The sequence below is a fragment of the Parasteatoda tepidariorum genome, chromosome 8, assembly GCF_982258835.1.
Source record: "Parasteatoda tepidariorum strain Cologne lab strain chromosome 8, Ptep-v5.0, whole genome shotgun sequence".
Classification (NCBI taxonomy): Eukaryota; Metazoa; Arthropoda; class Arachnida; order Araneae; family Theridiidae; genus Parasteatoda; species Parasteatoda tepidariorum.
The window spans coordinates 32,468,589-32,612,767 of NC_141762.1; the positions used below are offsets into that span (position 1 = coordinate 32,468,589).

Genomic DNA, 144,179 nt, shown 5'->3' on the forward strand with positions numbered 1-144,179 from the left:
TTCTTCTCATTAAAATCTTTTTAAATGTTAAAATGGAGCTAAAAAACAAATGTCATGCTAGATAAATGGGATATGCTGGTTACTTTCGCTCCTTTTATAAATTGTTTTACTAAGTAGATATTATAGTTCAAACCAATTCAAACATCATGTAGTTTTAAGATTAATTATTTATAAGATGAGAACTTTTATGCTTTCTAGAATAAGTTTTTATGAAAAATTTCACCAAAAGATTTCGAACGGAAATTTTTTTTGCCTTCGTCTAGGTAGTACGAAGGGTACGTTTTTAAAAAATATGAAATTTGTAAAACAAAAGAAAGTCGCACAGAAATTGGAGTAAAAGTTATAAATTTAAATTTTTTTCACTTTAAATTTTAGGAATTCATCATGTTTTAATTCAAAAGATCGATTGTACTTTCAAAGAATTTTTTGCAAATAATAAACATTATTTTCATTTAAGTCTAAACGCGAATTTATAATCCTCTAAAGATCTTTTCTTAAAATAATGAAACATAATTATGCAATTTTCATGACATATTTTCGCTTTACTACTGAAATTAAGTCTAATACACCCTGGATTTTTGCTTTTCATTTTAACAAATTATACAACAAACTTAGGATTTGGAATTATAATATGATCTGCAAGTAAAAATAAAAGTAGGATGCTCAATTTTACAGTCAAGTGATTAATTGTAAAATTAGATTTTATTAGTGTGAAAAATAAAATAACTGTTGGATTTTTTAGTTTCTCATAAAAACATTTCATTTTGCAATTTGTTGCTATTTTAAAGTTTCTTAATTGTCTAGTTATCTGCCTCATAACGCTCTATCGGTACCTTACTAACATAAATAACAGGACTTTCATAACATCAGAAATATATATATATATATTTTAAATTTTCTAATTATGACACATCTATATTACAGATAACAGTTTCATATTAAAAGTTTGAATAAGATTTCTGGTATATATTCTTATATTTAAGGAATATTCTTCCTATATTTTTTTCTGCGACACTATTGTCTTCTTTTCTGAGGAGAAACGATTTTTTCCTCCCCCACACCCTCAAGATCGTTCACCTCATGACCTCATCTTGAGCATCCCCCATCCCGAAACCATTTATCAATAATCATCCCTCGCACGTGCTTCTTACTTCAAAGAGCATCCCTTCTAAGGTTACGGAATCCTTCTTAGACATACAGGGCTAGAAGAGTTATGCGTTTGGCGCACTTTGAATCATCGATGTTTTCTTGTCGGGTTGTCACGATTGGCTGTTATTTGCTTAGAGTTAATTTTTGTTTAAAAAAATAAATATGTAACTTATTTTAGGTTCTTGAAACCTCATTTTTATGTTATACTTTGTGAAAACATTTAGAATTTAATATCTAAGAATTGAAATGGTAAAAAATGCCTTTTTTTCGGAATAATGCCCAAAAATTAATTTGTAAGTTTGGAAAAAAAATGTATACTAAGGTTAACAAATAGATTTCTGAATCAGAAATTTACAAGAATTTGAATCCTGAGTGAATATGAACAGTATGAGCAGCAGAATAAGATTTTTAGCAAGAACGGTGGAAATTCGGTTTTTTCAAAAACATTAGAAATTATAATTATTAGATTCATCATAAGATAAATATCAGATTTTTAAGTCATTTGCAAACAGATTTAAAAGTATGAATTCCAGCATTGCTAATGCTACAGAATTATTATTTCTTTTTGAAATCAGAGTGGTAATTTCATTTTTCTGGAAATATTAGATATTACAATAGTGAATAGAATCAGGATCGTAATATGTGCTACAGTAAAAATAGTATTTAACAAAGTACAGTTTTATTCAAATTTTTTTTTCAAGAACCTAACCAACAGTAAAGTAAGGACATTATTTAAACTGGTTCTAAGTTTAGAAAGTCTTAAAATAGAAGCATAGTGACTGTCAACATAAAAAAATATATAAATTTTGTTTGCAAAGTTCTTGATTGTTTTTAATTTAATAAAGTACAGCTAAATAAAACATGGTCATTTTAATTGAAGTGAAACAGAAATGTTTTTACAAAAATATATTTTTATTTATAATAAAAATCAATTTTTTTTAAATATTAATTTTTTTAAAATGACTCTTAGAAAAAAATAAGATTCTCCCCATAGAGAGCCAAGGCCTACTGTACCCATCTCAGTTTTCTTGACCTTGGGCTCTGGGGTGCAGGAACAGATGTTCCGGTCAGGGGGTCAGCCGAACGCGGAACCCCCAGTGTTTAGTCCCCATGCATGCTTGGTACTCATTTATCCACCCACTGAAGGGATGAAAGGCTGAGTCAACCTTGCCCGGCCCGAGGATCGAACCAGGGACCTGTGGCACGACTGCGCGAAACGCTACCGCTCAGCAGCCGGGCGTCTTTAAGCTTTACAGCTTTTCTTTAAAATTGGATTAAATGAAAAAGTCTCAAGATGGAAATATATTTAAAAGTATATATTTTCAACTGACCTAGACAAAAAAACTTTCATTGAATATGCGTGTTCACCCGAAAACTAAATAATTTTCTAATATTTATATTAGTTACATGTGTATTTCTATGTTATTATGTTAAATAATATAATTAGTCAGTAATCAGAGGAAAAAAATTATTAATTTAAAAAAATTATTCAAAATCAACTATGTCGGACTTAATTATTTGTATAATGCATATTCGTTGCAACTTGAAAAGCCAACATTCCAATGCAAATCAATATTTGACGTTATAATTCAGAAAATTTGATGAAATAGATAGAATAAAAGTATTTGAGTTATTAAAATTACAATTCATCATTTATTTTGAAGAGTTATCTAAAATAAATGTAATTAAATCGTTTTGAATCGTATTTACAAAAGGTAACAATTAATTAAATTAGCATAAAAACAAGATATCAGTTTGCTTTTCAATGAGTCGGTAACAATATCTCATTATACAATTTAATTAAAATTAGTTTTAAAGAAATTTTATGTTTATTGAAAATATACTTTTATAAATACTTCTAATTACATTTTTAAATTGAAGCTGAAGGAAATAATACTGAACAGAGTTCCTTGGTCTGAAATCTTTAAAAGCGTTTTAAAAATTGCATTTAAATAGAAAGTTTCTTTTGAGCAATAGTGAAAGAAAGTTTTTATTTATGATAAGTTTGAATAAATTAAAGTAAATTTAGGAATTAGAATTATATGTGTATACGATTTTTCCTTTTTTCTATAGTTCTTGAAAATTATACATGCTATTTCTTTCTATAATACTCATTGGAAGGCATATTAGAGTCATAAATAAACGATATGCTAATTTAATGTTCAAACAGTATTTGTAAATGGCATGGAATAGGCTTAGTTAAAAGAAAAGTTGTCTTAAATTTTTTTTATGTTCTGATAAGCATCTTCAAACATCAATAGAGTTATATACATTCTATATTTATCTTGGAATAAGTAGTATTATGATAGAAAATTAAATTATAATCTATTTTAAACATTGCGATAGTTCTAGCATTTCTGAAATTAGAAGAAATGATGATTTGAATTTTTTTTTTATTTTCATCATAAACTAGACAAAAATAAGACTTCAATAAACTTAATAAATCTTCAATAAACTAATAAGTAACTGTAGATTAATTACGTTCTTTGAAACATTTGCTCTTGAAAACGCTTAAAAAGATTTCTGACCAAGGAGTGAAAATTAGTTTCAGTTCGCTAAAATATTATTATCTATCTATAATGATCGGATAATACCGATTAGATAAATTATTGCAAAGCGAAAAAGCGATTAATTAAAGCCTGATTTCTGTTTTATCTACTTCTGTTTTATCTATTCTGTTTCGGCATTTTAGTTTGCTGGAACAGGTTGGGCAGTAAAGCATACTTATTGTTATAATTAAATCAATATTAAAGTAATAATGCAACATTTTGACTGAAAATAAGTTACAATATCTTCTGATATTATAATTCATACTATTTAATTTACGTCTAACGAGTCAATATTTTAAAAAGCGTGACAAAGATTGGAAACTTTAAAAAAAATTAAAAATTAATAATGTTTTAATTAGTTTCTAATTTATGTGCTTAAATAAAACCTAACAAAAGATGTTTAAATGTATCATTTGTAACTGTTTTCAAAATTGAAAGATTCACTAGCCTTCTACTAAAGATTCAATAGGGAAAACATGACTTTTAAAAAGATCTACCAATAGATTCATTAGGAATCTAGTACTCATAGGGAACTTGAATTAAAGAATAAATACGGTGGAGAGATTAAGTTATGAAAGAAATGTGTTTAACACAAATAAACAGTTCAGGTTTTTATAATGAAACACCAAATATACTTACAACGCATACTGAAATCATATAGTCTGCAAAGGAAAACTCAAAATTATAAATAAAATCAAACGACAAGCAATGCCTTTCATGTTTAAATATTGAGAAACTGTCTATCAAAGTTCATTATAAACGAATCTATAAAGACTCCATTCTGTTTAAGGTCTAAAAATCCTGATTTCCATAAAAGAGTTAAAATCATTTTAAAAACCGTTTTTTTTCCCTCAAAAAAAAACTGTATTTTGATGGTAATTTTTTTGATAAAATAAAAAAAGTGCGAAACAGCAGATAAACTATTTTATTTAAGTCATTTGATTGATTAATTACTGCACTTTATATTAAGAGCTAATGAGAAATTCTAGTTTTTAAAATTAGAGTTCTAATTACCCATGCTTTTAGTAAAATGCAACAGTGAAAGCAAATTTAACAGAACGAATGTTTTTCACGTTCGAGTTTAAATAATCACGATTCTCAGAACATTGAATTCATTTAATCCTTTATTCAGTAGAAAGTAATAATAACATGTTTCAACTATATAAACTAGTACTGGAAGTTTACATACCGAATTCATTCTTACGGTCAGAAATAAAGTAGGCCACATAATTATGCAGCGGAATGCTTATGATTGCTAGCAAAAAATAACAAGCAAGTTGCATTTTTCATATAATTTTAAATTGACTGATTAAACGAAAAGTGATTAAACATCTGTATTATAAATGCTGAAACTACAAAAACGTTAAAATGACGAATATTTAATGAAATAAAAATGTGGTAGAGATCTATATTACCATATACCAAACGCGTTTTCAAGGTCCAGAATAAAGAAAAAAGTAGGTAGCGGAATATTGAAAATTGTCCACAAAATCTAGCAACAAGCGGATTGAATCTCTGTCATAATATTTAAATGCACGATTTAGCATCAAGTGATTAACATTTCAAATGTTTAAAATAATGATAAAAGCTTAAATAAAGAAGTTTTAATTATAAACATGTTGAAGATGTTTGTATAAACAAATTCTAAATGCGTTTTTAAGGTCAAAAATAAAGGAAACAGCAGGTAGCGGAAGAGTAAAAATTGATGACAAAACCTAGCAACAAGCAGATTGCATCTTTAACGCTTAAATGCTTGATTTAACAGCAAGTGATTAACATTTTAATTGTTTAAAATAATGATTAATGATCAAATAAAGAAGCTTTTTCTAGTAACACGTTGAAGAGGTTTGTATAAACAAATTCTAAACGCGTTTTCAAGGTCAAAAATTAAGGAAACAGCAGGTAGCGGAAGAGTGAAAATTGATAACAAAACCTAGCAACAAGCAGATTGCATCTTTCGTAGAATGCTAAAAGGCGTGAAATAACAGCAAGTGATTAACATTTTAAATGTTTCGAATGATGATAAACGTTTAAATAAAGAAGTTTTGATTATAAACAGGCTGAAGAGGTTTGTATAACCGAATTTCAAACGCGTTTTCACGGTCAAAAATAAAAGAAACAGCAGGTAGCGGAAGAGTGAAAATTGATAACAAAACCTAGCAACAAGCAGATTGCATCTTTAACGCTTAAATGCTTGATTTAACAGCAAGTGATTAACATTTTAATTGTTTAAAATAATGATTAAATAAAGAAGCTTTTTCTAGTAACATGTTGAAGAGGTTTGTATAAACAAATTCTAAACGCGTTTTCAAGGTCAAAAATTAAGGAAACAGCAGGTAGAGGAAGAGTGAAAATAGATAACAAAACCTTGCAACAAGCAGATTGCATCTTTCGTAAAATGCTTAAATGCGTGAAATAACAGCAAGTGATTAACATTTTAAATGTTTAGAATGATGATAAACGTTTAAATAAAGAAGTTTTAACTATAAACAGGTTGAGAAGGTTTGTATAACCAAATTCCAAACACGTTTTCACGGTCAAAAATAAAGGAAACAGCAGGTAGCGGAAGAGTGAAAATTACAAACAAAACCTAACAACAAGCAAACGGTGTATGTAACCCTTACTAGACCTTTTCATCTCTTGAGGAGGTGTCTCCCAAGATTCATTCTAAAAAAAGGCCCTCTCATCGGTAAGATGACATCGCCTTCCCCGGCTCTCTTCTCATTTTACTTCTCGTACTCATTCGAAGGAACTAAGTTTAGAAGATTCTCTTCTCTGTCTCTTTAAACGTGCGCGTCTTTCTGCAAAATGTAGTCAAGGAATTAAAAAAGGAGTAGAATCCATTAATCACCCAGTCATATGTGAAGAAAACATAGAGTAAAAGATAAATTTGTTTGTCAGCTGAGTAGAACTAATTGCTAATGATGAAAAATATATGTTTAATTGGAAATAAAAGTTTTTTTTTTCATTGCAAAAACTTACCAGATATTTTTTAGTAATTTTAATTTCGCAATGAGTAGAGAACATGCAGATATTGCTCCTTTCAAAGTCCCAATTTAAATAATGAGATTTCGCGACTACAATTATTTTAATCATTTTCAAATAATAAATTTTTTTTTTACATGGTTCCAAGTAACAATATTTTTTCAATGGTTTCAAGTAATAATATTTTTACACAGTTTCAAGTAATAATATTTTTATATGGCTTCATGCAATAATATTTTTGCGTGATTTTAAGTAATATTTTTTAAATGGTTTCAAGAAATAATATTTTTATATGGTTTCAAGTAATAATATTTTTATATGGTTTCAAATAATAATATTTTTATATGGTTTCAAGTAATAATATTTTTATATGCTTTCAAGTAATAATATTTTTTTACATCGATTCATATAATAATATTTTCACGTGGTTTCAAGTTATATATTTTAAAAAGGTTTCTTGCAATAATATAATTATATGGTTTCAAGTAATAATATTTTTACATGGTTTCAAGTAATAATATTTTTCATATGATTACAAGTAATAATATTTCCTTACATGACTTCAAGAAATAATAATATTTTTTCAACAACATTCAAGACATAGTTTGGGTTAAGGCGGATAGTTCGATGCCTTGGGAAGTGCTAGTGTAAAAATTTATTTGTAACTTGTCTGACCGACCACCACCAATAGGTGACATTTTGTGGGTCATAAGTGAAGGGTCACACACTGGCGCTGTTGTTGTTGAGCAGAATTCAATTTTTTAAGAAATATTTTGAGAAGAAACAGCATTGTTGCATTCATTTCGTTAAACAATTTCTGAAAAATCTATTCAAACTGCAAATAGTTAAAAAATAAAATGACGTTAACTAGATTCACAACATAGTATGATAGGAATGCATTTGAGTACTCCTCCTCTGATGTAGGCCCCCATGCTTTCCAGCCCATGATTTGTTTTTATGTTAATTGTAGATGTATTTTATTCGTTTCATGCTAAGAATGTCCTAAAATGAAGCATAAGTAAGCGTTACATATCTAAACTACATATCAATTGCTTACTTATAACGTTGATAAACACTTAATATATTTTTATTTCTACAGAAATCATAAAAACATGTATTATACATATAAAAACAAATTATAAAAAGGCATAAAATATTATTACGCATATGTTTTCTCAACTTAAATGCATATTTATAAGTATATATTCTTAAACTAATGTACTGTTGATTTAAAATTATTCCATAAATTTCAAACTATAGCTTAATCAGGGCAGGAATATTTAAAATGCACCTTTGTTCAGCACACTCAAAGTAATTTAAAAATTAATGGTTTTTCAATTATTTATTGGCGCTGAAAACTTCATTCTTCCATGATTATTAATGAAAAATCATTCTTGTCATAATTCATCATGTTTCACAGATAATTTTTGCATAACTCTTCCTTCGCATATTTTTGGATCCGTTTACACTAAAGCAGAATATATTAGTTTTCATTCTAATTTTATTAATCAATTCTCGTGTAAAATATTAAATATTTATTTATGTCACACTTATAATAATAGGAAAAGAAGAAGATAGAGATTTTGAATTGGAAAATGCAGAGTTTAGAGCTTCATGCCATTTCCCTAATATTTTGTCATTACGAACGTTTTAATATGAATTATTAATTATTTAGGTTTCTGAATGTCTTATGTTGTTGAATTCCCTAAGCTATGCTTTATACTTCGCAGATTTAAGAGCTTCATGCGATTATTTATTTATATATATATATATATATATATATATATATATATATATATATATATATATATATATATATATATATATATATATATATATATATATATATATATATATATATATATATATATATATATATATATATATATATATATATATATATATATATATATATATATATATATTTATATATATATTTATATATATATATATATATATATATATATATATATATATATTTATATATATATTTATATATATATATATATATATATATATATATATATATATATATATATATATATATATATATATATATATATATATATATATATATTATATACAGCTTTTCTATTTTATATTTTTTCTTAAATAAACATCTATCTTCTAAAACTATTTATGATCAATTTTTAAAATTATCCAGTATAATATTACCTTGTGCACATCCATTTCGGGCCCATCCTTGGTAACTAACAAATCAAAACTCAGAATAACAAATCACTTCAGCAGTGCAGTAAGAACGACACTTTAGAACCCTTTTGTTACACTCAATTTGCGCTTTTGTTTTCATCTTTTGTTTTCATATTTTGTAATCTGGCAATCTTCTGCGAAAACATTTTTAAATCATTCTTGAAAAATAACTGTCCATGTAAGTTGTTATGATTTTGCTACTCGCTTTATAGTCCCCCCTTTTTAATGTTTTTTCTTTTTATTTTATTTTTTCTTTTTATTTTATTTTATTATCTGTTTTTACATGTTATATTTACTTTTTATGATCTTTTTTTATGTAGTTATTTTATAAAAAAATTTTTTTGAGTGCTCCTCACACTATTGTATTAATATATTTTGCTTTGGCTTTATTGATACAATATCAGAAAGCACTCTGTTTTGCGGATATAATCGTGTGGGCTGAAGAAAAGATTATATCTTTTTTTTTTCCGGTTTTTTAATTAACATTTCACTTTTTTTTTTTTTTTTTTTAAAAAATGTTGTTTGTTGTTTTTTTCTTACTTATTATTTCCCACCCCCTTTTTTCATATGTCTATAATTTTTCTTTGTTTTATTCTTCATTTTGAACTTATATATATATATATATATATATATATATATATATATATATATATATATATATATATATATATATATATATATATATATATATATATATATATATAATATAAATATTAAAATATTTTTTATAGTAAATAGTAAAATATTTTTTTTTTTTACTTTCTTCTCTTGTCATTATTTTTTATTATTTCCATTTTTTCTCACTATTTTAGCTTATTTCACGAGTTCTATATACTTGCAGCTTATGCGCAGTTAATAAAACTTATTAATTTTCTTCGTTTTTCTCTTTGTTTTTATTGTGCCATGTTACAGTGATCATATTTAAATCAGCTTTAGCGCTTGATATTGTCTACTATTAACTTACTTTCGTTTTCTTTTTGTTTCCGTTTTGAGTTTGGTTTTGTTTTTATTGTGCTACAATATATATATATATATATATATATATTGTAGCACAATAAAAACAAACATATATATATATATATATATATATATATATATATATATATATATATATATATATATATTCATGTATGCTTAGTATAAGTGCTTTAAAGGTCTAAATTATTTATTTTTATTAAGTCATAACATTGATTCACTTTTGAGTTATTTGAGAAAGTATCTCTAATAAAATCCTTTTAAAACTAAACATCTTTTTAAAATTGAACGTAATATCCGAGAACATGATAAAACACTGTTTAAGAAAGAAAAGAGAATAAATTATTGAAATTCGACCATACATCGCGTTAACGCAAACAACATTGTACTTCCTTGTTTCTATATGAATTTCAATTATACTCAGAAATTTTGAAGCATGTTGAATGATGATTTTTTCTGCAACAGTAATATTTTTTAACTGCACACCTAATCCTACGGAGAAGGAAATTTTGTCAAAGTCTGGTTTTTTTATAACCCTTTTTTAAATCATGTCACTTTTTTTTCTTCCTTTCGTTTTCTTTAAAGCACGATCTTATAGTTAAAATTTAATGTAAACATGGTTCCCTTTAACAACACATTGAAGGATGCTGTGAATTTGTACCCTGTTATTGTGCAACTTACCGATATCATGGTTTAACACTGATCATATTTTTCGAAGAGTTTAAGTGAAATTAGATTTAAAACTAACGTGAATTAAATATTTTATAGAACTTTCTGCAGAAAAGTTTAAAATGTACATCTTGGAGTATGAAGGACAAAATATTAAAAAAAGTCTCTACTGAATACAGCATAAGGAACATCACTCTAAATCAGCGATTTTTAATTTTATTCGGCTATGGAACCCTAAATAATCAACATTCTTCCAACGGAATTCAAACTTTGCAGCTAAAGTATATGACGTATAAAGTATAAAGTTGAATAATAACGAATGTTGAATAATAAAGTTGACGTGTAAAGTTGGTATAAAGTATAAAATCAAGTGTGATCGTATTTACTTAAAAAAGACTGTTTTATTTTGAAAATACTAAATGCGAAGACTGGCATTTTTCATTGTTTTATCAATACTAATCTTAAATTAGGTTTTATATCCTTAAGTTGAATTTACTGTCCTAGAGATGAATTTAGTCTTGTTACGAATTTATTTTAGGTGTATGAGCTTTAAATTAATAATATAATCCAAACTATGGGTTTTGTGGAAATGAAATTTAAAAAGAATTTCTATTAGCTTTTAAATTGGCTATTTTGGAAACATAATTTTTTATTAACAATTATTTTACTCATGGTTGAAAATCGTGATAGGAAGTACAAATGCAATAGATGATAAATATTTGTCCTTTTCATAGCTTTTTCAATACATTACTATTTGATAAGTTACGTATTTTTTTCCAAAAAACTTTTCTATTTCTTTTTTATTGGAATTAAAGTATTATTTTAATTGATATCATGAAGACAAACGAAATATTAAGTGAATAATAAAATATTGCTTGGATCTAAATCTAATTACATGTTTCGAAAATGATTAAAAAAGTTGTTTTAAGAAAGTCATAATTCTCTTAATTTACTCTTCCACAGAACTCTAGGGTTTATCGGATCACTATTTAAAAATAGCTGCTCTAAATACAGCAACCATTCAAGTTTATTTTTCACCTGCTTTACAAATATTCGATATGTGAACTATTGGTGGTCGTCATATCTCATTCTAGATATGTTGTAGTTGGAATTTATTTGCATCGCACTAGAGCCGCACAATATACTATTGGCGACTGTCTAGGAAGCATCCTTGACGATAATCCGAAGATATGTCATCCCAATTTTTATCCTCTGCAAAAAGGAAAAACCTGCTCACGAAGTCTAGCACTTAACGGTAGAACAGCTTAACAACGACTAATACCACACATCCTCGGTCCCATCGCAGGCTGATCAAACTGGTCACCTCGTCCATTGACCGCAGCCAGTGATACTTGACTTCGGTGATCTGCCACGTCTTAACTATACCGTGTCTTAACAAACCGAGTCTTAACGATAAATCCACTGCGAGACCATTCCAGATTTAATAAGATTAATAGAGAAAACCTTAATATTTAATATTTTTTTCATATTTAAAAAATATGCCAGAAAATAGTTTATTTTTATTGATATCCTTAATTATTGATTAATAAATATCTAAAACAAAATTTTTAGAAATTAATTGCTTTTGAAATTTTTACTTAGATTTTCATTGCAGAATTTTGTTATGCGTCTTTCTTGATAACAGTGCATTAATAAATATTAATTGTTTATTCATGCTTAATTCTATTAAAATGCACGCTTTATATTAATATTTATCTAACCTGACATTTTTAAAAATCAAGTATCAGAACTTTTATTATTTCAATACATTAAAAAGAAAATTTATGACTATGCTGTTCTTTTTATTTTCATTTGCATAACAAATCCCAAAGGAAATAATATCATAGATAAAGCCTTGTGTAATAAATATTTGAATTTTGACTGTTATATTTTATTATTTTTCTTACATTATAAAGTTACTTAACAATAATCAATATGTTTTGTTAAACAATAATTATAATCCTGAACCAGATAATAATATTAATATTTTTATTTAATTTAAATTCAGAAGAAACAAGATTTTATACATTTCAATAGTAAATTAAAAATATAAATAAGCTTGAATTTTTCAATTTGTGATTGCATTACGTATCTATTAATAGAGGAATTTCTTCCATAGATAAAACGTTGTGAATTGAGTATTTAGATATTCAGTTTCTTCAGTTAAGTAACCTCATGCTAAGATTACTGCTAATAACAAAGATATTTCAAGAAATATTTTTGCAAACCTATAAATTTCTATCTGATATGGATTGAAGAAATGAAATTTATTTGGAGAAAATTTTAAATTTAAAGCAAAACTTACAGAATCAATCAGTTTTTCAATCTTCGGTTTCAAACGGAAACACCATCATATTGATTCGTTTGCTTGATGAATCATCCAAACATGGTATTCATATCTTAAATTCAAGTAATTAACACATAAATAAATTCTCAATAAATTCTCAAATTTATTCGAAAACTTTTTGTAGTTATTTTAATTTTTTTATTTAAAAAAGGAACTCAGTACTAGTGCATGACTAAATTATGAAAATGCTCATAAATAAGTGTTAATAATTTATTTCGATTATTTTATGGCAGTACAATAGCGATATCTATCTCAAGCCTTGTAGAATTGTGCTATGTCTTTTATTTCTAACTCTTCTACGAAGGTTTGTTGAGTTGATAATGAAATGGAAATTATTTCATATGATTTTTTTTATTCCTTCAGAAATTTTGACATGGATCAAATACTATACAAGGGCACTTGCTTTGGTCTTACGAAGAACGGGAGAGAAAGCGGAAGAAAAAAATCTTCATCACTGTCTCCATCCTCCCTTCCCACCAAGAGTAGAAGAAGAAGAGGATATCAGCGGCATTCTTCGAGTCTGAGCCGCTCCAAATAAGCACACCCTGATCCTTCCGCGTTCCCATAGCACCTAAAGAGCATGCGCAATGGAGGAGCGGGAGGAAGATGAGGATGCGAGCATCCGGCGTATTGCTCTTGGGCATCTCTTTGCATCTCTGCTTGTTGTTGATACGGTTAACGCAAGAGAACGTTCGCTTCGTTTGCCGGTTTTTGGTTATCGAGTTTCGGTTTTCGTTCATCTGAATGTGCTTGTCTTAATCCGATGGCTTTCCCTGAAATAGATGAACTTATTCAATATATGGACCACAGTGTTCTGTAGAGGTTATATTTGGAAGAACTTGGAATTCCGTGATGCGCTACAATTTTTTTTTATTTAGGGGTGAGTAAATTTTTTTAGGACTTTTAAATAACTAAATCGGTCATATTATTACCTCAGAGGGTTAAAATTGTTTTTAGAAGAGTTAAAAAATTATTATTTTATTAATAAAATGAATTAAATTAATAACTGCATTTTAATTAGCTCAAGCAATAGTTCAGGAGAACTGTCGTATAATTTACTTCAACTAAAAAATGCTTTAGTAATTAATATCCAAAAATCTATATTACTTTGAATATCATATCAGAAAGTTTTGAATTTTTATAATTTAAGTTAAATAAAATGAATAAATTGTGGGAATTTTTAAAAAATTTTAAATTTGCAATATATTTTGGGAAATAAATAAACAGCAAATTATAACTAGAAAATAAATTCCTTTCAAAACGATATACTGAAATATATACTGAAAGAAATAAGAAGATATTGGTCTCGATGCTACTTTAATATCTTCGAATATAATTTTACCAAAACTGCAAAACTAACTCTAACTATTCATTCTTCCTTTCAATGTGTAGGAAGATAGAAATGATTTCAAATGTTGAAATAGCAATAAAAATTAACATATATTTATAATTATTATAATTAGTTATTTTTATAAAATGAAATTCTCTATCTCTTAATTATACATACATGAAAAATTAGTTTTAAAAAACTCGTATTTTTTGTAGTAATTTACTATTTACTATTTTTACCTATTTACTATTAACTATTAAATCTATTTACTATTTACAGTTCATGAAATAAAATTAACTACGTAAACATCAATATCATATAATATCATTATCATAAATGAAAAACGCAATTAAAAGTAATAATTATCTAAGGCTTAAACCAAAGTTTTTTTGGAAGTTACAAAGATTAATGTAAAAGTAATTTTCGGTGTTTAATGCCTTTTGTCTTTATATCGTCGTTTATGTCTTCAGATTTCCAAAAAAATGAATTTATTATATTTAATATTGTAAGGCATATCATAAATAGGACAATAAGATAATAATTCACCACGTACGAATGAATACAAGTATTGATTTTGCTTGAAAATAAGTATATCTGAGCTAAGTATATTTGAGTTGAGATATTGTTAGAAAATAAGTATACTTTATCTAAATGACAATCTAAAAATTACTAGACACCCCAGTGCAAATTAAAATAATTTTCATGTGAAACACGAAAGTTCTTAAATAATTCAATGAAATAATTTTTAAATGGATATCAATGCCTTAGATATTATAGCAAATGGAATTTTCTTATAAAATCATATAAATGAAAAAACCTTAAACTGTAAAGGATGATTTAATTTTAAGGATGATTTTGTAATTTTAAAGGGATTATTTCGAAGTTATGATCACAATGTAAAGTTTATTTAATTTATTTAGAAGAATTTATAGGAGATTGCTTTTGCAGATTGAGACAGTTATTTTATATTAAATGCAATCGCAGTCAATTTTCCTTCTCTATTGGTATTGCCAAGTTTAAAAAGAAATTTGATATTTATATAATGATCGATTATACGTCTTAATTCATTCATCTTTATAATTTTTCCCCTATTGATTATCATTTAGATATCGACAAATCAGTTGTAGTCTTTCCATTAAAATTTTAAAATTTTTTGTTGTAAAGCCCTATAGAAATATCATTTAAATTAAATGTTGTGAAAGGATAAACCTATTTCGGTTAAAAAATTAAAACATTATAAATAAAATATGCTGAAAGCTAAAGATATTAAAGGGTTTAAAATATTGATAAAGGAAAGTTATGTTTTTTTAAATAGCTTATTGAAATAAAAGATATAAATTTGCATTATTAAAATAATTAAGTTGATTTCATATGCTATCATTCTTTCTTTCAGAAATCTTATGAAACTATATTTAATTTGTTGCAGAAAAAATATCGTAGAACTATTATACGTACTATTATACGAATTATTATATCGTATAACTATTATTATACCAGCTATTAATATACGGTTTAAACATCAAAGTTATGGGATATATATTATCAAGCAAAAAAAAACATCAATCATAATCCATACAATAATGGTAATATATACAAAGTTGAAGACACTTGATAATATGTACAAATTAGAAGAATATTAGTTATGAATAATTATAGTAAATATTTTGATACTATTTTGGATATATTGGATTGTTTCTTCTTGACTTAACGTGACTGTTTTGTGGCGGTTACTCTTCTCTAAAAATCAATTAATTACAGAATTACTATTTTTTAAAATTTGAATTTCTATTTTACTTTTCGGATAGATGGAACAGATTAATAATAGTTTTATTTAGATTAATTAATTAAAAAAAATTATGCAATGTTTTAGCTTTTGCTATTGAATTTTAATTTCCTATGTGATTAATACCAGCGATTGAATTTCAAATCAAATTAAAATTTCTTTTACAAAATGTTTCCAAAATTTTCTGAAACCTTAAGTAGCTATTTTGTATAAAATTAAGTATGTATAGAAATAAATCGCTCATAAATTTGAAAATAAATGAGAAATGTTAAAAAAAATCTATTTGAATCCCTTCGTTTATTCACACACATTTAGTTATTGAGTAACGATTTTACTAGGGAATCGTATATCAAGTTAATTAAAAAAACTAAAAGCCATTTGTTGTAAGTATATTTTTTTACAAGGATAATAATGAGGACTTAAAGTTGCTAATGAGAGACTTTTGATTACGCGGTATATAATATGAGTGCTAGCTTTTCAGCAGTAAGACGAAGGAAAATGTATAATAATTAATCTTACTAGTCTTAATTTATATTAATTAAACTAATCATTTATGTATAAAATGAGACCGTGGAGGCTCAGGAGATAGAGCACTCGCTCCTAATGACATGTTCCCGGTTCGAATCCCAGCGATGGCTGGAAGATACAAATTCCACACCCGGCTCGCACCGATAACAGTGCTGACGTAAAATATCCTTCGTGGTATACGGCTCATGGGTTAGAGTTCCTTTGCCGTCAGGCTAAGTGTGAGAGGTTTTCGTGGTTTATTTTACTATTGGTTGATCCAGGAATTCTCTTCTTCTCGGTTGGGTTAAAAATTATAAGGTTACGGAGTTGAACATTGATAGTCGTAAATTCAGATTCGGGTCAGCTGTCCAATGGCTGTCATAAAACAAAATTTAAAAAAAATTGCTTTACAGGTTACCTTATATAGATAAGTAGTTCGATTAGTTGAATAAGTCTTGCTAAATGATATTTAAAGTTAGTTAGAGCTTTGAAATTCGAGACGCTAAAATATCAAAGATCCGTTCAAAAATCTCATGCAACAGAAAACAAAAATTGCTCCCCAGTGTAATTATGACAAGCTTGGTTTACTAGCGAAAGATTTCTGATTACGTGCTATATATAGAGAACGCTAACTTCTCAACAGCTATCTTACAAGTCTTTTATATGCAGCTTTATTAGGAAAATAAGATTTGTTCAATGATGTTAAAAACTACTTAGAGGTAAGGAGAGTCATTCAAGTATCAATTGTGGCTTCAGAATTAACTGAAATCATCTTCATTGGTCCTTATATTTTGTCTTAGGTAACAAAAAATGAATTTTTTTTAAAGGCGATATATTTTTGTTAAATTTACTATTAATCAGAACAAAATTGGGTTACTGATGAGAAATTTTAGTTTACGTGGTAGATATTGCTAGAGCTAGCTTCTCAATAGTAAGGTGACTGAAAAATGCATAATAAGTTATCTTACATGCTTTAGATATGTAGTTCGATTCGCAAAACAAGATTATTAAAATATAAATATGATATTAAAAACTTCTTAGAGGTAAGGAGTGCTAGGCAGGACTCAGTTGTAAATTTAGAAATGACAGAAATTATCTTTGGTTTTTCTATTCTGTACTAGTATGCAAAAGAGGATTTTTTCAAAGACGATGCATTTTCGTCAGAGAAACATAATAAAAATTTTACCAACTGTAACACAGTATATTTATTCTAAAAAATAAAACATTTCGTTTTTAGTATAGACTTTTTTTTGCTTTTGGTCAACTAAATTAATTTTACATTTTAATAGGTCAATGTAAACAAAAGACCCTTTTTTATATTGCTTAGGAAAGTCCTAATAAAGCTTTTTTAACGAGCTGTTAACCTGTGTACAGTGAAATAATTTTTTTTAATTCTTGAAGTGCATTAAATGTAAATTAAATACATACCGAATTTAATTTCATCTCTTTTTTACATTTGATCTAGTTAAAATCTATGACAGCATCCAAGAGATTCTAGAAATAAATAAAACAAAATTAAATATGCCATAGTTCTACTAGCATATTTAAATAACAATTTATAATTTAAAAAATGCTTGTAGTATGTAAAATAATATAGAATATAAAAATTTGGAATGCTTATGGAATATAGAATATAAAAATGATTGTACAACATAAATATTTGCAAAAACGTTTTCCGTTTTTTAGTAGAGATAAAAGTCTGGGTATACACATAATTTAGAAATTGTCTTACAAAATGAAAAAAAAAAGTTAAACAAGTTAGCTCACTTAAAAAAGTTAACATTAAATTAAACAAGTTAGTTAGGTTAAAAAAGTTAATAATAAGTTACTTCATTAAATTCATTTAATTAAAAAACATTAGTTATTTCGTAAAAATAGAGCACAATGTCGGTATTTTAAGCTGCTAAAAAATTAATTTAAATTTCGATGCAATCAATAATCTCTATTATAAATTTGCTTGTATAATATTTTAAAATGTACAAATAATATAAAAAATAATTTTTAAATTTATTATTTTATTTATTAAAGAGAAATATCGGCAAGTTTATGCATAAAACAAGAAGCTCATAAAAACAATTTGTTTTTCAATTTTTATATTTTGAAGTTGGTTTTAAAATTTATCACTTTTTGTTTGAATTTTAAGACTAATATTATTTGGACTTCTTAAAGCTATTCTGCCTCAACAATACATAATAATATTCAAGTTTTAAAAACAAAATCTTGATAAAGAGTGACTACGAATTTTTATGAAGATTTCCGAATATTTGAAGTACATAATTTTTGAGAATTTATAAGTATTTACTTATAAGAGACATAAATAAATAAATTTTTCATCAGAAAAGACGATTTACATACGTAGAATTTTATTTTCTATTTAAAAAAATAATACTTACAATATAGTTTCATTTATTGCATAAAATATTTTTTTATATATATATATTTAATACCATGTTGTATTAATTTCAGAAAAAACCTCAGATGATATGCATTAAACTAATTAAATTTTTTACTACAAAGAACTGCTTATTGTTCTGTACAGTCTTTATATTCTTTAATGATATTTTTGTTGACAAAATATTTGCTAATTTTCTTATTATTTCAATTTCAAAATGAATTAATTAAATCTTTGGGGATTGACATAAAACCCATATTATAGCAAAAATAAAGCTTATTTTTTATCAACTTAATGATTACAATTAAACTCTTTGCTAATCCTTTTTAAGTAAACCGCAATATATTATGTCTAATTCAAGCATTTTTAAATTCCCAATTTTTAATACCCTTATCAAGTACGTTAAGTCTTTTATAAAATAATGCGGAATTCAGAAGAGAACAAGACAAAAAAGGAATGTAAAATTTTTTGTATCACGCTACTTTGCTTTGCATTGAAATAAAAATAAATATATGAATTAGTTATAATTTCTAAATCCTTTCTTCTCGTTATTTTTTGAAAGCGTTTTTTTTTAAAAATTCGGGACATAATATTTTATTCATTTCCCGTTATGAGCTCATTAATTTATTCGTAAAAAGATTACATGTTCGTAGCAATTTTGTATTTTATTATTAAATTAAAAATAATCTTCATTTATACCTAAAGCATTTAAAAATAAAATACATTTGTTCCAAAATTTAATCAATGTGATAGTTTTTTCGAATGGTTTTATGCCTACATATTTATTCATTGATATTATTATATTAATTCGATATTTTAATATCTGCTGAGCGTTAATTAGAAGAAACATAGTGGTCGGAGCAGCACCGGTTAAATGCAGACCCGCACTGTCATTTAGCTTTAAAAAACATCAATGTAGGGTATACCGGGCAGTGGCACTTAACACACATTTGCCAAAGCGACTATATGATTGTCGACATTTGCTGGTGGAAGGTTTTTTGTTTTAAGAAAATATTTATAAACTATGGGAATTAGAATAGTTTTGATTAATTTATTTCAAATTATTTTATTTCCACGGGTCTTTAAAAAAAGATAAAATTATGATTAAAGACGTCTTAATGATAGAAATATTCGAACAATAATATATAGTAAACAATTCATTGTAATTTGATCACTCATTCATGACATATTGACGTTGACATGTTATGTTCAATGTCGACATTTTTCGGTCTTGTGTTTTGTTTTTCAATCGCTGATTTTTAAAAATTAATTATTTAAATTGTATAAAGTCTTAAGAAGTTTTCAAATTGAAAAATTCTTTTAAATATTGTCAATACAAAATACAAGAATTTTCGTTTATTAGCATTGATAAAAATTTATTAATAGATGAAAATTTTATTAATAGAATTATTAAAAGGGATAGAAATTTATACAAACAAACAGATATCATTTCATTTGTGTGACGAATTCTCGTGAAATAAAATCTAAACTTTTAAGGACTTGAACTCCTTCTGATTTAATTACTTATAATTTATTGAAATGTGAAAAATAAGTTTTTTTTGCTTAATGCGAAAGGCTATTAAATCATCGCTTTCTAGAGAATGACATGTATTACATTTTCTTATTATAATTATTTTTGATTCATGTTTCGTTGCCCTATTATTTCCTTTTATTTTTAAAAATATATTAACTTGCATTAAATTTATTTCTAAATCCCCATGAGTAATTGTTCGTTTTTTTTGATAAAAAGAAAAAGAAAGCTTTACTTCCACTAATATCTTGATAATCACACAAATCCTGTTTAAGAAAATTTTTTTTTGAATGTTATTCAATATGAAGTTTAGCAGGTGTTTCTTGCACAAATTAATAAGCTACTATTTGAAAGGTAAGTTTCGCTTAAAAAGAAAATTTTCTCCCTTTTTAAAAAAACCGTTTCACGGAAAGATTTTGGAACGATCAGTTTGTCAAATTTATCATATTACACGCACCACTTGTTTAACCTTACAAATTTTGGCTAAAACAACATAACAATTAACACGATAGATTGGAAAACACTAGAAAAATAACAATAATATAAGTTCACCCAGAAAACACGCTTGACCAACAAACGCATTGGCCTCTGCTGTATCTTCCTAAACGTGTTAAATCTAAATCTTTTCATCTAATCTAAATCGTTTTTAAAATCTAATCTTAACATGCATTTATATTTGAAATATGAAGTGTGACTAGATTAACATATGGTTAATTTTATAACTGTTAATTTTTTTTAATAAAATTAGTGACATTTTAATCTGATATTCAATTTATCTATTTTATTTACACACGTATACATAAATCATCATAAAAAACTAGAATACTATTCTTTTCCAAATAGATTACATTAGTAATTATATACGAATTATTCGTTTATATTGATAGTTTTCTAGTATCTGATTTAAGTATGGAAATAAGATGCTTATGCAAGCATTTTGCCAAAAAAGACAAACTCATTTAAATAGGTACGAATAAAATGAAATGTTAAGCATCTATTAAATGAAAATGTTCTAGATATAAAGGCTACTGAGTGGGACGTTGTTGAAAATATTAATTTTTAAAATCTGTGGCTTAAGCATAAAACTTTAATATCAAGTTAAATTTGTATGAGGAAGCTGAATAAGAAATATAAAACTAACATTTTCTTTTAATTGTAAATTCTATCTTAGAACAGAAAGTTCCTGAGAAAGTTCTAAAAATATTCTTTCTTTCAGAAGAGAATAAGCTCTTCAACCACTGCACATTTTGCGAAGTCAGTAGATTTTTGATTTAGACTGCCATATCTAGAACTTTTTTCTTTTATTTATTTCTGCTTTCATTTCTTTTTGAAGTACAAGAAATGAAAGACGGGTTTTGATTCAGTCTATTATAGTAAGAAATGAAATGTCTTGGATCTTTTGAGAAAATGTAAAGAAAGATTGAGATCGTATTTTCCGTAAAATTGGTTCCTTGATGAAACCACTGAATATAAAGTTGACTGAGAATTTTTCGCAATAGAATGAATTACTTTTATTGCATTGTAAGCAAATTATTTTGTCATTTATATCAAATATCTCTCTTCTTGCAATAATCACTAATGTAACACACTCAGTATCATTTTTTAAATCTGAACATGAAATTATTTAAATACACTGTTATATGTTTTGTTAATAAATGCATGAAAGTGATATTCACTTAGTAATAATGTTAGTGAAAAAAAATAATTTATGAATACGTAAATGAATTATGAAAAAAAAACACACCAACAATGAAACTGATTTGTTTGAATCTGACAGAATTTGTTTGTTAGTGAATTAATTGTCTAATTGATTAATTGAATAAAATAGGGTTGGTGGCTAAGCTCTATAACCATTGCGTACATTTAAGAGACATTAAATTCTTAATTTAGTCATTAATATCAAAAACTTCATTTTTTCCGATATTTATTTCTACTTGAAAAACACTAAATGAAAGACAGGCTCTGTTTCAAAGTAAGAAAGGAAATGCCTTGTAAGAAAATTTAAAGAAAAACTGTAATTGTATTTCTCGTAAATTAGTCTTTTTTTTTTACGAAAACACTGAATATTAGATTAATCGATAATTTTCTGCAATAGAAAGAATAACTTTTATTGCAGTGTAACCAAATTATTTAGCAATTCATAACAATGACCATGTTTCTATTACTATTATAATACATTCGATTTCAGACTTAAATACACATGTGGCATTTTTTTAATAAACTATTGTATCATGATTAGTTAATTTATTAATAAATACATAAAAAAATATCCACTTAAAATGATAATAAGAAATATGAATATAGAAAGGAATTATAAAAATAACACAAGTAATAAAATGGAGTTCTTTGAATATGCTACAATTGTTTTAGTTAGTAAACTATTGCTTCATTAAATAATAGAGCTAACATGGTTAGTTTAAAAAAGTTGGTGGCTAAATTCTTTAACCACTGCTGTTTTTTATAAGGTAGAAAATTTTTTACGTTTCACCTACAATATCTAAAACTTTACTTTCGAAAATAATGTGAAAATAATGTAAAATGATATGAAAAAAATAATAGATATGTTTGTATTCATAGTAAGAAATGAAATTAACCGGTTTCTTTTTAAAAATGCAAAAAAAAAAAAAAAAACTGATCATCTGATCTGAAAACTAGTTCCTTGATGAAACCAATGGAGATAAAGTTAATCGATAATTTTCTGCAATAGAATAAGTAAATTTTATTGCGTTGTAAAATAATGATTCAATAATTTATATATAAAAATATTTTCTTTAGTTTATTTTCCATGTAATAATAATAAATAAAATTTTAACTTAAATCTAAGTTTTGAATTATTTAAAATGTCTTATTATAGATTTTTAAGTTAGATAGTTTATAAATGTATCAAGTTCTTATTTCTTTTATCAAATATTAATAATGAGAAAAAAATACAAATACTTTTAAAAAATAAAAAGAAAAAATAACAACACAAGTATAAAATGTGTTGCATAAATTACTCAAATTTTTTTTGCTGATTATAAGAAAATAGCAATTGATAACGCTGGTGATTTAAGAAGTTTAATATTCAGCATAAACTATACTGTGCGAGAACGGAGAAGGTAGAACACTTTTGAGCTAATGATTGCATTTTCATGTTCTAAAATTCAATGTTTATGGTTCGAGAAGTTAAATTTAGATGGACTCATTAATTTGCTTAGAATATGTTCTAATAAGAAATTAAGATATAGCCTAAATGTATATTATAAAAATTACATCAAATTTTCTTTCATGTTTTTCACAGAGCAATGACAATAACTAATAAAAACTCATAAGCAAATAAATAATTCTTTTATATAATTTTTCAGCTAATTTCAATCGACATTATCAACTAGTTTATCAAAAAACTGAAATTTTAATCAATTGAAACTTGGTTCGGTATTTAAAGTCCTTTAGCTTGAATGGGTTTAGGCTTTACGATAAAGTGTTCTTAAAAATAAAAAAGGATATCCAGTTCCAAATCCTATTCAATCATCTAGATTTATACCCTATCTAAAAAACATATTATTCTGGTTGTGTTTCACTAGATAAGATGGAAATTTTTGTGACTAACTTTTCCGTTACGTCATTAAAATTTTAAAACTTATTTATTACTCGTTCCTTATGTTAATATGGTTTTTCTTTCATTCTGGTTTCATCCTGCTTTCATTTGTAGTTTCTTCTTTTGGATTCCACGGATTTCTGTCAGGTTGGTTAGTTTCCTTCATTTCATTTCTGATTTTTTCTGCTTTAGTGAAGATATTAGTTTCTGAGTTTGGTTAGTTTCCCAGTTTTCATTTCTGGTTTCTTCCGGTTGGTTATGTTTTTTTCTCCCTTCAAGTCTGTTTCTGTCCCTGCTTTAATTTGTGGTTTTTACTGTTTGGTCACATAGGGTAAACCAACCAGTGAAGGAACACTACCCAGTGAAGGAACATTTCATATATATTGATTAAAAATAAGAATTTGAAAGTTTTTCTTTAGAATGATTGGTAACAATAGCTTACTGCCAAACAATAGGAAGTCATCTAGCAATATTTTGGATTACCTGGTCAAATATACTTCTCTGGAAAAATTTTTGAATTTGTTATTATCTCTGCAACACCTTGTTTCGCTGAAAAAATTATAAGGTGAGTGTTTGTATTTATATGTTTGAAGTGGAATTAATTGCATGTAATAGTCTTATTTTTCTCACTGTGAAAAAGAGAATTCAAAATACAGTTATTGAAGATACGTTTTATTTTTTTAAAGCACGTACTGAGCATACTGTGCATAATCAAGTACTGAGATAAGAGGGTGTTTATTCACTGGATCACCAAACGATGAAAAACCAGTGAAGGAACAAGTGTTCCTTTACTGGGTTTTTTCCCAGTTAATGAAAATAAAATAAATTTTTGAATTTTCTTGTACTTTTAGTAACATTATACATCAAAATTCTGTTTCAAAAACAAAAAACAACTTCTAACCAGTGAAGAAACAGGCATGTTCCTTCACTGGGAATACTTCCAGTGAATGAACAGTAATATGTGAAATATGATTTTACATGACTCTAGGATAAGTACTTCTGCTACATAGAGGACAATCGAAATTTTGTTAAAAATTGTATGAATAATTCTTGAAATAATTTCAGTTCAAAATGTTAATTTAATTGCTTAATTTATGAAAGAATTATAATTTATATTTATTAATGGGGTGTGTAGTTACATCAAATGTTAGGCAACTTAATAAACTATGTTTAGAAATAGAAAACTAATTAAATATAATCATAAAAATTTGAATAGAAAATTTTTTCGCTGGTTTTTGCACCAAGAACTGATAATAAGTTATCATTATAGGATAGCAACGTGATTATATAATTTATAAAAACTACTTTACTATGTTAGATTTTAGAAGCAAGCTCCTCAACAAAAAACAGAGTTAAACAGAAACGAAACTCAATTTCTTCAGAAGCTTAAAAGGGAAATCCCTCAAGATACGTTGGAAATTTTTAACGCAGCATTGACTGAAGAGTCTAACATCCAAAATGTCCAAGAGCCTGTACTTTTTTCAATATGGAAGAAGTACGTATTAAAAGAAGACCACTTGGTTAAGTCAAACTTAGGAACTGAAGCTAGTATTGATAATGAATGCATCTTAGATATCGAATTTGAAATGAGTCCTCATGCTGATCCTCTCTTAGTTGAAAAAAGAAATGATTCTATAAGTAAAATCAGTACTTCTAAAGATCCTCTAGATACAAGTCAACAAGAGATGGATTTTCCTCAAACTTCAAGACACCTTTCCCCCGTCTATTTTCGAGAAAGGCATTCTAGAAATGTTGCTGAAAAATCAGAAGAAGTTTGGAAGAACCATTTACATTGGCCAAATATTGATGATAAAAAGAAAGGTCAAATAAGAAGAAAAATGAATAAATTACCTTTTGCACTAACTTCAGAGAAATGGCAAAAATTTCAAGAGGTGGAAAGTAAAAACAAGAGAATATGGAGAAAAAAAAGGAAGAGGAAATACTGAAAAAAGAAAAAAAGCTTCAAGAAATAAGAGGGAAAAGAGTAAACAAAAAGGTGATAAAATAATAATGATAATAAACAGCATCGGATGACACAATGATTCAGATTTGACTGTCAAATTATAAGAAATAATGATTTTTTAAAATTTATTTTGTATTTAACATCACTTTAATTTCTAGTTCATGATTACAGAATAAAGTTAGCATTTTACAAATACTTGTATGTTATAATTTCATAAATAGTCATGTTTTTATATATTTGTTTGGCTAATGAATTCATAAAGAGCATTAAAATATAACCTAAATTAAGTGTTCCTTTACTGGGCAATTTTGTGTTCCTTCACTGGTAAGAGCTGTTCCTTCACTGGGTCTTCTTACTACTTGTTATTTGATCCTCCAAAACTTTAAAACAATATTATGCAAGTTCTCTACAATTTTTTTTACATAATTTGCAATTAGTAACAAATATGTTGACACTGTCATTTAACTAAAATTACGAATTTTGAAATTAATATGATTTTTTAAGAGGCAAGCGAAGCTTAAGTGTTCCTTCACTGGTTAGTTTACCCTAGTTTAGTTTTTCTGTCGGTCTCTAGCTCATGGTTGGTTTTTATTTGTGCGTTTTTCTATTTGATTACACGGCAAATCCTTCACGTTGGTTAGTTTTACTCTAAATAATACGTAAAACCTTTTTTTATGTGTCCACCATTGCTTAATATTGAAGAAAATTAGAAAGAATGCATCAATTTACATAACGCTTTAAGAAAGATAAAAAGCGAATATTTTTTGCTTAATTCAGTTAAAATATTAAAAAAAAATCCAACCCGGTTCATCATTTAAATGAAAACAAATAAAATGTTAACAAATGCTTGAATCCTTAACCGTTTAAATGCCGAATTAAGAGCGAGAAAACCAAATAACTTGAAATTTGATAAAATCACTACTAAATAGCCTTATAAAAAAAGCGAGTGCAAAAAAAGATTTAAGTGCGTTTTGAATAATGTTCCATCTTTGGAGCGTTTGTTTTTGATAGGGAAATTTTTCTAATTAATTGTGGTCAATATCGCTTCAGCGGTATTCCAATATATATTTTTGCGTGGAATAAATTGTATCCTTTTAGAAGCTGATTTTGTAAAATTTACTTTTTTAAAGCACAAAACGATTGTATATTGATGGTATATTTTACACATTTTCCAGGAATAGGTTTTGAAATACGTTAAGAGAAACACAATTCCCACATTCATGATATTTCAAAAAATTGTCATCAGCTTTTTGAGTTCTCTTGACTCATCAAATTTCACTTTCCAATTTGATTTTATAATTGGGCATTCCCTTTTTTTTTTTTTTTTTTTAGTTACATTTGACTTATGTATTTTTTTTGGTATTATTTCGTTTTGTATTATTTACTTTTTCGTTTTTTTTTTATTTACGTTAGACTTCAAAAATTGTATTTTTGTTTTGCATTATTTCTGATTGTATTCTTTTAGAAGTTGATTTTGGAAAATATACTTTTTTTAAAGCACAAAACGATTATATATTGATAAGATATTTTACTCATTCTCCAGGAAAAGTTTTTAAGATACGTTAAGAGAAACGCAATTCACACAACACTCACACACATATTTTAAAAAATTGCTATCAGCATTTTGAGTTCTGTTGGGTCATAAAATTTCACTTCTAATTTTATTTTATAATTGGTCCTTCACTTTTCCGCTTCTTTTTATTTACATTTGACTTCATTTTCTTATATATTATTTTTTTAAATTATATTCTACAAACATGGAATGGAATAACACTATTCTTAGTTATTTTCGCCCATGTTTTTCGTATTAATTGAAACTCTTGGTTCACCAAGCTCTAGCTGACAAATACCTAGATTTTCTGAATCTGAGTCAGAATGTTTTCTTTAAAAAATGGCCAGTGTTTGCTGTATCGTACTGCATCTCTTACACACTGTGCTAAGAGCAAGAAAAAGTTGCAAATGCGACAAATAAAAAAAACGAGCATACTTTTTCTTCACTCACTCGGTGCCAACAAATTTATCACAGATGTAAAATAAATACAAAGAATCAGAAAGGAAGAATCAATAGCAAGAATCTGATGAATACTATTGTTGGGAATACGTTGGGAAACCTCTTTGATTCTAAATTTCATTTTGATCATTTTCAAATAACAATAAGTTTCACAGATCCCTGAAAGCCATCACCTTAATCAGAGAAAATTTATTTTTAATAGTCAGAGAAAACGAAGCTGAACATGAATACAATCATCTCTCTTTTCCCATTCAAACTCATTATTTATCTTTAAAAGGTATCATAAAACCACACAACATAATTCAATAAATCACTTGATACCTAAAACAAGAACCACTGAACTGCCAATGTTTCAAAAATGGAGCATTAGGTATTAAACTAATATTTTGACTTAAATTTTTTAAAGTAAATTTTTCAATTTGATGCTTATTAAAGAGTTATATTATCCCTTTAAAAGTTGCATTAGGAAAACTGAATGTTTGGTAATTTATATTACAAGTATAATAAAAATTTACAAATCATATAAAATTTATAAAAAGTAAAATAATTTTGGAAACGAAACCTAACTGAATGCAAATTACTTTATAATGAAAGTTTTTAAATGTACAAAATACTATACTATTCGGACATTAATTGCTCATAAAATTCTAACTTTATAGTAAATGTTCCATTTTTAGAACAATAAATAGATAAAAAAAAGCCTGTAAATAGATAAAAAAATTGACGCCCGGTGGCTGAGCGGTAGCGCTTCGCGCTGTCGTGCCACAGGTGCCTGGTTCGATCTTCGGGCCGGGCAAGGTTGTCTCAGCCCTTCATCCCTTCAGTGGGTCGATTAATGAGTACCAAGCATGCTTGGGAACTAAGCACTGGGGGTTCCGCGTTCGGCTGACCACCAGACCGGAACGTCTGCTCCTGCACCCTAGAGCCCATAGGTCAAGAAAACTGAGATGGGCACAGTAGGCCTTGATCCTCTATGGGCTGCCGCGCCACTGAGTTTAGTTTTTTTTAGATAAAAAAATTAAATGAACGAAATTCATGCATTGCAAATTAAAATACTGACTGTTCAGATAGGTTTCTTCTTTGTATTTTGACATTGGGTTGGACTTTAGGATCGAATCAATTTTTTGGTTGAGTGTAATTTTTTTGCTGTGTCTCTTTTTTGCGTCTTACAAACAATTATACAAAGGCAGTACACCATTATTTTTAGCCTCCAAAACCTCTAGTATTTTATTACCATTTTGTTTTTTGAAATTTCCAATCGTCTGCATTCCGTTTTAGTTTTAAATCGTAAGTTTGCTGCCTTGAAGGTTTGCAACTATATCCTATATAAATGCTTTGCTTTTCACTCCTTATTTTCTTTTATTAAATAATTTATTTAATGATACGAAATTAAAAAAGATATAAAATTTTGATATCTGTTGTCGTGTTTAAGTGATATCATTAGTTATGGATATAGGAGCTTTTTATAGATCCTCTTCCAAAATTTGTCCTGTATTTAAGGTTAAGAACGCTTACATATTTGGCAACACTAATACAATGAATAAAGTATTAATAAACTTTTATTAGGAACTAATGTATATCCATTATTAAAACATGTTTCCACTGATTCATTAAAACATTACAGAAAATGTATCTATCCTAGAGAAAACATATGATATCTAGGCAGAAAGAAAAACGAATAAAAAGTAAACAAAACTTTATAATCCATCTTTATGTTCAGTTTAGTATTATCACCCTCCCATCAGAATGCTAATGAAAAATAGCCTATCCTCTTTGTTAATTGTCAATCTCTAAATTACTACTACCAACAGGCGCGTTAGCAACAAATTATCTTATCTTGAAGCATTAAACTTTCAGGCTATTTGGGTAACTATCACTTTCATGATAAACGTTGATTTTTGAAGTCGCAAAAGCTAATGGAGGTGTTACGGATTCCGACTCCTTCTCGCTTCCTCTGTATACTAAGCCTCATGAAGAGTTGTTACGTACCTTAAACATTTATCAGTAATGGCGAGATAGTGGTACTTTTCGCCAAATGGCTTCAGATAAAAGCATTAGGAGAAGAAATGGACCAATTAAACGGTGATCCACTAAATCTCCGCTGGATGAAATCTTGCTGCATTTGAGAAATATTTCACATAGATGCGAATTTTGGATATCGGCACATTAATAATAAATGTTAGAACTCGCTTTTTATTTAGGATAAAAGGAAAATTTATTGTCTTTAAATGGAAAGCGATATTTTTAAAATTAAAAATGATTAGTATTTTTTTGCTACTACACTGAGAAAAAAGGTAAACTGCCAGAATATTGTAGAATTTGCAGTTTTTACGGCTCTATGAGGAAACTGAGAAGCTTGGAAATTTTTATCTAAGTGCTTTGTAAAATTAACAAAAAACAATTGTTTTATAATACGTGAAAAAAATTGTTAAATTTGGTAAAATTTGGAATTTTTATCCTGATACCTTAAAATGTGGGAAAAAACCCCATTTATTTGGATAAATTTAGTTTTCAGTTTTGTATTTTTAACTAAATGTGTTGTAATAAAAAATAATTTTGGAAACCAGAATTGCCTTAAACCGTTACCAACATGATGAGAAAAATTACTAAATGACTTTTTCAAATATCGTATATTTTAAATTGATTACCAGAATCATACTTTTTAAAAATATTTTCGCCAGAAATGTCTATCTGGGCTTTTAATAATAAAACTTAGCGAGGATGACAAAAGAAAGGGAAATGATGAAACTAGTAAGGAATCAAACGACAATATCAAAAAAATTCGTGTGAAAATTTTATTTTTATTTCTAATTTATTTTAGAACAGAACGAAACTGACATTTAAGGGGATTGAAAACTGTTTTTGGATGTACGTAATGTTGTTTAATTAATAATTATCTATTTTTTAACTGTGATTCTACTTTCAATTGCACCAAATCAAATTTTTACTTAAATTTTTGTGATTCTGCTAATCTGGACACATACCTCCGGGAAATTTCACGACAATGTCATTTCCATGCAGTAGAGCAGTTTTTCTCAAACTTATGACTTTTGTGTTTTGAATGCATTTTTTACTATAAAAAAATTGCACAAAAGTTAAAAATCACAACTGGCTGTTGACACCACTCATTATTAACTGTTAACTCTGCAAAAAATAGCTAATCGAAGAATACGTCATCATAAATTTTCATGGCTAGCTTTGTTTTTAAATAAAAAAATATTTTGAAATTTTCGTTTGTTGCAAGACTTTTCGCATAAGAACGTGTACCCAAGCTAAACTGTTCCCGTACCCCCGGGGGTTCGCGTACCACACTTTGGGAAACACTGCAGCAGAGTAATTAACCAGATATTTTCCGAGTAAATATATAAGGTGAAGCAAATAAAACGAGAAAATATGAAAGAAAGGGTAAAATTCTAGAACAACCCATCCCATAGCGACTTTTTGAAGTATTGCCAAGTTGGCGATTATTTCTTGGATCAGCGTTGCTCTTTTTATTATTAAAAAAAAATTTAAATTATCCCAAATTAATTAAAATATTTTAAATAAAGTTAAATAAAAATAATCAAAATAAACGCTCTGTAAGGTTGCAACATATCTCCCCAAAATAACTTCCAGAAACCTAGTTTGGCGAGATATCAAAAAGTCGTTTCACGAAATTTCAAAAAATCGCCACTGGATGGGCTATTCTAGGATCCACCCGAATGGATGTTAATGTATTTACGCAGCCACACGTGTACTGCTTATAGTTTTCAAGAACTGCAGCAGAACATTCCTGATGAGTATGCAGAGATTTCAGAAGCCATGTTTCGATCTGCCAATTTCCAGACCAGAGCCCATAAGTGCCAAGAGATGAATGGTAGTCATTTTAAATACATGCCATATACTGGGTAGCGATATATTTATTTTCCTCTGCTGTGATACCTTGTAACTGGCACATTGTTTTGTCACTTTCTTTGCGCCATCTAGTATTATTATCATGGAAACTTATTTATTATTATTATTATATAATAAAGAGCTAATAGCACAAATTTCTAATATTAAAATACGAACAGTGTTAACATTACTGGCGCAAAGCAGTTTTTTTGGAAAAACAATTATAGTGTATGAGATAAGAGAACCTTAAATGTCAAGGTGGAAAGATCAGAATAATTTTCATGAACCTTTGGTGTTCTTATTCAACTTACTGAAATTAGTAGTATTAAAGATGATTTTTAAGAAGTGTCAGGTAAATATAGTTAATTTTATTGATTATATTATTTAAAAAATATAACTACCGAAAATAAAATAATAACCAATTGCTTTTAATAATTCACGCTCTCTACTTTTATGTTCAGTTTGAATATCTTTTCAAAGTAGAAAATTCAATTCTTCATGATCTGGCACAATTCATCTTCAGTTCCTTTTAACCATTCAAATTGAAGATTTCTTAGTAATTGAAATTCTTATTTATTTCTATATGCTAATTATGAACATCAAAATATTTAGAACTTTATGAATGCGCCTCCTATTCTAGAATAGATAGAGCAAAATTAAGTCTACCCTTTTCTCATTTATCGCCACACCATTTCAATTGTACTCCACGTTGCATTCTAAGCTGAAAGCCCTCAAACTATTTCGGATTCATCTTCTATTCGGTATTCTCCAGGGATAGTTGGCAGCATCTTGAAAGGAATCTTTTGCGGGAAAATCTCCATTCTCTTATTTCCCAAAATAACAGGGATTGAAACGGCGTTATTATTATCCCCATCAGAAATCACGGTTCCCACAGGAACGGTCCTATGATCTTTCATCAGTGTTCAAAGAGACTTATAGCTCTGGTCCGCCTTTAACTCATAGAAGATAGATCATCAGGATGTGATAACAGTCTTCAAGGGGGATACCATTGGTCTGCCTGGGACAGTTTAATGGAAGGGCTGGATTCACTGATAACACATTCGCCATCGGTGATTAAGTAACCTCTGTGACTCTGATGCTGGGCTGACCATCCGAATTATATCACTTTCCTGAGTTTGAGGACGATACTGTCCACTCGATTATTGTTTAACGGCGCTGTAAATTAACTGGACGTTAGGTTAATATCACATGTACCGTAGAATTAGAAGATTACATTGTACTTGAAGGAATTTATGAGTTTTAGCCATTTGCAAAGAGTTGAATGATGATAATGACAATGTAAAATAATATATCATTATAGAAAGTCTGATGATGGTTGTTGAATGTCATGGCTTTGGAATTGAAACCTTGACTTGATTTGATTTCTGGACTAAATTTATAGAATTTATTATCATCAAGTAAGATCCAAAGCTAAATAAAGTTCTAATAAATCTTTCTACGTTAAGACTTTTGAAATGTTAGTTAAATTGTTCGTTAATTTTTTTAAAACTAAAGCTTGTTTTTTAAATATTAATAAAACTATTTCTGGTAAAGCTGTAATTCACTATCTCTTTAAGCTTTACAGAATAAACTAGTTACTATAATTCAAATAGTCTTTACAGTTTATAAAAGAAAGGTAAATGACTTACGAAAATATTTATAATTTAAAATGATTATGATATTGTTATGAAGTATTATATACCTTACAAATATGTAATACACAAAAGTATTAGATTATATTTAAGTACTATCTTACGAAAGAATTGTCCTTTTGAGTACTCAGGCAAAATAGTTTCAATAACTTTGACATTTGGCGTTCGCAATTTTTTTTAAAAATCGTCTTAACGAAAAGAATCATTTCTGTCTTAAACTTCTTATATTAGAGACTAAAACCTTTCTCCCCGATAAAAACGAAATTTTACTTATATTTTTGAAATAAAATGTTTAAACCTTATTTTAAATCTAAGTTATTTACGGAAGCAGAAACTATTTCGTAGAATATTTTTTTTTAAAAAAAGAAGCTTAGTTTTATATCACCATTAAAAATATGTTTCTGAATTATGATGTACAGTGCTCTATGAAAGGGTCCCTGAATAACTTTTTATCTAATGATCGGATCTTCCAGCTCTAGGACTCATTCTTAATGGTTCAAGAGGGTAACCTAAAATATGCTAATTATTTAAGACAGACGATATTTTAAGTTACGAAACAAGACACATAAACAAACTTTTTCTGACAAAACATAATTTTTTCTTTCCCAATAGTTTTGGATTTCTGACCCTCAAAGTAAAGGGGGTTACCGCAATCTGGGAAACTATTTTCCCAGTACTATGGTCATGAGAGCGATCCGAAGTTTAGACCCCTTAATGTTAATTTTGCCTTTTGCGTATTTTGCCAGAGCTCGATAACCTTTTAAGTAAATTTAAAAATGTTTGCACACAATTACAAAATTCGTTTATCCAAAGATAATTCCGTGCAAAAAAAACTTTTTGTAAATTTTTTTTTTATTATATTAAATAATAGTCGAAAAAAATTTTGACTTGTAAAACAAATTTTTTTTACATAATTTAAAATTATGCAACTTTATATAGTAAAATATAAGAAACTGAACGAAATCAACCGATTTTGCTCAAATTTTGAATTTTAACATGCTAAATTGCATACTTTAAAATGGGGTAAAAATTGTATCCTTACGTTTCAAAATGTTTTCGTCTATTTTTTAGTAAAATAATAAAAAAATAATAAATACCATAATTAATTTTTTGCATGGAATTATCTTTAGGAAAAGGAATTTCATAATAAGTTTCATAAAGAGTTTTTAATTCACTTAAAAAGTTCTCGAGTTATGGCAATATGCGCAAAAAGTATAATTAACATCAAGGCACCCACACTTTTGACCACTCTCTTGACTAAACTATGGTGACCATATTTCCCAGATTGCGACTACCCTCTATATTAGGAGATCAGAAATCTGAATCAGTCGAAAAAAGGTATGTTTATTCAGAGAAAGTATGTTTTTTGCCTGATTTTGTAACTTAATATGTTGTCTGCACTAATTAGCACATTTAAGGTCACCCATATTAAGATTGGGTCTGAGAACGTGAGGATCTGATCATTAGATCGAAAGTTATTAAGGGTGGTCCATTTTTTGTTGGCACACTGTATATCAATTTAATATCTTGTTAACACACGTATTTTTTTCCATTCTCGAAGATTGCATTAAACATTACGTGAGAAATAAATATTTTAAAGGAATTAATTATTGATTGGTTACGTAGTTCAACTGAAATGAATCCAAAAGTTAGAAATGCAAAATGTTTATTTAACATACACAATAAATGAAACTATATATATTTTTTTCTTTTTTTACAAAACTTACACCTATATTATTTAGAACCACTGTTAACGAAATGTTTTATGAATCGAAAAATATAAGTTTGTCTTAAGTGTAATATATCTTCGAAGCATGATATCCTTTCATGATCTAATTTGCTTTTGAACCAGGATGAAACATTTTGCAGAGGAATTTGCATTAAAAAAATGGTCACTGTCTAAAATATTCCAAAACATCTACAAGAAGACCTCTCAATTCGCATTCCAAAACTTTAAATAAAAAAAGAGAGTTGAAGAATTCTGTTGTATTAAATTTCAATATGTTAATGATAAGAAGAAGTGAGTGAGTGCTAGATTGCATTTCAGATCAAAGTTCTCATAGCGAGAATTTTCTGAAGAAAGGCCATTATCACTTTTAATACGTTTTTTAAATTAGCTTTTAATGGATATTGAAAATGACTTACTTACAAAAAATTTGGGCAGTGATACTGAAACTATTTTTTAAAGATTATTTTAAAAAATGATGAGAAAATAGTCAGATTTTTCGAATTATGCATGTTTTCATCATCCTATTTGAAAAAATATTATATGGTTATGATATAATATTTGAATATAGTTAATTTATACATAGTTATAAAGTATTAATATTTAAAATTGAGCAAAGCGGTCGCAAAAAAAATAGTACTCACTCCCATAATGAGAGCTTTTATGCCCAATACGTTACAATACCTACTACCAGAAAAATGTTTCTTGCTCTAAGGAACATATTTGATGGAGGAATATTCACAGCTATGGCCAATTTTGTGGGTTCGGATAGAATTTTAGTAGTGCGCTTAGAAGGAAAAATTAAACTCTGATGAGTTAAAACCATTACCTACACTGTAAAAAATTGCGAAACAAATTAAGGCAAAAAGTACCTGCACCCTGAGTGCAAAAATCCTCCCGAGTGCCCGTAAAATTTATTTTTACCGGACCGTGTTACGGAACAAAACATCAGGCATATCAGAATTTTCATAGTAATAATTACCATAAAATCACTGAATCAATTTAATAAAATAAATAATACTGTAAAAATTACGGTTCAATATTTACGATTAAAACGGATTTAACGGTTAAAACCGACTTTACGGTTAAAATAGATTTTACGGATAAAAGGAATTTTACTGTAAAATGGATTTTATGAATGTTGCACCCAAAGTTTCGATACATTATACCGTAATTTGATCCGAAATTTTTCATAGAATGCATTGTTTGTTTAAAATAATAAAATTAAATTTTGATTCAAAAGTGAGGCAAAAAGGAAAGCTAAGATTGATTGAATAAATTGTGACAGTATCAGTTATTAGTTAACAACTAATTATTACTTTTCTGATAAATAACGGATGTGATTATTAAGATTTTCTTTCTAAGACCGCAAATAAAAAAAATGTTTGTGAGAGACTCTCACTAGTTAGATTCTTGCAATCTTTAATTGGATTAAAAGTTCAAACATTTTATTTCATTAGGTAGTGGATGTCTTATTCAATTATTTCCTATGGAATTTAGAGAATAAATATTTTTCTCTCTAAAATCCAATTTCTTTTAGTAATATATGACAGAAATCTCGCTAAAAGTTTAATGGTGTTAATGCAGCATTCTTCGAAATGTTTATTTTCTGAAATAAGACTTAAAGTAATTATAATTAAACGTTGGAGAAAGAAAATTGTCCTTTTTAATTTCAAGTAAAATTTTAGTAAATAATAAACTTTTTATTTCCGAGATACATTGTGGAAATATTTTTTTTCATAAAATGCGAAAACTTCCTAGATTCATTTTGCGATTGCATTATTTGAAAATATGTTTAAAAAAATGTTCAGAAACCTTTTGTGAGATAAAAACGTGATGCTTCTTAAAACGTGATGCTTCTGAAGGCTTTTATGGTACTTATTTGGATTAATTTGTAATTGGCTTTTAATCAAATAAAAAATGAAAAAAAAAACGAAATTTAAAAGGCAGATTGCTTATTATTTCAGTTTTAAAAAATTTCTTTTTCGAAAATGTTTTAGTCCAAAAATCTGACAAATCTTTTAATGTTTTAAAGTCATGAGTGTATGCGTTCATCACGTATAAAGAATCGAATTTTTTCTTGCCTCTAAGATGAAATTTTTTTTTCCATTTGAAAATTAATAAAAAACACTTTTAAATGAAAATAACAGGAATAAAATTTGCGTCCTGGGCTCCCTTTAGATATTTCATTTCACTACTTATGTTTTGATTAAATTTGTTCGTGATTTTAATATTTATTGAATATTTTCACAAAAAATAAACATGTTAAAATTTCTTTTAGTTTGTATCAACAATAATACTACATAGAATAATTGATACAAATTAAAACAACGATATATAATGTGGAGCAAAGACTAAAATACATAATTTAACTCCAGAGATTATATTTTTTACACTTTAGTCTGAAATTCAATAATATTTTTAAATTTTACATATATACCACCCCTCAGTAAATTACTATTTAGAGTTCTTTTCATTTGAAATTTTTTTCGACAAAAACAACGATTATGTCTATGTTATCTTATAATACCGTGAAGCAAAATTTCGTGAAATGATAATCTCTGAAGAATAGAAATGAAATGACCTATTTGCTCGCTTATTTTGAGTTAAAATAATGAAACAAGGATCGAAACTTAGCTAAAACAAAATATCGAGCAAAAATTCACTTGAGCAGGATATAGCGTGAACAAGATATCAGAAAACTAGCTAGGATGGTCGGATCTAATTTAAACAAAATATCGAATAAAATACTAACATGGATAGAATGTAGCGTTAGCAAAATATTGGAGAATAAACTTGTGTGGGAAGAATAGTGTTAACAAGTACGTTAACAAAATATAGGAGTACTAACTCGAGTGGGTCGAATCTAGCGTTAGCAAAATATTGGAGAATAAACTTGTGTTGTTAACAAGCACGTTAACAAAATATTGGGATACTAACTTGAGTGGACAGAATCTAGCGTTAACAAAATATTGGAGAATAAATTTGTGTGGACAGAATAGTGTTAACAAGTACATTAACGAAATATTTGAGTTCTAACTCGAGTGGGCAGAATCTAGAGTTAACAAAATATTGGAGAATAAACTTGTGTGGGCAGAATAGTGTTAACGAGTACGTTAAAAAAGTATTGGAGTACTAACTCGAGTGGGCAGAATCTAGCATTAACAAAATATTGGAGAGCAATATCGAGTGGACAGAATCTGGCGTTAACAAAATATTGGAGAAAAATCTCTAGGAGACAGAATCCAGCATATACGAAATATTGGAGGGCAAACTTGTATGGACAGAATAGTATTAGCAAAATGTTGGAGTACAAACTCGAGTTGACCGACTTTATTTTGAAAGATATATCGGATATTGAATTTATTTTATAAGATATCTATACTCGTTCGGATAGAATCTAACGTTAACAAAATATTGGAGAATAAACTAAGGAGGACCGAATCTAGCTTTAACGAAATATTGGAGACAAACTCAAGTGTGAGCAGAAATTATCCTAAACAAGATATGGAGAATAAACTCATGAGATCACAATCCAACTTTAACAAAATATATGAGAATAAACTTGAGTGGACAAAATCTACACTAGCAAAATATAGGAGAGTAGACTCGACAGAATTTATCACGAACAAGAACATCGAAGAAATTTGAATCATTTTCAAATAGTTATTTATTATTACTATTTAGTATTTAATATTAAAATGCGAAATTTAGCGCCAACTTCGGCTCCCTAAATGCCGTACAATTAACCTTTATGAAACCCAACTATAGATCAATTAATATTAATTGGATAATTATCATAATCATGTTTTCAGAATGCAGAATTTTCAAATGATATTCAGAAAATTATAGGGACATAGCTATTAAGTATGTCAGACTATAAAAATAAGTCAGATTTTTTTTCTTTGTCGTATGCCTGTTTAGGCAGTGGGGGTGCGATTGCTCCTGTTTTTCAGTGGCGCCATCTATGGCCAGGAATTCGACTTCTGCCACGCCATTCGCACAACCACAACCCGTTTATAGGGCGGGTCACATTCGCACACAAAAGAGAAAGGACATAGAACACACAGAGATAGAAAAAACATCCATGCCTTGCCCGGGATTTGAATCCTGGACAGTTCCCTGCCCCCTACACAGACCGGTCGGCAATAAGTCAGATGATTAAAACTAATAATTCTGTGATCACTGAATATATTTTTAAAAATATTATTCAGTTAATTAACCATTGGAGATTAACATAGCTTGAATATTTAGTAACACATTTGCTGGATAATTGGCGTTAGAGATATTAAATATATTTCTCGCAAACTTATAACGTTTTATTTTATGTTTGTTATAGTTAACAATTATCTTGCCGAAATAAATAGAATAACTCGAATTTAAAAATACTATTTCCATCAGAGAAATTCACCAATTTTTACATTACTCTAACCTTTAAACGGGGCGTTATCAAGTCCAAAATCTATTTCTAAACTAATGAACATTAATAGTCAAAAATATATAAATGAAGAGCTTTTAAATCATAAATTCAAATCTAGAACAATAAAATTCGGTAAATAAAAATACTTATTAGTATCATGACAAGTTATAAATCTGAATTTAGATGTATATTTATTAATATAGCGAAGGGTATTACTCAAAATATACAAAGGCTTTAAATAGTTATGATTTCTAACGTAAAGAGAGAAAAGTCTACAAGAATTCATATTTGATTTGAAAACTAGCATTTAAATAATTCCCTGCAACTCTAGCGCCTGACTTTTACGATATTTTCTCTTTGAACCCATCTGCATAAATTGTTATCATTATCAATCAAAATCCCTCCAAAACTCATTCTCAATCTCAATCAACTCATCAGGATACGAAACCGTATGTTTGCTAGTCATAAATCCAGTTCCAGAGAGAGCTATACTAATAACAGAAAATAATCATGAGGACTTCTAAAGTCGGAATTCCCCTTGTATAATTTAGGAATGACCACGTTACGTCCGGGTGGTCACTGCTTAAGCTAACCCCATCCAAAGGCGTTAATGAATTCGTAGCGCATTAGGAGGGCTATTTTCAAGTTCCTTGATTATCAGTCACGATAAATGATAATGAAATGGTACCAGCAAATAAAGTAGCAGCAGAGAGAGGGGGGAGAAGACTCGGAAAAGAGGGGGAGATTGGTGTGTATACACTTTATGCTAATCAGTTAGGGAGTATTAAATGAGGGGCAGAGTTTAATGTACTTAACGAAAAGCTACTAATGGCATGGTCTTTACGACTTGAATCTTTGAAATAGTTATTTTGATGGACTCAGTTTTGTCGATTTGTACTTAAGACAGGTTAAAGTTTCTTGGTCGCTCTGATGAGTATGCTGATTTATGTTTAGCGAGTTTATAACGTTTGAGATATATTTTTTGGTGTAGTTTTGTTGTAAATGGGAACGATAGATTATCATTGCAAGAGAGAAATTTGTTGTAAGATTTGTAAATAGGAAGCTCACTATAGAAACCACTTAAATATATATTTTTCTTTGAATCTTTGAATGCATTTAACATAAAGTGATAAATTTGATGGTTCTTGTTTTTTAGATTTGTATTTAGGGCAAGTTGAAGTTAGTTGGTGTTTCTGAAAAATATCTTAACTTACGTTCATTTATTTTTATAGTTAAGATATATTTTTTTGGTAAATTTTAGTTGCAAATGGGAAAAGTATATTTACATTTATGCTAATCAGTTAAAAAAATACTTATTGCAAGTAATTGTTTATTACGGAAAAGATTCATGCAATTCTTTTTATTCAAGTTCCTTGAATTCGTGAATATTTTGAAGGTAGTTGCTTTGTTGAATTATTCATAGAATATCTATTATATATTAATCTTATATATATTAAATCTTTGAGTAGATTAATTTGTTGATTTTTGTTCAGTAATTCGGATACGTTAATAGGATATTTCTTGATATATAAGTTTTAAAGAGATATTATATAAATTTTTTACATTAAAAAAAAAGTTAGATATTCAGTATCGAAACCACTTTCATAATTCTTTTTATATATAGGCTTGACGAATATATATTTTTTAATATATAAATATACCATAATTCCTAACTGCGCAAACATTTCATGTTAGTTATTTTAAATACTATATTGTTTAAAATTCTGATCATTATTCAATTAACTTTTATTAAATATGCCTGTAAGTAGAAATTCCTGCAAATTTGTAAAAAGAATTACACATATGATCCCATATTCTGAAATACCAATGGACAAGTGGGATGTAGATATGGCTTCATCTGCTAAAGCATATAGCAGTGTTAAAATCAGTAAATAGTAATTTACTGAAGAATATTTTCGTGATTTCTATTTAAAATAATTTAATGTTAAGTGAGTTCAACGAGTGTAATTACTTATCAATCAACTGCTGTAGATGTATTTTATGGTACAGTTTTTATGTCGTGTGTAGGACTATTATACAAAATATTCTCTATATTTGTTTGTTGGGGAATACCAAAGTAGTTTTTTTTTTAAATGTTTGTTTATTCAATTGTTTTTAATACTTTTATTTTAGTTCAAAATATAATTCATGGAGCCATTTAATTTTGTTATCTAGGTTAATTTCAGTTTACCATAAATTTTAATCAACCGAATGAAAGTTTGCTTAGACCTTTTCTCTCTGGCTGATCCAAACTAATTAGTGCAAATGAGAAATTAAAAAAAACCTCTTAAATTGCTGTGCCCAAAAACCTAAATTTTGACGAAAAATATTGGATGGACGCCACACTATCAAAAATATAAACACGATTTGTCAATGAGACAAAAGATAAAAAAGAGCATAGTTGTAGTTCCTTCAATTATAAAAATTTTACAAGCAATATGATGGTTTGACAACGTATTTAATATTAAAAAACTCAACTAAAATGCATTTTTAACCACCGAGCTATCAAAATAAATATTTGAACGTTGTTTATTAAAACTTTAGCATAACATTCCTCAGCTTTTTTTGATTACGAAATAGCAAACATGAACTTCATTTCATTAAAGCATTAAATCAATACATATTACCATCAAATGATACCTTAATAATTTATAATTTATTTATGAAGTTTATGCTGCTTTAAATTTAGTGAGTAAAGATCGATATTCTTTTTATGATGTACATTAAGAGTGGTGTAAGATACATTTTAAATATAGATAAATTATTTAAAAAAATGTGAATAAAATAATATTTAACAAAATGTAAAGAATTATTTTTTAAATTGTGAATTGATTTTAATTTTAATGGTTTTTCAAAAATACATTTACTTTAACTTTATTTTTTTAAGTTTTATTTTTAACGTAGTTTTATTTTTTATTTTCATGATTTGAAAAATAAAATTTATTACATAAAATCATATTTTGGAAAAAAAATGCAGAAATTGCAAATTCACGAAAATCAAAAACCTTGTACTATGGTAATTATAATTTACTAATTCTTAACCGTTGTATTAAAATTAGTGCAATTTTGAAAAGGTGAATAAAATTTTCTACTAGTATAATAATAAATGAAACACTTGGAGGATATTTAGCGTTAATTGTTTGTCTTGCTATATAATGAGATGAGTAAATTATCGAATTAAATTAATTAAAACTATATAAGGATTAAAGATTCCTAAAGCTTTGAAATATTGCTCTTTGATAAAATATAATGTACTGATTTAGCTATTGTTTTACAAAGGAAGCAACATTAGAAAATATTGATAAAATTAATATCATCAAAATATTTAAAGCTCTTTGGAAATTGAAATAATTCGTTTTGATTATGTACTCTATTTGTGCTTATTTAACGAAGAAAGAGAATTGTCGTGTATATTGAGATTAGTAATTATAGGCTTAAATGGAAGCGTTTAATATTAATGGAAAGCTATACTATTGTTTGCTAATAAATGTCTTTGTATAAAGAGTAATTATTTGATTGGACTTTTCTAACTCGGAATGTTTTTTACGGATTATAATAATGCATCATTAATTTTGTATAAATATTTTTTTTTCTTTTAAATTTATATTATAGTAACTTCGTTTAACATGTATGATTATAAATTTAATTTCAGCCAAAATCGTATTCAGCAGGACTGAGTTGGAATCAAACCAAATTCTGAAAACTGAATCGGGATATGGTTATAATGGACTTGAAATTGTATACCACATTCTATTCTATGATTCAGGACAGAGCATTTGGAAATGACAATTTCGAAGCTATTATCAAATAGCTCGTTTCAGAATCATGAGGAATGAAACGATTTTGAATTGTGTTCCATCCATTCTATTGAAATAAATCGAATAGATTTCTTCTACAATTTCTGAAATGGTATAATGTTTTTTAAAGTTTGAGAGACTGACATAGGACAATGACTTGAATTACTGTTTTTCAGTAACCTTTGAAAGTAAGCAGAAAATTGTTTCTAAAATATACTAAAATGGTTATAATTGCCAAACAAGAAATAATAGAAGCATCTGGCTGCTTCCATGCTATATTATGCATTATCTTTAATGAACAAGAAATTATTTTTTTCAATGCGTAGATACTGAGAATGTTTCTTATTTAGAGCATCGGAATAGGCCTGAATCATATTTTTAACTTCAGTTTTTTATTTTGAAAAAAATGTTCATGATATTTTAGCGTGTTTATTTATACTTGACCTGTTACAATATTTTTAAAACATAATTTTTTTTAAATCAAAAGAAGAAAAATTTATCGGTATTTAAAGAAACCCTACCCAAGTAAAGCCAATACTCAGTTTTTTTGCAATGAATTGTACTTGGATAAATGAACTTTATAACTGTGTTCAAAAATTTTCAACTCGCTAGAAAAGTTTTCGAAATATGGTGAAAGAAGCAAAAAGTTAAATTAACATTAAGGGGTCCAACCTTTGCACCCCTCTCCTCACCAGACACCCTAGGACTGCCCGCTATATTTTGGTGGTCAGAAATCCGTATCCGATATAAAAAAAGGTTTGTCTAGAGAAAGTACGTTTTTGTGTCTGATTTTACATTTGAAAATATCATCTACACTAATGAATTAGCATATTTGAGGTCACCCCCTCGAACCATTAAGATTGAGTCCTAGAGTGAAGATTCGATCATTAGTTCAAAAGTTATTCAGAATGGACCGTTTTTTTCTGTACACTGCATTGTAATTTTTAAAATAAGGCTGAAATAACTCGAACGAATAAGTTTTTTTTAATAAGTGCGGCTGATCCAATATTAAAACTAGAAATTGGTGAACGCTGAGTGGTCTTTGTGACGACCTGACAGTTTTGTACAAAGGAGCTATTGTGCTGCATTGTTGACATTAATGGAATAGTGTAGTATCGGCATGATGACCTTTATTTCAATTGCTGAAACCTGAATAACTCTCCCTTTCTACATTTCCTTATTGACCCATGTAATGCTAGCAATTTATTACAATAGAGAGAAATACTTTTAACAATATAATATAGTTAGCCAGATTTCATTCTAAAGTATTGGTTGAGGATGTTGGAGTTTTCACTTTGATGTGTTGTCTCCGCAATCACCAGGTCTCAATCATACTGAGAATTCGGGGATAGGTAATGGAAGATTCAGAAGTTAACTAGATCACCCGCTCAGAAATAAAACTCTCACTTTCGAAGATTCAACAATCCTTCAGCTGCTTTCCGCTAATTTTTATAATCATTTTGTCACAAAATCACGTTATTTGTGGTGAAAGTCGAACTCTCAAATATATGACAAAAATCTTTCATCAACTCGAAGTACATTGTGGGAGATCGTTAACAAGAATGATAAAACTAGAATGATGACTAGCCGATCAAAAATTAAGTGACGAAATAAGCTGATTAGGCTCCATGGTGGTCAAGGAGTTGACCTCATACCGGGAAGACCCCGGTTTGAATTCCGTTTCGGACATGTGTGTAATCTATCTCTTTGCTTTTCTTGCGTTGTTGGGGGGACAACGATCCCCTTATATGGTGCTCACGGTATAGTGATTATTAGAAAAGTTAGTACTATATCGAAAAGTTTTTTTAATTTCTTTAAAAAAAATAAATAGAATGACGAAATACTTTTTTAACTTTGATGAAACTCGTTTCTTCGAAAAAGTGAGGATAGCTATTTTGTCAATTTGACGAAATTTATGGTCGGAGAATATACCAGGAAATCGTTTCATCAAAAACGAAGAAAGTTACGCTCTATTTTAGTATGCATTTTCTTACAGTGCAGCAATTAATCTTTCACAAATTGTTGGAAAGTACTATGAGCGTGCCGTTAACTTCTTATTCATATCTTATAGAGTTCATGCCAAGACAAAACAAGGCTGTATTAAATGAAAAAGTTAGCTGAATAAAATATTTAAGGGGAAATCTTGATAAAACGGCTGCTCAGTAAATCAAATACATGATTTTATATTTATGCATTAAAAAAAACAATTGTCTCAATAGCTTGCTTGCCACATTTTTTTCCAAATTTATTGTAATTTCATTATTTGAATTCGATTGATTGAAGTTAGCGTAAAACTTGTTATTGACTTCTTTGAATCACCAAAATTGATAACTAAATTAATCTACCGTTTTAGAAATCAGAATCAGCATCACGCAGTCGTATTGATGTTTCGGAAAAGTCATTTTTAAGGCAAACCTATTTCAAAATAATGGCAAATGGAACATTAGTTTCTAATCTGTTCTATTTAATTCCATTTCTATAGATCTTTCTTTCAATGTTTTCCGATATTCATAGAATAATTCCTAAAGTTTAAAAGTTTGGTAAAACGTTTATGAAAATGTCATTTTAAATGCATTTCTAATTTATTGATGCCTTTCTACAATTGATAACTAAGAGTGAAAGTCTTTTGTGATGAGGTAAATATTGTGAATGGGGAATGCTTTGTTCGCTCTGTGGCAAAACGCTAAATTGAAGAAAAGGCGGTTCGATTTGTATTACAATGGTGCGTATAGATTTACATAGGATTTGGATAGAGAAAAGTATGACATTATGTTTGTGATTTCTCCCGTCTTTAACTGGAAATACTAATGAGTACATATTAAATGAATACATGCAAATCAACTTTTGCAATAAGTAGGAATAATAATTTATTCCCCAACAAGATTAGCAAAATTATATTTGAACTCAATATCCGAAGAAATAAAGTTACTTTGTTAATTAGATTAGTTAATGGTAAAACGAGATTAGTTAAATGTTAAAATTATTTCGTGCTTATTTGAGAAAATTTCTGTTTCAAAAGCCTTATAGACAATTGAGTTAAAATAATTCTTTCTATTCATCGTTGTTTAAATAATTTATAGAATTATGTTACTCGAGAATAAAGTTAATTTCGTTAATTGAAATTTTCTGAATCTTCAATTCTCTAATCAATCACAAGATCACTATGCACATGCGTATTACATGTTGGTGAGCTGATATTTTATTTTATTTAACATTGCAATATATTTGGTGATTTTACAAGTATTATAAATAAAAATGCAATTTAGGATAATTTCAAAAATTTTTATTAATTAAATTCAGTAAGATAAATTTTTAAATTAGGCAGACAGAAAACTGTCCTGTGCGTACGAGTGTCATAATTAGCCGGCTTAACTCCTTGACCACATACAAACTAATTAACTTATTTCGTCACTTCGTTTTTGATCGTCTATTCTTCATTATAGTTCCATCATTCTAGTTAGCGATCTCCTACAATGCAATACGGTGAGGTTTCATCACAAATCACGTGATTTTATGACGAAATGATTCCAGGATTAACGAAAAGCAGCTGTAGGATAACTAAATCATCAAAGTGAAAGTTTTATTTCTGAGGGTGTGATCTAGTTAACTGCTGTACCTTCCATTTCCAATCCTCGAATGCGCATTATGATTGAGATCTGGTGATTACGGAGACTACACAACAAAGTGAAAATTTTAATATCCTCAGTCAATGTTTTACAATACATGCAGGGCATTGTAGGGGAGCCGGCTAAAGACGAAACGCAGGCTGCAGCGGAACTCATAACAGAAATATAAAATGTCATGATTTCGAATGCAAAGAAAGGACTTATAAGTCACTTAACTAATAAGTCACTAAAAACTATTGAGTAAACAAATAAGCTCCCACCATTTTATACATATTTTTTAATTTTAACATTCCTCATGTAATCAAATACTTTTTGCCTAAATATTTAGATCATATGAAATATGATGTTTTGTACTACCTGTATCTATTTTTTTCAAGTTAATTTATGTTAATTTTCATATTATTCAATGTTAAAGTTGGAAAAACACCTCATTGTTTTTTTTCTTCTTTTAATCAAGGTTCTAAGGTCACGAAATCTACTTTTTATATTTGTGATGTGCATGGTGATGTCGCCATAGTTGAAAGGTTTGATTGGTTTAACGAGTTTAAAAAACAACAACTTCTGATGGAAACGTTCTTAAAGTCCGATTGAGCTCTTAAAGAGCGTTCAAACCAACGTTTGTATGAAAATTCGCGTCAAACAACAAGGGAACTCAAACATCGTAAATTTTCAAAAAAAAAGAAAAGAAAAGAAAAAAAAGAGAAAAAAAAGAGAAAAAAAGAGAGAAAAAAAGAGAGAAAAAAAGAGAGAAACAAAAGAAAGATCAAAATACCGGTGGGATAGTTGCCTACCTAATTTTAAAAGTAAAATTGGTATGCCCTCATATATTTACTGTTTTGGATTCTAAATATTTTTCTTGCTTTTCTTAACAACATTTTCATCATTGAATTAAAAAAAAAACACTTCCTTGAAAGATTTATTAAAAAAAATAATAATTTGCATATAAATTAAAAATTGTTTCTTTTATATAGTATATGATAAATTTCATAACAATTTTAAGTTATAAAAGGCTTTACTTACTGACTCATGTAAATGGCTAATAATAGAGAGGAGATAAATAGTTTATGTATATTTCTGCAGAATTATATTACATAAAAAGCTTGATAAATTTAGTTTTAAATTGTATCTTTGAATAGTATATTGTATATTTTTAGCCATATATTTGGGGAATATTTTTTATAATTGGAGCGCAATTTTGAATAAGTACATCTACTTTAAGAATGAATACCAAACCTGATCAGACAATTGATATCATGAATTTTCAATTTTAGGGAAAGTGAGCTATATTTAAAATGTTTATATCAAACAGCAAAAATAAGTACACTTTAAATACTTAATGCTACGCTGGAAACTAATTCATAAATTAAAAAGAGACCTTAAAACTTTTAATTATTTGTTTAGTTTAAAGGTGTCTCTAAATTGAAAAATGGCTTATTTATTATCATTGTATTGTTCTTTTTTCAATAAATTCAACACTGTAACTAAAATAAAATTAATGTAGCTTTTACTTTGATGATGCTATTATTGTTGACTTTAAATAGTATTAATAAATATAGTTAAAAATGAAGTATTTTTTAAATAGTTATGTATAGAATAATAGTAGCAACATACCCATTTAATTTATTCGTGCTTAATTTTATTTAATAGTCTAATCATTTTATCTAATCATGTATTGTATAAAATATTTAAAATTTTTGTTAACTGTAAAATGTATTGCAAGTTTTTTTAATAAACTTGATTTTAGATGCTTTTCATTATGAAAGAGTAAATATATTTTTATTATATTGAAATTTAGTGACGATTTTTAAAAGTTTCTTTTAAACTTGTGATTATTAATAGACTTTTAAAAATACTCTATGCTACTTAATAAAATTTTAATACTTTTTTTAAAGTTAGGGAAATAACAAAAAGCTAAATACTACAGTAAGGAAATACTTTTTTGAAATATAAATTATTCTCCAATTATTCCTATTTATTTCCTATTTCAATTATTGTTTTTAAAGTTAGGAAAGGAACACAAAGTTTAATAAGATAATACTGTAAAGAAATCATTTTTTTAAACTATTTTCTAACAATTCCTATTTATTTCCTGAGCTATTTTAGTTCATATTTATTTTGTTTATAAAGGAACATAAAATTAAATAAGATACTATTGTGATAAATTTTTGTTTTAAAAATATAAACTATTCTTTTGCATTATATATCAGCATTTATTATCGACTTTTTGAAATTTTTAAATTCTGCATTATTTAAATGTTAAATCATTAAATGTTGCGTAAAATATACTTTTACTAAGATATTAAGATCCGATGTTAAATTTAGAACAAGTATTCTACAAAGCTGGAGCGAATTAAGCGCAATTAAAAAAACGTGGAAATCTTCATAACGAAATTTAAAAGATGTAATAGGTTTGGAAGAAAAAATATGAAAAAAAGAATAACAAATGTTTTGTTTCAGGTTATGTATAGTAGAATTTTTGCTGTCTGTAGATATTCAAACGTTATGACATTTTGGATGTTTACAGTTTCGTTCTAATGGTAATGGTAAGGCTTGATCTAAACGTTCACTATTCTCAAAAAGGACTTGTTGCTTTTTCAGAACGATAAAATAAACATCTGTTGTCATAGCAATGAGAAATATCTGTTGAGATGATCTGGTCATTTTATTTTCTAACTGACGTTGAACAACCGACCCAATTTTTGGGTTTACGACTACTAATGCTCAATTTTGTAGCCTTGTGATTTTGAACCAAGGGAGCTGCTGGATCAAGTATCGGGAAAAATTTGGTTTCTTGGAGGCCATTTTCATGGAGAAGAAAATCACGGAAACTTCCCACGGGTAGCCTGATGGCAAGGGAATAATCTGGCCATTGAAATTTCCCTTAGAATTGTTATAAAATATTTCAAATCTGGTCAGATGTTAAGATTGCAACATATCCCAAAAAGGATAAACTTGGCTCTAAATATTATTGATTTTTATGCTAATATGAAGTATAAATGAGTTAAAATCAATGTTAACATACTTTTTCGATCATAGAAAAGTTGGAGTCACATTATAAGTGCACAGTATACAAAAATTACATTGTAACCTTTAAATTAGTAAGTGGATTTTTATGTACTAAGATGTAACTATTCTAATCTTAAATACGCCAATTAATTGGACAAATGATACTTTATTATAAAATATCAATAATTTGAAAATGATGGAACCGATAATTTGAATGAAATCAGACAAATAGTTCATTAGAATTTTTTCTTAAAATTTTACTACTTAAAATCTATTAACTCCGATTTCGCTCCAATGCGTGTTTTGTGATTATGATACTAGTGAGGTAAAAATTTGCAACAAGTAAAAAAATGTTTTTGGAGCTTTAAAATAAAGTTTTCAGAAACAAAATATAAATTTAAAAATTATACTTTGCTCGAAAATATCTTTGATAAACGTGCTTTACATGCTTTGCAATTGTGTCAAAAAATGGTTTGATTCTATTAAATAGTTTCAGAGATATAGCCTAAACTTTTCAAATTTAGACTTGCAACCACTCCTCCGACTGAACTATTGGGACCATATTTTCGAAGTTTCGGCTACTTTTCATTTTTTGAAGAGCAAGAATCTAACCCATCAGATGAAGCTATGCCTTTTTAGAAAAGGTACATTTTCGGAATTAATTTTACATTTTAAAATATAGTCTACACTAATTAGTATATTTAAGTTTAAACCCTTAAATCATCGAGATTGAATGTTAGTATGTGAATACCCTATAACTAGATCAAGAATCATAAAGGTGATATTTTTCTGCAAAATTAAATTTGGTAATATAAAAGCATCGTTTGCTTAAAAAATTTTCAAGGTCGAAGAAAATTTTTCCTCCTTTAAAATATTTGAAACAAAGGAATCTTTTGCGTTATGAAGTATATCTTTCCTCTTCAGTTTTTTGGGCTTAATCATTCAAAATATATGACTTGTAACTGTGAGTAAATTCTTAGTCCATTACTCAAAAAAAATAATAAAAGTTATAACATTTTATATTAAACTCATTATAACAATAAAATCGAAATATACATTACCTCTTTTATTTCTCTATTAAAAGATACATTCGAGATTTAGTTTGTGAAAGTATCAGAAATAAGTCTTTAATCAAGAGCACAAACAAGTATAACCAAGCTTCTGTAAGGCACGCCTCAAAATAGAAAGAGACATTTGTAAGCAAGCAGTAAAGGGGAAAACATTAGACCATAACCCTTTCCCCACCCATGGTAAGAAAATCATTCTATTCTAGATGACATTTCTTTCTTCGTCCGATGGCTATAGCGGTTTATCAGATTCTAATCAAATGTTTTTCGTCCAATTTTTATCTTGGTATTGTTGTTTCTCTATTTCATCCGATGTTTCTATCTTTGGTTCTTTCTCTCTCTTGTCAGATTGTCTAGCTGTAGGTAATTCGTTCTTATTTGTGGCTGTTTGGTCACATTCCCAAAGACAGTATGATAACATATTATACGGGAGAGTTACTGAAAAAAATCCTTGATTTGTTATTGTTTTTACGTATCATTCAGTCTTCATTCTAACTTTTTTTTTAAGTTCACCTTCTTTCTTTTTATTTTATTTTATAACCGTCGTTGAACAGCCGATCCAATTTTTGGGTTTGCGACTACTGATGTCCAACTCCGTAGCCTTGTAATTTCGAGCCCTGTCCAGAAGATAAGGGAACTCCTGGATCAAGTATTGGGAGAAATTTGCCTTAGTGGATGACTTTTTGATGGAACTAACCCGCATTTGCGCTAATTGGAGAGGTAAGATCACGTGAACCTCTTACGATTATCCCGACGGCAAGGGGACTCTAAACCATGATCCGTCTACCATTGAAAATATTTCACGTCAGCACTGGGGTCGGTGCAAGTCAGATGCAGATTCGTACAGACCAGCCATCGGTGAGATTCTAACCCGGTTCACTTCATTAGAAGGCGAACGCTCTATCCCATGAGCCATCAAGGCTCTCACCTTCTTTTTTACCTCTTTTAAAACCTCCGTTGAACAACAGACCCAATTTTGGGCTTCCGACTACTGATGTTCAACTCCGTAGTCTTGTAATTTCATACCAATCCTGAAGACAAGGAAACTCTTGCATCAGTACCCCCAGAGGTATGATTTATTATGGGCAAATGGAGAGCTTTGTGATTCGACAGATTTAACGTATATCAGTCACCATTTACTACAAGGGGAGTCTTCGGCCACCGAGGATTGAACCGAAGACCTGTTGGACATGGGCCCGTCATTTTTTGGAAAATTGAAGACAGCTTTCTTGCATATTTTTGTGTGAAACATTTTTGTATTATGTCATATTTTGTGACTAGTATTATTCGCCCATATTACTGTTCTAAACAATGGACAAATGTAGTGATTCAGCAAAATCAGTTATTAAAGCATATTTAAATCGATGTTTTTTATTCTATTTCTATTTTGCTGTTTCTACATTTTATATAGCATGGATTGGTGTTTTTGGAATCAAAAATAATGCATGAAATGTGTTAATAATGCAAATGAGCTTTAATCCTTCTTCTTCACCGATGCTTTGATATAAATACATCCTTTAAAGTGCATAAGAATGCTTGATTTGGTGTGAATTTGAAAATAAGTTATTTCAGTACCAAATTTTTCAAATTATTACACCGCACATTTTGCAGTGTGCAATCTCCAAAATTTGAAGTAAAAGCTGTTATTAATGACATTGCATAAGGAGAAAATGCTTAAAGTTACAAGTCCCAGGAATAGATATATATTTTTCACGTCAGTAAAATCAAGCCAGTTTCGTTTTAGTTAGTTAAAACAGGAAACACTGCATTAAATTTTTTTTCCTTCTCTCTTTTCTTGTTCGTCTATTTTCTTTTTTCTTGCTGAGGTAATGTATATTGACCCAATAGAAAATAAAAGACTTTTCTTTTGCATGATGAATAACTTGAGCATTTAATTCCCTTAAATCTCACAAAAGTTTGAATGTATCATCATAAAAAAAGTTGTTTTGAGCAAAATGTTAAAAGGTAAATTAAAAATTATTTTTTTATATTTAAAAATTATCCAAATGTTCTTACGTTCTTTTTGAAAGAGAATTCTAAGATCTGAATTTATTTTATTAGTACTATGAATATAAATGTTTTCCAATGCTTTTGTTCCCCGTTTCTATGCAAATTATCTTTTTTTTCTTAAAATTTTTAATCAAAGATTAATTATTTTTTAGAAGTTAATTACAACGCAATTATGCAAGTCGAACCATTTATTAACCTATCATAAAGTTTTAATTAATAAAGATTAAATGAAAAGAAAATGGATTTCGGGTATTTTTTCTATTTACTCTTTATTTATCAACAGAGTTAATATTAACATTTGCTAATTATTGTTTTATTCAAATCGCATATCACAAACATGTTTCTTAAATAAATAAAAAACCAAAAACTTACTTTCTCTTATCCATCTGATGCAATTTTTCTATTTAATCTTTAAAGAAAAAAAAATACATTACCGCTTGTTCGGAAAGAGAAAAAAAAGCTTATTTCCTTTTATACACAAACGAATTAAAAATAAATGGAAATGCTGCGTTTTTACTGCTCTCTTCTAGCGCTTATTTCAGGCATTTTTGTTGCTGCTTAAACCTTTTTAGAGATAATGTACTAAGTCGGAAGAAGTAAAAATGGAAAAGAGAAAATTCGGAGCTTTGAATCCCATTTCAATAAATTTTCTCTAATTGCCATTTCGGGAGAGTTTAGGCTTAAGCGAGTGTATCTTTCGTGTTTTTGGCGATTCGAGGTAGAAATAATTCTTCAAGCGTTTATTGGGATAAAAAAAAAGCTATCAAAAGTAAAAAAAAAAGGCTTTGGGTAAAAGTGGCATAAAAAAGGCTATATCTTTTGTCTAGTTCACGCCATAATATGCTACAGTGGCCATAAAACTTATTTGAAACACAAATGCATGTCTAGGAAAACTCATTACATTTGAGAATGAAATTGTTACTTCGAAGTGTAATAAAAGCTGTCTTGTAAAATTCGCAGGTTGATAATTGCTAAATGTTTTCAGCAACATTTACTTTTGAGAAATAAATACAGAATTATTACGAAGACATTTTATCAAAGGTGCCTTAATGAGGCTCGATATATTTTTACTATGTTATGTAATAGTTTCAAAATAAGTTTTAAATTGTAATTTAAACCATTCCAAATTAAAAATGGTTAAATCAATTTTATAAATAGTTTCAAAGCCAGTAAACTGTATTAAGAAAAATATTAAAACTAAAGCAATGTATCAAACTTTGGTAGTTGCTTATTGTCTCATGGAGCAACTTTGAAATTATAAATAGGAACACCCATTTTTTTTAGCATATTCGGTTTCGCCATGCCAAAAGTATCTTAAATTGATTCTCAGATTATATAATTTTAGTTTATATGTGACACTGCAAGTATGAAATATTTAATTTCCCCCCTTTAAATTCAGGTATTCTTTCAGCTATATAAAATAAAAAGTATGTAAGTATAAATAAAATAAATAATAAATAAAATAAATAATAAATAAAATAAATAATAAATAAAATAAATAATAAATAAAATAAATAATAAATAAAATAAACGAATATCTATTTTTGGTTCAGATTTTTCGATTTTTGAGCTTTTATCTTTTATAATTGGGAACATTGTTTTATTTTAATAATTTAAAAAAGGTACTGAAGATCGGAGTTATCTATATGAGCGTGTTAGATATCATGGTCTTATATTTTAAAGATAGATATTCATGTTTGTTAATGAAAATAAATTTTAAACATACATTATAATAATTATTTCAAATTATGAAAATTTTATTCAAATTTTTGGTTAATATATATTATAACAATTTGCAGCAATTTTACATTTCAAATATTAAAATCTAAAATGTTCTTTTTAAGCAGGATTGAGCTCAATTATGAAATTTATTTGCATAAACTAATAATGCATTTACTGGTTGTAAATATTTCAGAATCTAACGTCATTGGAAAACATTTGTATTTTTGCATTCATCAAAAGCAAGTATTATAAAATATTCTACATAATAGTAATAAAATATCTATTTCTAATGCAATAGTAATAAAACATTTATGTATTATTGAAGCATTGGATAAAATTATTTTCTATCAATTAAAAAATTAAAGGTTGAAATTTGCAAAAACAAATTAATACATTTTTAGTTTTTTAATTCGAATTAAAAACTTAATTTAAATATTTCCTACGAAAAATAAAATTTCAACTTTTGATGGTGTCATATAGTTGGTTAAGTTTTAAGTGAAAGTAGAGGAAAATTAAATATGTTAGAAATAATACTTAATGAAAAATTAAAAATAAAATAGAAAACTTAAATAATAATGATACGCAATAAATAAAGAAGTGAAATGAGTAAGGAAATGTAAAAGAAAAAAAACTGCGTTAATTAATTTCAATAGTATAGTTAGTTTTAAACATATTTCAGACAGAGGTTTTTCATTTAAAAAGTAAAGAATTTAGAAATAATTTTGAATGTGGCTTTTTTTCATACTTTTCTTTTCTTTTAAAAGTAATATTTTGAGTTTATTACATAGTGCGTTAATTACTGTACCTTACATAGTCATTTTAAACTGAAAAGTTAAATTGGATAAAATGCTTGCTATTATCTTATTTTTTAATGATTTAATATTTTATTTAGTTCTAAAACATTAAGTACATGTTTTTAAAATGATTTCATCAAAAATGAAAAAAATATTATATCTAAAAATTTATTTTTATTATTAACTTATGCATTTAAATAGATAGGTTTTAATAGTTTTAGTTTTAGTTTTAGAAGATAAGTATTATTCATAATAAATTAGAAAGTCACTTTATTACATTTTTTGTGATAATTCTGTATTAATAACATTTAGCGTATTTAATATCTGTTCATCAGTTTAGATCTGTTAAAGGGGGAAAAACGATTCAAAAAAAGTTTTAATATGATAAAAAATATTTGATAGAGAAAAATGAGCTATACTAATTTTAATATCAATGATGAAATTAAAATGTATTAAAACTAAAAAAAAGGTACTTTTAATGAAAGTTCCTCTATTAAATACTGCAATGCAAAAACATCTGTGGTTTCTTTATTATTTAGAATTTCAAAGATTTATCAAATGTTCCAAATGAATCAAATGTTCCTTAGTGCAATTCAACAATTATAAATTATTTGTCTTTATACATAAAAGATAAGGAATCTTTTAGGAAGAAAGTATAAAGAAATCCTAATATTTGGTATTTTTAATACATAAAAATGAGTTTTAGGACTATTTTATTTTTACTAGCCTATTTACATGATTTTATAAAAATAATGTAATATTTTTTTTCTCAAAAAAAAGATATAATTTTATAAAAAAATATATTTTGCTCCTGAAAAAAAATTATATTGTCTGAGAAAACACTTTGGTTTGAGATTAAGTTGTTTAAAGTACTTAACACTTTAAAAGAAATTATAGCAAAAAATATTCACGGACATTAGAGAATTGTTAATGAATATTTTAGCAGTAAATTTATCTTTCTTCTTATGCATAATCATTTCTGTGTTTTAATTGACCACAATTCTTTTAAAATTAAGTTTCCAAGAAATTCGGTATTATGTATAAAATTATGGTTTTTGATTAATACCGGTCTAAGCCTTTATAGCATGAAAACTGTTAGTTCCCTCCATTGATTTAATTTTCATCTTATTGAATTTATCCTAAAAAAATATATGAAAAATGATGCCTCATTTGCATATAGTAACTATATGTAAGATGCTAAAATAAAGGATAAAGTGGTACTCCTCTTACATAAAAACTTCTATAACTGTTAAGCTATTAGTCCCATTGACTTTAACTTAATATGACTCAATTCAGCGTAGAAAAAAAACATCAGATACACTATCTCACTTATCTATGTAATAATGGTTTAGTTTTCCATACTACAGAATGTGTAAAATAAGTATTTTTCTCTCCATATATTCAAACCCAGTTTTAGAAAAATTCTTTTGCGATTTAAGGAATGGATTCTATATAAAAAATTAAATTAAATTAAAAAAAATTAAATATTAATTTAAAAAAATTTTTTTTTTTAAAAATTTAAAATTTTTTTAAAATTAAAAATTAAAAATTAATTAAATAAAAAAAAGTTATAATAATAGAATAAATTGTAATAATATAATAAATTGTATAAAATTAGGAAATTTGAAATTAGTTAAACAAACAATATAAAAGTCTGGATTTACATTGTAATAATTATTTTTATAATTCATACTTTGGTGGTCTGCATAATTAGATTTTTACATACTAAGATACCGTTTCAATGGTTAAAGAAGCAAATTTTAAATATGCTAATGAATGAATATAGATACTATTTCAAGTTACAAGACCGCATCGTTAGAATTTGCAATATATACAATTATAGTAAAATAACCAGAAGCAGTCCGTCCATCAAATTAACCGTAGAGATTACGGTAAAATTTTTTTTTACCTTTACAGTTTTGAACAGCTAGTATAATTTCACAATCATAAAAAAAGAAATTTAACTAGATATTGGAGAAATTTCAGGATCGTTATGCAGCAGCGATCTATGCCTGAATGAGAGCATCGTTTTCTCATAGTCCAGGGTCATAAATTGCAGAAACTCTCATGTGTCGAAGGGAATGAAGGAATATTGTAGTGTTAATGGGGGGACTCGAACCCCCGTTCTGTCGATCATGAGAGTGACAGATTAGCCCTCTTGGATATAATATGTATCCAGTTGCAACGAACTTAGAGGCTTCATTAAGTGGATTTATTTGGTGCTATAAAATTCTGGTTATTTATCCGTATTAGTGGAAAACCTTTAATAAACGGTTTTTATCAGAGATAACAGTTTGAATACCGTCTTATTTATGGCTTTTTGACTGTTTTTTCTCAATGTGGTAAAATAACTATTAAATGGATTTTTATTTAGCTATTTTCCCGAGAAAGTTATAACAGTGCACACACCATACTCATAAATGTTCTTTTTTTTAATAAGCATTTATAATTTTTATGTTTACTTCTGGATAGCTCACTTTTTTTTAATCTATATGCTGTGAAATGGATAAAGAATGAAAAAAATCCAGAAAGAAGAATAAAGAAACTTATCTTTTGGTGAAACATATTAACGAAATCCATTTTTGGAAGAAATGTTAAAAATGTTTCTTTTGTAATATGATAGTTACTATAATGAATAATTATTATTCGGTTGATCCTTTGAAATCGTACACCTGCGCTCGCATCCAGCGCAGAAAAGAAAGAAGCTGTTCTTATAGTAGAGATAAGCTTCGGAGATTTGAAATTTAAAAAGTATGAATTGTGTTTAAATGTAATGAAAGTTTTTCTTCTCAAAAGAGATTTAATTCCCCTTCTGCATGATGCATATTACACTCGTCCAAATTCTTATAAGCATGACAATTCTATATGATTTTAATACAGCCGGAAAGTGTTTTGAATTATTCACGAACCTTCTTATTCAACTAAGTATACAATGCGATGAGAGGATGAACTAGATTAGCTTACTTTTTAAACTTGTCAGAAACAATATTATGTTTAGACTTGAACCGTAAAACGACAAATTTTAACTCATTATGAACTGTGCAAATATTTTACACGACAATATTATGGTTCATCATTGTACCAATTTTTTTGAGTTTTATTTACGTTTAATCATTTTTGTTTTAATTTTGTTCAGCAAACAAAAGGTTATTTGGTTTCCCTGTTTGAATGTAAGAATTTACCACTTTCAGAAAATTGGTTCATAATATCCATACTTTTAAGTGTAATATCATGTAAATTTGTTGTAACCCTAATGGGACTTCAAAGTTAACCACTTTCCGTTTCAATTTGAAAAAAAGTAAGGCATTATTAAATTTAAGAAGTGCAAAAATGTATTTCAACGTAGTTCTAAATTAAAATTTCAGTAATTTTTTATGACATTAAAGTTCAATCTGTTTTAAAATTTCAGCAGTAGGTTAACGTGCCTGTCGGAAAAGAAATAAAACTGTTATTTTTCTGTGCTTTTTATTTACACGAAAGAACTTACCTTAGAATTTAACACTCTCAGAAATTGGTTTATAATATCCAAACATTTAAATATAATATCATGCAAATTTGCATGCAACCCTAATGAGGTCTCAAATTAAACCAAGTGTCGGGTCAATTTGAAAAAAATAAATAAATAAAATCAGGTTATCAAATTTAAGAAGTACGAGAATATGATGAATCTTAATACTAGATTAACATTTTAGTAAATTTAAATGGTTCATGGTTCGATTAGCTTGAAATTTTCTTTCAGTACGTTAATGTGTTTACAGAAAAAAATGTGTATCAAATAAAATGCTATTTTACTTGGATGTTTACTTTCAAGAATTTACAATAGCTCCTACTCTCGGAAAGTTGGTTCATAATATCGGTATTTTTAAATTTAATACTATGCAAATTTGTTGCAACCTTAGTGAAGTTTCAAAGTAAACCCTTCTTTGGTACAATTTGAAAAAAATAGTATCGCGTTATCAAATTTAAGGAGTACAAGAATATGGTTCGACTTAGTAACACATTAAAATTTCAATAAATTTAAGTGGTTCAAAACGCTTTAACAGTTTCCTGATAGCTTTCAAGTGCTGCATACATTTTATACTTTTCTTACTGTTTATTTGCTACTCGAAACAAAGAAGAAAAATGTCAATAAAAATCGAAAGTCCTCCCGAAAAAAGCAGCTAAGCAATTATAAATCTTGCATCGATTTTTCTTGAAAATCTCAAAACTTTCCTATATAATGGTACACAAATTACCCAAATGTAGTTTCCATTTTTCAGTACAAAAGACATCTTAGATAAATAGGTTCAATTTAAAGAATGGAAGAATTGTCTAAAAGAGATATAAATCTCAGTCGGGAAACCAACTTTTATTTCAAAGCGACTTTCTTCAAGATCAATCATATCCATTTACATACTGAAGCTTTTTCATTGCATATCTACTTCTATCTTGATGTTCTGATGCCAGCGCAATGCATTTTGCATGCTTTTTTTCATTGCTATAAAATAGTTTTTCCATCGAATATTTTTTGTTGTTTTGTTGGTTGCACATTACAATATCTTATGCTTTGGTTCTGCAATCTGAATTGCATGGAATACGAGTTACATCAAATGCTTTGGATTGCTTCCAAGTATTGATCAAAGGCCAGTTCAGCTGAGTTTTTTTTTTTTTTGCTTTTTTGTCATGACTCTCATTAAAGTAGAGATACTGGAATTTGTTGTTTTCATTGAATTTATTTTTTTTGTTTCAAAGTTCTGGAAGTTTTATTACATTTATGTTTAAAACTAAGTAGTATGAAATTAATGTCTGTGCTATTAGCTTAAACTAATGTCTATTCTTTAAATCATTTTTAATGACTTAGTTTCAATTTTTCATCGCATACTAACATTAAATGTAAGGAAATCAATTTAAAGATACTATAAATCATTCATGAAAATATTTCCTTTATTGTTAAAAAGTTAAGCAGCAAAATTAATGAAAAAAAAAATGCAAAATACAAAAAAACAAAAGAAAAAAAAACAAATATCTGTTTCTAAGGAAAAAAGAATTCTTACAATTCTTTTTACGTAAACTAATAGCTAAATATAAAGAAATTAATTTTTAATAATTTAATAAACCTTTCAATCTTCTTCAGGAATTGCTAAAAACTACTTAATGATCAGATTTGAAATCAGAATAATTCGTAACATCAAGCTTAACGTAATGAACGAAAGGCTTGATATGCACCTCAATTAAGAAAAAAAACACACACCCAAGCAAAGGTTTTGTCGAAGAAATTTATACATAAAAAAAAGACATGAAATGTTTTTTATTGAAATTTTAATATTTTTTCTTCGTCCAATTTTGTGCCATAAGCTATTCTTAACAGAACATCTTATTTCGCAAAATATAGAAATTCCTTGCGTAATAAGTAAGATACAGAATACTTTTCATATAGAATCGTATCTAAGTAGAATCATTTATGGAACCATATTGCTACGGTTTTTATGTAAGCGTATCAAAGTTTAACTGCTAAATGAGACTTAATTAGAAACAGTATTTCTCGTTATAAGAAGAACTGTAATTAAGTACAAATGTTTATGAACTCTACATAAAACTGCTGTATATAGTGGTCATTATAGACTCATTATTTTATAAAGCTATTTCCAAGTAGTACCGTCATATATACCGTTTTCTGTAGCATCGTTTGTTAAATCATAATTATATAGAACCTTATTATTGATAGCTGTAAATAATAAGGTTCTATATAATTATGATTAGGTTCTATACGTAAGAGAGTCAAAGTCTCATCATAATAAATAACTGAAATCTAAAACAAATAATTTTTAGTAAAAAGCTAGAATTTAGTAAAAAAATAACATGTGTGACAAAAACACTACGTAATTTTAAACATACGTATGTATGTTTAAAATTGCGTTATTAAAAATACTTTACAATTATACTGAACTCAAGAACTACATATAACAAAAGGGGTGAATAAATACTTAAATCTGTATATTAAAAATGTAAAAAAAAATATAATAAACAAACAATAGAAAAATGCCTACAAAAATAAACAAAATGGAAGTGAACACGAGGAAGTTTTCTCAGCTTCAAACTAGTTAACTTAACTAGCTAACTTAAAGAAAACAGAGGCGTTCTTAGAATCAGGCAGTGCTAGATTTACTCAATTAATCAGCAGACTTCGCGAAATATACAATTTAAAAAAAAGCAGCTCTGTTAATAGAAAGGCAAACAAATTTCCTTAAAGTTTGTGTTATAAATTGTTTCAGTAGCTTAGTGATCTTCAATTTAAAGATTTTATTTAAGGTTTCAGATTTTACTAAATGTATCTAAAATCCATTTTTAATTTTTTTCAGGAAGATTTTTTCTTAAATTTGAAAGCCATCTACTAGCCACGAAGATCAAAATGTATACAGTAGCATTAAATGCATTCACAGCAGAAAAATTGCCCTAAACTTTTTTCTTCCCTGTTCAAAAGAGTAACCTGCATTAGAAATAAATTAAATCAGCTACTATTTTCAGACTTGCTGTATAACTGAAACTGCTCAAAAGAGTAACCTGCATCAGAAATAAATTGCATTACCTGCTATTTTCAGATTTTCTGTATAACCAAAACTGTTCAAAATACTTATTTATATACATATATATATATATATATATATATATATATATATATATATATATATATATATATATATATATATATATATATATATATATATATATATATATATATATATATATATATATATATATATATATATATATCACGTAAGAATCATTCACCGAATGTAAAAATACTATTGAATAATTAATTTGATTACCTCATACGAAATTGGTTACGTAATATCCTTAACCATTTTATAATATCTAAAATTTGCCCTTTTTTAAATTTTTGAAAACAACCTTGTATCCAAGTTGCCAAAGTTTTGTGTTAATATTTATTCTAGAAAAGGAAATTTTATAATTAAGTTAGACGTTACAAGTGAGACTTGTCGAATTTTTCAATTTACTGGAAGAGTTTAATTCAAAGCATTTAAGAAATCCCGTTAGTTTCGGATGGTAATTTCATTTTCTTGCTTTCAAAGATTAATGAAATAATTTTTATAATTAGATTTTGTAATGCATTCTGAAAGAGTTAATTTCTTTAGAAATTTAATTAGCTCATAACGTTATTCTTTAATGAATATTAGGAGCAGTAATCATCATCTGAAAAATAAATCTTCTTTAATGACTTTTCTTTATTTTTGCGTTCAGTTAAAGACTTTTTTGATTAAAATTGTCTGTCAGAAACTATTTATTTTAATGTAAATGCGAAAACCTATTCATTACATTTTAAAATATCTGGACTGAAAATAAATCTCATTAAATTCTGCTTTTGCAACGTAAAACATCTAGCATAAAGGGTGATATTTTAGAGAAAACTATGTTTTTATGTATGTAAACCCATCGACTTAATTTCGATTTAACTGAACACACACGGATCTCTCTCTCTCTCTCTGTATATACATATAATTTTTAGGTGATACAATTTTATTCCTTACTTATCTAGAAATCAGCATTTAAAAACTTATCAGAATGAACCATTGGTTTCTAATTAGTTATTTGGCTGCAGGAATTTATTTTTGAAATGAAAAAAATCCATGATGCTGTTGTCATTCAAAAAATTATCATAACTTTTAATTTACCAGATGTTTATATTTGTAAAACATTAATGATTGCCTTAAAGTTTTTTCACAATTTAGGTCTTTTTAGTGCATTTAGAGAAGAGTAATTGCCTAAAAGAGATAATATTTTAGATACTAAAACTGATAAAACTTCTGATATGCTAAATATTAAATCTCTTGAAGAAATACAGATTTATAATAAAAATTATAAATATACACTTTTTATATATATTTTAATTTTATATTTTAGGTTATTGTTTTGCTCTGGGTATTAATTGGACTACTTAAGAGGCACTGATATTGGATGCGAATGGATCTTGATCATGAGCGGATTTCATTGGTATGGAACAGTTCTGAAATATTTATTGTACACTTTGTAAATATAAGTTTGTTAAATTTTCAGAAAAAAATTTGTTAGCTTGTCTGGCAGTATGAAACACCCTTTATTTCGCAGAAAAGTACTGTTATTTAAAATAAGAAGCCTGTTTTTTTAAGTGGAAAATAGTTCTATTTTTTAACAAACAAACTGTTATTTTAACAAAAAATTCTATAAAATAACTATGCATTGTGGTCAGTGCGAGCCGAGAGCATCATTTTTACGATCATTTGACGCTGGGATTCAAACCTGGGTCACCTCATTTGGAGGCGAGCGCTTTACCACCTGAACCGCAGCTAATTGTGAGGAAAAATCTGAAACTTTTTTTTAATTTGAATGTCTTACATATTGAAATAATATTTAAATGCAAAAACTTTTTAAACTACAGTGGTCTATCGGCATAAAAGTATTTGGCAACTTAACTCATCAAAAAATTATATGAACCGAAATATATTAATCAGGTAGAGTATCAAATAGACAATAAAGTCGAATCTCAGTTTAACTTATACAATGTTCAAAACCATGAAATAATTGCTGAAAAATAAGAGCAGGTAAAGAAGATAACTAAAATGATTTTTAAAAAAGGTCAAGTAAAACTGCATGCCGAAAACTAGAATTTGAGCTGACGGTTTTAATTCGTTTATGATAAGGATAAAAAACGGTGAAAAACCATTTCGTCAACAAATCCTCTTTAAAGTTTTATACATATGTATCGTGAAAATCTGCTAAAAAAAACAAGAATTTTTAACAGTAAGCGGATAATGTTCAAAAACAGAAAAAAAATCAGCATTTTCCTTTAAACAGTTTTTTTTTTAAAGTGAAAAGCTGTTTTACTTCTGTAGAAATTACAGTTATTTTTGACAGTGTATATATAGTTATAAGAAATACTAAAAACTGCTTTGGAATTAATTTTTTATTCTTTAATTATGTTTTTTTCTAATGTTTAAATATAGAAAGATCTATTAAGATAATTCTTTCATAAGAATTACCTTAATGATTTATCTCAAGCAATATACAATGCATTAAATGTGTGTTTCTCCAAAAATGCATTATTTATAGAATGATTTTTTCAGGAAATGCTCTTTGCCTAATATAATTAAAGGCAATATTGAAAGATTTATTCAAATTTGACATTTTATTTAACATATTTCACAAAGTTTTTTTGTTGACATTTTTGTATTTTTTCTAGAAGTGGACAAAAAAATTAATTACAGTAATCAACTATTTCGTAATCAAATCTTAATTAAGTAATTATGATTAATTTTATAAAAATTACAAAAATAAATGAGATAAGATAAAATAAAAATTAATTTTCATTGTAGGTAATATATTTTACTTTTTTGTATAAGAAAAAACCAGATTACACAAAGTGTAATCACAATAATCAATTGCATTGCAATCAAAATTGCAAATGCAATTAACTGTAATCGTAGGTCATTATCACTTGCAATCATAGTTTAATATTTTTTATAATTATGATTACAGTTAAATCGTAAATTTCTACTACCAATTATCATGAATAAAATTGTAATCATTAATTTGTTACCTGTAATAGTAATAACAAGCATTTGGGTATATATAACCAATACATTTTCTCCTATTCTAGGGAAAACAGTTTCATACATATTGAAATGGAAATTTGTAAGTTTATGCTACGAATATTCACGAAAACATAAAGAATTCCATTTATTCTGCTTAAAAAGATTTATGATCAGAGGCTGTTATATGTTTAAAATACATAACAAAATTAGAAACATATTAACGAAGATTTACTTCTCCATTTATGTTTACAGTTAAATATTTAATGGGTATTTTGGGGATGTTGATTCCGTAATCATTATGGCGCAAATTCTATGTTACGTTCAAATTTGAATAGTAAACTTCATTTGGCATTTTAAATAAAGATTAGTTTCTAGTTCTGTTTTATCTACATGTCGATAACTAAGTGATTTGCAGCAATTTATGTCTAGAGTTTACATAAAGAGATACTTTTGATTAGTAATGATTTATAAGCATAAATATAAATTAATAACCTAATGACAGAAAACTTTTTAATTATTATTTTATGTACTTAAATAAAATTTCGATTAAATCATGATTTTGTTAAGTTTAATTTCGTTAAAATAGGAAATTTAAGATTTTCAGGAGGTAAAAAAAATATTGACAGCCATATTATTACAAACTACGTTTCGATAAATATGTGACTTTCAGTAATTAATGTCTAGAGTTAACATGAAGAGAGACTTTTGCTTAGTAATAAGTTATAAATATAAATATAAATTAGTAACCTAACAACAAAATATATTTCAATTAATATATTACGTACTTCAATAAAATCTTGATTAAATCATGATTTTTTTTAAGTTCAATTGTGTTAAATTATGAAATTAAAGATTTTCATAAGGTAAAAAAGAAGTATTTACAGTCATAGTTGAATCGTATTATTGTTTAGACTAGAAACTAGAACTAGAAACCTCAATAAGGTTTTGAATGATTTCTATGTTCATATTAAAATTGTGCATAAGTTGCTTCCAAGAACTGTTAGTGAGTTTTTGAATATTTTTTTCGGCTTAAAAATTAAGCATGCGGCATAGAAAATTGAAAATTATAAAATTGGATAATACAGCCTGTTGCTTTTTTGAAAAAAATGCAAAATTGTGCATGATACTGTACAATAATCCTTTTGGTCCAATTATACTGTGTATTGACTTAAACTTGCGTAATTATTAATTTAGAAGTCGAAAGTGGCATTTAAATTAGTTTGGTATTAGGTTTTTAATAATAATTTAAAGATTTGCTGAGCTTGTCAAATTATTCGGCAAATTTTTAAATTATGATTAAAAATCTTATACCGAACTAATACTAATCTAATATTTTAACATAACAAAAATGTAAAATTAAGCAATACTATTATAAAATTTAAAATAAAACATATTTAAAAATAAAATCATGTTATGTTTTCATGACAATGTTTTATGCTATCAAAAGAGGCATAAAATTGTCTAGAAAAGCTCTTTCTTTAGTTTTTTTCCAGTTTATCGATGTTTTCTATTTTATGCCTTACGTGAACAGCAACAAACACATGTTTTTTTAGAAGTTTTCGTCCAGGGAAAGAAACAGGAAAAAAACCTCTTTTTATATCCGAAACGCTGTCCAAGGCAAGTGCTCGTTACCATTTCAATAGTTTCTTCTTTCAACTTACCCGTGAAGCCCCCGGTGGACCCATAGCATATATGGGTAGGGGTCTAGCTGATAGTTTCGAATCGAATTTCGCGAAACAATAAAACTGGTAATTGAAAAACAAACCTAAAAACTTTACTATGACGAGAAGAAATAACAAAAGTATTCTATAAATATGGGATTTTTAAAAGAAGAAAGCAATAGGGTATCTGAAATCTATAGTAATATAAAACTCTCGAGAAAAAATAAAATAAAAAAAAGACCTTAGGAGTCGAAGGAAACCGTGTAAGTACTTCATTGATGTAACGAGCAGCTGCTTGTCTTTTCGAGTACCTCGTTAAAGAGTTTTCGGTTAAGGCTTATGTTTTTTTCGTCTCTCAACCTCAGATTTTATTAGTAATACTCAGTTTTATTGTATCCAAGAGGAATTGAATTAGAAAGATATGTTTTGAGCTTAAGCAAGAGAAATAAATTAGCTATTGAGTGATATTATTATTATTGTTTAAAAATGTTGCTAATGGGAGACTCTTTTAGTTTGACGGGAGAACTTATATTGTGTAAAAGTTACTTAATGAGATTATTATGAGCTTATTAACCTATTTTGTGAAATAAAGGGATGATTTTGACTTTAGAATGCGACTAGTGGTGACTATAGTGTAGGATTTATTGAATATTTTTCATAAATATGACATTTTTTTCCCTTTTTATCCAGTTTACTAAGTATTATCCTTATATTTAAAGATTATTAATTGAATTTTTTTTATTGTTTTCCATTATTATGACATCCGTTTATATTTAAAATCAAATTTTTATTTATAATGAATATTTGTACAGAAAGTGAATCTGTAAAAGAAAGGAAAGGTTTAGTTGCCTGTTTTTGTTTCTCCCTTGCTAAATTTCCAGAACTGTTTGAGCTAGAGTACAAGGAAGAACTGGAGCAAGTGGAAATGTCTGCTATAGATCCGTAAAAATTTCAGTTGGTCAATCGAATTGGCAGTAAAATTTGAAAAATTGACTAATTATCATCAGTTTTACTTCAGGTACTGCTTGGAACTAAACTACAAAAGAACTTACTTTTTTCAAACTATATACTTAAAATACAATATCAGTGTCGTTGCTAACTTGCAGCTGTGTTTGCTCAAAACCGAGTTTAGTGAAAGTTTATTGCATGTTAATTTATAATTATTTGCCTTAATTATTTTTATCAGGTAAGCCTGGGGTGACATCACCGTATCAGTCGTTTGAAAACTACCTGAAACCACGTATTTATATTTTGTTGTTATGACTTCGAAACTCGTTTCGATAAACATAAATAATTTAGTATCAACGATAATTTAAATAAAACTTAAGTTTTAATATACAAGAGAGCGGTAGTACCATTTCCGATGCCAAATAATTTGAGTATAGTATTCATTTTGAAAATTGATCGTCTTAAAACGTGTTTTGTTTCTTCTATTAAAGGGAAGTTATCGAGACGAGTATATTTTAGCATTTTTTATTGTAGTGGCACTAATTGATTAATGTTTATTTATTGGTTATTTACTTTTTGTAAGAAGAAGGGGTATCCAGCTAGTAAGTGATCAAATATGTAAATAAGTTGATTTACTTTCGAATGGATGCAAAGTGAGAAGAAAAGGAGCAAAAAAATGAATAAGTGAATCAGCGAATGGGCAAATAAAAGCGGATAAATTTGTTATTAAGGCTAATATTTTTGCAAATTAACTTGAAAGCATCTCCCCCTGTTCTCTTCACCCATAACAGCCATATCTGTTTCGCATTTAACATTCTTTCCTTTATGTGTCAATGTTTTTCACAAAATGTGTCAATAAAAATTTGTATTACTTCTTCAAGTAGTCAATTTTTTTTTCAATTTTTAGACTCAAATTTTACTTAAATTAGTTTATATTTCATCTTTCTTATCTTTGATATATGTTAGAATGTATTGTAAGGACTATTAACAAGTTTAATTTATTTAAGCAGTATCTTCCTGATACACCCCGCACAAGTCCGCCCTTTAAATTTCATATCTTTTCAACGGGAACCAGACTAACCTTTTATTTTATTACTAGTAAAGACAGTCATTGTTATTGTGCTACCAGAATAAAAACAAAATTAATTCATCTAAGGTATTTAATTTATGGTAGCACAAATCTTAGTGTTTTTAAAATTTCAGTGTTTTAAGTTCTGTGTTTAAGTTTTGTGTTCAGATACGTTCTTGTATACACTATTAGCTTTTCTCCCAAATGAAGATATTAATTCTGGTAGCTTTTTAACTTTCATGTATAATTTTGTTTTTCTTTTGCAAAACACTAGCCTATCTTAGTAACGGATTTGAGTTAGTCGATATTTAATTTACGTTCCTATCTATTTTTATCAAAAATGTTTTTATTGGTTGAATGAGATGAAAAAAAAATTGGAATGCCTCTACTATTTATAGAAATCAGCTCATTTTGTTTTATTTTCAAAATCAGCATTGAAGAACAAACTTACTTCTTAGACACAGAAAAAAGTTGAACTTGACGACTTTTTTTTTTGCCTTATGTGTGAGACTCCTTTAGTTGAATATATAGTGCAGTATTTTCTTTTCTCCGCAAAAGCATTTAGTACTACATTGTTGGCTGCCATTTATCTCAGATGCATGAGATTTGAGCTACGAAAAGAAATAAAATCAGTAAGAAGCTCCATAAGAATAAATACATTAAAACAAGGACAACAGAGCATTAAAAACAAAGAAAACCAGCCACTGCATCAAGCCTCCCAATATCGATTATAAATATTTTCTTCTTTCAAAGGACCCTTTTGCTAAATTGGTTTTGACCATTTCCAGAATCTGTTTGCACAAAATATCCAAAGGTACTATTATAAATGTTAATGCAAGATAGTCGTTTGGCGAGACAATCATGTCCGGTATGTAATTGAAATGTCGCAGCTGCAAAAGATATGGGATAGTCTGGGACATCAAGGATCGAATATCCCCACTTCTTATTAGTCTCTCAAGTCAATGCAGTGTCATAATTTTTCTTCATACCAATTTTTGTTTACCTTTGTATGCATAAATATTGATGTAAATGGTAACGCCACTATTATTTACTGAAAAATGACTGTTCCCTTTTTAGCTAGTTTATCAGCCCATTTATTCCCATCTCTTCCAACATGTACTGGTCTCACTTTTTTGCAATGTTTACTTATTGATATGGAGGTTAATGAAAGCCCAGATGGTCAAAGAGTAAAAAATATGTTTAATTTTTTGTATCTAAAACGTATAGTTATTAAATTTTAAATTTAATGGTTTCATTGCCTTTAAATTAATACTTTTCAACTTTTCAAGCGAAATTAATATTTTTGGTTTCTAATACAAATCGTCATGTTTCATAAACATTTTAGTGGCTTAGTGGCTTATAGTAAGATTTATTAAACTTACAACATTTAAGAAAATGTAGTACTGAACTTCTTATTACAATATTAATCATTTTTATCGGCTTACTGACTGTCTAATTACTTGTACTATCATAGTTTCTCAAACTTACAAGCCAGGAAAGATTTAGAAAGTAAGTGATGCGAAGTAGCAATTAGTTTCCTGCATTGTGCCCCTTGCAGACGTATTTTTATTATTTACTGCGAACAGATATTTTTACTAAAACAGTAGCCGAATATTTCAGTATAAAAATAATCCAAATGCAATATTCAGTGTTTTGTTTGGTTTTGTAATGGTTCTAGTAAAATTAGCAATAAAATATTGTTTTATAATGTGTGATTAAAATTTGAGAAATGAAGTAAACTTTGATAATTTTTTCATGGTATAAAAACCATTTATTCAGTTATATTTACTTTACAGTTTCGAATTTTTTTACTAAATGTGTAGTAATAAGAACTATTATTTTGAAAACTTAAAATTCCGATAAATCGATACCAAATGGACTGAAAAACTTCCAAATGAAAGGTTAAAAAGCCGTATATTTTGGTTTTATTAATCATAAGTATGCTTTTTTTTAAACCAGAAATGTCATTATCATACTGTACAGTAATTTAATCAAAACTTTTTATGTCTGTACTCTTATCACGTTTTTAACACTGCTTTATTCACCGATTAAATATAAATAAATTCAATCAAATCAATAAATTCAATAAATCTAAAAAACTCAATCTATCTTATTAAATATTATGAAAAGATATATCTGAAATTTCAGCCAATATTTCGTGTTTGGTGTCCTTAATGATATCTCCAAGCTTACTCAAACAATACCTTAAATCATCAATCCCAATCAATTTAAAACTATTCTAAAAGCCAACTCAATTCGAGCCTTCGCACCACACACAATTTTAGCAACGAATCAAATAATTGATACGAATTCCTTCGCACTGGCCATCATTTTGGAACAAAACTCATTCATCATGATCTCCAGGGGATTTCGAATACTGCGAAATAAGTCTTCTGAGGATATGGCCATATCTCTCTTCTCCTTCCTTCTATTTCCAGAGATCCAAATTCTTCTCTCTCGCTCTCTCCTTCTATTGAGAAGAAGAATAAGTAGAAGTTTGTCAAAAGAAATAAAAGGAGAGGTGTACCCAACCAATTACGGGTCTGATAAGGACCCTGTCTACAGGGTCCTATTCAATGATTCCCACTCATTTCAGAAGTTGTGTGTGTGCAGAGCATAGCTGACGCTGACTCTCACGAGAGCCATTGTCTTTTATGGCTTTCAGGGTAGACGGGTAAAAAAAAAGAAGGTTGGCTGAGTTTGAAATGGCAATGATGAATTGAAGACCGTATTTTGAATAATGACTTGGAATTAAAGAAATTAAGAAGTTTGGTAAAATCATCTGAAGGTTTTACGTGGGATTAGCCTTATAACTTTCGTAAAGCAATTTTTAAATAAATTGAGTGGAAATAGAACTTCAGGTAAAAAATATTTAAAATAAATTAAGCAATAATGATTATTTAAAATGAAATAAATTATAAATCCTATTAGATCTTATGACGGGTTAATTTAAAGCTTCTAATAGCGTTGATATGATATTACGTTTTTAATAATGATTATTATAAACTAAACTTGTCAAATTATATTATTTGTCTGAAAAAACTTGCAACAGAAAGACAATTGACGTTAAGGGAACAATACTTGCATAAAATCTATGTAACAAACCCAAAATTTTCCCTAGCGTTCTAAGTTTTTAATCAAACATTTTCTGATAGATGGCGCTATAAACCTTTTTTTACTGTTTTTCTTCTGTTACGTTTTGTTGTATGAGACCTTTATTTAGGACTTGTGATTATGGTTGATGGGAGCATTCGAAATCAAGGAAAAAGAAAGATTTATGTTCGTTCATTTTTCACAAAATGACGATTCGATTGATATCTATTGCATTTGGGGATTACTAAATTTTGACAAATCAATAGCATGGAAAAATGGTTCTCTCCGAGAGTTATTTCAGTGAAGCTGGAAAAAAAAAACAGTTCCTGTCCACGCGTAGATAAGAAAAACAAGGAAAAGTACAGTGAAGAAGACAACTGGAATACTAGTGAAGAGTTGAGAACGAATTTTGAAGAAAAAATTATTATTGTACAATCCGGTTTTCAAAATTTATTTATTTTTAACATTAAAAATTATACATTTTGCTTTGAGAAGTTCAGGGGACGTCAGTAAACGCTTTTGAGAGTAATGAATATTTTTGTTTTTGTTATAATAATCTATTGCTTCCTCCTAAAAATCCTTAAACCTTAAAATTATTTTTTCACGGAATCAGCTTTCATGGACATAGGCCGTATATCCCCACTTATCTTCATTTCATAAAAATTTGAATGAGATTGAAAATTATTGAAAAATTGACATCTAAAGGTAATATAAATATCATCGAAAGATTGAAGGCCTCGAAAGATTATCGAAAAGAAATAATCGAAGCATTGTCAGAAGCTTGTGGCAGTCGTGAATATTTTTGTTTTTGTGATTCCATTCGATTGCTTGATTCCTGAAAATTCCACAACCTTGAGATTATATTTTTTCACGGAATCAACTTTCATGGATATTCTCATTTTATAAATATTTTAATGCGATTGAAAGCCATCGAAAAATTGTCACCGAAATATAATAAAAAACTCATCGAAAGAGAAATTGAAATGAAAAAAAAAAATCGAAAAATTGTCATGTGATCCTTTTAATTCCCAGATTTTAAATTTTCAGCGTTTTCTCGCGTAAAAATGTGAACTATGACAAAATTCTGGGAAGAACCTTTAATGCCCTGCCACATGGATTTGTTACAAGAACTGTTTTTTTAAAACCTCACTGGTGACTGTTATAAACTTTGAGAAACCGCCAGTATAACTTATACGAGAAATAGTTTTGAAAAGCTGTTTTTGTTCAAAAGAAGCCTACATAGCTGCTAACATTCACAATTATTCAAGAAACTTTTTCTGGTTGCAAATGGCATTAAAAATTCCTATGCTTAATGCATTAATCCTCTGAGATGAAATCGGAAAAATATAAACTCCAGAATATGTATCTAAAATCTATTAATTAGGCAGTACTTTGCAAAAAATTTCAGAAACTACTTTTGACTGGGCAAAAAAAAAATTACCGAAAATCTCAGAGAACTTAATTTAATATCATGTTTCCGATTTATTGAGAAATATTTATTTCATTTCAGAAGTGGGAAATTGAATCGAATCAACGCCCATTTAGTTTTAGAGTGAAGCATAGCTACCATTACAATTATTAAATTCCAATTCACTGTAGTATATAAAATATATTAACTCAGTCTAATCTTGAGATACCTTTTGATAGATGACGGTTGACATTCTTGGTAGTCTAGCCCCACAAGTGGCTCCCGATTTATTAAGAAATACTTATTGGAAACGAAAGAGTAAAAATTGATTTAAAATATCTCTGAAGTATTGTGAAATGTTTCTAAATATTACAGAAAGAGGTCCCGTAGCTGCTCCATAAATTCCGAAAAGTTTCGGTATTTCTTTACAGTGTAAGGTACTAATTATTTTGTACCACTTTGTCAACCATTTTCCAGAGATCGCACACTTGGAAAACTACGGGTATGTAAGAAATTATGGAGAAAAGTTTTTAAAACATGATTTTAACTAATAGTATTACATTAATTTGATTGATTGTGGATATAAATAAAATCCATTAATATTAAGTTTAAATGTTTTAATAGTTATTTTGTGCGGATTTTATTAAACTTATGATTTACTTTTATGTAATTAAAAACGTTTTTTTCTTCCAAACATAATAAAATCATTCATTACGAATATTATTTTTAGGGGTATTTATAAGATATTTAAGTCTAAAAATTTGCTTAATTCTCATAAAAACGAAATGGAGAGAAAAAACTTTCATAAGCTTTTCTTTTTCTTAATGTTAAACAAAACGATTTCTTCTGTCTCTTAAAAATTAGCATTTCATTTTAAAAGAAAATGTATACATATTCTCCTAGGTACTTAAAATAATTAATTTTTCTTTTATTCAATAAACAATTAGTTTGCAATAAAAACAAGCATTATTTGTATTTAGGTAGAATAAAAGTTATTATTTGATGCTATCGAATGATGTTTGGCGTTGTTATAAAAATAAAATTTAACTTTGATTGAGAGATAATAAAATGAATAAACATTGTGTAACTTCTAAAGTGAGTTAAATTTTTTTATGAGAACGTGGAATAAAACTAAAGAACCAATTCCTACTGCAGACTATAATATTACTTTCTAATGAGATTGTCAGCTATTTTTTTAATATTGATATATTATGTTTCGTGTTTTTAGAAACATAAAATTTCGTTTCAGAAGTAACAAAATAAATAACAATGTGAAACTTCTAACGTGAGTTAAAACGTTACACAAATAGGTAGAATAAAAAGAAGGAATTATTTCCTACTGCAAGCAAACTATAATATTATTTTCTAATGGAAATATCAGCTATTTTTTAATATTTATAAATAATGTTTTATGTTTTTAAAAATATAAAACTTTGTTTCAGAAATAACAAAAAAAATTATGAAAATTCTTGCGTGAGTTAAACCATTTTATGAATACTGCTTCTACAAATTTTATAAAGTATTCAAAATACTGTCGATGATTACGAAACCTTCTATACGTCGAAAATATAAATAGAATTTAAAAACTGTCAGAAAGTGAAAGAAATGCAATTTACATTTATCATCTTTCACAATAGCTTCTAGAAAGTTATGCCGAAAAGAAATACTATTTGTATATTTTTATTTGAGTATCTTTCCCGTCTCAGCTTATTTAGTTACATAAACATCGTCGAATAAAAAGTAAGAAAACTGCAACAACATTTTAGTGAAAAGAGACGAAACGTTTTGTCTCTTTTCAAAAATTGCAAAGCAAATAAGTTTACTAGAATACCCTGAAGGTGATAATTTTGTAAAATGTATATTTAAGTTTTGAAATTTTCTTAAAAATGTTTGTCGCTTTTGACTTTTATATAAAGTAATAAGCTCAGTAGTGGATTAAACTCAGAAGGTTTTTATTTGCACTTTTTTAAGTATTTAAATTTTAACATATATTTATAAACCGTAAACAGGAAATAAGCTAAAATAAATTGATCTATCGAAAAAAAGCAAATAAGTTAAGAGTGAGTACTTTAGTATTTTTGACAAATGGTTAAAATTGCTTCTTATTTATTTCAAAATGGATTATAGTTGCACTCATGGGACTAAATGTAGTTGTGAAAAATTATTTACGAAGAAAATACGCTAAATTAAAATTAAACAGATAGTGAAGCGTAATTAAATATTTACGTGACAGAAATACTTAAAAAAATGGTTTAAACTATGTTTTAAAACAAGTCTATTAGTTAACTGCTCCTATCCATAATCTGCACACATATTTAGTTTGACATCTTTTTTTTAAGAGAAATATTATTCAACAATCAAAATAAAACAGAATAGCAAACAAAAAGGATTCAAACAAAAGTGTTTTATTCTAATTATTATCCATTAATTTCTATTCTTGCATCCCATGGCTCAGATGTTTTAGACAAATGAGTTTAAATAGAGTATTAAATTAGGGCGGCATCAGTCTGAAAAAATATAAAAAATTATAACGACTGCTTTATGAGTTAATCGTAAATAGAATAGGCTTTCATTTTTACATAATTTTCAGTAATTCAGATGTCTAATTGTATATAGTTACTAGTTGTTAGCTAGTGGTAGCCAGTTGTATTCATTTGCAATTCAGTAGCTAGTTGTATTCATTTGCAATTCAGTAGCTAGTTGTATTCAGTTGGCACAAATATTTAATTTACAAATATTTCTGTTCGACAGTTATTAGTTGAGACATTTTTTTACTTGGATGGCTTTTTTTTAAAGTATTTAAAAATTTTTTTTGAAAGTGTCTACCATGTAGATCGGTTACTAGATTTCTTTCCCGTTGCTTGGATGTTTCTGAAGAACGAGCTTGGACAATTTGTACTCGATCTGTTACCATTTTGATTTTCACTCAGTCACCAGACATCGAATGCTAAGTAAGAATGGTGTATTCTGATGATTATTATTAAATTTCAAATAAAAAATACCAAATAAACTTCCGTGCTGCTATAAAATTTGAAAAGTTCATTTATTGAAAGCATTTTTTTCCCAAAACATTTATTTATACAGAAAGAGAGTATGGAAGAATGGTATATCCAATTATTATTGGTTTACGTGAAAAAATTGCAGTACTTCATCTTTCTATGAAATGGAAGATAATTCTGTATCATAAATAGTACGTTTTTGAGAATTATTTAGAAAAGATAAGTATAAGGCTATGTTATGAAAAAAAGTATATTTTTTTGAAAATTGTTAACATTTAAATAAACACTACCGAAGGAAATACTCCTTTTTTCTATGAAGCATAAAAATTGCTTCATAAAAAATATTTTTTTGCTAGATATTTATTTAGAATAAGAGTATAGGAGAACACTAATGATTAATTCTATTGAGTATTGATATCAGTAAAAACATAGAAATATTCAATCATTCTCTGAAATGGAAAAAGTGCTTTGTTATAAATAGTAAATTTTTTAGAATTGTTTCAAATAGGAATATCAGAAAATAGAAAATGTTATAGAAAACGCTATAGAAAAATATATTTTCCATTAAATATTATTAAAATTCAAATTAACACTACCGATTTACTACATGTTTCTATAAAATATAAAAAATGCTTCGTTAAGAAAATTAAATTTTTCGAAAATATTTATACAGAATAAGAGTAGAGAAGAATGCTAACTAGAATGGTATATTCTATTGAGTATTGATATAAGTAAAATCATAGAAATATTCCGTATTTCTATGAAATGGAAAAAGTGATTTATGAAATTTGAAATTTTTAGAATACTTATTTAGTATAAGAATATCAGAGAATACTATGGAGGAATTGCACATTTCATTGAATACAACCATACAAACGTACTTTGTGTTTCTGTGTAAAGTACTTCATCATAAATAGTAATATTTGTACAGACTATTTACATAGAATAAGAGTATAGTAAAGTTCTATAGAAGAATGGTATATTCTATTGAGTATTATGCTTTCAAAGAATGTGAAAGTGTTTTACACTATCCGCATGGGAGAAAGTTATCTTGAAAATGGCTTAAGCCTTATAAATTTTACAACTTTTATTTTAAGCTGCGTTCGTAAAGTTTTTTTTTACCAATCATAGTATTGGAGGAAAGGAATGTAAAAGAGTAGCGCCTTCGCATAAATAAATATAAAAGTTTACCACCGGACAGAAATCCACTTATATTGATAGATTTCACGCTTCTTTGAAATATCCAAACTCGGAAAACTTTTCTTCGTTTTTTTATGATCGGAATTTTGTGGGCCGTGTCGAATTTCCGTAGACTCAGAGATTGGTGCTGGTTTCGTATTTCTTTCATGAGATGCTGAAATTCTAGATTTTTTAGTGGCAACCAAAGGCGTAAATGGAAGGGTTTACTGAAGTTTCAATCTGCGAAGAATTTTTTGAATCGACAGTTTTGCGAAGGTCTGCTGTAGGTTAAGAATTTTTTCAGTGTTGAATTTTATACAAAAAAAATTCTTCTATTTGCAGTTGATAATGAATTTTTTTCCTTTTTAATTGGACGATAAAAAAATTTTCAGGCATGCACATTAGTAATTATTTAGTTCTTAAAGAAATTAACTAGTAAAAATTCTTATAAAAATTCGACTGAAATGTTAAATTTTATTTATAATTATAAATATATTTGTTGAAATACATATTATAAATATATAAATACATATATATTTGGTGAATTTGCCTCGTTGTATTTTAGCGACGTCATTATTGTTCACTATAAATAAACTCTACAGACCATAATGAATTCAATCAAGACCTCCTAGGAAAGAGAATGCCTTTGAAATGATTACTTTAGCAGTTCAAAGGAACGAGCAAAAACTGCGCAGTGGGAAAGAATTAAGAAAAATATCACAGCAGTCGGACTAATAAGGATGGGAATTTTCGTTTATAGTACCCCGTGCGAAGGTCTTCTCTCATCTATGAAGTGTTAATTTAATTTCGCATTATACATTATGAATCTACTATTACAAGTATTTCGGTACCATCATATGCAATATTTACAATGCTCATTAAGATCTTAAAACTATAGAAACATTATGCATGGTTATACTTCTATAGTTTTCAGCATACTGCGTTATAGAAATGTCAACACATGTATTTATATGTTATTATTTATTTAAATACAACAAAATTATAAAAATAAAAATGATGCTTTTATGTTGAATCGCGAATGACAAAATCTTATATCTTGTTCTTTCCAAGAAGTTAGTTTGACCTTTAATTCGAACAAGCCGTATATGTAAATCGAAGTAAGGATAAAATCCTTCTTAATTTTTTTTAAAGTTTTGCATTCAGCAATACAATTATACGATTTTCGATGGTGAAATTTAGATGGAATATCAACTTCAGAAATATTTTTGAAACAAATTAAATTATCAATTACACATAAGTAATGAAAATTTTGAAAAGTGCATTTCTATTATCATATTATTCTTCAAAAAAATTAAGTATTTTCATTTTAATTTTGTGAGTTATGCATTTAGTTTTTTTTACCAGAAAAGAAATTTACTTTTGCTTTTATGAATGCATGCAGATATTTAAAGGTATCTGTACCTTCTTCATTGAATTCCAATAAGTTCGTATCAAAGGTACTGACATAATTTAAAGTTAATGCGTTTTATGTTTGAATAAATATATATCCCTTTTTTTCTGCTTATACAGAAAATATATTTTTTAATTATATTAAAAATAATTATATAAAAAATAATTATATAGGTCATATCTTTTACTACGTTAATTTAATTATTTATTTCATATGATCAAAAATATGAGTCATATAAAAAGTAGGAAAATCAAATTTGACAATATTAAATGATAAGTATTCTGTAAAGACTACTCTTATTATGCATTTTAAAAATCCTTGTCAGATATGAAGTCAAAAAATACATTATGCATCAATCAATATTCACGCGAATATGAATATTTAATTTTTAAAAAAATAAATATGCTAACAAAATCTGACGAATAGTTGCTGAGGGCGGGACTGAAATCAAAAAAACCTGTTTCTTTGACAAAGAAAACACAAAGAAAAATTGGAAAGCTATAAAGATGTTTTTATTCGGACTTGCTTACTAGTGAAAGAAATTTAGGAAATATTTTGTTATATCCACAGTTAAATATCAATTCATGAATTTTAATGTACATACATTTTTGTCTGCTAAGGCTACTAAACATGTATTTTAAAGACCGTAATTACGCAACAACAGAATATCAGGCCAGAACAAGTAAAACAGAAAGGAAATGTGCAATATATAAAGCAACTCTTTATTGATGTATTGGTCACTTTAGCGCTTTCAAATGTTCAGTTTTGGAATTATAAAAAATAAGTATTATTTGACATTTCAGAATATGAAATAAGGTAAAATAAGATTTTTCGAAAAGCATTTAATGTTGTACCTCTTGTATTGAACTTCATATTTTATTCTGCGTTTAACAAAAAACCTAAAATAAGTGCATACATCATAAATACATTGTATTGATATAAACAGAACTTTAAAAAAATCGTATTTTTATAAAATGGTCATACACAATATAATAGAGTATGGAAAAAAAATCCATTTTATTTACTTTGAAAACTACTTTTTTGTTAAAATCTTCCTTTCCTTTGACATGTATGGAAATTTTATAGAAAATATCTGCCATTTTCCTTGAAAGAAATTCAACAGCAAAATAAAATTTCCCTTGAATTTTCTGAAATAGAAAGAAAGACAAACACAAAAAAAAAAAATTTTTTTTTGGTGGGGAGAGAAGATTCCGAAAAAGGAGTTCAGATGATTTCTTATGTAAAACAGATAGATTTTTTTTCTTCAATACAACAGAATGCTTGAAAAAAAATTTAGAGTTGAGAGTTTATTTTTATGAATTTATTTCTCCCCACAGATAACTTTTCAAGCAGAAGAACAATTCAACAAAACACTTCAACTCTAATCATGCTCTATTCTTGAATATATCCTGTGATATCTTGAAGAATGAAGAAAAACAGATGTATCTACACTGCATGTAAAGAAAAACAACAAATGATGGTAAATTTTCCATTTTTGAAGAATTAGTTTTATAAAGTTATATATACAGTGATTAATATATACAAATATATATATTAGTATGCATATTAATATGTATATATAATATATCTAAATAAATATATATATTATATATATATAAGTTCAAAATGTAGAGAAAATGAGGTTTTCTTTACACATAGTTTTTCTTAATTTTCTTCGTTTCCTTTCTCTTTGTCCTTTTTGTATTTATTTTTTGCTATATATATGCAAGTTTTCCTTTATGTAGGTTTGGCAACACTTTTGTGTCATATTTAAATATGTTGGATTGGTTACTTCTTAAAAAAATGTCTTGATGTGATGTAAACTGTTTTATTTTATCACAATACACTATATAGTAAAAAAATATTGAATAGTAATTGAAGACTAGCACATACCTTTAAAATAAGCTGTTTTTTTCCAAAACAAATACGTTTATTGCTAAAAACTTTTAATGGGTAAATGAAATATTATGGCGGAAGCACTGGAATTTGGAAACATTGGTTTTGGATTTGCATATATCGTTCATTGAAGTGTTAAATTTGTTTCAGTTTTGAAACGTTAAATAAATTTTCTCAAACAATTGTAGTTATGTGCTTTATTGTGTTATTAGAATTTGAACTTTTTAGCAAATTTTTCTCTGTAGTTTTAGAAGTATTAATTTAAATAATTTTAATATTTGTATACATTTTTGTCTCCATTCCTTGGGAAAAAAATAGCTAACTTTTTAATTATTTAAATTATCAACATACTCAATAACTGAGAGATTTAGTAACTACTACCGCCCTTGAGGAGATTTTTTTTATTTTCCAAATAAAACAATGCAAAAATCACAGACTCTGCAGTGAGAATGCGTCGAGTTCATGAGAATTATCAGGCTAGACACGAAGGGTGAAGATCAGTACTAATAATAGTAACAGTAATAATAGTACTGATAAATGATTAGTGTTTATATTTCAGGGGATTATTCCTTTTCAAATTTACCGGTCACACTAAAACACTTAATATTAGAATTTGATTTCTCTTATCGTCAGACAAAGAGTTGTTGTTAATTTACGTCGCACTAGAGCTGCACAATGGGCTATTGGCGACGGTCTGGGAAACATCCCTGAGAATGATCCGAAGACATGCCATCACAATTTTGACCCTTTGCGGAGCGGATGGTACCCCCACTTCGGTAGCCCGACGACCTGCGCGCGAATCAGACATTGAGTAAGAATATTTAACTTAGACTTGGAATATATGATTTGAACTTAGAATTAATTTTTCAAATTTTCCCTTTCGCGAATTATTTCTATCGCTTAGCCGAATACAATTAATGTATAGTACGGATTTTCACGTTTTAGGACTTAATTTTAATGGCTCGAAAGGGAGACTTCAAATATTCGAAATGAATATGACAAGCGATATTTTAAGTTACAAAATCAGACACAGAATCGTACTTTTATTGAATAACAACAATTTTTTTTAACTGATTGGGATTTCTGATCCTCAAATTATAGGGGGTCGCCGCAATCTGAGAAATATATTCCACATAGTTTGGTCAGGAAAGTGATCCAAAAGATTGACCCCTTAATGTTATTTTTACTTTTTGCGTATTTCACCCTATCTCGAAGAATTTTTAAAGGAATTTAAATTTTTTTCACGCAATTATAAATTTTGTTTATCCAAAGATCCTATAAATGATAGTAATTATTTTTTTTAATTTATTATATTTAGTAATTGTCTCAAATATATTGAATTGTAAGGTATACTATTTTTTTACATCATTTTAAGGAAGGTAATTTTGCAATGGCAAAATACAAATTTAAGAGAAGTCGGTCGAATAGTTCATAAAAAAAGAATTTTAAAAAACCGTATATTTATTATTTGACTTTTCAAGAAATATTCAACCGAAATTTCTAAAATTTTGTGCTTTGTCATGTAAAATTACCATCTTTTAAATGTCGTAAATCCAAATTCGTTGGAATAAAGATATGTTTATTCAGAGAAATGACGTTTTTGTGTCTGATTTCGTAACTTAAAATATCGTCTCCTCTAATTAGTTAGAATACTTGAAGTCACTATTTCGAACCATTAAGATTGAATCCTAAAACGCGAAGATTCAATCATTAGATCAAAAGTTATTCAGAGTGGTCAATTTGTTTCTTTGCGCACTGTACATGGTATGGTATTATATCGTTTTTTTCTATATATTCTTCTTGTTTGTGTCAATGCCGTATTCTTATTATCTGTTTCAATGCTTTATTCTGTTTATTGTTTGCTACAAAACATTGTTCAAATTATTGTCTTAAGGTCTTGTTCTTTTAATTTCATTACGTTAATATTTTCATCGTTTACTACAAAACGTTTCTCGTATTTGTTTTAATATATTGTTCTTAACATTATTTCAATGCATTATTTTTAACATTGTTTTAATGCATTGTTTCAAAGCATTGTTTCAATGAATTGTTCTTAACGTTATTTCGATGCATTGCTCTGTTATTGCTTTCATTGCTTTCGATGATTTCAATATTTCAATGCTTTGCTTTTATCATTCTTTGTTGCAAAGTATTGCTTCTATCATAATTTTAATGCATTAATCGTACCATTGTTAGTTTCAACATTTGCTCTTATTGTTACAATACGATGCTTTTTTTTTACTTATTTCTGCTTCAATATATGTTTATTAATTAGTACAAACGGTTTTTAAGTTACGAAATCAGACATAAAGACACATTTTCTTTGAATAAAAATAAATTTTTTTAAAAGGAAATTTTTTCTGGGATTTCAAAATATGGGGGATACTGGATATATATTTTTTAACCATCGTTGAGAAGCCGATCCAATATTTTGGGTTTACGACTACTTTTGTTTAACTCCAAAGCCTCGTAATTTTGAATCCAATCAAAAGGCAAGGGAACTCCTGGATTAAGTGTTGGGAGAAGTATTTGCTTTCGTGGAGGATTTTGTTGCTGGAACTAACCCACATTTCCTTTACATAGAGAGGAAAACCACAAGAACTTCAAATTGTAAGCCTGACGGCAAAGGGACTCTAACCCATGATACCAATGAGATTATTTTACGTCAACACTGTGGTCAAGGTGAGCCGCATGCTGAATTCTAATCGACCAGTCATCGTTTTGATTTGAACCCAGTTCTCCTCATTGGATGGCAAGCGTTCCTTTCCCTGAGCAATCACGACTTTGATACTGGCTATATTTATTTATAACTGCCGTTGAACAGCCAACCCAATTTTGGGTATACGACAACTAATGTTTAACTCCGAAGCCATGCAATTTTGAACCCAATTCAGAAGACGGGGAACTCCTGGATCAAGTATTGGGAGAAATTTACCTTCGTGGAGGTCTTTTTGATGAAACTTACTCGCATTTGCGTTTTATGGAGAGGAAAATCACGAGCACATCACACGGTTAGCCTGACGGCACGTGGACTCTAACCCATGATCCGTCTACCACTGTGGATATTTCAGGTCAGCGCTGTGGTCAGTGCAGGCCGGGTACAGAATTCGAATCAACCAGTCATTGCTGGGATTTCAACCCAATTCAACTCATTGGAAGACGAGCATTTTATTCCCTGGGCTACCACGTCTCTGATACTAGCTGTATTTTTTCTTTTTTATATATAACTGTCGCTGAACAGCCGACCCAGTTCTGTTACAACTACCAATGTACAACTCCGTTTCCTTGTAATTTTGATCTCAATCCAGAAGACAAGGGAGCTCCTGGATCAGTACCCCCAGAGATATTGATTTGTTATGAGAGCATGGAGGACTTTGTGACCGACAGATTTAACGTGCACCAGTCACCATTTACTACACGGGGAGTTTTTGTCCGGCGGAGATCAAACCCACAACCTCTTTGACGTGGCCCCAGTCCCCTACCAACCATGCTATTGATAGTTGCTATATGAAAAATATGGACCAAATACAGTTTAGGCAGAAGTGGTCAAAAGTTTGTGCTCCTCGACGTTAATTTTGACTTCTGCGAACTTCGCTATGCCTCGAAATTTTTTTTTAATTGAATCGTAACTTTTTAGCTCAAAGGTATAAATTCTTTTATGTGAAAGTAATTTAACTAAAAAATAGTTTAATAATTATTTGTTTTTAATGATAGTCAAAATAATAACAGTTTTGATTTAGCCTTTAGCGATAGTTTTGATTTAACCTTACTACGTGAAAGTCCGATCATTGGAATAAAGGGTTTTTAGGGTATTTATATTTTTGCGCATTGTACTTGAATATTTCTGCTGCAGTAGAACCAAATACTGTTGTGGTATTTTGTTGTGTTTAGAAGAGTAAATCGCATGCAAGTGTATTTTACATTTCCCAAAAACATATGCAATTTTATAGATATTCATTTTAGCATAATTAGAATTAGAAAATAAATAATTCATGAAAAATTTTCACAATTTAATGATGTAAGAATAATTAAACATTATTACCAGCATTCAGGGTTGCAAACAAATTTTCGTACTTGACATTGTCTCTATTTTATTAAAATATCATATATATAAAAACCTTAATGCAAGAGAATGAATTACTTTTGTACTTTACAACATTTACAAAGTTAGTTTCTTTCTTTTTTTATAATTGCGCTGCATAGTCTTCAAAATCTCTCTGATACGATAGATATTGGCGTAGTTTTGAGTACAACGCCAAAGATTAAGTATCACTACTTTTCAGTGATCAGAAAATCTGGTAACCCTCGACTTGCCAAAAGCTTTTCCAAAGGAATACATTTTATTGCTATTTTCTTTCCAGTAAACATTATTTTGAATGCCGCATAGTCTGGATATGGCGTTTATGGCCTGGAATTAAGGTTTGCTTGACTGGGACAGAATTGAAAAGAGAGCCATAAATAAAGTTTTCAGTAATTTATCCGAATGTTTTCCGGAAAACATTTCTCGGAATTCCGAGGAAAAGTTGCAAAGAGAAAATTATTCTTCCAGCAAGTCAAATCATGTCCTATTTGGAAATTTTAAATTTATTTTTTTATTATCAACTGGTATTTTTTATATCATAGTTTTTATTATTATTTTTTTTGTACTAATCCATAAAACTAATGTGGATGAGCAGATTATTCCATTATAAGTGGAATATTCTTCTCTGCACTCTGTTTAAAAGATCGTAAATGGAATGAGATGAATATTTTATTTACATTTTTTGGAAGTTTAAAATTTTTTTCTTTGTTACAAACTGATATTTTTATTCAATCAATCATAATTTCATGTCTGTATTTTCTTACCTTTGTGAATCAGACGTCCTCGTACTCACAAAAGCGAAAAATTGACAAGAGTGTATTTTGATCTACAAACTAAAGTGGTTGAAAACATGTTTTAAAGTGATTTTTGAATTCCACTTTTTTAAATCTTAAAGACATATTTTAAATAAAAAAAATATTAAAAAGAATTTAAAGACGCAGCTTTAATTTCATGTGTATGTAAATTTTATGATTTTTTTAAGGAGTTAAAACATCAGCCAGAAACAGTATACATTCCTTAAAAAACTTTACTCAGACATATTATAATATGTTGTTTACGTGTTCTTAGAGAATAGTGAATAGTAAATCAAATATTATTATAGTCTTTTTGAAAAAAGTCACAAGTAATTTGTATTATGAGAATTTGCAGAAGTGAAAAATTACATAGATATAAAAGAAGAACAAAAATGCATAAATGTACCTTCCGTTTCTCTCGTGATTAGGAAACGAGAACAAATTGTTCGAATCTTGTCTGAAAATTAGTTATAAAGTTCGTCAACAGATGGCGTTGAGGATAGTAAAATTTGTAAGGCATTGTTTTCTGGTTCGTGCCAGACCATTTCAAATGAAATATTTTAATGGGCGTCTTGTTCTTAAATTACTTATCATTATTACTGAAAATGGTCGTAGTAATTTTGAATTTGTTCACATGTTTACCAGGTATTTGAACCATTTGTCTTCAAACTTTAGAACGTGAACGAATTTTTAAAATTGACAAAAATTAACTGATTTCTTACTCATCTCGATATAATGATCACCTAATTCATCATTCATTCCTTATTGTTTCCATTTCTTATGATTTCGACTTTTTTTTAAAAAAAATCAGTCTTTTTTTCGCAAAAATTATTTGAATTAGAACTTACAATGTTTATAACTATTTATTATAAGAAATATTATTAGCCTCAAAAAATATTGAAATGAATATAGAGAACAGCTCTAAAACTAATAAGATTAATAGATTTATGTGAAAAAAATCTATAATAGCTTAAATGTTTCTCCATTTAATTAAAAAAAGAAACTTTTTCCTAAATATCCGCATTATAAAAAGTATTTTATTAAGTATCCGTATTATAAAAAGTATTTGTGTATACTAAACATTTTTTGGCTTGAATATTAATTCATTAGAATAATAAAACTTATTGCTTTGAGGCACTTTCAAAGGAATTTTTAAGTTCAAAGAAAAAGGAAATGAAAAAGAATTACTTATAGCTTAAGATTAGATGTTTTCATAGCACACTATTTTAAAAAGAGTTAATTAACCATGCTACTGAAACTTTCAAGAAAAAAAAAGATTTAATAAAGATAGTGAAAGTAGAAGTATATATTTTTATTCATTTCAAAATTATTTCTGCATTCTTCAAGGAGAAGTTATCGAATGTTTACACTTCTACGACACAGATTTCATATTCTCGAGCAGTTTTAGTGAAGTTTTCTTGGAAAAAATCGATATAGGCTTTTATCGCAGTTTCCAAAAATACTTTGTTTACACAGCGTATGAATTTTGCTTTCATAAATTTTTTACACAGTAAAAAAACCAGTGTAGAGGAAAAATCTTTAGAAATGTGGCTAAAGGGCATAAATATGAGCAGCAGAGATGAGTTGTATGAGTGTATTTTTAACGCATCCGTTTGATCTTTTCCAAGGAATATATTTTTAAAAAATTCTTTAGGCTCAGTGATATGGGACATATGACATAATATTATTAGATATTAATAAATTTTTAATTCTTTATTTGTCTTTTTCGAAATACTCAGTGTCATTATCAACTAAACTCCAAAATATTGTTTTTTTGTGTCAACATTTTAAGGAACATAATTTTTTTTTCTCGTTAAAAGTGTAGATTGAGAAGAAATAAAATAATTTAAAATACCATCTAAAATGAATTATAAGAGTAAAAATATGTGTTTAGAGCTTAATAGACGTGATAGAGCATATAGACGTGAGTAAATAAACTCATTATGCCTCGGTATTGAAGCAAAGTTTGATTTGAGTTATTTTAAATAAAACTGATTCCTAAATTTTTATTTACAAAAAAAAGGAATAATTTAATTTATATTATTTTATTGTATTTGACAGATAAAGATCAGTATTTTAAACATAGAAAAACGCATCGACATGTGTAAAGAAATTCATTTATGTTTCATTATTAAAGAAAAGATTTGAATTACTTTTTAAAGACATAAATAATAAATATTCTTTCACAAAAATCTGGAATAATTTAATCCGTATTATTTTATTGTATTTTACAGAAATGGACAGACATTGCATCTGACAGATAATAGAACAAATCGACAAGTGTAAATAATTTATGTCTCGGGTTTGAAGAAAAAAATTTATTTTTAATAAATATGAATAATAAATTTTCTTTTTCCATAAACGGGAATAATTTAAGATATATTGTTTCATTGTACTTTAAAGATGAGGCATACGATAAACAAAAATAAATTTTGCAGAATATTTTATATTTATACCAAATATTTTATATTACTTGAAGAATATTTTATATTATTCATAAATTTGGTAAGACATGGGGCTTTAAGCGTTGGGAACATTTATGAGATCGTGGAATTCTAACAGTGAAGGAGGTATACACGAGATATAGCCCGGTACGTAGCCCAGTACGACTGATAAATATATGATTCTTTGCTTTAGGTTTTGGAAACATATGAATTAATTTAATAATGTAGATTTGATTAAAATTAATAGTTGAAATCACAAATAGCACTCGAACTAGTTTTTAAGTGAATAAAAATGATCTTATTGAACATGTTAAATTAGAGTCATAAATACAGCTAGATTTTTATCCCGGATTACTTTAGGTTTGGAGTTTTTAGAATAAGTTTTCTAGATTAATAGAATTTTTTTTCTAAAAAAAAGGAAATGAAGTTTTAGCGTATTTAATCGGACTTTAGTTTGTTTGAGTGAATTAAACATCTGACAAAAGCTGTATTTTTTTAAAAAAGATTTGAAAAAACGCAAAAATTGAAAAAAAAAATACATACGAATCTGAAATAATAATTTCCTTTTTTAGTTACCAAAATTATGACTTTTAACTATAAATTGAATTTTCGCTTATTGTTCAAAAATATTTTATCATGTAAGAAAATGAAAATATTTAAATAATAAAAATAAATTATGGAGATTAAGCAGATTCTTAAGAGTTTCACAGACATTCACACCGATTCATAATTTAATTGAATTTTACTCATGAATTGTGATCAAACATAATTAAGATATTCACAGATTCATAATTTAATTGAATGTTTGCTTTTTCTAAGCGAAAATATTTTGTGGAACAAGACAATAAAAATATTTTAATCATAATAGCAAATTATGATGATCAGTTTCCTAAAGTATCCTATAAATAAGTTAAGAAATTAATTTAAGAACTATTCTCAATTTCAGAGCTGCGTTCTTAATCAGTATTAAATTATAAAACGTAATTAAACTAATCCATTCATACGATCCTATATATCGGTTTAACTAACCACTTAATTTAGTTATATTGAAGTTTAAGGCGTATTCAACTGAAGTGTCGCCAATGAGAAGAAAAAAAATCCATTCTCTTTTCGTTTCGCATCGTGTTCATCTTTCTTAACGGCCTAATCGTATGCCACTAATCCGATTTTCACTGAAGTTTTGGCTCTCTAGGCTAATCGGATTAATCTTTCGCCAACTATAAAAGTTTTCCCTTTCGAAAACTTCTTAAGAGGGTTTTCTCTTTTTGAAACGCTCAACTTACGCATCTGCCTCAAATGGAAGATTGGCGACTATCACATGAGCCAAAATTTAAGTGCAACGAAAGTGATCATTTAAGTTTTTAAAGCTCAAACTTAAACTTTAAATCTTAAGAATATTTAAAGAGCGACAAAGTCACAGAATTGATATTTCCTGTAAACAGAAAATAATGATTTATGTGTATAAAGTCAGTATTTAAAGCTGATGTCATGGTCTGATTCTTAGCGAAACTGGGATAAATTTAATTTTGTTGGAAAAGGCGCCATTGATAAATAGTTTTTTAAGCTGCTTTATTTTTCATTTTTTTACTATTTGTTTTAGAAGTTAATCCTTAATTATTTATAGCTGTCGGATACTTCTTTTGGATATGGAGATGAAGTAATTTATTTATATTGTATTTTATGCTTTTTACACTGAACCAAAATTAAAATTCGCATAAGAATACAAACATGAAATCTGCATTGCACTATCGAGAATACGATTTAAAAGCAAAAACGTAATTTAAATACATTGTTGAATCACTGCTGCGATTAGCAATTGATTCTGCAAGAAAAACTGGAGTTAAAGATTCTTTAAGAGTGTCTATGACTAAAAAAAGTTAAAAATCATGAACTTTTTTACTGAAATAAAGCAATTAAAAATCTTACAATTCTCTAAAAAATTATAAAATTAGTTTTTTTTACTCCTTGGGCAAAGAATTAAATTGTGACTTTTTTTTTAATTAACAAAAAAGTTTTAGCACCGTTACATAATTCTTTCAGTCATATTAAGAGAAATAATATTTTTTTCTTAAAATGCATTAAATAGTGACTTATTTAAGATTTGGAAGCATTTTTTGCATACTTTTTTTTGGTACAACAGAATAAAAAATTTAAAAACAGTATCTGCATTTTATGAGACAATTATCAAGACACAAGAGAGTACAAGTTCATTAAAGCGTTGAGTTTGAACTTATTATTTAATTTTTAATTTTCATTGTAACTCTTGATGTCAAAATACAGTTGAGGATGCAATTTCAGCACTACAAGAACTCTGTTTAAAAAATAAACTTTTTTCTTTTAAATTTTCAAATTAGCAACTTATGAAATTAACAAATATACTTTTCAAAAAGTTTTTCACTGGCTGTAAAAGTTAGCGCAATACCTCATCAGGCGCATAACTTGTGCTGATATTAACAGCTGGCGTATTTATTAACGTCCTGACAGCGTGGTATTGCGTATATTAGAGAGACAAACTGTAATCTTAATTATCGATTTAAAGATCCTTAAAGATACATTTAAAACCAACATACTAAACAAACTCAACAATCTGTAACTAACCGAAATTCTAATAATATGAAATCAGAAATTACTGCTATTTGGCCACTTACCTTGATTTCCGGGAATCATTTCGAGTTTCGAAGAAATCCTAATTATATGGCATCTTATATACACTGAGTAGCCAAATTATTATGAACACCTCAGAGTTTTACGCAAATCAGTTATTGCGTCACAGTGTTGCCGCTTGAGGGCAAGATAACCATAACACGGGAATGCTGGACAAGTGAGTCATCAGTTATACTGTGTTTCTTGATCAGATATGGGAAAGAAAAGTGATTTAACTGAATTTCAACGTGGAATGATTGTGGGTGCGAGATGTGTCGGAACGAGCATCAGCAAAACGGCTGCACTTGTGAAGTGTTCTAGAGCAGCAGTTGTTAATGTGTAGAAAGAATGGACAATCAACCAAAAAACCGGATCTCAACGTCAGACTTGTGATCGTCACTGGGTACTGAGTGCTCGATCAGAGAGAAGGCTGGCCAGGGTTGTGCAGCGCAACAGGAGAGCAACAGTGAGACAAATTGCAAGTGATCTTAATCAAGGAGCAACTGTGAACGTCTCTGAACGTACTGTTCGACGCACATTGCGCCGTATAGGGTATGGAAGCAGACGACTGAAGGGGTGGTCATAATAATTTGGCCACTCAGTGTATAGCATCATATGGAATTGTCACTCTACAACACAAGAGCTGTTCCTCTCATAAAATTTTTTGTTTTATAATCTTAAAACTTTTTCCACATTCCATATGGGTTTAAACACTTTTTTGATGCAACGTGCTTTTGATTTTTCTTCTGCATCCCCCTGTTTCTCTTCTCTCGTTGTTGTTGTAATTCATTTACGTCGCACTAGAGCTACACAATGGGCTATTGGCGACGGTCTGGGAAACATCCCTGAGGATGATCCGAACACATGCCATCACAATTTTGATCCTCTGCAAAGGGAATGGCACCTCCTTTTCGGTGGTTCAACGACCTGCACACGAAGTCAAGCACTTTACGGTCGAACAGTTTAACGAAGGCCTATACCGCACACCCTCGGTCCCCACACAGACTGATCCAAGTGGTCACCCGCCCACCCACTGACCGCAGTGACTGATGCTTGACTTCGGTGATCTGCAGGGAATCGTGTTTTAATGATCAGTCCACTGAGGGACGCTTCTCTTCTTTCATTCCATATTTCGACACTGAGGAAATCTCTTGGTCAGAGTACCAAACTGTACTTTCTGTGATTATGTTTGTGTTTTATTCATATACACAAAATATCCTCTTTCTTTATTTGTTTGCAATACTGTTTCCTCATAGTGTTGTGTTTTATTAGGTCATTTTTGAGTGTTAGTGCACTCTGGGCAAATATCCTTTGAATAATAAATATATTGATTGTATCCGAAATATTTTTTTACGTCCAAATTACCATTTGTCAACATGTTTTGGATAATTCAACGGTGAAAATTCAACAATAAATTACATCTTTCCCATTTTCATTTCTGTAAAGCGATATTCACAGTTTCAAATAGGTGGGAATTATGTGCCTTATAAACATGATTTATCACGAATAGGTTATATTTTTTTTGAATATTTTTGACCAGTATATATTTCTCAAATTCGATAAGATGCCTATGTACAGTGTTAATGTATTCCGAGTAAATATATAAGGATTGGTAAATAGCATTTTAATATATTATTTATCATATCAAATGTCAAAATTACATGTCATTATATGTCAAAATTACCATTAACATGTCTTGAATGATTTAACTACGCTAATTCAACATTAAATTGCATTTTTAACATTTTTGTTTCTGTTAAGGAATATTTTTTTAAAAATAAGGTAGAATAAGATTAGACAAGTTTTGTAAACATAATTTATCACGAATATCAACAGTTTTATTTTTGTATTTTTATCCAGTAAATGTTTTACGAATTCGATAAAAGACCTGATATTTCTTTTACTTGCTACTGGTCATTTTAGTTGCCAATTTTACAAACAGAACTCTTTTATATCCTTCTTAACTTTCGAAATCTTTTCCGAACAAAGAATAAAATTTTCCTTGGGGTTGTAAAACTGCAATATTTCAAGATACCTTCGGCGTTAAAGCGGCTTTAAACTTACCTTGGGCTTTAATATTTCTCCTTCCCTCCGATTCTTTAACTTAAAAGAAAATACATGTTCTCAAAAATGGGCAAAGAATCACAAATGGGGTTGTTATTATTGTTAAAGCATCTGCTTTGGAAGAAAAAAAAACTGACAAAGATGGAGGAAACGCAGTTTGTAGAATCTCGGAAAAATATATGGAATAGGAATTAATGTTTATTTATCGAAAAAAAAAAAGATTTTTTTATCAGCTCCTGAAATAGTTTCTTTGAAGTATATTTATATATTTTTTGCCAATTACACGGATATTTGGATGGATATGAGACTTGAAGTGTTTTATTTTTTCTTACAAGTTTTATACAAAAAACTAAAACTTATTTTCATTTGGGATTTTTGTATTTTAAATTCATAAAATACAAAAACTTCAAAATTCCTTTTATTTCGTTTGTTAAATTAGAGTAAAATAGCATCTGGAAGTATGAGGAACGTATTTTTAAACGAAAAGGTGAATTGATACGCATTGTATTGTTAGATATTGAACATGTACGCTTTGTATTGTATACGCATTGCATGGTTAGATACTGAAAGCTTCAGAAACATGTTACGTACTTATTTATTTTTACTTAGATTCAATTCAGCATCAAGATACAAGGATTTGTTACAATTTAAAAAAATTGTAACGATGGGGAAAAATGAAAGAAAAAACAATATTCTTCGGTTTCTTTCTTCATTTGACGTCTCATTATCTCAAGAAATCTTTTGTGGAAAGGGGGATATGCAATAAATACTGTACACCTTTTTCTCCAATTTTGCTTTTTTTTCGGATTCGTAAATATGCTTTTCATTCTTTTAAATCTTTTGTTTATTTCACTCTTTTTATGCTTTTTTTAATAGATAGAAAATATTCGTATATGTTTACTTACTTCTGTAAGTGCTAAAATGCCTTCTGAGTAAGAATTAAAACTTTTAAAATCGTATTTAGGTAATGAATATTCCTTAGTTTCGTAAAAAAATGATGCATTTTAATTTAAAAATTCATCTCATTTCCAATAAAACCAAAGATATTCGTATTGATCATACTCAATCAGCCCAGGTAATAAAAAGTTTAAATTCTCACTGATAAAAAATGACTAATCATAAGAAGAACATTTTTAATAACGTTGATCTACGTACAAATGCTGTATGTCAAATTTCCATTTAAAAATAGAAGAAGTAGTAAATTATTTATTACGTTGTATTCTTGTAAAAGTTGCTGTCTTAATTGAAATTTTTTAAAAAGTTTTTAATTACTACATTTGAGTACAGATAAACAATATTAAAAAAATTTGGAAAATTCAACATTTCAAATTGTATCGTAGTGTTCTTTTAAGAGTTTTAAAATATAATCATTAGATTAAGAGCTGTTAAGATGCTCTACTTATCTCACCTGGATCTTACGCATGTTTTATTACTTTAAAATAGGTACATACATTCGCCAAGAAAATATTTTAATAATGCAGAGATTCAATTTTTAAAACTCTTTTATGCCATTTTTAATTTCTTATTTCATGTCTAAAGACTTCTTTTTGTGAAAATATACTATCACAAGATCCCTACTTTAAAAATATTCGGTTCAAAAATTTCTGAAAATCAATTATTAAGAAGATGTTTAATGCAGCAGCAAAATTTTTACCGTTTCTAAGTTCATTGAAGACTCAATACTGAAAATACTCTCTAAAATCAGCCGCTGACAACAGACGAAAGATAACGTTCCTTTCAATTGAATTTCCTAGACTTCAACCGAATGAAAAATAATAAAAATTTATCTTTTCGGTGGCATCACTGAGCCGTGTGTAAAGCGTTCGTTCGTTTTCAATGAACCGAGCAAGAACGAATCCAGTTTCACCGACAAATCCGCCATTCACGATGCAGATCGTTTGAAACATGTTGGAAGCCATTCAAAAAAGAACAGCAATTGAGAACCCTAGCCATGATACCATGACGTTAAAATTCAATGCACTTCATTTTTTTCTATTTGAAACTTAACTCGCTACAGTTGCAGTTAGAGAGTAATAAATCATCTGTACTCTTTCTTCAAGTAAATGTAACAAGTACAAGTGAATTGCTCCAACTCGAGGCGAATGTTTCTGAAATCGAATATAAAGATTACAATTTTGAAGTCGTTTTAGAATAGTTTACTTGTATGTAACATTGATTGCAAGTTTCTAGATCATTTTTGGTTAAACCTACTTCTTTTTCTTTAACCGAGCACAATATGAAGAATATCTCTTTGTATAATATTTAAAATAATTGGAAACTCGAATTACTGAGTTATATTATATACTGGGATTTAAAAGTTTTAAAACTGAATTGTATAAATTCAATTTATGTCTCAGGAAGAGTTATTTTAATTGTTGAATATTTATTTCACATTTTAGTAAAGAAACAATATATAATTTGGTATTTCTTCAACATGAAAGTAGTGTCAGTAAAACAAAAATTTTTTGCAGCTTTTAGTCAAAATTTAATTAAAATTAAATTTTAAAAACAGTAAAAATTTAAAATACTTTAAAATGGAAAAGGGAACATGCTGAAAATTTCATGAAAGATGATATCACTGAATAATAAAAATTAAGGTAGTAAAACAAATTTTAAAAAATTTTATGCAAAAAAGTAGAATAAAAAAATAGTAAAAATATTAAAATAATGTTCGTAAAAAATATTTTCAATTTGTTTGAAAGAACAAAATTCAATATATTAAAAATATGAAAATATTTCCCTCGCTGCTTATTAAAAACCGAATTAGAGTTAGAAAAAAAATTTAGTTTGTTTGAATATAAGAAATTTTTGGATTTTGCATTTTCAAGCACACTGATAATGATATACGTTCGTTATTTTATTCATCCGTGAAATTTAAATCTTCAACAAATCCTTTTTTCATAACACTTTCAGTTAATTGTGTACAAACAAAAAATTATTTTTTTGCTCCTATTGATTATTGAAATTTTATAATGAACCATAACTACACTGAGAAGAAAGAATGGTCAAGACAACTGAAACACGTATTACAATTTTCTGTGTTTCTGATTTTATGGGAATACTAAAAAGCTCAATAATTTTACCCAAAGCACTTTGGTAAAATTAAAAGTAAAATTTGGTTTCATAATATGTGACAAAATTTGGTAAATGTGATAAAGTTTGGTAATTATATAATAATACAAACTTGGTATAAAATCCATTTATTCGCTTAAATTTACTCTTCAGTTTTGTAATTTTTTGCTAAATGTGTGGCAATAAGAACTGAAATTTAAAAAACCTGAATTTCGGGTAAACTGTTACCATATGAATGGAAAGTCGGGATGGCCTGGTTGGCAGAGCGTTGGGCCCATGTACAAGAGGTCTTGAGTTCGATCCCTCCCGGCCGAAGACTCTCCGTGTAGTAAATGGTGACAGGTGCAAATTAAATTTGTCGGGTCACAAACTCTTCCAAGTTACCATAAGAAATCGGTACCTCCAGGGGTACTGAATTAGAGATTGATAGATCTCTGGTTCATATCAAATTACGATCTGTAGATGAATGAATGGATGTATGAATGGGTCCGCCCTATAAACGGGCGTGACGCATGGGTGTATCAGAAGTTGAATTATTAGCCACTGGAAAACAAAAACAATCGTACCCCCTCTGCCTTAATGGCTGACGACAATATGAACGGAAAAAAATGCAAAATGAAAGGTTTAAATACCGTACAGTTTGGTTTTATAAGCCAGAATGATTTTTATTTAATACCATAAATTTCATTCCTTTGCAGTAAGATAATTTTACCAAAATGTTTTTCTCTGTGTAACAATTTTTTGTCTGTGCTGTAAATATTGATTTCAATTGAGAAATCGTTGTTATTTTTAATTTTAGGTGTTTCATGGTGTGCGTGTTGCTGACAAAAAGAGAAAAATCGTCCGTGTTGCTACCTTAATGCTTAGTGCTACGCTTTAGTTGGTTGACATTGGGCCGAATTGTAATTTTTCGATAACAATTGGTCCCCTTCAACCAGCTGTAGTTAGCATTCTGTACATTCCTATAAAAATTCTGTGAACAGGATAATTCTCCAAATGAAAGAACGAAAAATGGGTCCAACTAAGTGAGATTTTGGCAAGATTTCATTAAATTATTTATTTGTGATTAGTGTCAAAAAGGCTACATTAAAAAATAAACAAAAATTTTGGAGCAAATATTTGTTTAGTAAACAAATATTTTGTTCATCATATTCGATTTTTATTTTGAAGATTTTAAATTGCAATTAATTTTCACATTGCAAATTATTCATATCTTAAGAATTATTTTAATCAATTTTAATTGAAATAAAATATATACTAAGTGAAAATTTGCTTTAATTTTGGTCATTATCATACTGTTAATTGTTTGTATTAGTCCTATTTTGAACTATAAATTATTTATACATTAAAAAATATTATGTTGTTATTTATATAAGTTTATCTGTACTACTTATACTTTTTATTACCTATTATTTTGCATATTTCCTGCTTTAATAACATGCATTTTTGATTCTTATTTTATTGTTACTTACTTGTATTATGCAACCGAGAAAAAAACATGCTTGGAACTACCAGAACATAGCAGATTTTACCGTGTTTCTCGCTCTAATATGGTAGTTTTACGGTGATTCTCGCTGGTTTTTATATTATGTAATAAAATTTGGTAAATTTAGTAAAATTTAGCAACTTTACTATGACATTTTAGAGCATGGTATAAAAGCCAGTAAAATTTAATTTTTGCTAAATTTGTGGTATTAAGAATTATAGTTATAAAAACCAAAATTTCTGGTAAACCGCTACCACATGGGCTTAAATATTATATGCTTTGAAATTAACCAGAATTATTTCTTTTACCAGAACTGTCCTTACTATACCATATGGTAATTTTATCAGAAGGTTTTCTCCCCACGTGGTGTTTAATACCCTTAAGTTAAAATTATAGGGTGCTATTTTATACCAGTGTTAAAACATTGATATTTAATTACATGTTTATTTAAACAGCAACTTTATAGAATAAAATTGATATAGTTCTTGAAATATATACGTTATCAAAGTAAATGTACATATTTTTTGTAACTATGAAGCCAGTGAAACAGTAAAATCAAAGATAAAAGTCTCACTTTGAACCCTTTGGCATGCACGACTAATAAACGGAACAAGTGATAAATGTGTCTTTTTACAGAATAAATGAGGCGTAGAGTTGTTTCACGAATGACCGTCATTTTTCAACAAACCTTTTCAAACTTAAAATTAAAATACGCGTGAGTAGAAATAAACTAATTAGAATTCTGCCTTTGAACCAAAGGTTTCAAAATACTATCATTTTCTAAATTAGGCACGCAGAAATTAAACGGCAGACAAAACCCAGTTCTGGTTAATTAGGCAGCCTTGGTAACCTACGTTGATTATGATCTAGCACTACATTAAGCACTAGCTGCATCAATTTTAGGGCGAGAGACGTGGAAACTAATTAGCACATATAAATGATAATTCCAGTAGGATTGAGAGTTCAGAGGCTCGGGAGATTAAATATTTGAAATTTAAAAGGAAATATTTGAATATTTTCTCGGTTTGAAATAAAAATTGTGAAAATAAATGTTAACGTGCATATCAAATGATTAATTTAAATTATGCAGGAATTAAAAGTATGCAAATGGGTTTTTTCTTAAATTTTATTAAAGAGTAATTTGCACTATTTAAAGGTATGGAATGATTTTCAAATAGTAAAATATGTTGGATTTTGATTATATTTTTGAATTTTTATTATTTACTGATTGAAACCCAGAAAATATTTAATATTCGTCTATATTAAATGAATCAAATTCACATTAACATTTTTGAATGTTATTCCCATTCTAGATGAATGTACTTAAGGAAAAAATGTATACTTTTATTATAAAGAATAATAAAAGAAGATAAATTAAATACTGGTGAGTTGAAACTCTGTTTTAAAATGTCATAATTAATTTAAAAGATATTTGGAATCTGTTATCTGTTTTTGTGTTTTGTAATCTGCTTTGTATTTTTGTGCGAAATTTGATGCACAACTATTAGACTATTATTAATGATTTTAACTAGATACATTTAAAAGAATAAAAAGCATGAAATTGTACTTAATATAAAAATATTTGACGTGGCATTACATAATATCTAAACATTTGACGCTTAGATTTCGAGGAAGGTTCTTTTCTATAGAATTGAAACTATAGAAGGCCAATTTATGTACTTTCATTTCTGCTTTATTCTCGTTTTGTTTTGCTTTAGTCTGCGTAGCACGAAGTATTACCCTTTCCTTTTTTTGAGTATTTAATATGTTTAATTGCATAAATGAAATGTTTTAAAGCGAATATTTTAATCAACTCTTTTAATATGAGTACGGGGTTAAAAAGTTAATATGCTAGTAAAATAATACTAAATGGCTGGTAACTTGAAAGTACTTTTGTACGTTTTAATTTATAGAATTTTATAACATATTTTTATTTTACTGCATTTTGATTATTAAAAATTTGCAAAGTGTTTAGTACGATTTTAGACATTCAAAGCACTTTCAGAAACCAAAACTAATGTATTAGAGAATATATATATTTCTTTAAAAAAGAAATTACATGTTTATTTATAATTTATCGGAAATTTATTTAAACATTTTCCCACTGTTAAATTTCCTGAAAGAAACAAAAATAATTTAAATTAGTGCATATTTCAATTCATAAATGACATTAAATTTAGAAAAATCGAAAGATTTTTACACTGAAAAAAAAAAACTAATGAATTAAAAATACAGTTTTCAGGAAGTTTTTAAATTTTAAATATATTTAAAAGCAGAAATAAATATCTTTCTTTAAAGCGGAAACAATTTAATACAGTGTTTAATGTGGAAAATCAAGAATGCAGAAAATTTGAGATAAGCAAATATTAAAATGTTTTAAATTAAAATAAAACATTTCAATTTGAAACTATTTGTAATGACAAGTATAAAAGAACGGAATGATCACGAATTTGTAAGCATCTTTCAAATTAACTATGAATTAAATTTTATCTATCACAGAAATTGAAAACACAGAGCAGAATTAGAAACAAAATTTGAACTGTATGTTCATTTCTCTAGACGCTTTCATAATTAAATATCTTTCAAATAAATCTAAAACTAATGTGAATAAGTCAAGTTATTAAATATTTTCATTTGATAAATATTTAAAGTCACTTTAAAAGTTAATTTTATTCCAACAATCTTGAAATTATGAAATAGGGCAAAATTGTTAGATATCATTAACTTATAAAAGTAAAAATAAACATACTTATTAGGAATATTTTAAATTCAGCTATTTTTTAATTCAAAAAATATGACTGAATTTAATAATGTTATATTTTTAAACGAAATAAGAAATTAGAAAACTTAAAACTCAAAATTACTAATACAGTATGCAAGGCTTAATATAAAAAATGAATTGAAGTAACTAACATAACTTCTACAAATTTTGAAGTAACTTTAAAACTTTAGATGATTATTAGTATATCCTTTACATAAAAACTAAGATGACGGGGACACGTTTTGACAGTTTTTTTCAAAGCAGCATATTTTTGTCGTTTAATAAGTGAACAAAATTGCCTCACAATCCTGCAAATTAATTAAAAAAGTTAAAATTTGAAGAAATTTTGATATAACTAGAAACTTTGAGCAGGATAGACATTAAGATACATTGGCAAAACACATAATTTTGTATATTTTAATAAACAATTATTAGTTTATTTATTTTCATTTCAATTTTGCTGGAAAAAATAAAACCTGGATACTTTGGATATAAATTTATTTTGGAATGCAAGGTAAGAAATTCTAAAAATATGACTTAATTTAATAATGATATATTTTTAAACGAAATAATAGAAATTAGAAAATTTCTATTATTTCGATTATTTCTATTATATTGATTTTATTATTTCTGTTATTTTTAATTTAAAATTCAAAATTACTATTATAGTTTATAATGAATATGTTGTAAGTTATAAATATTAATAGAGTTTTCCTTTAAGAAAATGCTTACCATACTTTGAATATAAATTCATTTTAAGATGTAAGTTAAGAAAAAAAGTAAATGAATTTTCACGAACTGGAATTTCAAGTGAAGTAAAATTGTAATTGAGCCTTTTATAAACCACTAGTATATAGCGATGAAACTCATTTCATTATCATTTTTTAGCATATTTTTTTAAGTATAAAAAAAGTTCTATTTCTGCTGAAACATATCCAAGAAATGAATATTTCATTACCTCTTACTCTAAAGCAAATGATGTAACACAGGAACAAATGATAATGATCATGCAGATTTGGATTTTGCATAAAAAATCCATTTGCTATATTATCCAAATCTTGTATTTCATTGAATAAAATCTATTACATCATGTTCCATTTAGAAAAGCTTAAATCGTTATTCCTATTCTTCTTTTCCGATTCAAGCAAAAAGTCTGCATTAAATTGTAAATTTTCACCTTACATACCTTATTGAATTCTTTATCAAGTAAAGCATATTCGTTAAAACTATTGTGCTTAAATTAAAACTCTGCTCATGAAAACAGAATAAAACAAAATTTAATTTAAAAATGTATATATTACAGATATTTTGCATTCAAACATTGTTTAGTTTCTTTTTTACTTATTTAAGCAAAGATTTTTCATTATATTGATAATTTTTGACCAAGTAGTTAAGAGAATCTTCATTAATTAAGTTTATTTGCATGCATGTTATAAATTTAAAAAATGATTGAAATAATAAAAACAAATTATGTTGTACTAATTGCTAAACAATTTGGTGCTTTTTTCTGATTAAAATTAAGAATTTGCATTAAATTGCAGATTTTTATTTTATGTAGCGAATAGAATTCCTATAATGCGTGAAACAGATTTATTAAAACTGTTACAAGTGAATTATTATTTTTTTTTATAATGGACTAAAAAATTATTCTCTAATTATTAACTTTCAAATAATTTTAAATTTAAACAAAACTTTCCTTTATATTTAAGCAATAATTCTGAATTAAATTATAAGTTTGTTGAATTAAATCATTTTACACATCTTATAGAAATCTTCATCACGTAAAACAGACTAATTAAAACCAATGAATTTAAGCTGCAAAATTAAAGAAAAAATTAAACCAATTAAAATAAATCCACAAATTATATCAAATGCAAATTTCTATATTTAAGCGAATGCGTAGATTTTTTACTGACTTAAACGCTATTTTCGCATTAAATTGTAGATCTGTATTTTAAATATCGTAAAATACTCTCAGAAGAAATGAATTAGAACAAACAATTACACAAATGGTATTAAAATTTTTTTGGAATGGTTTCGAATTAAAAGTCAATTTTAACGTATATAAATTACAAATTTTTTTCCATCATAATTAGCCATGATTATGATATTTTTTATAAACTTGATAAAATCTAAATGGAGAAAAAAAAATTTGGAACCATGCTTCCTGTTAATAAAAACCATTCATTTGGTAACTTTTCCATTTATATTGTAACGGTAAACCGAAAATTCTGATTTCTGGTTTCCAATTCTAGTTTCATATTATTATGCATTTAGTAAAATTTACAAAACGGGAAAATAAACATAACCAAATAAAAGGTTTTTATGCCATGCTCTAAGCGTATCATGATGAAATTACCAAAGTTTATCACATATTATAAAACCGGATTCCCCATAGAGCCAGAAGTACAGTAAATGCTACCATATTCTGGTAGTTTTGACCTTATTTTGTTTTTATATTTGCAGAAATTTTCAGCCAACGTGTTTCTTTCCCATTGGACAGAAAAAAGTTTAGTTAAATGTTTGAAATAAGCTTAGACTAACTAAGACTTGTTTAAACTAACCCTCAAATTGTTAGAACACGCCTTTAAAGAATTACAATTAAAATTAATTTTTACTCTGTAATCTTTTTAATGTGTATCTTTTTACTCTGCAGTTTTGGAGCGTGTTAAACAATTACATTTTATAATTATATTATACAATTTGCTACAACTTTAATATAGTACTAAATTGAACCGAATTATCTTAGTTCTTAAACCTAACTTAGTTCTTAAGCTCAACTTAAATGAAAATATAGCTAAATTTAATGACTCAATGTTGAATAAAGGATTCTAAATTGTGGTAATTGATATTTCAGTTCAAAGTACTGATACTACCGTTCAACACTGCACCATTTTTTCTTATATAGTTCAGAAGTTTTATATATGTTATAAATTTATATACATTTAGAGACTTTTCCTTAAGAATTTTTTCATTAACTTTTTATCATTTAGGTTAAATTCACCCAAAGTCACAATTTCACTGGAAATCCAACTCTATTGCTTTCTTCATTCCACTCTTTCTTATATTGGAATTTTTTTTAAATCTCTGTTAGATTTGTCTGTTCGGCCTAAATCGAATATTCGAGGGTGAATGATTAGAAGTAAGAAGAGCCATTGATTGATTTACCAAAATTTATAACACAATATAAAACCATATTTTATTGTTGATTTTACCAAATCATTACCAAGGCCCTTCAGTAAAAATTAATAAGCTTTATGGTCTTTCCCATAGATCCAGCAAACATGATAAATTTCACCATATTCTTGCAGTTTTGACCATATTTTTTTCCAGTGTGTGTGCGAGACGGTATTTGTTTTAAAAAATAAAATATTTTATATCATTATGTTTTTAAAGCTTAAGGAATGCATACACCATATTTCAGATAATTTTTTTTAAATATCTGCAATCAGCTTCAATCTAAAAAGAACCAGGCAGTAGAATTTAAGAAATATATATTTAAGAAAAAATTAAACTAAAATCCTTCATTTAGCAAAAACAAAAATTTTTATGGTCTGTCATATAGAGCCAGAAACATGATAAATTTTACCATATTCTTGTAGCTTTGACCATATTTTTTCCAGTGTATGTGCGAGACGGTATTTGTTTTAAAAAATAAAATACTTTATATCATTATGTTTTCAAAGCTTAAGGAATGCATACACATTATTTCAGATTAAATTTTTTTTAAAATATCTGCAATCAGCTTCAATTTAAAAAGAGCCAGGTAGTAGAATTAAAGAAATATATATTTAAAAATAAATTAAACTAAACTCCTTTATGTAACAAAAACAAACATCCACCAGGGCAGCAATCCACTTTGGGTTAAGAAAATTATACGTCTTTTTAAACGTCTTAACACAGAACAAAAAAAATAAGAATTGGAATAAAAAATGATGTTTAAGAACAAAAATTCTTCCCAACACTCCATATTTTCTTAATCACCAGAATTGGAACTTTCTTTAAACGAAATTGATTTTTCTTTGCTTTCCCTTTTCCATTTAAACATCCGACGTCAACTTTTAAGCGATTGAGGTATTCAGACCAACATTAATCTGCAAAACATTCCAATTTTATATTCCTCTCTTGCGTCAGAGATATTGATTTCTGATGTGGGTTTTGAGAAATCGAGAAATTTCAGATTGAGTTTATGCGCACGTTTCTATTAATGTATGTAATCTACCAGAATCCTCGCTCCTTATTTAGAATCGATGAATCCCTCAGAGTCTTTTCGAGACGATATCGATGTTATTATGAGCATAAATGTAACGCTCTTAGTTTGTTCCTTTAAAACAGTCGTTTAGAGTAAAAAGCTTTTGATTGAAGATTTTTATTCTTGCATTTTTTTTATATGAGTTTAAGAAAGATATGTACTGTCATTGATTTTGATAACGAAAAAATTGTGATTTGGAGAGCGTTGTTGAGAACAAAAGAAAAGTAGAGATAAATAGGGAAATACTACAGTTTTAAACTTTAAATTTTTAGAACTTTTTTTTTTTACAATTTATTAAAATTGCTTCAAAATAAATTATTAAATAAATGTTTGATATTAAGCATAGTATAGGAAACTCCAAACTATTAATTTAAATATTTTTATATGATTATTTCTTGTAAATAATACCTACGTAATTACAATTCTTATAAAAAGCAGAAAGAGGATAATTTTATGTCACGTCCGTTTTGTATAACAACAGTATTGGTTGTTACATCTTTTCTGCAAAAATTTGAATTCGTTATTTTGAGTTTAAAAATGTTATTGCAAAAGATATAAATTATACTATAGGAAACTTAACTGTCTTCAAATGGTGAATGCTGTTTTAAACAATTAGCATTCATTTCTTGTGTCAAAGATATTGATTTCTAATGTGAGTTTAGGAAATTAAGAATTTCAATTTCAGTTTATGGTGATCGATGAATTTCCTTCGAATCTTTTTAAGACTATATCGATGTTATTATGAGCATAAATCTAACGCTCTTTGATTGTTCCTTTAAAACAGTCGCTTAGAGTAAAAAGCTTTTGATTGAAGATTTTTATTCTTGCTCGTAGATATTTTTTTTTATATGAATTTAAGAAAGATGCGTAGTATCATTGATTTGATAACGAAAAATTTTTGATTTGAACAGTGTTTTAGAGGAGAACAAAATAAAAGTAGGGATAAATAGGGAAATACTACCTTTGCTATAGTTTCAAACTCTAATTCTTTAAGACTTTTTTTTGTTTATAATTTATGTGAAAAATGTTTAAAAATAAATTATTAAACAAGTAATATAATTTTTTTAAAAGTAGATTCTTACTTAGATCAACAAAGAACAATTTTAAATTAATTATAAAAATAATTACAATTAATTTAATTTAAATAATTACAATTAATATAAATATGTATACACATATGACAGAATCACAATATTTAGTGGCAAAATATTTATTCCTAAATTTATATCCTGCTAATTATCTTTTTTAAAAAAAAAATTTTCTCCCATATAAAACAAAAATAAATTAGTTTAAATTAATTGATTTAAATTCATTAATTAAATATAATTAATGAATTAAGATTTGAAAAAAAACTGTATTGATGTCAAGTGCCATCTACCACAAGTTTGAAAAAATGTATTTGACTGTAACTGTATTTGTATGTAACTTGAGTAGATGACTAAAAAGTATTTTACTACCACTTGAAAATTTGAACAAGATATATAAATATGTGTAGAGAGAGTGTGAACTAATAGTAGGAATTGAAAAAGTGTTAATTAAAGTGTTAGTAAACTAAACTATAGGAAACACTAAACTATTAATTTAAATATTTTTATGTGATTATTTTTTTACAAATAAAACTTACGCAATTGCAATTCTTATAAAAAACCAAATGAGGATAATTGTATGTCGCTTCCGTTTTGTATAACGTCAATATTGGTTGTTACACATTCTCTGTAAAAAATTTTATTCGTTATTTTGAGTTAAAAAGCTTTATTACAAAAGGTATAAATAGAACTATGGGAAATGTTTAATAATCTTCAAATGGTAAATGCTGTTTCAATTAATTTAGCATAACGTCATTTGTAACATTTGTATAACGTCAATATTGGTTGTTACACATTCTCTGTAAAAAATTTTATTCGTTATTTTGAGTTAAAAAGCTTTATTACAAAAGGTATAAATAGAACTATGGGAAATGTTTAATAATCTTCAAATGGTAAATGCTGTTTCAATTAATTTATCATAACGTCATTTGTAACATTTGTATAACGTCAATATTGGTTGTTACACATTCTCTGTAAAAAATTCTATTCGTTATTTTGAGTTAAAAAGCTTTATTACAAAAGGTATAAATAGCACTATGGGAAAAGTTTAACAATCTTCAAATGGTAAATGCTGTTTCAATTAATTTAGCATTGATTTCTTGTGTCAAAGATATTGATTTCTAATGTGAGTTTAAATTTAGTTTATGCACACGATTCAATTTCTGTATGCAATCTAACAGAATAATAGATCTTGATTTAGAATAGATGAACTACTTATTCTGCGTCTTTTCAAGAATATTTTGATGTTATTACTGAGCGATGTACGTTTTGTCCTTTAGATTTTTTTTTTAAAAAAAGAAAAAAGAACAGAATCGCTTAAAGTAAAAAACTTTTGAGTGAAGCTATTTTTTCTCACGCAAAGATTCCTTGCGTAACTTCAAGAAAGATACATAGTAGCATTGATTTTGAGAGCGAAAAGACTTTGATTTAAATAATGTTCGATATAGAAAACAAAAGTGTGATTTGGGAAAAATGTGGAAAATTACATTAACCAGAAAAAAGAATTTTAAACGTATATTTATTTAGCTAGGTGAATATAACAGAATATAGGCAGTAAGGTGAATAAAAAATTGTTTTCCAAGACCTGTAAGATATGTACTAATAATGTTACGCTAAATAAAATGAGACTAAATTCAATATGATAGTGCAGCTTATCTACCTCTACAATTATTCAATTCCTATTGACTAGTATAAAAACATGTTAACTCGATTATATCTGGAGATACCTTTAGATTGATGACGGTTGATATCGTCGGTAGCCTATAGCACCACATTGGTGGCGTTCGAACGTGATCTAAACACGCCTACTTCAACAGAAGCATCCACTTCAGTATGAGCACGTCTATTCTGAGGGATTGAATAGAGTAAACAGTTGACTTGTTGTTTGTGAAAGCGAAATTGCTTCACTCTGTCGCTACTCAGTCTCGATCACACACAACGGGGGTCTGTACACATGCAACTGCTAATTGCAACACAGAAGCTACGACAACCGTAATCTTAATACAATTCTCAGGATCAGCAGTCAAACACCGATGATCTTAATGCAGTTTTCCCGTCCTCTCACAAAACAGCAATGAATCTACCAACAGTATTCATTCATCGAATTCTATCACAGATGAAATTCTAGTGGGGGAGCATTGTAGCGTAGCTATCACTACAATTATTCAATTCCAATTCACTAGTACATAAGACATGTTAACTAGATTCTATCTGTAGGTAACTTCAGATGGAACTTAAAGAATGGCACTTAACTAGACCTAGTATATACTTCGGACATTTACCAAAGGTATCTAGTCATACTAAGTCTAGTTAAGTGCCACTGTCTGGTATACATTTACCCGGTATATCCTACATTGATGTTTTTTTAAGGTTCAGTGCCACTGCCTGGTATACACTTGCCCGGTATACCCTACACTGATAGTTTTTTAAGGTCAAGTGCCATTGCCCGGTATATATTTGCCCGATACTCCAAACACTGATGTTTCCTCTAATCTATCGTCAGTAAGCATTAAAATATCGAATAAATATAACTATGTATATCAAATAAATATAATAATATCAACAAATAAATTAATATAAAATTGGATATAACAAAGATTTCGGACATTCACCAAAGCGACTATGATTGTTGACATTCACCGGTGAAAGTCGACATTCTTCAGATTTCGGTCATTCACAGTAACATTAAAGATTAATGAAAAGAAAAGACGGAAAATTATTAAATATAATAAAATAAAATAATTTTAAAAAAGTAAGGGAATAAAAAAAATATTAGAAACAATATTAGAAAGATTAACAATATTAGAACAATATTAGAAAGTACTCCTTTTTGCGGATATGATCGTGTGAGCTGATGAAGAGATATTTTTTTTTTATTTTTCCGGACTTTTAATGCATATTTTTTTAAAGTTATTTTATTTTAATAATTTTTTTTCTTTTAATTGATCTTTAATACTTTCCATGTTTTCTCTACATTTTTAACTTATTTTATGATTTCTATATGCTTGTTAAATAAAACTTATTAATTTTCATAATTTTCTTCGTTTTTCTCTCTTTTCTCAAAGACTTTTTGTCTTTATTGCTTTATTGTGCTATATATATATATATATATATATATATATATATATATATATATATATATATATATATATATATATATATATATATATATATATAGTATTTATAATAAGGCTTCTGAAAGATTTTATTTTATACTTAAAATTTTAAGTAATATAAAAAGTTTTATACTGTAACAAAAATATTCTTTTTTATGTAATTAAAAACTTTTTACATAAATTTGATACTAATGTGTACTAAGTTTCAAATTAGCAAATGTAAAATTCTTTGATGGTTATAGTCATAAGTAAATTGAATAAAAAGAATTTATCTTTTGTAAAAATTTTAGCCACTAAATCCCAAGTATTGTTGCACACGAAAAATTAACAACGTTGATATTTTTAAACGTGGATGTAGAAATGTTTTGATGTAGCAAAATAGTTTCAAAATATTAATGCAAAATTTTTCGTTAGTTCAAACATATTTTTAAAAAAAAAGATATAAAAATCGAAATAAATTCACTCAAGTTGACAATATGTACAAGCTTTAAAATATTTCTATCAATAAAATTTTTATCTATCTTGAATAATAAATCTATAAATACTTCACCAAGAGATAAAGAAAGATTTATGATTGAAAATGCAAATTCGAAAAAGTACTTTGTCTGAAGATCTATTATTGATGAGGTTACTCCAATCTCTTATTCTCTCTCTATATTTTATGTAATACTTGCGAGAATATTTTATGATATAATGCAAGCTTTACTATAATTCCAATGAATATCGATTTTTATATATTCACGATTTGCTAAAAGCATACATGTCAGAACTGATTATAGTACTTTTCAAACAGGAGTAAAAAGACAAAAGAAGTAAAATATGAGCATTAAGTACAAAGTATTTTGAAAGCCTCTTATCTAGTTTTGATACATTAGTAATATTTACCATTAGCACTTTTTTCTCATTGATATATTCATTTTTAATATTTGAATCCATTCTCTGATCTGAATCTATTTACTGATCAAGTATTCCTTGTACCTTTTTCAATTATTCATTTTAAGGAAATTTTTAAATGAAACATACAATATCTGTGCTATCGCTAACAACACAAGGTATTTTGCTTACAAACACTAGGTATTTTGTAATGAACACTCTCAATGTAAGATTTTGAAATCGTCTAAGAAATGGAGTAAAAATATTTGCGCATTGAAAATTTATTATCAAGAGGGAAAATGTACGCTACAAAAGACTTATTGCTCAGGTCTTAAGGAGTGTAAAAGAAAATTAAAACATTTATATAGCTATAGAGATGTTCATGAAATACATATAGAACAAAATGTTTTAAGTCTTACGTAGCAATCAAAAAGTCACAGATGAAAAGATGAAAGCTTATAAACAAACATCTGGAATAATGAAAGCTTATAAACATGTGAATGGAAACTTACCAACTAATTCTAAGAACAGTAGTTTTTTTTCACACGATTAGTAAAATAATAAGAAATTCAAGCAACCACAATATATCTCGAAGCAATAAATTAATAATTAAAAATTTGATTACTATATTGAAATTTGCAAAGTAATATCGCAATTTTGAACCAAAATATTATAGGTTAATCAAATCTAGGTTTCGAAACTATGCTACCGTAAAGTGCTCGACTTCGCGCAGGTCGTCGGGCTACCGAAGCGGGGGTGCCATCCCCACCGCAGGGGATCAAAATTGTGATGGCATGTCTTTGGTTCATCCTCAGGGATGTTTCCCAGACCGTCGCCAATAGCCCATTGTGCAGCTCTAGTGCGACGTAAATTAACAACAACAGAGAAAACAAAGAATACATCCAGGGTTACGGTGGGATTCGAACCCATCACCTCCAAGCTTAACAGAGCGTTTGACTGGCGATACTGATCAGATTCATTTGTTTATTTATTGGTACACATACGTGCAGGCTTGTGTACTCAATTACATAAGAACAACTTATAAGCCTCAGTCAAGTAAGAAGACATATAGTACAATTCAGAGGCCTACACGAAGATACATTCAGGGTTCCGGCGGTATTCGAACCCACTACCTCTACACAGGAAAGCGTTTGATAGGTGACACACTTCGGTCACTCTTCGGATATCAACAAGGATTATATAAGACCCTTAGATGCTTTTCGCTTATAAGCCATAAAATTCTCCAGTGACTTCAGCCCTCCTTTTATTAAACTGAAAACCTTCAATATTTTTTTATTTTTTTTTAATGGCGGGCACTTGGGGTTTGTCCCATTGGCCACAGGAATGCCAGAACTGCTACTCTCTTCTCATTACCCAGTGGGCACCGGTGGCGAAGCCACGGCGGTGGAGCAGCGTCGCTCACTCCACACAACCACATACCCATTTATAAGCATGCCCTGAGCAGGATTCGAACTCGCGGCCAATGACTCCGCAGTCAAGCACGCTAACAACTCGGCCAGCTGGTCGGCGCAAACCTTCAATATAGTTGACTGAAATCATGACTGGCGTTTAAGCGCTCGTATGTTATTCCTTCTATATCGAATTTGTTTTTCAGGGACTTTTGATGATAACCTGGGACGTTCTTAGTCACAAACGAGACCTTAGCCTTGATTTTGTAGTCCAGAACTTTGGTTTCTTAGCGTTAGAACTTACAGACATTCATTAAATTTAATATTTGATACATATAGTTCTGTAAAACACAACTAGTGTCGCGGATCGTCGGTTTGATTTCTACAGCCACACTGATGTATTTAACTTTTTTTTGTGATGTTTTTCTGCGATTTTTGTTTTTATTAGATGATTCTTTTCTAATTTCACGGTCCCGCAGTGGACTGATCGTTAAGACACGGTTCCCATCAGATCACCGAAGTCAAGCATCACTGGCTGCGGTCAGTGTGCGGGTGGGTGACCACTTGGATCAGTCTGCGTGGAGACCGAGGGTGTGTGGTATTGGTCCTCGTTAAACTGTTCTACAGTAAAGTGCTCGATTTCACGTGCAGGCCGTCAGGCTACCGAAGCGGGGGGTGCCATCCCCTCTGCAGCAGAGGATCAAAATTGTGATGGCATGCCTTCGGACGTAAATTAACAACAACATCTTGTCCGAGATGTATCCATTGCGTGGAGGTAGCGGATTCAAATCCTGGAGCAATCCTGGATGTGTGTTCATGCTGTTCTTCTCTGAATCGTACTATCTGTCCTTCCACCAGGACCGTTTTGAAACTGGGCGTCTGCTCCTGATCGCCTGAAACATGTCGACTCCTATTTCCTTTTAGTATATTTTTGAAAAATATGTTACATGGTAGATGAACTGTTTGGTTTGTATTAATATATTTTTCATTTCCACTGAAAATAATAGAATAAACTCAAATAGTATGAATAATAGATAATTAAAAATAACAATACCAAGTTAAAAATTCGATAATATTATCAACCTTTTCTTTCCATAATATAATGAAAATATTTTCTCATTTAATACAGTTTTTATTATTTAAAAAGTATATGTTTTCTCATTTTCTAGCGGAAACACTACCATTTCAATCCAGTTCAATCGAATAGCTTCTAGGAGTTTAATAAAACTTTCATTCTGGTCTTCCAAAATTGTATTTTTACTGAAATAACATTTTTGTTTTGAACTGACCATTCTAGTTTTTTTTTTAGAATGTGTGGAGAAAACGTATTTCACTTGTTGTCCTTTCTGATTGAATTTGCGTTGGTCTCAGGAAAAAAAAAGTTATTTCCTCACGAATCGTTCAAGAAAAGCTGTCCGTTGAAAGAGATTTAAAACTTTATGGTATTTGAAAAAAAATATAGCTTTTAACGTGAGAGATATTTAAAATACTATATTTTTGAACACTTTTTAGACTCATAAAAGAGTTCTATAAAAAAAGATGCCATTCTAAAAGTGTGAATAAAAGCAATACGTTGTTTTTTTGAATAAATAAATTTATTTTATCTATTGAAATACCTTTTCAAACAAACGAAAATTAAACAATAAGTATTTTTCAAAATTAATAAATAATAGGAAACTAATTTAAATTATTTTTTTCTCAAATAGATCTAGAACAGTCTTTAGCTTGAAAAACATGTAATTTTATGCAATATATGCTGTGCAAAACACTTAAATATACTAATAAGCAAAATAACAACAAAGAGCAAAAACAACGTCGCATGAGCAGACATACTTCAGTTTCAGTTTTAAGATGAAAGATCTTCTTCACGGTATTGGAACACTGAAGAAGATTCCTTATTGTAGATCTGAGTTTCTACAAAGTATTAACCGATGTCTGTGTTTTGACGTTGAAGAAGGTGCTTCAATATTTAACTAAAACTGCAATATGCCTGTTTATATTTCTTGAAAAATAATTTATTTTCAAAAATAAATAAATCAATACTAAACTAATCTTAATTACTTTATTTTTCAGATGGATCAACAGTCTTCATATTCAAAAATAAATAATTTCATTCAATATAGGTTTGCAAAACACTAAAATATGTCAATAAAGCTAAATAAGATAAAAATAAATTATATAATGTATGAACAGACATGTTATAGTTTCAGTAGTATAATGAAGAATCTTCTTCAGTGAAGGTACTTTATCATCGATCTGTTCTTCCATAAAGTATTAACCAATGTCTATATTTTGACGTCAAAGATGGTACTTCAGCATATACCTAAAACTGCATTATGTTCATATGACATTATTTGCCCTCGCTTTACGCTGTCTAACTTTATTAATACATAGCACAAATTTCCCTTACTTTCACTATAACATATCTTTAAAATAAATTTTATATTATGATTGGGACTATACAGGATGTAAAAAATTTTGCTTAAAACCTTTAGTAACATGATAGATTGTACATGATACATAAGTACATGATAAGGATCGAATATTCATAAATGATTATTTGAGGTAGTGTATACCAATTCAAAATAAGCAAAGCAATAAAAAAATATTACATTTATTTATTTGATTAGACATAATTTTACTGTTTTCTAACAAGGGAAAATACTACATTTGCTTAGGGGAAATCTATTCTTGTACAAGTAGCTGAGAGCGTTGAAGCTTTAGACACTTGCACTGTGGGATATTAGAACGATTTTGCAAAGCAATACAGTTTATCCTAACTCTAATGATAACGCTATTTCAGCTTCAAAGTGGAAGAGCTAAAATTTTTTTACAAATCGCAAAGTTGATAAGGAGTGTAGAAAATAAAATTATCGTTAGGTTTAACGTAACACAAACTGTATGTAATGCTTATCCATTGATGAGTTTGCATGACCGATATTTATCTACTAGATATTGAATCAAAGAACATGTTTATGGCAAAAAGTTATACTTGGTAGCTTTTATTCAACTACCTTATGGAAAAAATGAAATGCAAGGTGTGGCTATAGATTTCCAGAACTGATCTCAAAACTCCAGAAAACATTATGCGAATCACATATTTAATATGCTTTATTTTATTTTATAACTAGTGTTGAACATTAAATCCTATTCTGAGTTTACGACGATCAATACCGATCTTCTCAGCATTGTAGTTTTGAATCCAGTCCAGAAGACAAGGGAGCTCCTAGATCAAGCATTGGGGCACATTTGACTTCGTGGAGGATTTTTTGAGGGAACTAATCCCTACTTGTGGTACATGCTGAGAAAAAATATGAAAAACACGAAAATATTCCCCGGTTAGCTCGATGGCAAGGGGATTCTAAGCATATTTTGTCTACCACGCAGGATATTTTACGTCAGCACTGTGGTCTAAGCAAGCCAGGATCCGAATTCGTATCAACCAGCGAACGCTTGGATTCGAGCCCGGGTCACCTTTTTGAGAGGTAAACGCTCTATCCAATGATTCAAAACGACTTCATTCAATTATTTCATAGCAAACCCAATCTGATATAATGCATCTCTGTTTTTAGCTTTGAAGTTTTTCAGAAACAACTTTTTAAGTCTTCTTTCAGAATGCTCTTCATTTCTGATGTTCTTAATGTCTTCAATATGCTTAAGCCTTGTTTTCACCATATATTTCGCAATCTTTTTTTAACGAAAATCTGCAGTAGATTTGTCAGAAAAGCATGGTGAGTGATTCATATCCATAGCCGTTGCGAAACTGGAAAAAAAACGAAATATCTCTTTACGCTTTATAAAATCTCCTAGATAGCTTGCAAAAAATAAAATTAACGTTTGGTGCACAATCAAAATCTGGCAACACACATTGCAATTATAAGGTCTGTTCACGTCTGGGGAAAGTAATTCCAGATTTATAGATGTGATATTTTACCTCCCTATACTGAACACTGTCACTCCACCTATTTTACATTTATATTAAAGGTTTGCATTTATAATCAACAAATATTGAATTGATGAACTAGTTTACAAACAATAATAATTTTTATAATTGGTCGCCTTTACCGAGTTAGTTAATGAGGAAAAAATGAAATAAATAATTACCAGCTGAAAATAATATTTGCATTTTTGATATGGAATTTCTGACTTTAAAATAAATGCCATTCAATAACACACTCCAGCATTAAAGGGAAAATTAAAGTGGTTTTTTCAACTTTCAAATGATACTCCTCTGTACTTAAATAATTGTCAGAATTTTTGGAAGTGGAAGAAAAATAATCTCTTTTTACCTTCTAAAAACTCTTTGATACCTTAAACAATAAAACTACCATTCGAAGTACCTTCAAAAACTTGCAAGTCATTGCGATAAGAAGGTCTAACCTCTCCAGAGGGAGACGAGAACAAAATTTATTAAATGATATTTTATTTTCCAATTAACACTTCTTGAACGCTACCGGTAAACTTACACTTATAATCTTCTCATAAGTAACTAATAAGCTAATCTATAATAAAGAAAATTTTAACATTTATAATGGCTAACCTTTACCAATTTAGTTTATGGGAAAAAAAATTAAATACATAAATACCAGCTGCGAAGTAATATTTGCATATATGATACGCGGTTCATGATGAACGACGTTCAATAAAACACTCCAACATTAATAGAAAAATTGAAGTGGCTTTTTCAACTTTCAGTTAATACCTCTCTGGAGTTAAATCACTGTCAGAATTTGCGGAACTGGAAGAAAAGAAATATCTCTTTGCACTTTCCGGAATCTCCTTGATACCTTACAAACAATAAAACTACCATTTGAAGCACCTTCAAAAACCTGCAACACATTGCCATTGGAAGGTTTGTTCTCGTCTGGGGGAGGCCCTTTACGTTCGAAGTACGACACTTCCTTTTATGGGTAATTTAGACGGAAGAAATCCAGCCCCGAAATTCTCTTTTACTTTTCGCGTAATACAGACTCCCATTTCCTGTGTGAGATAAGATTAGAGCTCCTTTCATACGATCCAATTCCTTTTGGCGTGAAGGCCATTTCTTAGAATGATGTGCCTGCCCCTCAAAAAAGAGGTTTGCCCCGCCTTTTGCCTTTTACTGATAACGTTCGAGCAGCAAAGTATCAAATGGTACAAGTCAAGAGGTTGGACGAAATTATAAAAGTGGAGATTTATTAAAAAAATAGAGGTGTAAAAACCTAATGCCCAATTTTTACACGTTTGGAAATAGTCTTCTACTCAAAGAACGTGATTTAGTAACCAAAACTTGAATTTAAAAGAAAAATTTGATTTAGATCTAATCTATCCACTATTTTTATCTTCAATAATTTGATCGTTTTACCACTTTATTCATACATTATCCCTAAAATGGCTAAAATTAAAAAAAAACTCGATTTTCTATTGCTATTAAATTAAAATGTATTTACTTTAAAATTTTACTGCTGACAAAAATAACAAGCAATTTAACGAACAATTAGATATCGTGGATTAAATCTACGGCGTCGCACAGCGAATCCAAATTGCATTTGCAATAATCAATGCATAACTCTTTAACCTAGTAAGTTTGGAACCTAAAAAGAAGACAATTGAACTTTCGTACCAAGTACTGGGAGTACTAAGGAGATTTAACAGCAGTAGTAAGGTAAGCTAGAGTACGCCAAAAGCAGTATGCTAATTGACCAGCTATCCTAAGGATTAGAATCAGGGTCAATGCTATATCTGAGTCATCCTGGCTTGCACAATAATCACCAAACCTAAGGTATCATAACAACTTAAACTCTAGAAGCAGGGAAGATGCACTTTAAAAGAACCCGAATCAAATTACGGTTAGAGTACCGTCCCTCAAGGGGCGGTTACTTTTTTTACCGCAAAATCAATTTTTAACAAAACATGTTATGGAATTAAAAAGTTGATAAACCCTAAATTTTATAGTGATAATAAGAGTAAAATCACTGAATCAGTCTAATAAATAAAAAAATACTGCGAAAATTACGGTTCAATATATTATGGATGCTGCAATATGAGCTGGCACATTGTAACGGATTTTTTTACAGTGTGGGTCCAAAATCAAATCATCTTTTTTTTTTATCACTCAACTTGTTGGAATTTTCATAAATTTTTTGGGCATTCTGAAATTGAATTTATTATACACTGTTCTTTACCTGCTAGATTCATGTGAAATACTTCATGCTCTAAAGAATACTAATAAACCAATCAACGACATTTCTAGTATTTCTTTTTTTTTTCGTCCACACATTTTGGAATCTAATTTTCTAAATGTTTCAACTCTTATTTTCTCTTTTCACTTCGTCTTATTTGGATTTGCTCTATTTTGTTTCTTTCGTAAAGGTTCATTTTTTTCGCTCTCATTTCTTATTGGAATTCGCATGTTTTCATTATATTTCGAATACTCCGTGTATTATCTTCATTGTATATCTCAGTATCCATGATTACTCTTGTCATTGCTCCAAAATAGTAAAAGAACTTAAATTTTTTATGTAGATTTTTTTGAAATTTTATTATTATTTATTTATTTATTTATTATTATTATTATTTTTAGCAATGTCGTAAACATTATTGTAGTCTACAACAAAAATAAAGCCTCAATTAAATAGAAATGAGCAGCGCAGCTAATAGTATTTCTATTCAAAGGAAGCATTATTTTCGTATAAATAATTATAAAGAGTAGCTATAATGAGAGGATTTCAACTGGATAGAAAAGAGTAGTAGAGTAATGAGCGCAAATTTCAAGCTAATAACAAGTTAAACACATGCAATCTTCCAACTCTCAACACTGCTTCATTTATATGCATCTGTTGCAGGAAAGTGGTTGAATCCGGAATGTGCGTATTATATATATAATCAAGGAATTAAACTAATTCAGAAATTCAAAAAAAGACGAAATAAGTAAGTAGCAATTAAAATAATATTTAAAATAATATATCAAAATGGAAAAGCACTTAAAGCAGCTAAAACCAAATTTGTTTTATTTTAATTTGGAAAGTCAGAAATACAATTCTAGCGGAAAACGACGAAACATTTATGATATGTGTGTTAGCAGGACAACAGATCAGGGGACACACTGCCTGCCAACACACAATCGCCATTCTGTTGTTAGTGGTGAAACCAAAATCTGAACATTGCCCCGAGGCCCCATAATGGAAAAACAAGTAAGAAAAAGCAAATTAGAATAATTGAAATGTAAATGCAAATTAAAATTAATGACAAGCAAACACAATTTAAAATTACACACAGTGAGATTTAATAATGATACGCCCACATATAAGAAAAATAAATAAAGATAAAGTTACAGTTAGAATAACCTAATCAAAATGAAATATAAATTGCCAAATCTTTAATAAAACGTTGGAAATAAATCAAGTGCTGACTCCTTTTTTAAAATCTTAAAAAAGGAAAAGAAAAACATTCAATATGTAAAAAAGTGCTACCGTCTATTTGTTTCAGGAATAAAAATCCTAAATTTCACCGCATAGGCCTATTTATGCGGGCTTTAATATCGGCCGAATTATTTGAATGTCTTTAAAAAAAATTTAAATTAATATATCAGAATTACAGTAATTAAAAGAAAAATTATTATTCTCAAATGTAATCCTGAAATTTCCAATAGCTGAAAGAAAATCTGTTTCATTACTACAAATAAATTTAAATCTAATAATTTGACCAATCAAAATATTCTTAAAAATTTTAAAGTAAAGTTTGTAATTAAAATATGTTAAACAAATAACATTAAACTTGGAATCTCTCCTTTTATCGTATAATCCGATGAAAATTTTTTGGTTATGAAGTTTGATATCAACCTCTAAAAAATAAGCGCACTTTTCATCTGAATTAGTCTTTATTAAATTTAGTTCTTTAGGATAAATATCTTTAATTAAATCAAAATCATAACAATCAACAATAATTAAATCCCCAATGAATCTAAAGCCAATTAATAAATTATGTTGTAAAATTATTTGTTCATAAAATGCAAGAAAATATTAACAAATTCACTGGAATAACAATTCCCCATTGAGATGCCTTGAATTTGTCTGTTAAAACAATAACCATTAAAAAGATAATTTTCAAAAATGCTTATATAACATAAATGTATCCACTCTTCCTTATTAATGTCCTCATTATTCAAATAATGATCAAAACTATACAAAAAAATATTCCTTAAATTATTGTGTGGTATACTCGTAAAAAGATTTTCAAAATCACTTGTAAGAACAGTATTAATATTATTATAATTCAAATATTTAATTACGTCTTGGGTATATCTTGCAAATAGATGGCAGCATCAGAGAGCATCAGACAGATGGTAACATCTTGGCAAATAGATGGCAGCACTTTTTTAGAATTTTACTCATTGAATATTTTTTTTTCCCAAGATTTTCAGAAAGGGGCCAGCACTTGATTTATTTCTAAAGTTTTAGTAAAGATTTGGCAATTTATATTTTATTTTGATTTGGTTATTCTAACTGTAACTTTATCTTTATTTATTTTTCTTATATGTGGGAGTATCATTATTAAATCTTACTCTGTGTACTTTTAAATTGTGTTTGTTTGTCATTAATTTTTCTTTGCATTTACATTTAAGTTTTTCTAATTGCTTTTTCTTATTTGTTTTTCCTATATGGGGCCTCGGGGCACTGTCAGTTTTTTGTTTCACCACTGACAACAGAAAGGCTCCTGTGTATTGGCAAGCAGTGTGTTCCCTGATGAAGTGCTCTCCTGCTAACATACATATCTTAAAATTTTTGTCGTTTTCTGCTAGAATTGTATTTCTGACTTTCTAAATTTTTATATATATATATATATATATATATATATATATATATATATATATATATATTTCTTCTAGTTATATACATAAGAACTAGAAAAATTAGCAAATTTATCGTTTATTGGTCACAGTTCTTAAAGATTTTATGCCCAACCGCAAAAATTATACTCTAACATTCTTTCTAATTTCTCTCCTTCAAATTTTTAATGGTATACAGTTTTTAATATCCCTTAAGTATTTTTTTCGTATGAAGGACTATAAAAATTTTATAGATTTAATTTACTGTAAGAAAAAAGTTTTAAATAAGTAACTTGAAACGTTATAGAAACAATTCAATTGAAACAAGAGTAGAAAACAAAGTAAAGAGTGTTAACTTTAAAAGCAAAGTAAAAGAAAATAGAAATCTATCAAAATAAATAATACTTTTGGAAACCCTCTGATGAAAAGCTTCTTGCTTTTGAAATCAATTCTTCAAGTGCGATAAAAATGATTTTTTTTCTTTATTTATAGTTTCCAAAGTAATATGAACTAAGTTCCAGTGTTTTGTTTATCAAAGGGAATAAATTTATTTCAAAGAATAGAAATAACTTCTTGTGTCTTATCGTTATCTTTAGATACAACATTGCATTTCTTTTCAGATAATTCAAAGTCTAGCACAAAGCAAAGTCCATTTGTTTGCAAATATGCAATAAAATATATTGAAATGGGGTATGTCTTATCGTGACTAATGTCCCTTATCTGAGTTTTTGCATAGTTCTGAAATAAAGTACTTTTTTATATTATAAAAAGAAAAAAACACATTTCTTTCTTTCTGTCAGTTTAACTATGGAATTTTATCACGAATTATAGACTTGTTCAACAATGTATAACGAAAGCTCTCAGTCTTTGACATTCTAGAAAATTAAGATTTAAGAAGCTTTCAAATGTTTTTGTCTTCAGAAAGAAAGAGTATTTGTCGTTCTCAAAATTGTTTACGAATAATAGTGTATTTAAACTCCATCATGTTTGTGGGCGAATTGCCATTTTTTGACGATTGTCTCCTACTTAAGCTTTTTACAGATTTATAAAAAAAATAGCACATGCATCATAGGCTTCCAAATATTGTAAAACTGTGACATACTTGAAAAAACATTAACTAAATTAGAATTTTTAAAAATATGAAATGACTCCCGAAAATCAAGTTCAAGAGGCGACATCTAATCAAAATCACTTGTTATATTTGAGAAAATTTCAACGCATTATTAGAGCAGTCAGCATTCAAAACTTTTAAGGAAAATTTTTTATTGCGGTAGTTACACTGAGAAAAAAAGAGCACGGGTCAAAACTAACAGAATATTGCAAAATTTAAAATGTTTCTGACTCTATAATAACGCCAAAAGAGATCGGTAATTTTTACGGAAGTGCCTTAGTAATGATTTTGATAAAATTAGAATGAAATATTGTTATATAATGTGTCATAAAATTTGGTAAATATATTAAAACTTGATAATTTTATAATAGCTTAGAGCATGGTTTAAAAACCAGTTATTCTGTTTAATTTACTTTTCCGTCTAGTATTTTTATTGAATGCCTGGTAATAGGAACTATGACTTTAAAAACCTGAATTTCCAGTATACCGTTACCATATGCACGGCAAAATTACCAAACAAATGGTTTAAATTCCATATAATTAGTTTTATTAATCAGAATTATGTTTTTTTTAATTAGAAATGTTATTACCATAAAGTAGGGGAGAGTGGGGTCAATTGTAACATTTTTTACTTAACTATTTTTAACTAACAAAAAATCCAATATATTATTAGTATTAATTGACAGACGAGTAAAGTAGACTATCCTCTACTAGAAAAAAAAATAAATACCTAATTTTAAATGTTATTATATTAGTTATTAACAATTTTTGACAGTCGAGAACTTGTTACAATTGTCCCCACTTACGGGGTCAATTGTAACAGTTCATAAATTCAACTAAAACATAGTTAATTATACATAGTATCATAGTTGTGATATATTTCTTTATTGATCAAAATAGTAGTGATATTTTTGGAGTAAAAATAATAATGAGCAGAGACCTAAAGGGTTAAGCTTTTAACTTTAAGGGGTTAAAAATTTTAATTTATGCTGTGAAAGGTGACAAATAAAATAATGCACATGCAACATAATATAAATGATATAGGAAACTATTGGTGGTTCTTAAAGACTTAAGTAATGGTTTGTAAACATAAGATTATTTATTTTCAGCTGTTACAATCGTCCCTTTACTTATTGTTACAATTGTCCCCAAGACGCCATTTCAGCTTCATTTGTTAAGAACAATGCTAGTTAATTAGCAAAACTAATATTTTTTTTATTGAAATGTTAATTAAGGTGTCCACTTACATATTCGGTTACTAATTTTTATTTGTTTAAACAAAATTACTTTGTTACAATATAATATTCTAATACCAAAAAAAGTACTTGCTTGGCGTGAAAATATCTTTTGTGATCTAACTCTTTCAAAAGTACATAAAATTGATTGCCATCAGGAGTGTACATGTAGATTTATTAAATACACCTTGTGCGCCACCTAGGAACCAAATCTAGAACCCGACACTCGAAATTTTTGCTCTGTTACAATCGCACCCTGTTACAATTGACCCCACTCTCCCCTACTATAATTTCACGCAGAATTTTTTTTCCGTATAAGAATGTGTTTAACGTATGATTGATTCTTTGAAATGATTGTATGATTGATTCTTTTAAATTAATTTTAAAGTTATTTTCCGCAACACTATGCGTAAATGACTCAAAATTTTATATGTAACTTCTTTTTGTTCCAACGCTTTCATGGTCACACATTTAAAATGGCGGCAAATTTGAAAGATAAAGTTTTAATTATGTACTACTCTATAAAATATTTTTCAATAAGCGTAGCTTCTGGTAGCCTTGCAATATATGTGATTATAATGTGGTAATTAAATATAAGATCGAGACTACTATAGATTTTCTTAGGAAATTTAAAATAAAAACAATATGTATAAAAATACTATTTCTATAATTTTTATGTAAATATATATAGTTATCTAAATGGTAATAGACATTTGCAATTTTGAAATATGTACTATAAATGAGATGGGAAATAATATTAATCAGATCCAAACATCCATTTCTGAAATTTTGAGTGCAAGATCCCAAGCAAAGCATACACAATTTATCAATGAAAAATGTATGTCGTTAAGGGAGATGTTACAGTGAGATAAACAGACTAAAATAAAAATAGTTCGATTACATTGCAAAACGGAACAATAATAAAACCATTCATTTGATTTAAACCACAATAGTAACCATCCATGACATAAAAAACAGAAACTGAGCTCACGAAATGAACAGCAATTCTTAAACTCGTATGTTCACATTCTAATTAAGTAAATGCAATTTCATGTAAACCACAGAAGAAATAAAACAGAAAAAACCTCTTTCACTGCGAAAGTTTATTAAGGTCTTTCCATTATATCTTCCTGTTCTAGCCCCTTAACATCAAGATCTTTTCATTCTTTCATCAATCATAATATTAACGTTTTGTTCTTGTAAGCCAGAAAAGGAATTAAGCAATGGGGAAATAAATTCAGAGATTTTATTATTTATCCACAAGGAGAAAACTTGTTTTTTACCCCCTGTTTTTGGACCATCCACTCATAATGAGGTTTCATACTTGTGTACCCTCAAAAGAGGATCATAAAAGTAGGCTGTAAAAGAGTTATGATAATGTCAGAAAAGAGGAACATTTTTAGTGTTTAAGAAGACAATATTTTTCCTTATTTTTTCCCCTTTTCCCCTCTGATATCCGTTTGGCCATATTTTGGAATGTATGGGTAGCTTAAAGAACAGTGCAGGAAAGTGAATTACACGAGTTATTTGTGTGCTGTTTTTGCTCTAACCAGAGATTTCCTCTGTACTTAAGAGACTTCCCAAAAGCAAGTAATTTTGTGACTAAAACTGCTGGGTATATTTAGTGTGGTATATTTACGGTGTTATAACATTAAGTAAATATACAAAACATGCAAACTGTCATAGAGTTTTATAAGCTTTAGCTTGGCGCCTGGTAACATAAATAACAAGTTTTTCAGTCTGTAAACTGGCTTTGCTTAATTAAGGTATGAAAATTTTGGCTCCATAATGTTTAATTTGGATAAAATATGAGCATTTTTAGTTTTTTTAGCTTTTTCCCTCGCTATTGGACAAGTGATCACATATTTAAAAATAAGCAAGTAAGGAAGAAATATATGTGCTGCGTATGTCATAAACATAGACTTACCCCATATTTTACTATGTGCTTTTACATCAAGAATTTCGGTGAACTAATATATATTCGGTGAGCAATTAAAACAAATTAAAATATTTTACAAGAGCTGTTAGAATTGATGTACTGCAACATTAATTAAGAAAAAAATAATAATCGAAGCCCTACAGCTCAAGATAATGATGTCCTAAATAATTAATGGTTTTCAAAAAATACCAACTATAAAGCTGTTAAAATCGAAAAGAGAAAAAAAAAATACTGAAGCGAATTGACGTAAAAGCTCAATTTTTTCCTCTCAGAATCTTAGTTTCAGTTCAAATTCTTTCCGATAGATGGCGCTGAAAATCCTTCTTTTTGCTCAGTCTTGATGCATGTGTTGCGTTGCTTTTATAAAACGCGAGTATTCATGATTGTGGGTTCTAGTACTGATAAATAATTGCCGATTTAGGTATTTGCATGTTGCTATCTGTTGCTAATCCGTTCACTCGTTTTTCGTTCGATATTTGGCTGATGGTGTATCTTTCGGAAATATCACAGTGTGAGTCTTATTCTTTAAAAGATCTCAAAACTTGTGATATTTAATTATCTTTCTTATATTTAGACGTTTGTAACAATAGCTATTGAAAAATTGTTGAATTTAAATGAGGGATTCTGTGAGTAAAAATTTATAAATGATTCAGCTTGTTGCTAAAATTATTTTTTTTAACAATAGCCATTTTGATTATATAAATTTTTGAATGTCCTCAATCTAATTTAGGAGAGCTTCTTTATAATTTAAATTATGTACTGAGTGTTTCGAGATTCTATAGTTTGCCTAGGTATAGTGTCGGACGGTTTTAGGAAAAATATATGAAATATGACGATTATTACATACTATCAGTAAACATTATATATAATAACTAGAAAATCACTAGAATTACAAATTCAAGTTAGACAAAGTATGAAAAAGTCCTGATAAGACTTTTATATAAATGACTCGCATTTCAAAGAAAAGGAAATGTTTTTCCATGAAAATAATGGGCTGGTATGGCATTGGTCCTCTATTCGAGAGGTCATAAGTTCTGTCCAAATCGACCGAAGACTACCAATGTACAAAATGGTGACGGGTGCATGCCAAATCTTCCGGGGCCACAAGGTCCTCCAAGTTCCCATGACAAATCAATGCCTCTGTCGGTACTAGATCGGAAATTGAATGTGCTCTGGTTCAAGCCAAAATTGCGATCTGCAAATGGATGGATGGTTTGTAAAATCATCCTCCCTGGATGTGACGTATGTATGTTGTGTCCGGATCATCTTCAGGCATATTTCCTAGACTGTCATCAATAGCCCATTGTGCAGCTCTAAATACGACGTAAGTAAAAATACCAGTACCAAAATAAGGAGAGTGCCATAAAAAAGTTATACAAAACAAAATGTATGCCTTTCAAGTTAAGAAAACGAAATTCATATAAAAAATAAGAATAAATATAGCGCTGTGCAATATATATATATATATATATATATATATATATATTGCACAGCGCTATATTTATTTAAGTTACTTTTTGAAAAGTGCGACTGATTGCCCACACAAAAATAAGTTTGTTCCGGGGATCACTTATGCTTTGTGAATTAAAAAAGTTTTCCAGAAATGTTAACATTTCATTAATTGAAATTTACGAAACTTTCTATACACAGAGCAACTTAACTACATATTTGTCAATTTAATTAAAAAAATTTACATGTCCCGAGAAATTTTATGAGCAGCCTTCAATTTTTGGGACACATGTATGTAATTAAGCTTAAAATTAGCATATTAAAGGCTTTTAATTTTATCTTCAGCTTAATAAACTCATTCAGTGTCAAATTTAATTCAAAATTCTGTTGACTAAAATGCAATGTCTAAGCCTAACCCTTTTCAAGGCATGAAGCTCATAATTTTAATTCATTCTTCTTTTCTAGGGGCACCAACATCGACAACTACATTATCTAAGATAGATTGATTACTCAAGGGGCGTATAGCGCAACAGCTTTTCTGAGAGCCTTTCGCTGTAGCTAGGCCCAAATGGCAAAGGGCATTAAATTTTCCAAAAGTCTCGCCAAAGTAAAATAAAAAAGCAAATTTTGAAAATGCAGGGAAATTGGCAACTGGTATATATTGGTTTTTACGAAGAATATAGATAATTCATGTGTAATATATCTATAGAAAGTCGACAATGCGTGGATTCTTTTTTCTTTAACTCCCATCTCTCCAACGTAAAGGGATTTCTTAATATAATGGCGGTTGATTTATGTATCGAAATTTCGATTGGCGTATTTTTCTTCGGCGACTTTGGCTGCAAAAGAGAAGAATTCTTCGACGTTTCATTAAAGGAAAAAGTTTAATATTAATCCTTTCTAAGGTCATTCGCCTGGCGATATTAAACATTTTTTCTTTGTGAGTTTCAGCTACAAGACGTTGTTTGATGGTTAAAGTCAGTAAGTATATAAATTTATGTCACCATATAATCGCATTTTATAATAAAAGTGCTTTGTAAAATGCAGGCGTGAAACAGTGAAGTTATTGGGGAAAAAGGCTCTAAAAGTTAAACTTGAAGCAACAAAAGCTTTTAAAGTTATTTAAAAGAAGGAATTAAATGATGCATTAAGGATGAAGTAAGAAAGAACTCACCAAAATTACAATTTAAAATAAAATATATATTCTCCCTAAAAATTGTATGGAAAAAGGTTTAACTTATGAGACTAATTACTTTATGAGACTAATAATATCAATAACTAAAAATAACAAATTATTCATGAAAACTTACGGTAAAAAACTCAGAGTACATATAGCTTTGCTGTAAAGTTAATTTTTATTATGAAAACTTAGAAATACTACTATGAACTTAGAAATTGATGTATTGCTTTTCTACTATAAATTAATGTAAAATTTGAATACAGCTGAAAAGATTAGAAGTGCTTTTTACACGGAGAGAAAAATCTGGTAAAATTATTATTGTATGGTAATGATACATCGGTTGATAAAAAACCATAATTCTGATTAATAAAGCTAAAATATACGTTATGTAAACCAATAATTTGGTAATTAGTCCGTTAATATGGTAAAGATTGACAGGAAATTCTAGTTTTTAAAATTTTACTTCTTATTACCTCATATTTAGTAAAAAATACGAAACCGAAATGTAAATTTAGCAGAATAAATGATTTTAATGCCATGCTCCATGCTCTACCAAATTTTACCACATTTACCAAATTTTGTCACTTATTCTAAAACTATATTTTATTGTTAGTTTTAACAAAATTTAGAAACAAAGAGTTTCGAATAAAATTACCCAGCTTTTTAACGTTTCTATAGAGCCACGAACACTGTAAATTTTACCATAATTTGGTAATTTTGACCATACTTTTTCTCAGAATAGAAATATTTACCACAAAAATTTACTGGATTTTTATACTGTGTGCAAATAATATCAATAAAAAATATTATCAAGAACCAAATGATATCTAAAAAATAATTTCGTTATTTGTTATAATGTTAGAAGTTAACAAAAATTTTTTTAAATCAAAATAAATCAATGAAAATTATACTTAATTAATGGTAAACTTGAATTTCGAATTAATATGATTACATACTTAGTTCTGCCTCTTTCACTTTGATTAAGTTACAATAGATGTTTCAGTATTTATTTTTTGAATATTTTAATTTTACAACAGTATTTTTAAAATTATATGATAGAACTGAGGCTATAATTTTGAGTAAAACTCAAGAATTAAAAGTTTAAAGAAAAACGTAAATTCATCCTGAAATCATGGTAAAATCACAGGCAGCAGTTTTCCATCCAATTAATTGTGAAGTTTATGGTTGGGAACATTTCTTTATCTTTACGGGTTTTAAACCACTTACAACTGGTATGGCTAAGAATCAGTGTATACAAAACTATACGGTTTTGTAGTAATTTTAGCTAGCATTGTTTCAAAACATTAAAAATGAAATTTTAAAGGGCATTGGAGTTAGGTTGTGCTTCAGTTTTGTTTTGTTAAAAGAATCGTGGAATGTTGCTTTATTAGTTTATCCAGTTATGCCATCTATCGTGATTTCCGAGAAGTTCAAAACAGCGAAGTTTCTAACAACAAAACTACAGCTACAATCCTTCGAAAGTAGACATCAGAGAGCACCCTGAAAAAAGTGTGAGCGTAATTAGTACTTTTAATGTATATTATTATTTTTTTTTTCAAATTATGAAGTAATAATAATTATGTATGCTAAGAAATACAGATTTCTATCAAAATCTAACGAATTATGATTGAAATATTTATACAAGTATAATTACCTGTTAAATCTTATATGTGTTTTCTTATTATTGCCTTTAAACTTTTTTTATTCCTTATGGTTCTCAACCAAATTTTTAAAATGCTTTCCTCAGCAATAAGTCGTTGGATTTAGTTAGCGTTTTTTCTGTTAAAAATATTAATTTTGAGTGTCTAATGTATTTACTTTTTGCCTTCAATAATTTCAGCAAAGATTCTAATGATGAGCCATCGTTAGGAAACACCCTACTTATAAAACAGAAACAAATATTCATCAAAGATATTAACCATGGCAATTTTAATTTAATTGAAATGTAGTTTTAAAAGAAATTGCAGTTCCTTAAAGCTTATTCTAATTTGACCTTTTCCTCTCATCAGAAAAGAGTAGTTACAAAAACTTTTAAACACGAAAGCAATCAGAAAATGATGACATTAAAATTCTTTAAAAAAATTGAGTTCTAGTCATTAGTACGTCTGAATTTTATATGATTCCTATTAATGGCGACTGAGGTAATAGAAAAAGGTGTGTTACTTTTTCTTTTGAATAATCCTAGATAATTCAGTCTCCATAATTAAACTTTGTACTTAATGCCCTATTTTTTTCGCTTTTTTAAACCATTTAATTAAAAGCATAAACTGGATTTTTATTTTGGACAAAAAACAAATTTGACTAATGGAAATGGAGGGGAAAAAATCTCGATTAAAGCAAATTAATTGACAGAAATATTCTTAATGTTTAAGTAAAATGAGCAAACAAAATTTTAAGTAAGTTTAAATATTTTTTTTTTTATGAATTTCCGAGTTTACTATTTTTTAATGATAATTTAGCTTTGTTGGAAACAAATATACGAAATGGGAATTTGACGAACATTTTTTTAAATGCATGTTAAAACGAAAAAGAAAATTTTTTATTCCAAAATAAATGGAATCTTTTCATAAATTCAATTTCTTTTAAAAAAATATTGAGAAAAAAGCTGCTTTAAAAATGAAAAGTTATGTGGTCGACGAAATAATATTTCCTGGTTTTTTGTTTAATTTTTTTTTACTAAGGGAATAGAAGAGTTTACCTTCTACCTATCTAAAAATTATTTAAAAACTTAATTAATAAACATTTAAAATAAAATCGGAAAGACTTTCTTCTCTTGGTTAACAAAGGTATAAGTGAGTGACTATAAAGATTCACTTTATATAAGATGGTTATATGGAGAGAAAAAATTCTCGTGAAATGAACATACCGTATAGTAATACGTTTCTGATAAAAAAAAATTCATAATTCTGGTTAATAAAACCTAAATAACCTTTCATTAGGTAGTTTTTTTGTTCATATGATAACGGTTTACCGGAAATACTGGTTTTCAAAAGTATAGCTCTTATTAGCACACATTTACTAAAAATATGAAACTGAAAAGTTAATATTAACAACAAGCCGACCAGTCTGTGTAGGGGGCAGGGAACTGTCCTTGCATCAGAAAGGTTCTGGGTTCGAATCCCGGGCAAGGCATGGATGTTTCTTTCCCTCTATCTGTGTTCTATGTCCTTTCTCCTTTGTGTGAATGTGTGAATGTGACCCGCCCTATAAACGGGTTGTGGTAGTGTGACGTGGGCGACGCTGTTCCACCGCCGTGGCTTAGCCACAGGTGCCCACTGGGTAACGAAAAGAGAATTAGCAGTTCTGGCACTTTCTGTGGCCAATGGACAATAACTCCAAGTGCCCGCCATTAAAAAAAAAAAAAAAAAAAAAAAAAAAAAAAAAAAGAATATTAACAACAAAAAAAAAAAGGATTTTTCTGCCATGCTCCTAAGTATCATGTTAAATTACCGAATTTAACTATACTGATCAAAATTTTTCATAAATTATAAAACCATATTTTATTACTAATTTTACCAAAATCATTACCAATAAAAATCGATGAAAATTACAGAGCTGCTTTTAATGGTGTTTCTATAGAATTCTATTGGAGTTTCTGTAGAATTCTATTTGTGTTTCATAGTGTTTTGAGCTATAATGCTATAGTGATCAACTATGCCATTAACACAGTTTTTAATCGACTATGAAACTTATAGTAACTTGTCTCGATAAAATGGCATTTGGCTGATTGAAACTTTGTAGTTTTTTCTTATGTTATTTATGTGCTTTTCATATAATATGCATAATTAAATCAAGAAAGGTAACTTTTTACTGCTTGCAAATAACGTTAATACTACGTTAGAAAGCAAATAATGTTTAATGATGCCATGTCATTAAAATAAGCATTACATATTTTCTAATAGTTTGAAATTTCCTTTTTTTTCATAAATTTATATTCATATTTAATCACTTCTAATCCCTTTCTAAAGAAATAAATCAATTAATTTTATTTAACTTTATATAGAGCGAATGTAAATATTTCTATTCTCAATGAATGTAATGGCTAACTTTTAATTTCAATGCAAGTAGTAGATACAGTTAGATGTATTTAAAATGCATATGCACTATATAGTAGTAGATATGCACTATATAGTTCGATGACACTATGAGTTCGATTTATGAATTGAGTTTCAAAATCAAATATATTTTTAGCTTTTCTTTCTTCAACAGCATCAAATATTATCAAGGTTATTAGGTTTACTTTATTTTAAGGAACTTTTTTGCCTTAAATCCACAGCCAAATTATTTGAACGTTAACATTAGATGCCATGGGGATGGCTGATTTGGCTTGACTTTTGGCAGTGCCTTTATGGATAAAGTGCCAATAGCGGATTTCTTCCTGTACTCCAAAACGGGGATTAAATACTAAATTTTGAATTGGTTTACAATCAGGCAAGTTGTGGGGGAGTTAACTCCTGCGGAAGGTCCCTATTAATATCATTAACCAAAATTTATTCTCTTAAATGTATCTTTTAGGTAAAATGTATTTAAAATGTTAAATGTTTTTAAAATGTTATTTTATTTAAAGTGCATTATATATGTTTTATTTAAAATGTTAAGAACATAAATATTGTTTTCAGTTTTGTATTTCGCTCTCTGCTACGGATGAAACATTTATTATGATTATTATCCAGTTTTCATCACCTAAAGTTTATTATATTTTCAGCATATACTGTTTAAAATTTGTATGTGAAGTATCATCTTCCTGTTTCATACTGAACTGTGAAGTATAAAATTAACATTTTCCATTAAATTTGATTTCTGACTCCCACTGTAAAATAATCATCACATATGATATTATTTATGCAATAGTATGTGTAACTTTTCAAGTTGTTTTAAATATATTAATCAGTATATTGTTACTATGGATATATAACACATTTATCATACAAACTTACAAATTTCTTAATTTCAAGAATTACAAAACCTGTTTGTTAAAGAACATAAATTAAATAACAAAATTTGGATTCTGCGGAAATAAGACAATAAATCCCCTTAAAACTGCGCTAAAATGAATAAAATATTATTAACCTGCTTGGAAAATCATATAAATAATATTATCGACAACTGAAGTACTGTATTTAAATCAAACTTATTGCATTTTAAAATAGGAGACGTTAAAATTTAGTTGACTTAGAAGTCGAAGTATAAGTTGTAATTAAACAATACGAAGATCTCATATTTCGATTAAGTATTATTACCTGTCAAACTTGTACAAGGGAAAAACGTAAAATTAAATTTTGTCTGTCACATAAAACATTTCATTACAAATAAACATAATATGTTGAAACTTAGAAACATTTGAATTCAACTAACTCAAACATAAGTTTTTAAATTAAATTACGCAATTTAGTTGCATTATATTCTTTTAAGTGTTATTGTGTATAGATATTGTGGAAAACAAAACTGTGACAAATTAATTCATTACTTACTTGATTTAAAATTAATGTGTTTGAACTAAAAAAAAACCATTTAATTTCAACAATTTCAACCATATGAAGCATTTAAATTAAACTATATGGCTCAGCTGTCTTATTTTTAGAGTGTTTTCGCATTTATAAGTTTTTTTCAAATAATTCTCATTTGCTTTACATTTTAAACCATCAGGAAAATAAGTAAAAAATAAAACTTTCTCTAAATAATTTTGCATTAAAATCCGTTAATTTTATATATATATATATATTTTCAAACTGATATTTAAATAATTCGGCACTTTGCATCTTTAAATAATATACAGTCTATTCTTGATATCTTGAACTTCGATATCTTGAAAACCTTGTTTCGTCAAAATAAATAAATAAATAAATATTTTTCCTCTTGGAATTACATATCCGCCGTATGCTAATTTGAATTCTCCTGTCGAAGGGTTTCTTCTCAAAACCTTGCTATGCAAAAATTTTTTCGAAACAGAAAATGATTTTTTTTTACAAAAATCACAATGTAAGTTTATTGTAAACTAATTTTTTTCTATTTCTTGCATAATTGTTTTTGTCTTACTTTTAAAAATAAAATTATCATTGTTGCATTTAGACTTATAGTCAACTATCATTATATACATATTCAATAGAAGCTATTCTTAAGTTTCATGACTCTACTTTTTAGAGTAATATTTTAAAATATATTTTTCTACTTTTTGGAATATATTTAGTTCTGAACTCGTTATCTCAAAAATTCGCTATCTCGAAATTTGTTTAAATATCGAGAGTATACTGTACTTCAAATTAAAATAGATTAATAAATAAATCAATGACAAATCATCTCGGGCAAACCTGAGCAGAGATATTACGTCCCGAAATCGGACAAATATTTCGGTTTCAACAAATAATTTATTTTTATTAATCTATATATATAAAAGTGAATGTGTGTCTGTCTGTCTGCCCTCTATAGACTCCCAAACCATCCGACAGAAAGCTATGAAACTTGGCATACAGATAGTTCAAAGCACGAGGAAGGTTTCTGTCGACATTAGAACATTCTGCGATAAACCGTTCCAGCGATATCAGTGAAAGTCGAAGTGGAATTTTCTGATTGGTTAAAAGCTAGCCATTGTTTTAAATTTTGCTATAAACGATTCAATTTTCAAATATCTTGAAGATAACAACAGTGATATTTTCTGTCTTATAACTTTATTCATTTAGAAAAGTAAATTAAAGTAAATTGCATATACTTTAATTTTTAATTCGCGCGTTTCTTTATGTCAGGTGAGCACAAGCAAGTAAAATCAACGAGAATAGATTTCTTAATTGTTGGTCGTATCACGGATTCAGTACTGTGAAAACTGTTTAATAAATATAAAGACAAAAGCAAATGTCATTCAAATTGAACGTTTTCAGAAATATTTATATTTAGTACGTAATTTTAGGTTAGCACAATTAAATATAGTTTTCGAAGATTTCAGTGCTGTGACAGTTGTCATTTGAAAACTATTAGTTTGTTTGTTTATTTATGCAAAGTTTTCGAATTCATCCATTTTATTTCTTTCATTTATAAAATTGATTTTTGTTTTAAATCTTATAATTTTCATATTTCTTATTCATCTCATTTTTATTGCTCTTTTTATTATTTAAAATATGTATGTGATATTTCGATTTAGCAAATTTGCGACCACTGTCAACTTTTACATTTCTTTTTCTTTGTCAGAAAGAATATTTGCAAAAATATGCCGCCTAAGCAAATCGCTCTTAGTCGGTCGACATCTCAAGCGCGCAAAAAGAGAACTACCCGTGTTTCAGAAACATCGGAGCAACGGGAAAAAGACTTGAAACTAATCGAGAACAGAATGCTTTTGCCCGTTCCTTAGAAACGTCTGAGCAACAGGAAAGAAGACTGTCAACAAATCAACTACGAACTACACAAGCCCGTTCGTCGGAAACATCAGAGCAATGGGAAGCAAGAATGAAAACCGACCGAGAACTCATTTCGCTATTCAGACGCTGCCAATACTCTGATTTGAATTTCAGTGCATTTCACTATGATCCGACAACAAACTATAGTCTTCCCCCAAGTGTCATCATCGGAGAAATATATCAATTATGTATGTTTTGTAATGCTCTCAAATTTAAAAATGAAACAGCTGAAATTTGCTGTTCTAGAGGCATACTGAAACTACAAGATTTTACGTCGCCTGCCGAGACATTATCAACCTTCGTATCAGGTCAAACAAACCAATCGAAACATTTTTTGGCGCATATACGCCGGTACAATTCGTGTTTCTAAATGACTTTATTCGATGCTACACGTATCGTGAACGAGAATTACATCCCAACATTCAAAGTGCAAGGCCAAATTTATCATCGTGCAGGATCACTTCTTTCAATGCCTAACGCAGATCATAAATTTCTACAAATTTATTTCATGGATAACACAAATGATCAAGTCAACCAACGTTGTCAGGTAAACAATGGCACTAAACGAAAAATTGTTACCGTATTACAAAAATTTTTCGATCAACATAATCAGTTAATTAGGCTGTTCACAATTGCCCTTGACTAAATGTCATCCGATATTTACAAAGTTGTTATTAGAGCTGAAAAAACACCTGCAGGCCACCACAAAGAAAAATACAATGCGCCAACATTGGATGAAGTGGCTATTGTTATAGTTGGCGAAGAATTTACCTCCCGCGATACAGTTCTTCATCGCAGAAATCGTGACGTTCAAAGAGTTCTCAGAAACTTATCGATCATATGATGCATTGCAATATCCTATTTTATTTAGGTGAGGAGAGGAGGGATATTATTTTAACATAAAATTAAGAAGTCCGCAAACAGGCGAGAAAACCAATAAGAAAGCAAGTGCAATAAGTTTTTATGCACATAGATTAATGATTGCCAAAACGCTGATAATCATACTTTAAAATGTCGACAATTAGTTCATTAATACATTATCGATATGTATGCGAAAATTGAAACTGAACGCCTACTGTATATTAAATTAAATCAAACCAAATTACGTTCAGAAGAATGCATTCATTTACGGGATGCAATAATTAATGATGGTAACGTTAATCCTAATGATGTGGGGAAAATGATTATATTGCCGACTACATTTGCAGGGAGAAAAACTTGGACTCCCTGCAAATGTAGTATTCATACATGTCTGAGTATTCATACATGTGCCTTGGACTCCAAGGCACATGTATGAATACTCACAGGATGCAATGACATATGTTCTCGCATATGGGCTCCTAGATTTATTTATTACATTTACGTGCAATTCTGCTTGGGTTGAAATTAGAGATATTTTGTTACCAGGACAATCATCATCGGATCGTCATGATATTACAGCACGTGTGTTCAAACAAAAATGATAATCTTTACTTGATTTCATTGTGAAGCGTCATGTTTTTAGAGAGACACGGTGTTGGGTGTACTCTATTGAATGGCAAAAACGAGGATTGCCTCAGGCACACATTCTAATTTGGCTTATTGAAAAAAAACCACCTTGCCAAACTGATCAGATATCAGCAGAAATTCTTGATGTCACCATAGATCCAGTCTTATTTCAGATCATTGTCCAAAATATGTTTCATGCTCCGTGTGCATCACCATACATGTCTGTTTGAAAATGCACTAATGATATCCTAGAGAATTAACTGCTGAGACTATCACTGGTTTTTTTCACCATTAAATAAAATTTGCATTTCAAATCATAATCGCAAATGTCATTTACACACTTAAATACAAAATTCAAATTCAAATTGAAAGCGTTGCAACGCACGCAGGGTACAGCTAGTTAATTAATAAAAATGAAAGAAAATTTTTTCTATTTTTAAAATTTGCCTGATAGGCCTTTTTTATTAATTTTCATTAAAGTTTTATCAAAAATATTACTTGCTTTTTTTAAAAAAAGAACGAAGCACATATTTTGATACTCTTCTTTAAATAATGTGCTTAAAATTTAAAAAAAAAAAAAAAACTAAATGACAGGTAACCTGAATAAATGCGTGACTCAATTATTTTAAACATAATATTTTATCAGTACAGACGATATTTCAAGTGTTATTCATCAAGCTTTTGATCACAATTTGTTACATAGTTTTCATTTACCTACCATTTCTTATTATTATAATAAATTAAAGATAATTATAGCTATGCAAATAATTTTGCTTTCAAAACCTTTCTCAAATTCTTATTTAAATTTCATTGACTTTAATCGTACTTAATTTAGCAAACAAAAACATTTGTTGACATCTATATATGGCGCGTTGAAATTTGTAAGTAAATAAATGACAAATCATATTAAAAAACGTAATGCTAAACTCAACTAAGACTCGATTGTAAAAAACTCAGCTTTCTTATTTTTAGGTGCTATTGCGTTAATCAATTGGATAATTAATAATCATCAAATAATATTTAAAGTTATAATAAAGTTAAAATTATTGACACTACTAATAAATTTGCATCAAAAGCCTTTCATTTTAAATTTATTTTATTTTATTTTAAATTTATCTAAAATTTTCACTTATTTTTAAAAAAATAAAAGCATTTTGATTCTTTTCTTTAAATGATATGCGCGCAAAAGTTTAAAAATAAATCAATGGTCAATCAAGCAAAAAAGAAACTCATTTATCTTATAAAATTAACTAAACTATTTAATTTTTTAACTATCAAATTTAGTTTAATAACTATCATTTACCTCCTCTTCTATGTCATTTTTAAAAAAAATAATTATAATTTCTACAAATACTTTTGCTTGAAAAGTCTTTAAAATGTTTATAAATAAATTTCATTGAAGTTGATACTTATTTTATAAAAAAGCAAAATAAAGAAAAAAATATTTTAACACTTTTTTCTTTGAATAAGGAGCATTAAAATTTAAAAAAATATCTCTCTGATAATTCAAGCTAAAGAAAGAAACAAAATACTAGGTTTCAAATTATTATGTCAAAATGCTTCGAATAGTTTTAAAAATTTATCGAACTGTTCAAAAATGCCCTTTTCCCTAATATTTCATGCTTCTTGCTCTTAAACCTAATTAGAATAAAACGAGATTATATTCAGTGTGCTAAAAAGAAAAGAATTTTCCCGTTCCTTTTAACATCATTAAAAACTTTTTTTTTCTAAAGCATGACGTGACACTTTCTTCAAACTTTTAATGAATAAATCTGATACAGCATATTGTATTTTTTGAGTATCTATTTTGATGTTCTTTAATTTTTTTCCTTACTTTTATTTATCCTTTATTTTGGAATTTTAATATTTTATTCTGGATATTATTACGAAATGTGTCGCCATTCTGATGAAAAATTTCTACGCTTGAAATAACGCGATTGCTTATAATGAATTTAATACTGTGTTATTAAATCTGTAAAAAATTGTTAATTAGTTTTTACTTACTTACTTATAATAAATGGTAATTTCGGTGGAATCTCTGAACATTCTGCAGATTGCGGATAGAAAACAATTTTATTTTTAAAGATTTTTAATATTTACAACGCATTTGTTCTGTTAGAATTAAGTGCAATAAAACAGGAACGGAATTTTACTAATCAAATATGATTGATCACACAGATTTTTAGGACAATTAACGGACTAATTAACACTGCAAAAAATTCCTTATCAAATTGCAGTAAAAAGTATCGACACAAGGTTTCCGCAACTTTTGTTTACCGCTTTGTGATTGGTTCTTAGTTTATTTTCAAATAGATAAGTATAATAGCGGCAAACGAATGTAAACTATTACCAAGAGTGTCTTGTATTAGATACCATTTTTCCACTTTTTTTCAATTCAGTGTGTCTCAATCTTTATGCAAAACTCTACTTAAATATTTTTTTAAAAATTTCCAATGCCCATCTGTGTTGGCATTTCGTCAATTCAGGCATATTACAGGACGGATTTGTAGCCCACTCTTTCAGGGCACCATATAAGGTAAACCAACATTGCTCCCACAGTTATGACAGATAGTACAAGGAATGAAAGGACATTCATGCCCTTATCGGGATTCGAACCCAGAGCCTTTCCGATGCAAAACTGGTTCCCTGACCCCCACTCAGTCCGATCGGCGCACTTCTTAAATATAAGATTAATTCGAGGAAGACAATACGAGAGGAAAATGACAATAAAAAGTCTCCATAGTAAAATATTGTTTTAAAGCATGCTTTATTGCTCCAATATTAAATTTTTTAAATGTTAGTTATAACTTAATTGTTGATAATAATTATTTAATGTCAGGCATGTCATTTCATACGACTTGATAAAAAATTAATACAATCGAAAGAGATTTTCAAATTGCTATACCATCTTTAAAAAAAGGTTTATTTATTTCATTAAGACCAGAGAGAGAGAGAGAGAAAAAAAAACATAGCTAGCGTATTTGTCAGTATTTCAGAAAATCTAATTTATTTGCAACTGAGACGCATTTCATGCAATCAGTAATCCTTACTTCAAAGAACCTGAACATTGTTCATCAACAAAGCATTAGATGAAAAAAATAAAAAAAAAACACTGGTACTCGTTAAGTTAATGGCATCTTGTTATCTACTGAACGGCGAGTTTTCTTCGTTTGAGCTTAAAATCACTCGGACTTAATCATAGAAAAATCCTAGCTTTATTTCGAAGAACATTAGAAACGGGCAGAAATTGCATTTGTTGAGCAATCAATCAACCAGTTAAATTTAACTTGGAAAGTTGTTTTTTTTCTCTCCCCTTTTTAGCTTATTTCTTAAGAAAATATATTTTCTTTAGAATACGTGAAATTTAATTATTTAAAAAAAACACACACAGACATATCATTGTTTAAATTATTTTAAAATAATTGTATTCTAAAAAAGGAATACCGATACGGTATTGTTATTTTTAATTCTACGGTATGAGTATTGAAAAAGACAACAAAAAAGCTAATGAACATTGAGAAAAATAAATAAATAAATAAAATCAGAACACCTTGAATAACTTCTGAGCTATTGATGAAATCTTTACGTATAAAAAATTTTGGTGTAGAGGTAAACTAAAATTTTTGCAATGTATTTAGTCACATTTTTAATTTACTTCTTTACTCTGTCATTGCTTTATTGATTTATTCATTTTTTGTTTGTGTATTTATTAACTGCACATATTTTTATGAGGCCGGGATAGCCTGGTTGTTAGGACGTTGGGCTCGTGTCAGTGAGTTCGAATCCCACCGGCTGAAAAAACCCAGCTAAATATCCCGGGGTCACAAAAGCCTTCAAGTTTCCATAATAAATCAATACCTCTGGATACTCTGGAAGTGGAGATTCATTGTTCTCGGGCTTAGGTCAAAATTATAGTCTGTTTATAAGTAAATAGAGTATAAATGGGTAAAACGGGCTGTGACGTGTGAGTGGCTGAAATCATATTCTTGGCCATGCATAATGCCACTGTAAAACAAGAACGCTCCACTCTGCATTAAATTAGCGTGGTTTCCCATAGCAGGCTTGCTGGTTTGACAAGTTGCGTAAGTAACAACAACATATTTTGATGCGCATTAAAATCAATTTGTGGATCCATTGCAAAGATATTTCGTTTAAGAAATAAGCCCGTTGTTTACTAAGATACTCGTACTAAATTTTCAATACAATTCTTCAAACAATTGCTGCTTTGCTATTACAATTTTTCGGACAATGACTTCAGTTCTGAATTTAAGAGTAAATTTAGGTCACCTCAGCACCAAAACTCTCTTCAACTGCACGCAAAATTTTTTTACTGTGTATAGTAGGACTCATTCTTTAGGATTTAAGGGGGTGGCTTCAGATGTGCTAACCAATTAGTGCAGACGATATTTTACGTTAGAAAATCAGACACATTTCAACGTACTTTCTCTGAGTAAATATATATATTTTTCGGATCTGGATTTCTGATGTTCGAAAAATCCAAAAATTCGAAATATTCAGAAATTCGAATACATCCAAAAATGCATGTACATCTTTGTGTCTTATTTCCTAATTAATCGGCATGTTTAAGGACACCCCATTAAACTATTAAGATTGAGTTTTAGAATGTAAGAATCAAAATTTATTCTGGTTTTTCCGTTTTTTTTTTCTTTTTTTGCTCCCTATAAATTACAATTGTTATTTATTGTCAACGTAAGAAAATTTAACAAAGCTTCAAATTTTCTTCCCCTTTTCAACATCAGTTTCTATATTTCCTTACATCAACCTAATGATCCACATAATAGCCTTTACTCAACAAAAAAGAAAGAAAAGAACTGAAGAAAAGGATTTTAATATCTTCCACAATCATGACTTTCTACTCTTATAATTTTCTAACAGCATCCTTATGCAGAAACTGATTAATAATTTGTTGTAAAAACTTTTATCGAGATTTTTTTCCTTCAGGATGATTTTTTAATAAAAGAATTATGATAAATAATCTGAATATATGTTGTTTCATGAAATCTTTGAAAATTTTAAGAAGTTGCGAAAAGAAAGTAATCTCGCACGATTCTTTTCATGCTAATAGCTTCACAAAAGTGCTTTATAGTCAAGTTGAAAATATACGTTTTCTTCAAGGCTGTTTTACTAAAGGGTTTGTAACAGATATCAATGACTGTTAGGTCAGATTAGCCCAGTCTCTAAGCTGAGTCCTCTGGACCTATTCTGAAAATAGCGCAAAATGTTAACAGGTAGAAAGGCAACAGTTTTGTGAAAATACAAAGCATTTATGACCAATTTTTTAATTCTTTAAAAGGTTCTCAAACGCTGTATTATCTACGTACTTAAAAATTTGAAAAAAAATGAGAATTATTTATCGATTTTAAAAATTTTCATTAAATTGGGAAAATCAACTAAAATTAGCAATTTTTTAAAAAAAATAAATTAATTAACTTATTTAATATTAAATTATTTGCCTGAAGTCAAGATAATTCTCAACAGCAAAATAGTTTATATAGTTTAAAGTTATAGCTTTGCCTTAATGGGGAACAACACTGTTGAAGCCTATACAAATAAGGATTTTTCAAATAATTGTGAAAATCAACTAAAAGTAGCAATTTTTAAAAGAAATTAATTACCTAATTAAATAGATAATTTATTTGTATTGAGCCAAGATAATTCTTAACGGAAAAATAGTTTACACAGTTTAAAAATATAGTTTTGCTTTACGGGGGAACAGCACAGTAGAAGCCTTTTAAAATAAGGATTTTTTTAAAGAATTTTGCTACGATTGAGGTTAACTTAAAGTGCGAATTTATGACTTAACGTACTTAATGCACTAATCTTTCTGTACTGATTTTAGTCTTCATTTTAACATGTTGCAAATAAAACGATTTTTAAAAAAATAGCACTTATATAATAAGGCTTTTCTTTTTAAGAATCCAAACGTTGCTGTACTCATAAAAAGAAAAAAATCTTCCAAATTAAATTTTGTTTTGATTATTTTAAACTACATGAATGTACGAAGTAGAGTAAAAAAATTCTCAGAATCAGGTCAATTGCAAATTATTAAAAAACAGAACAATGATTTTCTTTATTGGTCTTCGAAGTATTTTCCTCCTGCATCCACACACTTTCAATGTTTGTGAAGCTCTTTTGATAAGTCTTATGACATTTATATACCGCCAAATTTTTCATGGCATCCTTTCCGTATGCTTTCTTCAGCATCTCGGGTAAGCGCTGAATTTGATGTTTGCACGCCGATCTAATGACTACATTTCAAAGTCCGACTAAAGAAAAATTTGCTTTGTCAAAAATGGTCTGCAGCTAATGCCAACAGTACCAGCAATGAATTCCAGGTGACTTTGTATATTCGTCATTGGTACTGCCAACCTCGAAAAAAAATATTTTTCTTCCAACGATCACCTGCTTGAATGTAGGCAACCATTCCGAGAATTTTTTTTCTCTACCTTTATTTTCTGTTGCCCGTAGGGTAAAAAAAATCAAATTAAAAATTGTTAAGCGAAACTTTTTTTCAAAATGGTGATTTTTTTTAAAATTTAAAACTGGCATAAAATAAGTTACATTTTCATCGAGTGTTAAAAACCGATCAACCTGATAAAAATATCCCTACGTGCAACGAAAACTATATTTATCGTAAACATTGTATCAAAATTTGAAGTAAGTCGGTAGGAATTTGTGCTAGTTAAAGATAGAAGAAGTAAGAGAAACATAGTTTCGAATGAATGGCGTTTGGATTAGCAATCAATATGAATATATGAAACTTTCAAACTAATTGAAATGCATCGACACCAGGTCCATGAGTTGCTTCTTCTCCCTCATTTTTAATATTTTCAATTGCTAATATAGCCCCTTTTCTTGCTGATCTACCTTCATGTGGCTCCACCTCATATGTTTTGTTAAAGTAACAGCCAAAATTTTGCGTTCACTTTCATTTTGAGCATTTCTTTGGCTGATGGGCCTATATTTGCTTCTAGTTGTTCAACTTTCATTAAAAATTATTACGGATAAATACGTTGCAATTTTAATTATTTTATTGACAGTATCATTATTTCATTTCATTTTACAGCCATCGTTGAACAACCGACCCAATTTTTGGGCTTACGACTACTGATGATTAGCTCCATAGCCTTGCAATTTTGAACCCAATGCAGAAGACAAGAGAACTCCTGGATAAAGTATTGGAAGAAATTTGCCTTCGTAAGGAGTTTTTTATAGAACTAACCCGCAGCGTTACATGGACAGGGAAACCACAAAAACCTCCCACTGCTAGTCTGACGGCAAGGAGACTCAAACCAATGACTCATCTGCTACTGAGGATGTTTTACGCCAGCACAGTCGTCGTTGCGAGCCAGGGGCGGAATTCGTATCGACCAGCCAATGCTGGGATTCGAGCCCGGTTCACCTCATTGGAAGGCGAGTACTCTATATCCCAAGCCACTACGGCTCAAAATTGAGCGTAGTCGGCAGGATTATGCTACCATAAATTCTTTTTCTTACATAATTTAAACACATTATTTCAATAATATAGTTAAAATAATAGTATTATAATCTTGATGGGAGCGCTCTACATTTTATGTTATAACTTATTTTTACGAAAATCAATTCAAGTTTATGATACAATGATCTAAATAGGATAAAATATCACAAAATGCAATGATTTTTTAAAATTTTTTACTGTGTTGTTACTCTATAAGTGTAAATCATTTAAACTGGGCTTCTTTTATTTACATTGCTTGAAAGAGGGCCAAAAACAACTATTAAAATTAAGTGCCCACACAATATTACATTTTTTGACATTCTTAATCTGTTTCCCATCCACATACATTACAATAGCTATTTATTTTGAACATAAGAAATGTAACGATCATTCCTTGTCCCGCTTAACTACAATATGTATTTTTTCAACATCAACCTAATGTTCCATATAATGGCCTTCACTTCACGACAACAAAAGGCTCATAAAATCTTTCCCAATCACGCCTTTATTTAATTCTTCCCCAATAACTTCCTCGCAGCATCCTAATGCAAAAGCTCATTAATAATGGATTATATGGACTCTTATCTAGACCTTGTGTTTACACCAGGACGTTCTATTCATTGAGAACGAAAGGCCTTTCTCTTTCCTCCAGAAAATCAGTAAGAATATATATTATCCCTTTGCCGCTTTATCGCACCTTCTGAAGAGAGTGTGTGTGGGCCAACACAGCACTGGAATTTGCTGGTAATCTTTCCTTTATGCAATCCTGGATAATGGGTATTGTCGCTTGTGAGCAACCCATATATTAACATGTCTGGATGAAGGAGTCGATACTGGTGAAACATATTGAGATATGTGGGCTGTTCATAGTACCATTTAGGGTTGGCGAAGTGTTATGATCCAGGCCTTTGATTAGTGGTCTTTTAGTGTTTAGGTATTGAATATTTGTTAGAACATCTTGTGAAGGCTGTTATTGTTCTTTTTAATGATGTAATTATTAAGATTCAGATTGGTGAGGAATAGAGATGACAAGTTATATAGTTATATAGTGTTTGATACTTTACTTTTTATTCCCGTTGACCTATTTTGTTACTCAACTGTTGGAG

The 144,179-nt window shown here is 28.1% G+C and overlaps 2 long non-coding RNA genes across 2 annotated transcripts; one reads left to right on the top strand and one right to left on the bottom strand.

Annotated features, from left to right (window-relative positions):
- Positions 1 to 13,270: 13,270 nt before the first annotated feature.
- On the top strand, positions 13,271 to 96,839 carry LOC107438516 (uncharacterized). The gene is made up of 4 exons (XR_001583385.4): positions 13,271 to 13,765; positions 63,572 to 63,661; positions 80,344 to 80,486; positions 96,800 to 96,839. It is a non-coding gene; the product is annotated as an uncharacterized LOC107438516 (long non-coding RNA).
- Positions 51,124 to 110,270, bottom strand: LOC147806052 (uncharacterized). Its single transcript, XR_015428699.1, has 3 exons — positions 110,086 to 110,270; positions 69,368 to 69,527; positions 51,124 to 51,253 (listed from the first exon to the last, which is right to left on the bottom strand). It is a non-coding gene; the product is annotated as an uncharacterized LOC147806052 (long non-coding RNA).
- Positions 110,271 to 144,179: the final 33,909 nt, after the last annotated feature.